Source organism: Glycine soja, chromosome 2 (genome assembly GCF_004193775.1).
Source record: "Glycine soja cultivar W05 chromosome 2, ASM419377v2, whole genome shotgun sequence".
NCBI lineage: Eukaryota > Viridiplantae > Streptophyta > Magnoliopsida > Fabales > Fabaceae > Glycine > Glycine soja.
The window spans coordinates 14078819-14222021 of NC_041003.1; the positions used below are offsets into that span (position 1 = coordinate 14078819).

Genomic DNA, 143203 nt, shown 5'->3' on the forward strand with positions numbered 1-143203 from the left:
AATAAATAAAAAATAGTATGTGATTTTTTTTTGTTTATACTGTATTTAAGACCAAAATAAGTATAGATTAACTTTTTTGTTGTTGTTGTTAGTAGACATTACAAACTAGTCAAAGTGAATCCGTAAAAATGAATATCTAATATATTAAATATAAAAAATCTTAAATTTAAATTTCTATACAAAAAAAATAAATTTAAAGATTTTTGTTGCCTCTAACAGGTTGAAAGATACTTATCAAAAAGGAATATAATGATTTAAATTTATTTATTTGAATAGAAAATTTGACTTTAAACTTTTTTTTAATAATTATTTTATTTTTATCTCTTTAACTTTTTTTAATATACTTTATTATTATTATTATTATAAGAAATAAATCTATTAAAAATCATAAAATTATAAATTCAATAAAAAATGGCTTACTAAATTTCAATATTTAAATAAATTTTAGTTGATCATAAAAAATGTGTATCTTAATAAAACATTAATGTTATTAGTGTTTATCTATTATTCAGAATAATATAAATATAAGTATAAACATTTTGTCCAAAAATATGAATTCAATACATACAAGTTTTATGCGACGTAGGATGTTCGTTCTCCTTTCTCAATCATATCTAAAACCATTCTTTTTGGTTGCTTCTTTTCTCTTGTTACCAAAAAAAGAATCATATCTAAAACCAGTAAACCTTCATTTTAGTTTTTCAAATTATAAACATAGTTTATTTTAGTTTTAATTTTATACAAAATTAATTTCAATTCTTAACTTTATAAAATAACATTTAATTTAATATTTTTATGTAAAAAAAAGTAAAAACGAAACGAAAAATAACTATAATGAATTATTTTTTTATATATAAAATCAATACTAAAGTAAAAAAAAATGTTGAATGCTTGCAATCTTAAATTTACATAGGATTTTATTCTATCTTTATTTTTACATGGATTTAGTCTATTTGAAAATTATCAAGGGTTAGTTCAGTTGGTTTAATAGGATATCTCAGTGTTATCAGTCCTTTAATATCATATTCTGCTTATAAAAAAAAATTTATTTAAAAAATTTATTGTTATTTTTGTTTTCTTTCCTTTGAAACGGGAAGAGACTTGTTGATGCATCAAATTATAGCAAAAATTTATGGAAAAAAACAAATCTAATGACGAAGGGCAAACCCATGATTGTTGCCTCTGTTTCCGTCATAGTATGGAGTTTGTTTTGTCTGTTTATTTCACAGCAAACATCGCCCATGCCTTTGTTTAATAATCTACTTTACAATAATAACAACAATAAATGAAATATTTTCATGTGGTGTACACTTTTTTTTGTTAAACTATCTTGTTCTTTAACTTCTTTAAAAAAAAAAATCGTATTCTTTAACTACTCTAAAAAAATCAGTTATTAGTCTCTCTTAGATTCCCTTAGTAAAGATAAAAATTAAAGCTTTGCAAAAAAAAAAAAGATAAAAATTACAGTGATTTTTTTCCTTCAAGATAAAAAACTGTTAATAAGAACATTAAATTATATCAAAAGATTAAATTATTTTTATACAAAATACCACTTATTAGTTTTACAGTTGTTATTATTGAAAGGATTTTCTATAATTAAAATGATTTAAATCTGATTTTAATCAGTAATATTATAAGATAAATTAAATAATTTGATTTTGAGAATTAAATGCTGAAATTATTTAATTGTAAAATTCTAATTAATAATTTCAAAACTCAAAAACCGAAAATTAATATCAAGTTTAATAATTTATACAATACTACATTACGTTTTCCTAATAATTTTATCTAAGATTTGAAATTTCTGGGTACGATGTGGAATTAAATAATATTTCTATTTTTATATAATAATTACTATTTTGATAAAATATTTTTTAAATTTCCATTATTAATTGCCAGACGTTAGTATTTGTCGAATATTGATTGGAAGCTCCACATTATTGCGAAAAACATTATCAGACATTCTCCGGGACCATAGGCAGAGCCCCCCTCCAATCAACAACTCTCATTAGTCATCTCTCCTTTCTGTCTCATAAAAATAACATTATTATATTAATATTTAATAATAATATTTAATTTTAAAAATTATTAAAACTGTATAATTTCAAAATAACAGCATAAGAATAGTATAAGAATAAATAACAGAAAAACCAGATCCGACGACAATACTTCCCAAACAGATGAGTTAATATGTCACACTAATCATTTTGTAATTTGAGAGTAATTTACTAATACGTAGTACTCCTTTTGGAAAAGAACAAATAATATATTATTTTATTTTATAAAAAAATGCTCCAATTATGAAAGATTCTTCTTCGGTCATTACATGCGTTTCATTTATACTTGACATAATTAATTTATTTAAGTTAAAAATAATTTTAAAGAACAAATAATATATTATAAAATCAAACGTAATATGATCTAACTTGAATCCACTCATGTACTTAGCTTTTTGGGTTAACGATGCTTATATTCTTAAAAAAGAGTCTATATTTGATTTTAGCCGTTGACTTTTAAAATCATAAGTTTTTGTCCTTATATTTTTAAAATATTTAAATTTAGTCCTCAAAACTAATATTTTGTAAATTTAAGGACCGAAAATGTAGATGTTTAAAGAATATAGAAATTAAAACATTTAGCTTTTAAAGTCAAAAACTAAAACTTAAAATAATTCATTTTAATTTTCATGAACTAAAAATACTATTAACTCTTAATATATATATATATATATATATATATATATATATATATATATATATATATATAATTTTGAGCCTTTATTTCTTTAAAAAATATCCTACTTTTTCTCTAGAGTAGATATGGGTTGGGATTGACCCAATAACCTACTTGATTAACTTGAATAAGTAAAATTGAGTTGATTTACTAGCAATGGTTGATATAAATAATAACAACTTAAGTTCCTTAATCAAGTGGTTTATGATGAAAACAAAAATTGATTTGATTTGAATCATCAATTCATGTTTTATAATTATAATCCTAATGACCTTTGACATTAATGATGAAATTTAAATTACTAGAACCAACCTGGTATGCAACACCACTCTTTCCTCTATGTTTGTTCTTGGTGGGCCAATGCGGATTGATACAAGTGGTTAAGGATTAGAAGTGAAATTTTACTTTTTTCATGGGTGTGGTTCAAATTCTCGTGACGTCACTTTCCTTGCTTGGTGGAGAATGTTGAGTCTGACTGCATCCAAGTCACATTGGATTGTACCAAACAATTATACCCATAAGGTTTTGATGTTAACAAAATATAAATTTTATGTACTAGCCTTTCATGCTTAAGTTAAAAATTGTTTTATCTCTATGAGACACAAGCATAAAAGCATAAACATAAAGGGTCTCGACGATAAGCAAAGTATCACTCACTGGATGATATTGCTTCTGCATCCAGCCTTAAGAAGACAAGTGATTTCACACTTTGCTCACAATGCAAAAATAATGGAACAGTTACTCGATCCTCAAGAACTAAAAACAATCACAAGAAACTAATGTCTATATGTTCAATAAGAGACTTGTGCCAAAGCTCACAAAAGGGAAGACTTAAATTGTCTTATCTTGACATTCTTAATTTCTTTTGTCTTATGTTGTTAACGTTTCTTTTAATTCATACGATGAAAGTTAGCTCTGAGCATTAGGTGACACTGACAAAATGATTCTCGAAACACATGCTGCAAAAAACGTTTGTGGACCTTACTCTTTCTCTCTGTGCAGTAGCAACCTTATGTCAAACGCCAAAGCTATTTGACAACGGCTAGTTAGGATCTCTCAACAGATCAAAGCACCAAAGTCTATATAAAGTCTGAAAATGTCTGTGTGAAGGTTGTCAAATCACAAAGAGAATACTTTAAGACAAAACGAACAAATGTTGTAATATTGTCAGTCCATTGGACGAAAGAAACTTTAGCAAATTAAGTGAATGTAAGCTCTGCTTAGTCAACGAGTTTCATTGTATTTGAGCCTACTATGTTAACACTCTTTAAGTGATTAAAATACTTTTTTCATCAAACATATATTGTTTGTGAAAGTCATGAATGACTTAATGACAAATAATACTTGAGTTTTAATCTCATGGGAATTAAGTGTAATACTAGGAGTGACCTAGAGAGCATTTATTATAGTCAAGTGACATAGAGAATACTTGGCTATAACCAAAGATTTGATTAATGAAATCCTTCAAGGTTTGAAGGAGAACTGGACATAGCCCAAGAGTTGGGTGAACCAGTATAAAATCTTTATGTTTTCATTACAACTTCTATATAATTTATTCTTTTTTTAAGTCACTTTTATACTATCTTATCCAAGTTTTGTGAACTGGTTTTTTAAGCAAAGTAATTTTGAACCACTAGGATGAAACCCTTGGTCCATTGATATATACTTCATAAAAGTTTTTAATAGTTTTCAAAAGACTAACTTTTATTTTTCACACTATTCAACCCTCCTTTTAGTGTGCTTTAGGTATTTTAGACAACTCTCCTCATCAAGATTCTCATGTGTCTAAGGACTACTTGAGTAGTTGCAAACTAGATAATATTGCTTGGGATTTGAGCTTGTACAATAATTTTCTGTGTGAGTCTATACTGATAGTCCCAACATGTCATTTGTGTCTTGTTCGATAATATTTTGAGTGTCTTCCTATTTTATCATTTTGTTTTCAGAAAAAATGACTTAATAAATAACCTAATTTTGTTTAAGGTCTCTAATAATTTTTTCAATTTTTTTGAGTCTACAATATATTAAAATTTTTGTTTTGAGTCTTTGTCACCAATTAATTAATAACTTGTCAACTTATAAATTGATCTTTCTAATATTATCGATGATTGTAATGATGTGATATCATCATTTAATTAATGATGAGAATTCAAAACAAAAAAATTAATATACAGAGACTTAAAACAACAATTTTTTATTTATTAGGAATTCATAATAAATTTCAATATTTATTCATGAGAGGCTTTAACCATATTTAAGAAAACAAAAATATTAGTTCTTGGGCGAGCAAAATGCTTGGCTCTTCCTCCCGTGGCCAACTTTGTCTTTTCCTCATCCCGTTTCATTATTGCACAAAAACAAATTCTCAAAGCTCTCAAGTTGCATTATAGCTTTTCCCTTTTTTCCGTTCCCTCTCACGTGTCATGTCTCATTAATCTCTCTCATGGATTCTATTAAAAGTTCAAACAATTTTCTCACTCAGTTCGGGAGATTCGAATCTGCATTTGAAGACAGAATTACAAAGAAAAATAGAAAAGGGCAAGGCTTAATAATAAGTGGGGATGTGTAAAAGCTAGTTGGGTAAAAATATTTAGTGGAATTGGTTTCAAATTATTTTAATTGATTTAGTTTTATATTGAAATAGTTAAATTTATTTAAAAATTAATTTAAAATTAAATTAATTTTGAATTGAATTAATTTTAAACTAATTCTTAGATCCAAATCAATTTGGAACATGTATTCAACCTAGTTTTTAAATTATTTTTTTTCAAATAAAAAATATTTAAATAAAAACTAGTCTCGTTAATCAAACTGATTTTATTGAAACAATTCAATTAATCAAATTATTTTTATAAAATAATATATTCACTTTTTTTCTTGAATTAATTAAAATAAATAAATTTAATTTAAATTCAATTTAATCCAAATTAATTTTTTTTGAACATCCTTCATCATTGGTATCACCTTCATACAAGACAATTATATTACGCCCATCGGCCTTCTATCGGGATTAGTGAAAAAAATAATGTAGCATGAAGATCGCATAATTCAGCATTCATATGCATTTAAAATCTTAAGGTCATAATGAACCTTTATTTGAATTTGTCACGATATTTTTTCTTCCAAAGATGATAAATTGATGAAATGATTTAACTTTTTCAATTAAAAATATAAAATTTAATAAAAGTAAAAATACTTGAGGAACAAAATTATGGATAAATCATAATAAAAAGATTAAAATGCACGTGTTTTAGGACTTCTCCTCTCTTTACAATGAAAAACTAAATTAAATACATTTTATAAAAAAAAAATTCTCAATTTTTTCATAAAAGCAATTTTTTTAAAAAAAAAAAGGTAAAGAAACTATTTTGTTGGGAAGTAAACCTAATCACGTTTGACTGGTAGCTTTAAATTAGAGCTTTTTGTTCTAGTTTATGATTCGAATCTCTCATATTAATGGCTTAGAGAGAAAACTTTGATTTTTCTTCCCCCTCTTCTCTTTGATCGTGTTTAGATGTTTTTCTTTTACTTGTTTTTAGTTTCTATGGCTATGAGTGAGTAGTTTGTCTTGTTTTGATATTGAGGCACAACTCTGGATAATTGTTCGTGTTAATTTAATTTATTTAAAGTTTTCTTTAATTTTTTCCTTTTAATTTTTCTCTTATGATTTATACATGTCAAATGTCTAATTATTATTTACATTATGTTAGATGCATAGGAATAAATTGAGAGGCCAACTCAACAAGTTAAAACCATAAGATATAAACTTAAGTTTTTTGATTCATAACAACATAATTAGTTGTAGATATGTAAAGCAAATTAATAAAGAGAGTAAATATGATTTATTAAACATAACACCACAACGACACAGATAAATATCAAATTCTATTTGAATTGAGATAATTGCTAAGTTCAAAAATGTAGTTCCTGTACATTCGATATTTATTATTTGACGATGAGTGTGTAATTACAATTTTTCTCTATCAAGTACTATTCACAAGACTTTTAAGATGAATCGAAAGATTAATATTTTATTTTACTATACTATTATAATGGTCAATAATTTTGTTTTTTATAGAACATAAATTATATTTTATGATAGATAATTCTATTCGAGTCATAAAGATTGATTCAATCAGTAAGTCTATTATAGGTGCAAATTTTTTTCTCAAAATATTTAACTCAAAATCAAATATATAACTTAAACTTGGCATTACTAGTTAAGATATAATAATTCTTTATCAATTAATCAATGTGTTCAGTGATATCAAGTCAGTTTGTTTAATTTTTTTAAAAAAATATATTTTTAAAAAGTGATTTTTTTTATAAAATAGATAGGATTTACTTCTTTAAAAATGAAAAATACTTTAAAAACAGTTTAAACAAATACATTAAAATAAAAAATTGCTTATTTTATTAAAAAATATTTTTAAAGCTTAAACAAACTGCCTATAGTGTAGATAAGTTTGAAATAATTTATGGTCTTACATTAACGACATGGTAGAGAAAAAAAAAATAGGCCTATCAAACACACAGACGTATCATAAGAGAACGAAACAAAATTAATATGTTAATTTCGTCATATGATTCTTCAACTGATTTATACATGAATTAGGATTTTATTTTTAATAACAAGTTTTAGTATGAATCAGTTTCATGGGATACCGTGGAGAAAAAGACAAGAATTATTGGTTATGATAAGATCTGGGCGTGTGTGATGTCGTGGTGCCTCCTCTTATCAACATTTTGAGTAATGTTACGATTACAATAAATTAGTACAATATATTTGATCTTTTGTTTATTACATTATTTACCTTATCTTATTTGATATTTTTCTCCTCAACAATGTCCAACTGAAAGATTCCCTTATTGCAAAAGAAAAATAATTATGAAAAGAATCTAATTTAATTAATTAAATATAATATATGTAAATATTATAAATTTTTTGTATCATCTTTTGATTCATGTGGATAAAAAAAGAAAAATAATTATTTTTAAGGGTCACGTTGAACAATGAATACATTCTCATTTCAAAATCATGTGGAGCAATGATACCAATCCAGCAGATAATGTTAACGAGCAGGCCTCTAACAAATTATACGTCATGAAAATGACAAAGTTTCTGTACTTTCTTAGCATAGAAAACTGAAGTATTGAACAAAGAAAAAAGATTTGTCTAAATTATATGTTGTTTAGTATGTTAACGACATGAGTTTTATTTATTTATATAAAAAGTCGACATATAAAAGTCTTACTCACCTAATTCGTACCTTATGTTAGTTTTATATGCGTAGGCTTAAGCTGTGCCTATATTTGAGGCCAACACGTCCCAAAGGACCACTTAGCAATCAGCACTTGGCTTCATAGGTTTGAAGTTTGAACGATCCAAATCAAGTTTGAACGATCCAAATCAAGTTTTCTCGTGTACTCAACCAACTTTCCGTGATGGAGTGGAAATTATTAGTTTATCACGACAGAATCAATTAAAATATTTGTTTATCAGTATAAATTTAACACTATATTATAAGTTTGTAAAATTCACACCAGACCCCGGTTGGTTGATTATAATATTCTTTAAGTTGTGTTTGATTTAGAAGAAAAATATCTTATAAATGAAAATACAAGTAAAAGAGACAAAAAGGAGAAATAAAGTAAAAATACACTTAGACATTATGTTATTTGTTTTAAGAGTAAAAATAATATTAAAAAGTTGTTTGGTAAGAATGAAATAGAGAATTGAAAATTAAATAAAGACAAAAAAATGATTATATATTTATGATGTAGAAATAACCAATTAAGTTGGTGCTAATTGATTATGATGTAGAAATAGTCGATTAAGTTTGTCAGAGAAAATCAATTATTTAAGCAAAATAATCAATTTTTGTTATTTAAGATAATGTATGTGAAGATGAAAATTTACTTTGTGGATCCCACAACTTTCAAAGTTAACTTTCTTTCAAGTCATTCGTACTAGACTCCTGCACTGCATTTATGTCTTCGGTATTTTATCTCCATCTGACAAACTGAACATAACCTAAAGCTCTGTCTAGTAGTAGAGAAGAGAGAAATATGATGTGAGAAATAAACTAAAAATGTTTAGTTGAAGAAAAATAAAGAAGAGTCGAGGAAAAAGATAGAAACAAAAGTAAAAATAAGTGAAAAATAATACAAATTTCATCAATTTTAAAAACTAACTCTTTTCTACATTTGAACTCAAGACATTTTGATTATGCAAAAATAATTTAATTAATTGATTCACACCGTAAGTGATGGATGAGATTGATTCTAAAAAAGACATCTGTATGATAAAATAATTTTCCATATATTTTAAATTGCATAAATTATTTTTGTTAAAATTAATTTAAATCACTTTTTATTGTGTGGAAATTAATTAAAATAATTAAATTATATATTTTTTGTAGCATCAAATCATATATATAAAATAATTTTAATTATAAACTTACAAGCAGTATTTTTTTTATAAATTTACACTAACAATCATTTACTGCAAAATTACATTAACATGTCTACCATAATAAAGGAAACTAATTTTTAAAAAAATTAAATTAATCTCAGTTATAAATTTACATCAAAATGTTTGACTGCTTATAGATATCCTAATTGATATCCCAATCATTGGCCTGCTAATATGATGGTATTGGTTCAACTGGACAAGTAGCCACAGCCCTTTGGAGTTTGGACTGATACAGACATACATAATAAGCATTATCCATGGCATTAAAGTCAGTAGTGTTATAAGTAAATTGTTGCCGACGTTATTAATTTATGTTAATAATTTGTTGATATATTCGAGGGAAGATCAAAATTTTCAAATAAAAAATCAAGAGATTAAATTGCTGCAAAAACTATAGAAAATTGAAAATAAACATTAATTATAATAAATCAATGAATAACTAACTACTTAAACTTACATGCCGCTTGATTTAGACATTAACTAACTTTTTTTAAGCATCAACATTCTTTAAAAGAAAGACAATAATACAATTTTGTTACTTTCATATACGAATCATATGCATAGTAGTATAGTACCTTTAAAATGAAAGTAAGGAACATCGAACATGTAATGTAAGAGAGGTATGTGTAATTTAAAAAACAAATAGGGTTTTGAATATAATTACAGATAACCTAAAAAGAAGTCAATATATATAACTATCCCAAAAATCAAAGATTTAATTAAGTTGCCAATCCTTAAAAAAAAAAAAAAAGTTGCCAACGGAGCTTAGTCTAAAAGAAAGAGTTAGTGCACACCAAAAATAAAAATAAGAAAATGGAAAGAGTTAGCATATTATAAAGTATTGTAAAAACAAAACGAGATAAATGTAATGACACAAGAATTAGTATTATTAGGCATAAACGAGTGGACAAGGAGTGCTTAATAGTGGTAATTATTATTTGTAGTGGGTGGCTATGGTGTGTAGATGATTACAAATCTGAATGGGCCATGTGGTCTGATCCAGAAACATGGGCTTGGGGGGATTGAGGGTCCACGACAAGGACACGACTCACGGAACCGTATCGCGAGTGCGAAAGGGCAATCACCTTTGCCATGTCTTGTTCTCTGAACAGCTTCAACCATCTCATCAACGTTGTTTTCAGCTCTCAAAGTCACACCACATCGCCATCTACCTTTACTTTTACCCTTTTTTTCGCAGCAAGGTGGTATACGCTAAAAATCAACAACCCAAAGAATATCTTACTTTTTCTTTTTAAGAGTTTTATTTCAAAACGTCTTTGTATCTTGTCCATTTTGTAAATTACCAAATAGGTTGTAAGAAGATGAATTTTATAAATTCCACTAGCTCATATTATTTAGTTTATAACCTTTTACTATTTAAAAATGATACTAAATTTGTAATTTTGAAAATACAATACTATTAAATAAATAACAACCTATTTGATTTAAGTAGATAGTTTAATTTTGATATGATGTTTCGAAGGATTAAAAGATAATAATGTATACAAATTATCTTTTAAGTCTCGATTGTCAGGTGGATGTGATTTATGTGAGGTCATATATGAATTGGTTTATAATAACATCACTGATATTAAATTCCATACCCTTGTTCTCGTACCTTATCCGTATATATAGATTTTGAATACAGATATGTATTATTAATGAACATATGATCATCAGCATTGGACTAGTAAGAACTAAGAACTGAATACGTGCCCCAAAAGATTTGTTATAGTATTATTTGAAACACCAGACACAGACACTAAGCTAGCGTGGGGACCAAACACCAAAGTTGTGGGCGGGTTGTAGGAGCCTTACGTATAATGACTAGCAACGGTGCTTGTCTTCCAAATAACTGTTTTTGCTTTTTTTTTTTTTTTTCATCCAGTTCTTTTTATAATTCAGTATTCTGCTCAGGATTAAATTCTTAAAAATAAAAATTCTAACATTTTATGATTAGGCCTACACGTGTCCCATCTCATCCAATCACGCTCTAAATAGGAATTAATATTTTGTTTGGTTTTGGAGTAAAAATGAAAAAAAAAGAACTAGAAAAGAAAATATAAAAGACCTAGAAATGGAAGAAAAATAAAATAGGGAGATTTTTTTTAGTCTTAACCCTTCGATTCATCTGACTAATAATTATTTTCATCAATAATCAAACTTGAATAGTACTAAAATAATTTAACTTTAATTTTAATGCATTAATTACTTGTACTCAATCACTTGGTTAAAAGAAATATTGTTTGAATAGATATAAATGAGAAAAAAATAAATAGAATTCCTCTCTATTTGGAGGAGTGAAAAATACAATAAAAATAATTAAATATACTATATGAAAAACATTTTAATAGGAATTAAAAAAAATAATTTTTAATTTATCATTCCTTTCTTAACATAAATTCATTTAGTATTTTTAAAAATAATACAGTTTAGCGACTGATACTCACGACCGAAAATATTCAGTCGCTGTTAGCGATCGAAATAACAACCGAAATAGTTTGGTCGCTAATTGCGATAGCATTTGAGACCGAATTTACAGTTGGTAGCTAACTTGCCCTAGCGACCGAAGTTGCGACTGAAGTGATGCGTCACCTAAAAGCTCGGTCGCTACTTCGGTCGCAATGCATACATAAATTCAAAAGCACTTTAGAGACAAAATTAGAGACCGACCTTGACTTGAAGTTAGCGACTGAATGAGTTTCGGTCGCTATGTTATCCGAATAGGCTGCTGTTGCTATTATACAATTATTTGGAGGCTAGTGACTGAATTTGAAACCGAGTTTATTTTTCTAGAAAAATTAAGAAGCTAAATTTTTAATTTATATAAAGCATAATCAATATGTAATATTCTTAAATACTTTTACACTTGAAAATTATTGAAATTAACATATTAGTAATATTTTTAAATTAAAAAATCATTATTTTCATTATTTTGTAAATCATAATAATTTTATAATATTTTAAATATACTTTGATGATTTATAATAAAATTAAAATACCAATTTTAAAATTATTTGATTAAGATAAATAAATCATAGTTATAACTAGTCTTTTAATTTGTGTTTTATACAAAATAATTTTTTATTTATAAAATTATTTAAAAATTATAATAAATATATACCCTTTATATTATGAAAATATGTCATAATCAAATTTTGAGAAATTAAGAATTTTAAAAAGCTAGAAAGTTGACCAACGTTTTCTTAAAAAATAAAAACTTTAAAAAGTTTGAAGAAGGACTAGAACCATAGTCCTTGAAGGATGAAACACACTCATTTACACTACACCTAACTACTCATTTGAATGTTTGGTATAAAATATAGTATTAATATAACTTTTTACACTACACCGAACTACTCATTTGAATGTTTGGTACAAAATATAGTGTTAATATAAGTTTTATGTGAAAATAGTTCAAAATTCAAAGTTTATTTTTTAAAATTTATTATATTTTTATAGTCTTATATATTATCATTTAAAATATAATATAAAATAAAGCTTATATAAATATACATATTCTAATTTATGTGAAAAATAAAATTTAATCTTATATATTATATTTTAAAGATAATATATAAGAGTATAAAAATATAATAAATTAAAAAAAATAAACTTTGAATTTTGAACTATTATGGCATAAAACATATTAATACTATATTTTGCATCAAATATTAAAATGACCACATGATTGTAATGATAAAAGAATGCGTCATTCATTCTGGTGGAGTCCATGTTTAAAATTTAACAGTGAACGATTAGTCAACAATTAAAATTAACTCTGAGGACTAATATAATAAATTTTGAAATATAGGGGAACGCAGATAATGAAGGAAAAACTAAGAGGACTGATTTGGTGAAATACACAAAATAGAGGAATAGATTTTACAATTAAGTCTTAATTTAACATATTCATTAACCAAGGCTCAATAATGATTTATTAAGGTTTAATGTGGGCAATTGCTTTATGCACCCAAAATTTTTCTTGTCCACCCAACAAATCTTTTTAAATTCCAAAAGTACCCTTGCTAATAAACATACGAATTACGAATCCGTAAGCTTACTCTAATTAATTATTAGATCAAAATTAATTGTTAGCAAAGTATATATGTAAACAAATTAATTATTAGATCAAAATTAATTATCATAAAATTTATTATGTAAATTTGCATGTGCATTAAATATACATTAGAAATTTTAGTGTTATATATAGCGATATTAATTATTTTATAACATAATTGTTCTATTATCTCAGTTGGTTAAAGTGTTGTGCTGATATTGTAAAATTCATATGTTCGAATCCTACATTGACCATTATTTAGTAAAATATTTTTTTAAAGAAACTGTAATTCGTACATATGGATTGACAATCTGAACATACAGATTGACAATTCGTATGTACTAATGGTGACCTCCAATCAAGGCTCAGTATCACTTTAGTGTAACATAAGAACTAATGGTTGATTGAAACCAAATCTAGGCCCAATATATGACATTAGGGTAACATATGCACTAATGATTGATTGAAACCTAATCAAGGCCTAATATATGACTTTAGGCTAAAAAAATACAATAACCAAAACTTAACAATTAATTAAAAGTTACTAGTGCATATTCGTGTTTGATGCACAACTTAACCACTTATTTTTCTTTTTTGAGATACCACTCTCACTTGATTATGTAAAAGAGTCAAGATCAATTTTTAATTTTTTTTAATTTCATATATTACATGTTAAGCTCAATTTTTTTAATTATCTTGTATAAAAATAATTATTAAATATTATATTGATAAAGTTATAAAATTTTAAGAAAAATTAATAAATATAATTGAGTTATAATTAAGTTAGGAAAATTTAATAATAATAATTAAATTATAATTTTAGGTTAGGGGACTGAAATAACCTAAGGTTTTGTTTGACCCAACTTTTTTTGGGCTTAAAAGCTACTTATAAGTTTAAATAAGAAAAATTAGAACTTTAAAAAAAAGTAGAAGTTGTTTATGAGTTTTCATTTTTATATTTTAAAAACTCCTTTTAAATTAAAAGTTAGACAAGATAATTGAGTGTACAACCTATAAATATTAGAAGAGGTGGATAACAAAAAGTTACTACCCATCATTTTGAGTAAAAAAGTGTTTAAAATATTGGGACCATTCAATTTGAGGAAATTTCTAATAAAACAGGATTTAGATATCATTTTAGGTAAAGTAAATTTAATGAAAGAATACAAGTAAATTAATTGAAAATAATCTTTTAATAAATTGATTTAAGAGTAAAATAATAAACTAATTATATTAATTAAAATGTGTGCTTAATTAAAATGTGAACATCACTACTATTATTACTATAGAAGTGTTGTTATTGTGTAGCCAAAACGGTGCGTTTAAACTTTTAAGGAATAAGAGTAGGTAATACGGGTGTCAGTTATTACATATCACTCTTTTTCTTCTCTGGTCCTCCTTTCAGTTCTTCTTTTTCATTACTCTTCCTCTTCAATTAGGGTTTCATTTTTTGAACGCCATCTATATTTCATTGTCGTAGCTATACCTTCCTCTCTTCTATTTTGTATCAATGGCTCTTACACGGTACTTTGTTTCATCCTTTTTGCTTACTCTGTTTGTTCATTTCCACACAAATCTAAACTTTTATATATTATATTATAGTCTATTGTATTTTATAATTGTTTAATATAAGTTAATGGTTTTGTTCTATGTCCATGTAGTGCTAATTAATTAAGTGTTTTTGAACAATTTTAGTGAACATTATTATATCTATATGATGACGGTGGGTGCAAGATGGTATGACATGGCTTCTGAACCCACCAGAGCAAGATTTGCCATTGATTTTAGCTGATAGTGGGTTTGACCTGTGGATTGCAAACACCAGAGGAACCAGATATAGCCGCCAACACATCTCATTGGACCCCTCTAGCCCGGTTCGTCTTTCTTGTTCATGTTTAAATTGCTGCAGTGTACGTTATAATATTGATACGATAGATTAATTGATTTAATATATTTAAATTTAAGTTAAAGATAATTCATTAGATAATTTAAAATTAATCATTCTTTTATATTTTATATTTTTTTTACGCTCACAATTAAATGTAAATAAATTCATAATTACTTTATCTTAGTCTAAATAAGCCATGTGTTTTCCTATTAAATTGTGTGCAGTATAATTTTCCGCAACCCCATTATATGTCTCAATTGATGCACTCAACCAATATTAGCAAACCAAACTAGTATCTTTATTAACAATTATAAACTTGAAGCGTAACTTGTTTTATTTTATTAATAAAGGGAGCTAATAATTTAATGTCTAATAAAATTTGCTTCCAAATACAGAGTAGGTAGCCCTTGTCATATTGCCAATATTATGTGTTATTGTCATATTTCCAATATTATGTGTTATAATAACTTCTCTGATCATGTGTGATTTGTTTATATAAAGTTTGCATTATTTTCCCCTATTAATTAAGATTTAATATCATGTATTTTATTAATTTCGTCTAGGAGTTTTCCTTCATTGTGCTAATTATAGTGTTTCGTAGAAACCGTAACATTAATTTGAATAATTTCTTCCATTTGCTCGGTTCCATGCCACAATTATGCCTTACACACAATCTTAAACTTTTGTAAATATACATTCAACAGGCCTTTCTAAAGGCTTGGAAAGTCGCATGCCAGAGCAACTCACATATCTCGCCTCATCATACCAGCAAAACAGACATTCTTGCTGAAGCCTACTACCTTCAGTGGTCCATGCAAGTCTAATTATACCTACATTCAGGTATTTGTAATACACAATATCCATGTACCATCATCAACCTTAATTTATCTAAAGTTTAAAATCAATCATAGTAAATAAACATTAACTTGACTATTTCAACTTCCATGCAAATTGATATATGTCCATTGACAGTATCAGTATGTATAGTTTAAGCCAAAGGGCCTAATATTGATATCTCTTAGGAATTGATCAAATTAAGATATTCTATATATTTGTTCCTCGTCTTTCAGGGAACATTATTGCACCTAAAACAAAATTAGAATTTTCTAGATTCATATTAATTTTAGGTTTTTACACTCCCCCAAAAATAAAGTCAAGAATGTTCGTTTTATATACATATAGTTATTTTTTAAAAAAATACTTATTCATATTAATTTTAGGTTTTTACACTCCCTAAAAAATAAAGTCAAGAATAAAGCTAGAGTTGAAGGATCGATTTGTGAAGCGTACTTAGTGGAGGAGACATCTACCTTTGCCTCGTTTTACTATCCTGATCAAATTATAACGAGAAGGACTAGGATGCCTCAAAATGTTGATGCGGATGAAAATTCTTCATCTTCTCCTCCTATATCAATTTTTAATTACTCAGGAAGAGCGAGTGGTAAATCCAAAACATATTTTTTGGACCAAGTTGATCTTCATGTTGCTCACTTGTACGTTCTTCAAAATTGTCCAGAGGTTGAGCCATATTTAGAGTAAGATGATTTTAATACTTTTATAACTCTAATTAATATTTTAATGATGTTATGTTGTTTACGTTGAGTAATTTGTTTTCTCTTTTCCAGTATTTATGAGAATTTTTTGAGGGAGCTGAATCCCACTACTTCGGATGCTCAACTTAACAAAGACATTTCATCCAACTTTCCTACATGGTTCAAGCAATATGTAGGTTAACACCTTATATATTATTGAAATAAAATTTCTTCCATAATGATATGGTGTTATATATGGCGTTAATTGTTAAATTTTTTAGGTTCTAAATCCAGAAAATAATATTCAAGATTCAATATTGGTTAATTTGGCATAGGGACCTAAGAGAAAAGTTGAATCATGGTCTATCTACATTATAAATGGATACAAATTTCAAATAGTTAGCTGGAATGAAGGCATGAATTCTTCTAATTATGATGTTCACATACGAGGAACTGATTGCCAACTAGAATATGATTTTTATGGAATGTTGTCTGATATTATTCAATTGGAGTATACTAGCATCCCATTGATGAAGTTAATTCTATTAAAGTGTGATTGGTTTGATAATACTCCTTATATAGGGACACGAGTGGATAAAAAGTATGAGATTGTTGAAGTAAGGAAATAAAAAAGATATACTAAAGCATATGACCCATTCATATTTGCACAAAAAGAAAAACAAGTTTATTACACAACATATCCCGAGGGACATCGAGGATTGTTAGCCGTAATGAAGACAAAAGCTCACAGCAGAATCACTGACAATATAGTAAGTGAAACTAAGCAAGAGGCTCCATACCAAGATGATGAGCTTGTAGGGCTTCAAGAAGTGTTGGAAGTTGACCCTGATGTCATTAATGAATCTCTTGTGGATGTTGATGGAGGTGGAGAAGAGATAGATGTAGATTTACTCAAACAACTAGACTTGGTTGAACTAGACGATGATGAATGCATATTAAGTGAGAATGACATTTAGAGTGATTTTGTTGATACAAATACTTCTTAGGTAATTCATACATTAAAGTTAATTGCATGTCTTATGTTCATTGTGTATATGTGTGTGTGTGTGTGTGTGTTTATTTTTACATTTGTATGATTGTGGTTTTTAATAATTATTCCTTTTACTCTTGTAGTGAATATGAAAGAGAAGATAAGTGACCTATTTTGGTGTAGAAAACATGTTTATGTGAGTTTTCATTAACAACTTAGATTTATTTGTTTACTAAAGTGTATTACTTGTGGTACTTCATTTTTTATTTATTTTTTCTTAAATATTATATATATATATATATTTACATGTGTAACAAAATCAAACATGTAGATGGCAGACAGAGGTAAAGGTGGTGGTTGTAGAACATTTAATTATGGTAGAAGACGTGGTCTTAGTTTCGGAGCTCCAATTACCACCAACCCTTCCACCTCATCCATTCACATATCAACCTCAGAGTCGATTCATGTTGTTGCATCGACTCCAAACACACTTCCTACAACTCAAGATAACCTAAATCCTACCTTTATAAGGGAGTCAATTCCTACTACCCCTGTTAGAGATGCTTCTCCTTCAACACCAGATGATTCTCTTACACCTGAGTACCCACCAGATCCAAATTGTGAACATATTGTTGATCAGAGGCCTTTCATTTGTGCATATAAAGGAGAGTAAGTGCATTTTATTTAACTATTAATTTTTCTTAAATGTTTTTTAAATGTGGTATTGACAATGTCTTTGTACATAGGTTTCAACCAACATATGGGTGTTCTAATATCATATCAAATATCATTAGGGCAAAATTTGATGAACCAACTGCGAGTTGGTTGAAGGTGTTAATTAACCTTCGCGATAGGTGGTTTGGAGAGTTTAAGGTAACTTGAATTATGGTTTAATTTAAAATGTATTGTTTCTTGTATCATTTCTAATTTAGTTCTTGTTTCCTATTTTATGCAGAAAGAGTATAGGTGGAACCCACAAGAAGAGTGAGCCATTAGAGCTGTTTTTGAGACAAAAGGTTCACGCATTTTGAAAAGTGCAATGAACAAGATCAACAATGGTCAAGATAAAGGAAAGTGGATAACAATCAATGTTCGAGCAGCCTTGGATGAACATTGGGGTTCTACAAATTTCTTAAACAAGAGCTCCACTGCCAAGGCGAATCGATCTGTTGATAGAGAAGCCTCAACATACTGTGGTGGTTCCATATGTACTGCAACTCACTTTGAAAAGCTGGTAATTTCACTTCATATATATATGTATGTATGTATGTATGTATGTATGTATGTATGTATGTATGTATGTATGTATGTATGTATATATGTATGTATGTATGTATGTATATATGTATGTATGTATGTATGTATATATGTATGTATGTATGTATACCTCATTGATTTTCAATTCAATGTAATTAAATGTTTTACAGTTTTAACTTTTTAAATTTTTGTAGTCAAAGGAGTTTCAAAGACCACCAATTGCTTGGGAGGTGATGGAGAAAACTAAGAAATTGAAGTCGGAAAAATGGGTCAATGACAAGTCCCGCAAATTTTCTGTTAGTTGTTTTTTCTAATCATATCACTTTATTTGATATATAGTGACTGATATTATAAATGAACTCTTACCTTTGGTCAATATCTCTTGAACATATTTACACATCTTGATTTTGTTTTCTTTAGCTAGTGTTAAATGTTTGTGATTGACTAGTATAAACTTTGAAGCCTACTATAGTAGATTAAAGTCAATTTTTTTTCCTGTATTAGTGGTGATTTTCTTGAATATTAATCCTTATATGTTTACACATTCAACAATTTATCTTTATGCCTCACTTTATATTAAAGGAGAAATATCAACATCGTCGAGATGAAATTTTACAACATTCGACAGAGGAAGACACATCTACACAGAATTCCCCTAACACTGCTACTTCTGTTATTGATAATGAAATATATTTGAATGTTGTTGGAGGTCCAAATTACAAGGGGAACATGTACGAGCTAGGTACTTTGAGCAAAAGGTTTAGTTGCTCAAAATCAACTCCATCTACTTTTATTGCTCCTGTGAAAGACCAAATAGAGGAAATGCGTGAGACAATTAATAAATTGAATGCTGAGCTTTTGGCAAAGGCAAATAAGGAGAAGACACTTGAGGAAAAGATGTTGCGGCTGATGGAGAATCATGACCACCAAAGTCAGGAAATGCGACAACAGATGCAAGAACAAAATGAGCAAATTCGTCAACAAAATGAGCAAATGTAGCGTATACTACAACACTTACATATCCAGTCAATCATGTTAATTGTTAACTCCTAGTCTATTGCCTACCATAGTAGATGAAACTGAGCACCATGTTAATGATGCTCAGGTTGATCGTCCTCATGACATGAGAAATGATCATTGACTCTTGGTTATTGTTTATTTTAGTTTGATTATGCCACGTTAGTTATGAATTCGAATTTTATTAAACTTTTACATTGCATTTGATTAAACCTTGAAAACTTTGAATTTACACTTTATCAATCTTTAAAATAGAATTTTGTTATTAGATATATTTACTCATTATGAATGTCCACTTCTATTTATAAGTTTGATTATACAATTTAATTAAAATTTATGTTTACAGTTGATAATTATTAAGTAGGTCAAAATGTAAATGGAAAAACAAAACATACATCATATTTTCATTTAGCGACCAAGTTTTCGATTGAAATTCATTTTTAACTTATTTTATAGTTAAAAATTTATAATTAAATAGTGACCGAAATAGAAACCAAAATGCATTTGTATTCTGAAATTAATTATTTATTAGCAATCGAATTATATTTTAATGTATTTTATTTTAAACTTAGCCATCGAATTAGCGACCAAAGGTAATTTTTAATATTTTATTTTAAAATTAATTATTCAATAACGACCAAAATAGCTACCGAACACCGCCTTAATTTATTTTATATTAAAAATTAATTATTCGATAATGACAAAATATTGTTTGTTTTTACTTTATATTTAAAATTTAATTATTTATTAGCGACCAAATTAGTGACCGACTTTTTCAGTTGCAGAATTGGTCCCAAGCGAAATAACAAGGACCAAATTTATTATTTTTGTGCGTGACTATTTTGGTCACTAAATAGCGACCAAAAATAAATTCGGTAACAAGAGACTTAACAACTATGATTTTTGCAACATGACCAATTCGGTCGCTAACACTTTTAGCGACCGAATTTGGCATGGTCGTTAAATCATGATTTTTTAGTAGTGTTCCTTTCCTTTCATTCTAATTTGGGGGAACAAAAGTTCAACATAAATAGCTTATTTCCTTCCTATTTTTTCTCTTAAATAAATGATAAAAACATATTTTCTGCCTCCTTATTTCCTTTCACTTTGTTTCTACCTAAATAAATGAGGAGTAGAAATAAGATAACAAAAAAATATTGAACACTTCTTAATTTAATATTGTTTGACATAATTTTATTGTATATTTTTATGAAAATTTGTTCATAAAAAATATCAACTTATTTTGTCATTTTCCCCTCATAAAATTGATTTATTTAAATAATCTACCTGCCAAAACAAATTAGCATTCACTCCAGGGTCTACATCACTTTATGTACATTCTCTTCTAAGTCAAAAAGAAAGTCAAAGTTACTCGTAAAATAATCTTTATGGTAGAACTTATCACTTTTTGTGATTCTCATGATGTCACATAAAATGTAAATTTTTTTGTCATTTTTTGTTCTAATGGTGTAATTTAATTTGAATTCTTAGATTTTACTTGAAAAAAAGAATTTATCTTTTCCCTCACTTATATTAAAAAATAATATTTTTTTAAAAAAGAAGAGTTACTAGGTATTCTTTTTCCTAGAATCCAATCTTCAGCATGAAGAACTCTCAAACAAAAATAATGATAGATCTAATAGATAGAAATTCTTTGAGTTCAAAAACTCAGCTTAAGAACTCCTATTAAAAATGCTCTAAGAAATTTATAAAAATATCAATAAAAAGAGCGAGAAATGATGCACTAAAGAGAAAACAAACAATTACCACCCATTCCAAAAAAAAAAGATAGATCAAAATGATGCACTAAAAGAGGAAACAGACAAACAATTAAAAATGGTTCCAAAAAGTCACAAAATGACGAAAAATGAGCTTGCTAGGAGGGGATACCACTTGATTGAGAGGGTGGCGTTGTTAAGTGTTAGGCAGTGACAAAAATAGCCACAACAACATTGTGTGAAAATTTCTCCATGGCAAGAGAAATTGCTAATTAACCCACCAAGGTTGTGACCAATTAATGAGGATCACTCTTTCATCATAAGATAAAGATGCCATAAACTGTGTTAGAGGCTTGAAGTTACTGTGAAATGGATTGAAGCTTCAATGCCTTCGGAGGGTTTCACTCCTGAAGCTGCTAAGTCTAGCTAGGGCATAGTGACTTTGTGAGTTGAGACCTTGTATTGGGGTCACCTTGCACCATGACCATGCACTAGAACAAAGTACTTCGTTGACTTTGGTGCCTAGGATATTATTGAGTTTCTTGAAGAAGTTATAGCATAAATAAATAAGAAAAATTAGCTTTGGATGTTCATTTCCCTTTTTTTCATCTTAACTATTTTGCAACAATAAGGACTAAAAATCTTGCAAGACAAAGATGTCAATTTATAATAATTAACATTGTAATTTAGTGCCAAAATTGCGTTCATACATAAGATATATTATTAAAAGATCATTGAATTTAAACAATGGCTTGATTCCATATCAACGGATATAGAATATGCGGCTATTGGTTTTGAGAGAAAGAATATGCGTTTAGTCAAGGCAAACATATATGGTGATACTTGCTAGTACTTGATGATCTCTTATTTCAACGGATACTACTTTGAGAATCATTAAAATATATATTTTAAAACAAATTAAAGGTGACTAAAGTCTTTTAAAATTTAATATTGAGAAAAAGTATCATAAATTGGCAAAGAACTTTCTAATTCTTTTATATGAAACAGGACTAAAAACCCAAAGAAAGAAAACTAAGTAGGAATGATACAAGAGAGACTAACACCTCTCGCATCACTAAGAATCACATCCTTCAAAAAATGAAGGTTATTGCTAAAAAGTTACATATTCACCCTCCAAAGAACAAGCATAATCAACCAATTTATCTGCACAATAATTTTCCTCTCTACAACTATGGTGAATCCGAATATGGTTAAAGGAAGACAACAGGCTTGTGAATAGTTCGAACTAGCCTTCTTCCTGAAACACATCCCACCTGCTCCCCTTTATAGCAGTAACAACTGCTTTAGAATCAATCTGCAACTGTAAATGCAGTGCCAACTTCAAGCCCAACAAGATTCCCTATAACTTAGCTACAAACACAGAAGATCGTCCTATGTATTTAGCAAACCCACCCTTCCATTGACCATTGTTGTTTCTAATTAAACCACCACAACTTTCAATGCCACCATTCCCTTTCACTGCTCCATCCATATTTAGGCAGAACCAACCTCGTAAAGGAGGTTGCCAATGGACAAAAATTTCTTGATAACCTCTCTCACTATGGGGTAAGTTCACCTTGTAATTTCTAACAAATTCTTCAAGGTTTGAACGGACGAACAAAAAGCTCATCATGACTACCATAGAGATAACACAATGATTCTAAATGAGTCAGGGAAGGCAATAGCATGATTAGATAACATTGTTTGCTCATCCAACCACTTATCACACCAAGCATTAATAGTAGTACCATTATGAATGGACCACATCTCCATCTCTTGGAAACTACTCCATTGCTCAGTAAGAGCTTTCCAAATGTAGGAATCTGTAGCCTTAACTACCAAAGTGTTAGAAGTGGATCCATTCCTACCATATTTACCAACCAGCTCAAGAGCCTATAAGCTTCGTTTCCCTTTTCTAAAGGCCCATCCCATTTTCATAAGACAAGTTTTATTCATTTCCACTAAATCCAGCATAGCCATTATGATGCAATCTTACCCCCCAAAGGTATTGGATAGAAGACTCCAAAAAGATTGAGCCAGAGATGCAGGAGAAGGTCCTAGGATTCTCATGAGCCTTAGGGTAGATTCTAAACTCATGGACTAAGTATGAGTCCACTTATCTTTGTACATATTAAATTAAGATTTTATTATTTTTGGGCCTTGTATTTAGGGTTCCACAGTGTAGGGAGTGTATCCTAGTAATGTAAGATTTTTCAGCCATTGCATTTTAGGGCACGTAGACTAGTTTTTGTATTAGGGGTAGTTTTGTAATTTCACATGCATTAGGTGCACTATTTGATGTGTGTGTTGGGAGAGAAATTTAATTGAATTGGGAGAATCTCAATCCAATTAAATTTTGGTCTAGCCTAAGGGGGAGGTGAACATTTGCTTGTTACACCCCATTGGCACATCATATAGTCACATTTTGTGCATGTCTTTCATGCTTTGCATGCCTCACATTGAGTGAAGAATCTTGGACTTGATCTTGGATTAGTAGGTTGAACCATAGTTGAAATTCACTAATCATAATTAGTGAAATTTTGGCTCCAAATTTGATTACAAATTCAAATTCAAGTGAAATTTGAATAAAAATTTTCCTCCAATTTTGTGTGATACTTAGACTATAAATAGAGGTCTTGTATGTGCATTTTTTCAACTTTGATCATTTGAGAATTACACTTCAAAGTTCAGATCTCATTTGAGACATAAAATTCGTGCCCCCCTCTCTTCCTCTCCCTCCACTCATCTTCTTCCACTTTCAAGCTCTTATTCATGACCTCCTATGGTGGTGAGCTTATTCTTGACTCATCTTCTCCTTAAAGTGATGTCTCTGATCACCTTTCCTCCTTTTCCCTTCCTCCTTGCCATTTCGATTTCATCGTGGTATTGCAAACGTGGTATCATTTTTTCTAGTATTGATATTTAGACACCCCAATAATGTCAACATTTCATTGACAACAAATTCCTATTTTTCTTTATGTCTTTTTTTGTCACATTATATTATCAATAATTTATCTCTCTTCTCTTTCTCTCTGGGTTTCAAAGTATATATATTTTTCCATTATTTTTTCATTTAGGTCAATAGATGATGATTATACAAACAAATTTAATTCTATGCAATTAATCTTACCTTGTTGTACTTTATAATTCTACTCATTAACTCTTTTGATATTTATTCTTGCTGCATTCAATTTCAAACTTTCTATAGTTTATTTGCGTTTTTCTAAGTGCGTGTTTGTTTTTTCTGGTGGACTTGCAACAGCATGAAATCCAAGACAGCGTCACCATAAAAGTATGGGTGTTCCTTCTTCAACCTCCATTTCGAATTACCCCACGGTGATCTAAACACACACTAAATCTTATTATTTATAGTAGTACTTCCGTACAGTGAATTAGTCAGTGACCTTTGTAAATTAATCGATGTCTTCAGAAAGAAGAATTAGTACAAGGCTAAAAGCTAGTTAAATTAAGATACCCGAAGTCTGAAGGTTTCTATGGACTGTACACTGATTATTTCACAGGAACCGAGTAACACCAAATTTGCTTTGACATAGTTACTTTATCTGGCAAAATTTTCAGGAAGTTCTGTGAAGTTATGGCTTTTCTTGTCATTAAAATCACAAACCTGTTTCCAATCCCTCTGGCATGTTTCTTAGAAATATATGTATATATGTACAAATACAAGCAAAATTGCTTCAGATAGCAAAGAAATTTAGTTTACCATCTCGCATATTTGGGCTTGTATTTACTATTTAAAAACTTTTCAAGTTTTCATTTTGTACGGTCTCCAATTTATGGACTCTGACTCAGTTACTAGGAAACTTGAAATCATAAATTTGGAGGTTTTCAACTTTGGATTTGGCAAAATTACTTCGCATTCTTGCAGAGCGGAACTTACCCCAGTTGACTGGTCTATATATAGGAGGGTTTCTATCATCTAGCAACTCTTCCAAGGGCTTCACATCAGTGTAGAGTGCTGGTTTCAGAAAGAATGGAATTGAAAACCTATCCTTCTCAGAGTTCACCATAACCCTGTGTTCTACACTCTCATAAGCATCATTGCTCCAAACCTGCTTGCACAAACAAAAGCCATTCTGTAATAACTATAGGCCAAAGCATTAAAACAAAATTAACTTCATTATCAGAAAATAGACTATGCAACCACAACGTTAAGTATCTTACGTTTTCATTCAATTACTAAGGGTGTTTGATTTGATTGTTTTCTGTTTTTATTTTCACTGAAAATAAAAAATGATGATAAAGATGTGTTTGATTGAATTTTTAAAAATATTTTTAGTGAAAATGAAAATAGGAAACAATCATGAAATAAAAACAATAAAATCTCGTTTGAAAACAGGAACCTCGGTAAAATGAAAATGTGGTGACAATGAATATAATTTTAAACAAACCTAAAAATACAAAAAACACAAGAAGTCAATATATTATAAATTTTCAAAAGATAAAAATACAAACCAAACACACCTTAACTAACCTATATGATATAACAATGATATCAATCTAAAGAAGATCACTATATATATGTCCAATCTCTAAACCTTATGCCAACCAATTGCTTCTGTTATAAATGTAATATCACTTTTGGTAACCACTTTTTGATTTCTCTTTTTTAGACCATTTTATCCTACCTTTTCATATTAAACCAAAAATAAAACAAACCATGTGCAAACAAGGAATATAAAATTTTGAACAAATTTTAGTTTACATGTTCGTTTTATTATTTTACCCTCTCAACTAAAATTAAAATCACTTAATATTGTAATCACCCACTAACCACTTTCCACTCTTTCATTTATACAGTTATATCCTTCTCTCATTTTGATTTTCAATTTTTTTCTCCTATTCAATACACGGTTGTTAACCATCTTCACGTATTGTAGTTAGTTTCTTTCTTCAGGTATTATCATCTTCAGCACATCTTCACATATTGTAATCTTTTTCTTCATTTGAGCATTCAAGATTGACAACATAGTGTTGAAAGTTAAATTCTGATCCCGAAGGTATTATTTTTCCCTTTGCATCCATTTTTTTTACTGTTTGCCATTTCACATATTAAAAAAAGGTCATGCACATGTAAAATGATTTTATAATGCTTGCCTATATTGTGCATGTAAGAGATGGCTATGATGTGAGTTGTATATGAGAATTACTTGGTAAGTTAATTTTTCACTTCCTTTTTCTTTATGCTTACTTCTTCATTTATCTTTCACTTTAGTTATTTGCATTTTTTCCCTTCATTGAAGGATATGCTTGGTTATTTTAGTAATGTATATTTTATTTGCGTTTTCATTTTGGCTACTATTTTTCTTCTTGATAGGTCGATGTTGTTGTTTGATTCAAGATGCATCCCTCATTTTATTTATGATTTCACTTGGGCGGAGTAAGTTTTTTTAACCTAAATATTTACTATTTAAGGTTGTGAATTTCATACTTAGATTATTACTGTTAAAACCATTTTGGATGATTGGTTATCTTTAGTCTTGCTTTTCTTTTCTATTTTTCTTTGCGCATAACACTCAATTGGATGGTAACAAACCTTTCCACAATTACTTACCTGCACGTATTTAATTAAAATAGGTAGTTTAAAATTAGTTTCAGTGTTTTTAAATTAGCAAATAATATCTAAAATTGAAACTAGTTTTATTTTTATTTTTTTATTTTTAAAAAAGACAGATTTGAAACATGATTTAAAAAGTTTTTAAAATTATATATTTTGTTTTTGTTAAACAAAATTGTTTTTCTAAAATACAATTTTATTTGTATTGTTTCCTTATTTTCATACTCTTAGATTTGCTTGTATTAACTACTAATTATTATGCATAATTTGATAGTTGTAATTTTTTTTTATTTTCTTTTCATATCTTTTAAAATTTCTCTTTCATATCTTTTTTTCCTCACTCTTATGTTTGTCATTTTTATCACCACTGATCATTTCTTGTTTATTAGTTTCAGAAAAATATATCAATATCTTGAGTTTATTAGAACAATTGAGGATTGTGAAATTCATCTGTTCAGTAGCATATATCATTAGCAATTCGTCAGACTCTCACATCTATTTAAAAATTATCGATTCATAACTATTCAATTTTTTTATGATCGTGTTACTCTATTTTTATACACATCGTGGCTAATTATATTTTGAAGAATCTCAGATGAGTGCAAAGTTGGAAGAATGAATGAGTTTACTGATTTGGAGAGTCCTAGAGTTTAGGGATATTTATTTTATTTGAATTATGTTGATATTTTTTCATTTCTGTTATCATTAGTCTTTGTTTATGCTAGTGGGCGGCTAAAAGTCACCCAAACGGGTAAAATTACTTTTTTTTATTTAAATTTTAAAAATTAAAACTTCTAAGTTTTTGTATTTTAAAATTAATTAATGAAAGTCTTAATTAAAACTGTCCATTAATTTAAATTTTAAGAATTTACCAAAATTGTCAACTAAAACTGTACAGTTTTTTAAATTTTAAAAAAGTGTGAATTTATTTAACTTTAGCAATCTACCAATTTGTTAATTTTTAAGAACATACCAATTTATTACTGTTTATTTTTTAAATTGTAAAATTCTACCAATTTGTTAATTAAACCAACGTAAACTAAATTATTGTTATTTTTTTTTAATTATATCACTAGTAAGTAAATAATGAATGAAAAGCAAAGAGTTGTTTGTAATACCTAGACATATGGATTTGTCTACCCGTGAGATAAATTTGATGGAGAGAAAAATTAGCAAATATGGTTTGATACCTGGATCATATCACCGACATTGATGATGAAGGAATTGAAAATGGGCTTGACTCGAATCCACTCTCCATCTGATTTTCTCCTAACTTCTAGACCACCAGTGTCATCTTGAGCAAGCACAGTCAAGACACCAGTGTCCTTGTGGCGTCCGAGTCCAAGAGCCAGATGAGGGTAGGGGCAAGCTGGATAATGATTCAGACGGATATTGCTCGTGTTATGTGTGAAATACCCGCGGAACCTATTTGGCACTAAGCCTAAGCTCAGTGCAACAAGTTCCATCAACTTATAAGCAAGTTTCTCCACTTCTTGTGCATACTCTTGGCATGCTTCTCTGGTATCAGATCAGTATTTTGCATAATTATTGAAAGTCCATATATACAACATAATTTACTAGGATCGGCTTACTGATGGGATTTATATACTTTGCATGAAGTCTGAAGTTTAAATTTTATTATTATCATTGTAAAAAAAACAAAAAACAAATACAACATAGAAGGAAGGAGATTAAACAACAATTAATAACCTAGCTCTATCCAACACACCATACTTTGTCAAAAATTAAATTATGAATAATTCTATTTAAAATAGAAAATACTAATTAGTGTTTTTAGGATACTAATTAAATAACTTAAAATATAAATATTTTTATTAGAAGACGAAAAATTGTTACCCAAAATATTTTTTGTGTTTTCCTATTATTTTTACACTAAATATTTTTTCTTTTTAATTCTTTAATTAATCCCTAACAACAATGATTAACAAGACTCTTTAAAATAAACTCCCTTTTTACATGGTTTCTTCCAAACTTTTATTCTATCTGTAACCACTTTTTAATTAGATTACAATAACTCACCAACACTAAAGATTTAATGAGAATCTAATGTATACACTAACAATATCATTCCATCACAAGTTGATGGATAAATTTGTTAATTTTAATAATAGTTAGTTATATCTATTTGTTATGGATTGACATGATAAAATTATTGACTTTAATAATAGTATCCTTATAAGTCATTTTTTTATTAGTTAAGGGTGTAAAAAAAAAAACATTATACTAACACGCACAGAAATTAAAATCAAATATAATAATAACAGAAATACAGACTAATCAAATTCAGGGTATTGAATTACTTGAACTCAGGAGGATTCTGAGGCCACCGGTTATCCCATTGGAACTGAACGTTTTCCTCATCATCTGGTTCATCTGAGGGTGGTATAAAAGTGGGTTCCTGAACATTGAAATCATAGATCTCTTTCCAGTCCCTAACGTTCTTGGTATGTTCTGCTTCAAAGTAACCCAACACGTTAACCGCATCCCTTCTCACCTTCAACTTTTCCTCTAAACCAAGTGCAAAGAACTTTTTTGCAGCCTCTTCAATCCTCTCTCGTTTATCCAAAGGCACCTTGTGATTGATCACCTGAAAGAAACCCCATTTCTTGCAAGCACTGCCTATTTCTTTGACTAAGTTTTCGATAGAAGAATCCAAGAGGGTGTCTTCGTTTTGGTAGTTTATGGGAGAGAGATCAATCAGAGGGATTCCTTCTGCCACGATCACTGAGGATTTTGGCCTGTGTTCTGGTGCTTGGACAAAAGCAGTGTCTACTTCCTCTCCCATGGTGATTGTTGTTTGTGTGTTTTTTTGGATCGCTTTGTTATTTTTATTTGTTTGATCGAAAGATGTTAGATGCAGAATGTTTTTATGTGTAGCAGATACAATACAATGATGGGGAATTATGTGCACTGAACCTGGACTGGTTTCGGTTATGCTACCACGGTCTTGTGTTTGTAAGGCTATGTTTGGTTTTGATAAAAAAGTAAAGCTGAAAAAGGAAGATAAACTCTCTTGCTTTGTTTTTAGTTGGATATGATTGTAAATTGATAGCCTGTTTGGTTCCACGTTTAAGTGTATGTTTGGTTCCATGTTTCAAAGGCTTCAAATGACATTTCACCTTTTCCCACACATCCAATGGAAAAACAACAAAATACATGTTTAGATTGAAGGTAAAAATATCGGGTGCGTTTTAGTACAAATCTAACAGATAAAAACAAAATATAATGACTTTTTTTACCTGAAAACCAAACATACACAAAGTGTGTTTGTTTTATTGTTGAAAGGTTCTCAAACAATCGTTGAATTAAAAGCTCTAAATTCATACTTCTTACAGAATATGCATAGAAATGTGTGTCCGTTTAAACGTTAAACCAAACACACTCAAAGCTGTTCAACTAAACCATAGCCCAAACACAACCTTAGATGTAATTTTTCACAACATGAATGTGACTTTTAGAAGCTAATAGTTATAACTTTCACATCTCAAAAATCATTCTTTCATGCTCAACGACTATCCATACATGCTATGATTTTTTCCTTGATTTTGCCTTGAAACTCAATTTGAATGAAATAATAAAAGAGTGCAAACTCGGTTTGCAAAATAAAATTCATTTAAACCGAGCTTTCAAACTTTAACCTATACATGAACTAAGAATCGTCTATTCAAAATTTTAGAATGAGTTCATGACATGACATCACTTTGACAAACAAAGTTATAGGTAAATGTTTGAAGATGTTAGCAGTTAGGTGATTCATGTGCCGACATGCTACGCTACCTTAAAAATAAGTACTCTTGAAATCAAATAAGACTGGAAGAACTCAGAAAATATAAATGATTACTCCAAATAATTAAAAATAAACCAAAGTCCAATCATGAAGAAAAATATATTAACTCTAGTTACTTTGGTTTTTTAAATTTGTATATTGATTTGCCGGTTCTTGTACATTCATTCTTTCTATATCTTCTTCAATCCTTTTTCTTACTATAGTAAAGGCTCTCTCAGTTATGTTAAATAAACGATAATCTGTGATCTCCAGAATTTAAAAAACAAAGAAAAGAACATAGATAACCAAAAGGTATCACGGAATTATAATGATTTATTTTTAGTAAAGTGGACGACATAATCGGTAGAGATAAATGGATTTGTTTGCTTGATTTATTTGGATTAAAAAAATGTTTTGAAAGTGATTGAAATTTGGCTGACAGATAAATGCATCCAAATTCTTACAACTAATACATATTCTATTGGCTTCAGACTCAGCAGCCCAACAAAAAGCCAATCAATGAAAGTTCCACAGACTATTTTTGAACGCTTGCATTGTTTAATAATGTAATAAAATTAATTATAATTTGATGTACATCAACCTCATAAACAGAGTGGTGAAAAGCTTGTTCATTCCTTTCTGCAATGTAGTTTTATGCAAGTTAATTTAAACAAATGATGATGGAGAAGGTTAACACCTTTGTAATAAAGAAGTAGTTTGAAGTCCCTAAGAATCTATCCAAAATATACTCAAGGAGCAAAAGATGTTAAAACAGGAAATTTAAAGAGGAATGTAATTTCAAGTTTTGCAATTAACATGGTAAATGATATTTAGTTTTCTGTTATTCCTTGATTCTTCTATACATAATGCACACCAGCTGCAAATTCAATTGCAGTCACATATCAGAAACATTGTCTTGGATCAATCTGCTTCAACACGTTATACCCGCATTATAATATCTTTTAAGCTAGCTAGCTTATAATGATAAATTTTAAGGTTCTTCACATTTTGAAGGGACTTGCCTCATTTATCAGCAATGAGAAACTTGCCCCATTTCCATGATTAATTTCAGTTATAATGATAATTATTACTGGTTTTGCTCATTCATGGATATTAGGCTGATATTGATCCGCCAAAACTTAATAGGCTACTAGGTAGTTGGCCAAATAAAAGCATAAAGGGTCCAAACGATGTTAAGAGGTCTTCAACAGTTAGTCTTATAATGAAAGAATAATTTATAATCAATAAAAATCTTAAAGAAACGAAAATCAAGAAACAGAAGATCTTAAAACAGTAAATTTTGAAGTCCAATGCAATTTCAATTTTTGAGATAAACATGATAAATGGTAATAATTTAGTTCTTTTATTCAGTGATTGTTCAATACATAAGGCACACTAGGAAATTTAGCAGTGAAGTTGATCGGACTTATTCATATCAGTAACGTTGTCTTGGATCAACGCTGCCTCATATCATGATAATATCATACACAATTTACCCTTTAAGCTATCTTGTAATGATAAATTTGAATGTTCTCCTCATTTTGCTTCTTAAAATTGCTGTTCCCTCTGTGGACAAGAAACTTGCCCCACTTGTATGGCCTATATTTTGAAGGGTTTTGCTCATTTATCAGCTCCTCCAAAGGCTTAACTTCGGTGTCGTGTGCAGGGAAGAAGAAGAAAGGAATGGAAAACCTTTCCTTCTCAGAGTTGACCACCACTCTGTGATCCACACTCTCATATGCATCATTGCTCCAAACCTGCACAAACCACCCCAATCCTCAAGTGAAAAGTTTTTCTTCACTAAGGGATAATAAAATTAGAGAAATCCTAGCAACATATTCTCTAATAAACTTTTCCTAACACACTTACCATTGGTTTAAATTTATTGAAAATTACAAGAAAATTGTGCTTCTGACGTCTTACTTAACGGTCCTTTCATGATTTTGTAGTTTCTAATAAATTTCAACCAATCATAGAGTGTGTTAGAACCAGACACCGAAATTTCAAAATTTTCAGTTTTCAATATGGTACTACACTGGCACCTGAACAGTGTCACCAATGTTGATGATATAAGCATCTGGGGTGGGTTTCACTCTTATCCACTCTTGATCTGCTTTACGTCTCACTTCAAGTCCTCCAACCTCATCCTGTGCAAGAATGGTTAAGGCACCAGGGTCCTTGTGTCGACCGACGCCAAGAGCAAGGTCAGGATAAGGGCATGGAGGATAGTGGTTGAGTCGAATAAAGCTAGTTTGGTCTTTGATGAAAAATTCTTCAAACCTCTTTGCTTCAAGGCCTAAGCTCAAAGCTATAAGCTCTAAAATCTTAAAGGACAGCTTTTCCATCTCTTGAATATACTCTTGTGTTACAACCCTGCTCATATTCACATCATCAATAGAATTATAAAAACTGTTTAACTGTCACGACGTGTCGTCTAAACAATTAGATTTGTCACTACGTGTTGTAATCATTATTACAAAGTACCAGGATTTTGAAAAACGGTCCGTCACCATGATTTGGATCATAACATCAAGGTTTTTTAACTGTCTGTGTGACCGCAATGCAACTTCGACTGATATTTAAAATCTTGCAAAGTAGAGATGAATTACCTAAAGTTTAGAGGGTATTCAGGGGATTGATTAGTCCACTGATTGACTCGATCATCATGTTCATCAGAAGTGACAGGAATGAAAGTGGGTTCTTTGGCTAGAAAATCAAAGACTTCTTTCCAGTCCCTAACGTTTTTGGTGTGTTCTGTGTCATAATAACCCGCTGGAGAGCTCTCATTTCTGCTAACCTTTCTCTTTTCCTCCGCACTCTGTGCAAAGAACAATTTTGAGGCTTTCTCAATGTTTTGCCTTAGAGTGAGGGGCACTCCATGGTTTGTTACTTGGAAGAAACCCCACTCGTTGCATGCACTACCTATCTCCTTCACTAAGCCTTCAATAGCAGAAGGGTCTGAAACTCTGTGGTTGGTTATTGGAGAGAGATCAATTATGGGAATTCCTTCGGCTTGGATGGTGGAGAGCTTTGGCCTGTGTGGTGGGTCTTGGATGAATGCTGCGTCAACCTCTCCCATGGCTGGTGATTGGGTGAGCAATTTGCAGCATGTGTATTTTGAAAGGTTTTGGGCTGTTCTCTTATTTAAGATTCAAAAATGATTGTTGAACTTGGAACCCACATTTGAAACCCATATTTTCTTTATCTCTTTCTTTTTATTATCTTATCTTATATATCAATTATTGTATTTACTATTTATACATCTGTCTTTTTCCTCTCTCTCAAAATATCAAATAAAATATATAAAAAATATCAAATAAAGTATGTCCTCTTCCGTATTAAAAATTTGAAGAAAGATATTCAGAAAGGGTGTCACATAAGACCAACACTGATCCAAAAATTTTATACTGTGGGAACAATACTCATATTCATAAATTTAAAAATTTTATACTGTGGAGACAATACTCATATTCATAAATTTATGAGAGCAATACTCATAATTTTTATACTACATTCTAAATTATGAGAAAAATTTATAAACATACATCTATATTTCATTAAAAAAAAACTTGAAGTTGGTGGGGACAATTGCCCCCAATACTTATCATATAGATTTGTTACTGCATAAAACTGTTGAATACTGAAAAGAATACACAAGGGTGGAATAGAATGGATATCCATACATATATCTTTATTTTTATATAAGATTATTTGCAAATCGATATATGATCAAATCTATATAACATAGGTAGATTTAGATCGAGTCTTTTTATATGTTTCAATGTATTAATTGGATGAAAATTTGTAAGAAGATAATCCATTTATATGTATATTCAAATGATTTATATTTTAAAATTTGTTAAATAAAAATATATAAATATACTAATTTTCTTTGAATTTTTAATGCAGAAAAGATGAACAAATAGAGAAGGTTCAAATTTCACATTTGAAATTATTTAATTTGGACCTTTTGAAGTTTTCACCAAGAAAATGAGTTGGCTAAGAAAGAGGATGCATTAACTAATAAGATACCGAGTATAAGCTTACGATCCATATTTTCTAAATCTAGTATCCAATCAAGATTCTATGGGATGGTATTCGATTTTTTCAGCACTCTTGTGAATTGGCACAACAAATCTATTCCCCAACACTCATTTATTCTTTGATTAGCTATTCGGAAAATATTTTTCTACTTAGGATCACTTATATATAATCATGACATCATTCATGTAGTAAGGTGTGCATTGTGTGATGAAATGAAAGATAACTTGGGCTATTTGTCTTTCTAGTATATCGCTTTTATTGTTAGACACTACATTATTTTTTTCCCCAAGAAATGTACTGTGGGTAACAGAAGTTGAAAGGAAACCTCTAGTGGATGCCTGTTAGTTTCAAAACTAAAACTCTACACAACTAAATAGATGTTTGCAATATTTAATATGATAAAATATTTTTTATCTTTCTAAATATAGTGTGAAACTTATAAGCTAAGAAGTGTACAAGTTAGAAAAGTTTTATATGTCAACAAATATCAGTTTAGTAGATAAGAATAAGAGTCATCTTATAAAGAAGTGAGTTCAATGTTTAACAGTGCGTGCTCTCAAGACGCAATTTATTTTAACTTTTATTTAAAAAAAAACAAGAGAAAGTTTTATGTGGTGCAAATACAATTTTGAAGTTGAAGATTACGTACACGTACAATAAAGAGATATTATGATTTATGTGCATTGAACCTGGACTGGTTTCAGTTATGCTACCATGCAGGTGTCTTGTGTTTGTAATAGATTCAAAAAAATTTAACAATCATGACATTAATATATTGTTTGATGATGTCAGAAGTTAGGCGATTCTTGTGCAGATATACTACGTAACTTTCAAAGTAAATAGTATTGAAATCAAATAAGATGGGATGAATTTAAAAAATATAATCATTACTAAAAAAAGGTTAGATTAGTTTTTATCCTCTCCTTTATTATTTATGTTTAATTTAGTTTTTTATTTTTCTATTAATTTGATTCTCTAATTTTTAAAATCAATTTAATTTGATCCTCTAATTTTTTTTTAATTTGATTCTTTCTTTAAAACTCATTCATTTATTTATCAATATATATTTTATGACGGTTTAAAATTACTTTGGTAGTTTTAAACTACTATAAAGTGTGTTTTCAAATTGAATTAATTTAAAAAATTAGAGAACTAAAATGAACCTAAAGAAAACTAAAGGATCAAACTAAATCTAAAAAATAAATTAAACAACTAAAAACTAGTTTTAAAAAATAATTGAAAAGAAACTAGAATCCATCTTTTAGAAAAATAATATAATAACTCTAGTTGCTTTGTTTTTTCAATTTGTAGATTGATTTGAAAATTTTTATCCTTCATCATAATAGTTCTGTCCAATTCGAACAATATTAATTTTAATAAAAAATAGTTGTAGTTTAGAAAAAAAAGATTGATTTGCCGGGAAATTTTTTCTATATCTTCTTGATCCTTTTCTCAGTTTAGTGAAGGGCCTTTCCCAGTTAAATAAACAGTAACATGTGCTCTCTAGAGAGAGAAAAAAAAGTAAAGAAAATTGAGAGCCAAAAACTGTAAAAAAAATAAATAAAGAAGAGTATTATGGAAGTATCGTTATTTTTTAAAGTAAAAAAAGATTGTTAGAGAGAAATGGATTTGTTTTGTTTTAATTATTTTGGTTAAAAAATGCTTTGAAAGTGATTGAAATTTGGCTGATAGATAAATGCATCCAAATTCATGCAACCAATACATATTTTATTGACTTCAGACTCAGCAGTCCAACAAAAACTCAAAAAGCCATTCAGTGAAAGTTCCACACACTATTTTTGAACGCTTGCTATTGTTTAATAACATCGATTGTGATTTGGTGTACATCAACCTCATAAATAGAGTAATGTAAAACTTGTTCATTAAACAAATGATGATGAAGAAGGCTACTTAATAATGAAGAAACAGTTTACACTTCACAATCCACAAGAATCTAATTAACAAAAAGATACACAAGGAACAAAAAATGTTAAAATAGGAAATTTAAAAACTAATGCAATTCCAAGTAAATTTAGCAGCAAATACAATTGCTGTGCATATCAGAAGCAGTGTCTTGGATCAATCTGCATCAACACATTATACCCAATATACATAAGCAAAATTTTACTGCCACTATACTATCTTTTAAGCAAGCTTATAATGATAAATTTGAATGTTCTCCACATTTTGATTCTTGAAATTGGTATTCTTTCTATGGGTAATAAACTTGCCCCATTTGTATGGCCTATATTTTGAAGGATTTTGCTCATTTATTAGCTCCTCCAAAGGCTTGACCTCAGTTTCATGCGCAGGATAGAAGAAGAATGGAATGGAAAACCTTTCTTTCTCAGAGTTGACCACCACTCTGTGTTCCACACTTTCATATGCATCATTGCTCCAAACCTGCACAAACAACTCCAATCCTCATAAAATTCTCTCCACACTAATTAAGGGAATAAATAATTCATAAACTCAAAAGCGAGAATATTTAGGATCTGTTTGGGTAAGTTTATCTAAAAACACTTATAGGAAAAGAAAATAAGAAAAAAAATGAATTTCTCAATTAGCTAAAATTAACGTATGCATAAACTAATACAGTATTATGTAAAAGCTTTTTCATAAAGCTTTTCTAAAAGATGATTTTAAACTCATGCATAAGTTAATTTTAGTTATTTTAGATTATGGAGAATTTTTTTCATTTTTATTCTACTTATTTTTTTGCTCGTTTCTGGATAAATTTACTCAAACTTGTCCTTAAGACATGTGCAATCCTCTTCCCTAATTGACTCTTAATCAAATAACTAGATTAAGAGTAAATAGATTTTCAAGTTCTCAATCTTTATATTGGTACTGAAATTGTACCTGAATAATATCACCAACGTTGATAATATAAGCATCTAGGGTGGGTTTCACTCCTATCCACTCTTGATCAGCTTTACGTTTCACTTCAAGTCCTCCAACCTCATCCTGTGCAAGAATGGTCAAGGCACCAGGGTCCTTGTGTCGACCAACTCCAAGAGCAAGGCCAGGGTAAGGGCAAGGAGGATAGTGGTTGAGTCGAATAGAGCTAGTTTGGTTTTTGATGAAAAATTCTTCAAACCTATTCGCTTCAATGCCTAAGCTCAAAGCTATAAGCTCCAACAGCTTAAAGCACAGCTTTTCCATCTCTTGAATATACTCTTGTATTATAACCCTGCTCATGTGAACATCATTTTAGAACATAGATTAAAGAGTAAAATATGTTTTCAGTCAATATACTTTCAGTACATTAAAACTTTTTTTAATCTCTGAACTTCAACTTTAATCATTTTAGTCCCTAAATTTTATAAAAAGAAGTGTTTTTTTCCCTCCTTACGACAAAAACCGTATGTGATGAGATACGAAAATCATTAGTTTCCTAAGTTCGGAAATCAAATTGATCAAAGTTAAAGTACATGCAATAAATATATATTTTACCTTAGTTTAAAGTATACAAAGAAAAGACATTTCAGTTTTCACCGTAAATTTGCTGTTTATGTCTATAAGTATTACAAGGTGAAGATGAGTGACCTGAAATTTGGAGGGTATTCAGGAGATTGATTAGTCAACTGAGTGAGTCTATCATCATGTTCATCAGAAGTGAGGGGAATGAAAGTGGGGTCTCTGGCTAGAAAATCAAACACTTCTTTCCAGTCCCTTATGTTCTTGGTGTGCTCTGTGTCATGATAACCAAGGGTATTGTTCTCACTTTTACTAACCTTTCTCTTCTCTTCCAAACTCTGAGCAAAGAACAACCTTGAGGCTATCTCAATGTTTTGTCTTAGAGTGAGGGGCACCCCATGGTTTGTTACTTGGAAGAAACCCCACTCCTTGCATGCACTCCCTATCTCCTTCACTAAGTTTTCAATGGAAGATGAATCTGAAAGTGTGTGGTTGGTTATTGGAGAGAGATCTATCACAGGAATGTCTTCAGGTTGTATGGTAGAGAACTTTGGCCTGTGTTGTGGGTCTTGGATGAAAGCTGGGTCTACCTCTCCCATGACTTTTGCTAGAGAACTTTCACTAGTAGACTGAAGATATGAAAGGCTTTTGCTGAACCATGATTCTCTTAAGTAAGGCTAAATTTTAGTAAGGTTAAGTTAATCTTATTAAAGTATGGTTAAATTAATATACAGGTCTTACAGTATTTGAGAATTTTTAATTAAGTTTAAATTAGAATTTTTTTTAATTAAGTTATTGATTTTGTGAAATTTTTGTAGTTGGATTTCTAAAGTTTGTTTCTGACAGCTTAAAATTATCAGAAAATGATAATTTATGATAGTTTAAAGAACTATAGAGATTCAATTATAAAAAAATTGTAAATTTAAGGGTTCAATTAATTATATTTTTTTAATTTAAAACCTAATATCTTGCTAATGGATGTGCTTTACCAGTTTATCCTAGGAGTGGTCCACTTAGTTCTTTCATCTAAACAAGATGGAGTGAATAGACTAGATGGTCCTTGAGATTGTACCCATTTTACATATTAGTCCCTAACTTAATATTAAATTCAAAATAGTTCCTATCTTTGTACAAGTGTTGCAAAATAGTTTTTCCGTTAAATTTTAAAGTAACGCCGTTAGTGAGGTCAATTTTAGTGCCACGTGGACTATCTAACGTAGCACTAAAAGATGACGTGGCATGACACGTGGACGTGTCTCCTAAAAGATGTCACGTCATTTGATGATAATAAAATGAGTAAATAGGCAATTTAGTCCCTGACTTTGTACCCCTGTTGCATATTAGTCCCTAACTTAATGAAAAATTCAAAATAGTTCATATCTTTTGCATAAGTGTTGCAAAATAGTTCCTAACTTAAAAGATGTCAGAAATCGCACTTAAAGTGTCCATGCATTGCAAAGGTTGTGCCTTGCACGATTTCTGGCGGCACAGATTCATCCTTGGATTCTTTGTCATCTTTTTATTCTTCTGGTTTTTTCTCTTCTTCTTTCTTTTCTTCTTCATTTGCTATTTTCTCCTTCACTTTGTTTTCCTCTAGTTTTTTTTCTCTTCCTATTCAAAACACAAAAAAAAAAAAAAAATTAGAACCCGGAATGATACATTAATGGTAATTGAAGGAGAAAAAAAGAGGAAAAAAGAATGGTTATGCAGACCTCGCCCATTGGTGTTGATGACTACAAATATAAGGTTGTTGCTATGGATTTTTGGTTCTTTTTAGTTGTGCAAGTGTGTGTGAGTTCTTTTTCGTATATATGCCTCAATTGGTTCTGAATCATCAAATTTGAAGAAGCCACTCATTCTATCATCATCAAATGATGTGACACTAAAATTGACCTCACTAACAACGTTACTTTAAAATTTAACGGAAGGACTATTTTGCAATACTTATGCAAAAGATAGAGATTATTTTGAATTTTTCATTAAGTTAGGGACTAATATGCAACAAGGGTACAAAGTCAGGGACTAAATTGCCTATTTACTCGTTTTGTTATCATCAAATGACCTGACATCTTTTAAGAGACACGTTCACATGTCATGTCACGTCATCTTTTAATGCCACATTGGATAGTTCACGTAGCACTAAAATTGACCTCACTAACAGTGTTACTTTAAAATTTAACAGAAGGATAATTTTGCAACACTTATACAAAAATATGAACTATTTTTGAATTTAATATTAAGTTAGGGACTAATATACAAAATGAGTACAATCTCAGAAACTAAATTCCCTATTCACTCAAACAAGATGGCACTAAACTACCTGACAGTTTATAACTATTACAAAGTGAAGATGAATTACCTGAAGTTTTGGAGGCTATTGAGGGGATGGATTAGTCCACTTAGTGAGTTGATCATCATTTTCATCAGAAGTGAGAGGAACAAAAGTGGGGTCTTTGGCTAGAAAATCAAACACTTCTTTCCCGTTCCTAATGTTTTTTGTGTGTTCTGTGTCATAGTAACCAATTGGAGAGCTCTCATCTCTCAGCAAAGAACAATCTTGAGGCTTTCTCAATGTTCTGTCTTAGAGTGAGGGGCACTCCATGGTTGGTTACTTGGAAGAAGCCCCACTCCTTGCATGCATTTCCTATCTCCTTCACTAAGCCTTCAATGGAAGATGGGTCTGAAACTGTGTTGTTGGTTATTGGAGAGAGGTCAATTACGGGAATGTGTTCAGGTTGGATGATAGAGAGCTTTGGCCTATGTTGTGGGTCTTGGATGAAAGCTGGGTCTACCTCTCCCATGGCTGGTGATTATTCAGTGAGCACTAGTGTATTACATTGCAAACGGATAAACTTCATTACTTAATAATGGCAAGTATTTATCAAAATAGAAAACATTAAAAGTTATCGGATTGAGTTTTGAATGTGTCACTGTATTAAATATTTGAAGTAAAAGATTTATTATTCATAATAATTTTATTCGACTAAAATAAAATTGTTTTCGTGAATCATTACCATAATTTATTAAAAATATTAATAGTATAATTTTGAATAGTACTTTCTAATTTCTTCAATAAATAGGAGGATGTGACTGTGAAAATAGAATGTATTGAGACGGATTTGTATACATAGTAAAAGTATTTAAAAATATCTCTAACCAATCCTCTTATACTAATTTCAAGAAGGTATTTTAATAAATTTATTAATTATTATTATAATACTTTAAAAATTACATTTGAGATATTTTTTTATTGTTTAATAGTATATTTTTAAATATTTTCTTTAATTAATTAATAAATAAACAGGAGAGGTAAAACTTGAATGTATTGAGATGATTTTTTTATAAGATCACTATATAGGCAGAGGGTGACTTTTATTAAGCCTTATTTTTTATATATTTTATTAGCATGAACGCAAGAAAAAATTATTAGTTGGTTTACTATCATCATATTATTTATGGTCCCGATCAATAATTTAATATTTTAAATTAATTAAGATTCCTTCAATTAATGGATAACATACTTACTTTTTGTTCGATAATTATTAATTATATCTTTAATTTAGTGAATATGTATAATTGATGGTTTATGTATCACATAATTATTGATTACCTTATAATTTTAGATGTGACATGTTAATGGCCCGTGAGGCTTAATATGTTTGTTTATGCTTTTTTTTTCTTTTTTTTAGGCAAAATTGTATTATTGATCCCTCAGTTTATTTTTAGTTTCGGATTTAGTCCTCCAGTAATTTAATTCACGAAGGGTCCTCCTATTTTATAAAATCGTGCATGGTTGATTCCCAGGCTACAATTGGACGTCGTTAGCGAGTGATGTTGATTGTCACATGTCACGTTCTTATTGGATGATGACTACCCCGTGTCATGTTCTGATTGGATGTCAACTACATGGATGAAATACATTGTTATTTTCATTGACCAATCAGAACATGACACATGATAGTCATCATCCAATAAGAATGTGACACGTGACAATCAACGTCACTTACTAACGGTCAACGTTCAATTGTGGCCTGGGAGATCAATTGTACGATTTTAAAAAATAGGAGGACCCAATTCGTAAATTAAATTAACGGGGAACCAAATCCTGTAGATAAATTGTGATGATGGCTTGGACGTGATAATAGCGCGTACATATTTAGATTTCAGCATACTAGCAAACGTTAGTGTAATTGCCCAAAACTGTAAAACATGTTTACATGTTTTTTTTTTTTAAGCCAAAAATATTGGGTCTAGATGAAAGAGAAATTGCCATTCCAACTATATTGATATCTAATTTCTACAACATCAAAAAGAGCCATCTCAAAATAGCAAGTGGACCCTCTTGAATGCGTTGACGAAACCACTCCCTTATTTTTGGGGCACTGATCCTATTTCCTCCTTCTTTGAATTTTGAAAATATTATCTAATACTATCTGGGAACCACTCTATTTTCACTGTAACGAAGATTTGATTTTAGATAGAAGGATTTTTTTTAACAGTAGCTGCATTATATCTTGTGATCTATGTGATTGAAACAACAAACGCCTTAATATGAAATTAAAACCTTCCCCTTGTACATCACTGATATCATGCTTGATCATGTCAGCAGAATGATAGCTAGACCACCTTAGCCGATTATTACCAAAAAGGGATCAAATTTTCATTCTTCTTCTTAGTTTATTCCACCAACATAAAATTACTTTCAACATAAGACAGCCAAATATGTTTCTTCTATTCGTTGCTATACATAATGCACACTAGTAACTTTTTAGCAGCAAATAATATCACAGTCCCACATATATATCAGAAACATTCTTAGATCAATCTGCTTTACATGAATAAGCTAATTTCTTATCCTTTAGGTTATCTTATAATGATAAATCTGAATGTTTTCCACATTCTGTTTCTTGAAATTGCTTCCCTTTCTGTGAACAAGAAACTTGCCCCATTTGTATGGCCTATATTTTGAAGGATTGTGTTCATTTGTCAACTCCTCCAAAGGCTTGACTTCTATGTCATGTGCAGGGTTGAAGAAAAACGGAATAGAAAACCTTTCTTTCTCAGAGTTAACCATCACTCTGTGTTCCACACTCTCATAGGCATCATTGCTCCAAACCTTCATAAACAACTCCAATACTCAAGTCTAAGTATTAAGTATCACCTTCTAATTAAGGGATTAAATATCTCATAAACTTGGATTCCACACAACCAATATTTTAAAGTTAGTAAAATTTTAACATCTTTATAGTTACATGTACCTGAATAAGATCACCAACGTTGATTATATAAGCATCTGGTGTAGGTTTCACTCTTATCCACTCTTGATCTGCTTTGCGTTTCACTTCAAGTCCTCCAACCTCATCTTGTGCAAGAACGGTTAAGGCTCCACCATCCTTGTGTCGGCCAACACCAAGAGCAAGGTGAGGGTAAGGGCATGGAGGATAGTGGTTGAGTCGAATAAAGCTCGTTTGATCTTTCATGAAAAACTCTTCAAACCTCTTTGCCTCAAGGCCTAAGCTCAGAGCTATAAGCTCCAAGAGCTTAAAGGACAGCTTTTCCACCTCTTGAATATACTCTTCCATTATATCCCTGCTCATTTTCTCATAGTTTTGTTATACACAACCCATGAACTAATTGTCCATCTATAATTGATTACAATAGGGAAATAAAATAAAAAAAAGGAAAGAGCACTTATGTTTTCACCAGAATTTGATTTCTTTTTTATAATATGTAAGGTTATAAAAAACCGTCCACGGCCTTGACTCAGGCCATAACATCAAAGTTTTTAACTGATATTTAAAACCTTGATCTGTAACTAGTACAAAGTGAAGGTGAATTACCTAAAGTTTGGAGGGTATTCAGGGGATACATTAGTCCAGTGAGTGACTCGATCATCATGTTCATCAGAAGTGACAGGAATAAAAGTGGGATCTTTGGCTAGAAAATCAAACACTTCTTTCCAGTCCCTAACGTTCTTGGTGTGTTCTGTGTCATAGTAACCAGTTGTGGATTTCTCGTCTCTGCTAACCTTCTTCTTCTCCTCCTGAGTCTGTTCAAAGAACAGTCTTGAGGCTTTCTCAATGTTTTGCCTTAGAGTGAGGGGCACCCCATGGTTGGTTACTTGGAAGAAACCCCACTCCTTGCATGCACTTTCTATCTCCTTCACTAAGTTTTCAATGGCAGATGGATCTGAAACTGCGTGGTTGGTTATTGGAGAGAGGTCAATTATGGGAATTCCTTCTGCTTGGTTGGGAGAGAGCTTTGGCCTGTGTTCTGGTTCTTGGATGAAAGCTGTGTCTACCTCTCCCATGGCTGTTGCTAGTGCTGATTAGTGATGGCTGAGTACCTCAAAAAAGACTAACTCTGGTCTTGTATTATAAAAAAAATTGGACAGATCATGAAAAAAAGTAGTTAAATTATTTATTTTTAATTAATACTTCCTCAAATTCAAATTGTATTCCAAAAATGTACTTAAATTTAAATGTTATATGTAATGGTGATATTTAATGTGGGTATTTATAATGCAATGGGTGAATGTCTACAATAAATGAACTTTTTTTTTTTTTAATGATGAGTAAGTTTGAAAATTATTTATAGTTTTTTTATAATTGGAATAAAGAAAATACTACCGAGTACGTAGATTAATTAGTATAGAGTTATTTTAGTTCTATTAAAGTAGGATTATCTTTGACATAAATATTTTTGTAATTGGATGATTATATAAAATTTTTTACGTTGATGTATAACATTTTTTCTTCATTACTAAAGACCCAAAAATAAGTTAAAAATATTAAAAGTAAAAAATTGATTAAAAAAAAGATAAGTTATGTCATCTAGGAAAATATATGTTGTGGAGGAGATTGTGAGAAAGTGTTTGTATGATCGTCTGCGTGCAGATACATTGAATATGGACTAGTGTGCATACTATGTCATTGTCTCATGAGAGAAGGTAACAAAAAAAATTATTGTATTTTTTATTTATAAAAATAAAAAATAATATAAAAAAATCTATAATAATTCACATATTTTGTTTAGTCAATTAATTTAAACTCCTTTAATGAAGAAAATTATAGTATTATAATTATAATATTATACAATGTTAGGGGAGTTAAAAGAAAAATATGTAGTATTTATAGGATGTGATATATATTCAACCATTCATACAGTATTAACATTAAAAAGAAGACATCCAATATTGATTCATGCAACTTTACATAAAAAATGGTTTGTTAGGGAAAAAAAAAATACTCCTGGGAAAAAAATAGAATAAGCTTTTCATCCATAAATTAAAAATCATTTTTAAAAGAAGTTAATACGAAAATAATGTACTATTTAACTTATGCTTAAATTAATTAATTTTAGATTATGAAGAAATTCATTTCATTTTTATTTTATTTTTTTCATCTAAAAATATTTTCTGGCGACCGGCGTACATATCTTAATAGAACAATTGTTCCCTCATTTCTCTAAAGAAGCCTTAATTATCTTATTTGGTTAAAATAATAAATAAATGATTATTTTGATCCCAAATATATAAACCGATGATAATTTAATCTTTGAAAAAATAAAAATTTAATCTTTAAATATTTATAAATTACAGCATAATATTAAATTGATCTTCAAATATACATTTAATAATAAATTAGTCTTTACATCTTAAAACATAATGACAAAATGATCATAAAAACTTATCGACAAGATAAAATTGTTTCACTTTTTAGACATTTAGGTACTAAATCAAAACTAAATCAAAAATTGTGTTCTTTAGAGTCTAAATTGTCACCAATTTATGAATTTAAACATCAAAATAATTATTTATTCTTAAAACATTTGATGATAGGGTACTTGTTTTATAATAACAGTTTACATTATGGACAAAAAAAGCATATAAAACGGTACTCGAGAAACTAAAAGCATATTATGGAAAAAGATTAATAGATCCAAAAATGCTATTAGACACTTAGTAGGAGAGGGAAAAAATATATAATTTATTATGTAATAGAAAAAAAAAAGAAAAAAGAAAAAAAAGGGAAAAATATCAGTGAAGTGTTCAAATATCATTAATCTTGATTTATTTTTCTTTTATTAGATGCTCCTGGCATACATAATGCACATTGCACACTAGTAATTTTAGCAGCATAAGATCACAGTCCCACATATCAGAAACATTCTTGAATCAGTTTGTTTTACATGCATAGGCTAAAAGGCACTGCTAATTTACCATCCTTTTAAGCTATCTTATAATGATAAATCTGAATATTCTCCACATTTAGTTTCTTGAAATTGCTGCCCTTTCTACGGACAAGAAACTTGCCCCAATTGTATGGCCTATATTTTGCAGGGTTTTGGTCATTTGTCAACTCCTCCAAAGGCTTGACTTCAGTGTAGTGTGCAGGGAATAAGAAAAAAGGTATGGAAAACCTTTCTTTCTCAGAGTTAACCATCGCTCTGTGTTCCACACTCTCATATAAGTCATTGCTCCAAACCTGCATTAACAATCCAACATTCAAGTGTAAATATCTCTCTTCTAAATTCTTGTCAAAGGATTATGTTTCATGAAGTTGGATTCCACAAGCCCAACATTCAATGGCCTTAAAGACAGTAAAATTTCAACATCTTCTATATTTATATAGTTAAAAAATGTTAGAAACACTGACACACTCTTTTTGAAAACACTTTATTAAATTGGTTGAAATTTATTGAATATGAAAAGAAATTATACATCTCATATCATATTTAATGATTTTCTATTATGATTTTATCATATTGAATAACTTTCAACCATTAAAGAGAATGTGTTTAAAAGAATGTGTTCTTAGTACTCCTCTTGTTGTATTGTTGCATGTACCTGAATAAGATCACCAACGTTGATTATATAAGCACCTGGTGTAGGTTTCACTCTTATCCACTCTTGATCTGCTTTGCGTTTGACTTCAAGTCCTCCAACATCATCTTGTGCAAGAATGGTTAAGGCTCCAATGTCCTTGTGTCGACCAACACCAAGAGCTAGATGAGGGGAAGGGCATGGAGGATAGTGGTTGAGTCGAATAAAGCTAGTTTGATCTTTGATGAAAAACTCTTCAAACCTCTTTGCCTCAAGGCCTAAGCTCAGAGCTATAATCTCCAACAGCTTAAAGGACAGCTTTTCCACCTCTTGAACATACTCTTCGATTATATCCCTAATCATATAACATATTCACATCATTTAGGTGATATAAGATTGACCCAACAGTTAAAAAAGGATAAAGAAAGAAGAGAGGAAAGAGAGGTTGCGGATTCGAATCTTTCAACTGATATTTCTAACAAAATTAACAAATTAACATTTGTCAATAAAAAGAATGTTCACATCATTTATACACAACTCATTGACTAATTGTTCATCTATAGTTGAATTACAAGAAGAAACAAAAGGAAAGAGAAAAAAATTTAACCAGAAATTGACAGTTTATGTCTATAGCTATCACAAAGTGAAGATGAATTACCTAAAGTTTGGAGGGTATTGAGGAGAATGATTAGTCCAGTGAGTGACTCGATCATCATGTTCATCAAAAGTGACAGGGATGAAAGTGGGGTCTTTGGCTTGAAAATCAAAGACTTCTTTCCAGTCCCTAATGTTCTTGGTGTGTTCTGTGTCATAGTAACCATTTGGAGAACTCTCATCTCTGCTAACCTTTCTTTTCTCCTCCAAATTCTGTGCAAAGAACAATCTTGAGGCTTTCTCAATGTTTTGCCTTAGAGTGAGGGGCACCCCATGGTTGGTTACTTGGAAGAAACCCCATTCCTTGCATGCACTCCCTATCTGCTTCACTAAGTTTTCAATGGAAGATGGATCTGAAACTGTGTGGTTGGATATTGGAGAGAGGTCAATTATGGGAATTCCTTCAGCTTGGATTATGGAGAGCTTTGGTCTGTGTTCTAGGTCTTGGATGAAAGCTGGGTCTACCTCTCCCATGGCTGTTGCTAGTGCTGATGATTGAGTACTTTGCCAATAAGATAATATACGGAGTGGTTACTGGTTTTTGGAGGTTTACTTGTTTCAATTTCACCACCTAATTATTTGTATATGTTTATAAACAAAACTGATTTTCATGGATGAAGAGTTGTGGATTTGTATCAGTAACTCAGAAGTTATAAAGGGAGTTTTATCTTTTATAATAATCTCCGTTCCAGCAAAGATTATTCTAGTGAAAGATAAATACTTGTGGTTTTAATAATAATATATTTTTAAAAAATAACAGTAGTATTCTTCTACCGAAAACATAACCAATAAGATTACCACTAGCTAGAACACCTTTACGGCACAATTTCATATAATTACGTGAAAAAATAAACGTTTACGGCACAATTTCTTCCGGTGCGCATGGATACACCAAAAATCTTGGTATTTATAAAGCAAGTGAATTAAATAATAAATGAAACATTAATATCATCTGTGAAAATGTATGTTCTGCGGAGATTGTAAGAAAGTATTTGTATGATTGTGATTACTTCCTACAGATACATTGAATCTGGACTAGTGGCCTTGTCATTGTCTCTTGTGAGAAGGTGCATAGCAAAAGAAAAATTATACTTCCATATAGTATATTTGGGCGCAACTCAATACCTCTTTTTTTTAAGATTTTGAATGGATTTACGTATTGTTAATTTTTACTAATCAATTTAAGTATCTCATAAGTACTAAATCCAGGAAGAAATACTTATGCACCCAAAATTAAATTAATTTTGAAATATTCAGTGTGAAATTAAATATGTAAAGATTTATTTAAAATTAATTCGGAATGAAAATCAATTTTTCAATGTGAAATTAAATATGTACTTAATGTGTGTTTGGATAAGTGTTGGTAAACTTTATTTTAAATGAAATTGATTTTAAAAAATTAATTTTAGTCATAACTGATTTTGAATCCAGAGCAAAAGTTATTCAAATTTATTTCAAGTTAAAATTAATTCTAAACCTAAAATATAAAATTAAACATATGAAAATATATTTAAAATTAATTATAGATTAAAAAAATTCTCCAACATAAAATCAAGCACGCAATTAAAAAACCCAGTAAAAATCATTAGTTTTAGTTACCAAAAGTTGAAGTGCATGATTGGTTTTTTTCTGAAAATTGATTATGAATTAAAATAACCTTAACTAGTTTTTTGCTTAGATCGATAATTTTATATAAGTTTTACTTATATGTTGATTTTATAATAAAAAAAATCAAAACATAAATCATATCACTTTAAAACTTAGATCGATAATTTTATATAAGTTTTACTTATATGTTGATTTTATAATAAAAACATCAAAACATAAATCATATCACTTTAAAATAAATCTTGTAAAATAAATTTTATCAACACTCATTTAATAAGAACAAAATAAACCCAACAAACACGAAGATTGAAAAAGACGTTTTGGTGCTGCTTTAATTAATTTAAGTGGGTTATAATTATTATTGCCTTAGAGGAAATGTACGATATGAAGAAATCACTATTCCATGTTTTACAAAAGTTCAATGGATCTAATTTAGTTGATTTATAATGGATGAACGAGTTGTTATAAACTAATATCGTCTTTAATTCTCTATATATGTTTTACAAAAGGTTTTAGTAACATTTTGCTACGAACCAAGACGAATTCTTGTGAGAGATTACGAAGAGGTTGCCAGGCTGTCTTTCAAGTCTCAAGAGATAGGCTTAGAAAAATAGAAGAAGCAAACAAACAATGTGTCAATCCGAGTCATCCTCCAATCCCTTCTCACTCATTTGCTTGTTTTTTTTCCCCACATTTTCTGTTGTTGCTTATAATTTATGTCAGCAAAGACATTCTAAGATAATTGTTGAGTGATTTGGCAATATGGACATAATTAATGTCTACATCACTTATCCTCCCCTTGTTGAAGAGCAACAGAGAAACAATAATCTGGCAGTATTCCATTGCATAGCCGTTCTGAGTTATTATCAAGCTTGATGTAGCCCAAAGAAAAAAAAACAAACATTTCATGCTTAAGTAATGCCAAATTCTGGTTTGGCCTTGCGATTGACGTACCAAAACTGGCTTTTGTATGGGACACAATCAGTGGATAAACTCAAACCCATAAAGGTTGCTTCGTGCAAATAAAATGGTACAGGAATAAGTTTAAGGGCGTTTCATTTGAAAAATGAAAACTAACTATGTTCCTACTTATAACAAATAAGTTGACGGGATTACATTAAATATATCATTTTATTCCAAAAATAAATCAATTCGATGGAAAGATAATTATACCTTCTGGTTATAAAAAAAAATTATAATATATTTTATACTATAACTTACTTTTTTTGTAAAAAAATATTTAATAACAATGATGAACATTTCCTATATAATGTTTTGAAAACAAAATCAAAATAAAAACATGATAATATTTTTTATAATTAAAAATGAAAACAAAAAATATTTTTTTAGCATTGCTAACTCCTTCCATTAAAACAAAATTCTACTTTATGGGAGTAGGTTACAACACCTATATTTTTGCTTCATAGGCTTCACATCAATTACAAGTGAGCTTAACATGTGGGTAAGTTCGTTTAGTGAAATCCACACCTACAAACCGCCGAGTTCACCCCATTAAATATATCATTTCTAATGGATTCATATTTTTTGAGCTCACACCTGTCTTGCATAATCCGTGGGTCGGTCCGCATTGGACAAAAAATTAAAACAATAGTAAATTAAATTTTAAAATCAAATTTTAAAAATTAATTATGAAATGTCTAATAAAAATTTAATTGTTCAAAATGATAATATAATTTGCATATTAAATTACTTAAAAAAACATTTTTTCATATTAAATAAAAATTTTATATCATTCATCTACCATTAAATCATATAAAAAATACTTAAATTTTATATTTTTTTTAATTTGTTTACATCTCTTATTTATTAGTGTTATATTTTTATATTTAAATGTAAAAAGATCACGGGGGGCCATGGGTAAAACTCATTTAATGCATTAGTTAAGTGAGTCGGGCTTAAAAATCTACAATTTAAATAGGTTTAAAATATCAAAGCCCGTATGTCATGCGGGTTGCAACGTGGATGACCCGTGCACCCAAGTACGTTTTCCCAGCTTACAACACCTTAATTCCAATTTCAATGATTAATAGGTTAGTCCATTGTCTCCTTAAGTTGCTTGCAGTGGTGGGCAACACCAGTTAGGCACAAAAGTTGCTTGGCTAGCACTTATTCTCTATTTTCCCATTCCATTTTAATGTACACTAGTAAGTATTTAGAGAACATTAGCATTGTTGTATTAATAATAATACTAAGCCTTAGAAATGGTAGTACTGTAACTGAAACATAGTATACAAAAAGGGACAACAACTCTTCTTTTGTATCAACTAGCTTTGGTAACTGTACAACATTTTAATCAAATATTCCAAAACATTTCGGATAGTTGGTACTTAATGGTATCAAATTATTCATAACCAAGTTAAAGTAGTTAGGAGTTCAATCATTGTAACCTACATTTTTTCAAATAAAGTTAAATTCCGGCACAAGATAAAATGAAGGCTACTGCTTCCTGTACTTTATACTTGCTTCCTACTGCAAGAAACAACTTGGGAAGTGTAAGAAACTACAAGCTATTGTGTGAAGGCTTGAAGGGCATGCTTTTATAGATATAAAATTATTTCAGTCACAAATGGATCGAGTACTCGTTCTTTCGTCGAAGGATCTTTCAAGCCAAAGGTGAGGAGAAACCCCTGCTATATAGTTTCCCAACCACTAGAGTGTACCTGACGGCTTGCGTTCTTATCTTTCTAGCTTGACTCTTATCGATTGGGAGTATCACATGCTTCAAGTAGTTGAGTATCTCCTATCTCTACCCCTGGAAGGCTTCTTCCACCTGTAAACATTTTTTCTTGAGATGTTGGGTTTGGGCACTAAATGAAGGATGAAGGTTTTAAGTTGTCCAAGCTTAGGGGAGGTAGCTAGTTGAGCCAACTTGTCGGCCTTGTCATTGACCTCTTGACTTATGTGAGTCACTTGGACTTCCTCAAATTGTCCCCTAAGCTTCTCAAACGCATGATAGTATTTTAGGAGCTTGGGGTCTCGGGTCTGAAACACCTTGTTAATTTGCTCAGTGGCGATCTTGGAGTCGCTTCGGCACCAGACCCTTTGAGCACCAACCTCTTTGGCGAGCCTTAGATTTGCCAAGAGTACTTCGTATTCGACCTGATTGCATGTGGCTTTGAATCTAAAATGTAAGGATTATGCCATGGCCACGTCGCTGGGTACTTCCAGAATGACCCCAACTCTGCTATTGTGCTTGTTAGAGAAGTCGCCCACACGCATGGTCCACCATTCTTGCTCAAAATGTAGTGGTGGGGGATGGAATTCATTAATGAAGTCGGCCAAAACTTGTGCCCTGATAGTACCTCTTAGTTCGTATGTAATATCATATTCCAACAGTTTGATTGACCATGCAATCATCCGTCTAGCCAACTCGGGCTTAAGAAGTATTTTTGCTATAGGGCAATCAGTCTAGATGGTGATGTGACAACTCTGAAAGTATTGTCGGAGGTAGCATGCAACATTAACAAGCGCGAGGGCTACCTTTTCCATCACCTAGTACCTCACCTCCGGATCTTATAGTACCTGACTTACAAAGTATATTGGCCTCTACCCTATCCCTTCTTTTTGAACCAGAACCAAACTTATGGCCTTGACCATGATTGAAAGATAAACGATCAATTTCTTGGTGGTGTCTAGCTTTGATAGAATGGGCGGTGTCGCCAGTGTTTCTTTTAGTTGCCGAAAGACCTCTTTGCAGTCTTCATCCCATACAAAGATTTTGGCCTTTATAAGGAGGTTCATAATGAGCCTAGCCTTTTTGACAATCCTTGGTAAGAATCTCGACAAGGATGTTATTCTCTCAGCCAGTCTTTGGGCCTCCTTAACATTCCGGGGACTCCTAATCTCCAAGATGGTTTGGCATTTGTCCGAGTTGGCATGTATTCCCCGGTGGGTGAGCATGAAACCCAAAAAATTTCTTCCTCCTACCCTGAAGACACACTTCTCAAGGTTCAACCTCATGTTGTATCTTTTGAGCTGGAAAAGAACTTCTCTCAGACCCACCAAATGGGTTGTCAGGTCGTCAGATTTGATTACCATGTCGTCTAAAAGACTTCTAGGTTTGATCCAAGCTGACCCTGGAACACTTTGTCCATCAAGTGTTGGTATGTGGCTTCAGTGTTCTTCAGTTTGAATGACATTACTTTGTAGCAAAAGTTTGCGGATTCGGTGATAAACGTCATCTCTCTTCATCCTCGGGGCATATTCTTATCTGATTGTAGCCAAAATAGGCATATAGAAAACTCAGCATCTTGTGTTTGACTGCTCAATTGACTAATCGATCGATGTTTGGGATTAGGTATACTTCTTTTGGGCATGCTCGGTTCAAGTCTGTGTAGTCCGTGCACATCCTCCACTTCCTGTTCAACTTTTTCTACCATGACTATGTTGGAAAGCCAAGTCGAGTAGTCAATTTCTTTGATGAACTTGGCAGCTGTCAACTTGGACACTTCTTGCCGCACTGCTCGACACCTTTCTTCACCCATCTTTCTTTTCCTTTGGGAGACAAGATAGGCATCTTCACATATGGCCAACCTATGGCAATGGAAGGTCGGGTCGATACCGGGCATGTTTGTCACAGACTAGGCAAACAAGTTAGTGTGTTCTCAGATGACTCATTGTATTTGGCTGCTGTCTTCCTCGGGTAGCTGACTCCCCAATTGAGTGATCTGACCTTCCTTAGGCCCAAGCTAGAAAATGGTCATTTCTTCAACTTGGGTCACTTGGTTATCATCATTGGTTCTGGGGTCAATTTTGGGTCTTTTTACTTCTTTGGCCTTAGTTCTAGTTTCCACACAATTGACGGCCTCAGGGGTCCTCCCCCTCGTTTGAGGTCGTAACCTAAGGTTGGCCATGTAACATTCCTTGGTCGTCCTCTAGTCAACATGTACGATTATAGTGGTCCTGACGTCCGATGAGAATTTCATCACAAGGTGAGGGGTTGACACAATTGTGTCAAGTGCATTGAGCGAGGGGTGGCCAAAAAGTATGTTGTATGATGTGTGGGCGTCTACTATCACGTATCGTATCTTCATCCATTTCTGTAGTGGTCATTCATGCTCGAACTTAGTGTAGAGCCAGATGCAACCCTTTGTCTCGACCTGTTCCCTAGCAACAAAACAATGGGTCATCATGGAAGGATTTCAGACTCAGCTATATCCATTTGTTTGAAAGTTTTCCAAAAAAAGGATATTTGTTGAGCTCCCTTAATCTACAAGGGTCTTCTTGATAACGTAGTTAGTTATCCCCATGCTAATAACTATTGGGTCATCCTACACCGAGTCAATCGCCTTGAAGCCCTTGGTTGTGAAGGTTATAGGTAGCATGTTTGACACTTAGTACTAGGAGATCATGTTGACGGATCGGACCTACTGAATGTGTCTTTTCCGTGTGGAGGTAGTGAACTCACCCTAGCGAAACCTCTAGCTATAGTATCTATGACCCGCCTCAACTGGTCAAAAGGTCTCTCTTCTCTCTCCCTAGAGAAACTTTGACTTCTCTACCTTTTAGATCGTCCTGCATGTTCTCTGTCTTTCCCCTGACTAGACTCGAGTTTGTTCCTCCCCTCGGGCCTGTACAACTATGGCTTGTGAAAGAACTTCTTCAGGTGGTCGAGCTTGGTGATTTCTTCTATCTTATCCTTCAAGGCACTACACTTGTCATTATCTTTGTTAGCTGACAAGACATCGAGTCACACCTGGTTTCGGTATTTGGTCAACTCATCTATCTATATATACTTGGTCTCCCTCGTTCACAGCTCTTCAAGTTTGGATGCAGGTTTTTTGTGTAGATTGTTGACAAAAGGTGATAGACGTAATGCTATTATCAAGTGGTGCATAGCCACTGTTGGGTCCAAGTTTTAGATATTCAATGCAACCTTTTTGAAACGTTCTATGAAGGTTTGCAATGGCTCCTTCTTCTCTTGTCGTATGTTGACATGGGCCACGGACGTTAGGTGGTGAGGCTGACTAATGGCAAACTGTGTTCCAAAGTGGGTGACTAGGGTGTCAAACAAGTCCACAGAGTTCGGGGGTAGCCGTGTGAACCAATGAATGGTCTACCCCTTCAGTGACGTCAGGAGTACTCATTAAAGGATGGCATCATCCATGGTATACAGGCTCACTTGGGTAATGTACACATCCAGGTGTTCATATGGGTCTGTGGTGTCATCGTACTTATCAATAGTTAAGTTCTTCCAGTTGGAAGAAAGAGTCTCCTCCATGATGCTAGGGACAAAGGGGTTCTTGAATTACGACAACTATCTTCTTAAGGTGTTGAAGGATAGGGGAAAAGTATCCAAACTCACACTTATATTAGTGGCTCAGGATAAGTCGACCATGGTTGATTCAACTTCTCCTCCTCCCAATAGGTTAGCCTCAGGTTGTTGTGACCTATGTGCCTCCCGAAGGTGAGCGTTCTCGTGTTGAAGGGTAACAATTTCCTCGACATGGTGTTTTTGCATCTCGGAGAGCCTGCAATCTCTTGACTGTGGAAGATAGGTCGATTTGATCTTCTATGTGAACATCTTTGTTGTGGTGATTAGTTGGTTGCTCCATTGATGTTGTGTTCGTTCCATTTCTTGTTATAGCCATAAATTTTTGGGGTCGAGATATATGTTACTGTTAACTGATTGACCAGTGTTTCAATTTTATCACAAGTAGTAAAATACTTAGAAGTCCGAGTGTCAAATTCACAGGGACTTTGGTTGTACTTAAATGATGCAAACCCAATTATTAAGCAATAAAAAGAAGAAATAAAATAATAGATAAAAAAAGATAGGAAATAAGATAAAGATTTAGAAGAAAAGATAAATATTTAAAGATAAAAATCGAAGATAGAAAAGATAAAATATTTGAATTAAAAGATGATAGAAGATAAAAGAAGATAGAAGGTAAAGAAAGATAAGATAAGAAAAAGTAAAAGATAAAATAAATTCTCAGAACGTGATAAAATTGAGACCTAACCTGCCTTATTTGCCTAAAATGTATTATTTTAGATTTTTCTCTATCAATTTGGTGAATTTTTTCCTACCCACATCTACTAATATGCTCAACCCGGATCCCTCACGATGAAGAGCCTACTTTATGTATTCTCTTTCCCAAATCCCTTTGCAAAGATGAAATCATAAACAACATTAAGTATAAAGATGTATGCAGAGGCACAACAAAGTCACTCTATCCCTAGAAATGCAATGTTGAGATACTTTTTCCCAATTTTGTTAAGGATTACCGTCTCGTGAGCGACTAACCCCTAAATGCATGTAAGACCTTCCTTGTACTTCTATTAAGGATTACCATCTCTCAAGCGTCTAAACCCTAAAGATGATGCAAGAATGAATGATATATGAAATTAGAATAAGAAAGGATAATAGGAAAGAAAATATCTGATTGCATTGATAGATATGAAACCTTACAACACATATGTTGGCTTTTTAGGCCTGCCAAGCCCTAACTAAGAGGGGTTTAGCCTCTCATTGTCATGAGAGACTTTTAAGGGAGTTGAGGTGGATGGAAGAAGATGATGGATGAATAAAGAGAGAGGGTTTCCCTAAGGGATAGACCCAGTGGGTTCTGAGAGTTCGTCTCCCTCCTCCTTGGCTTGACTCCCTTTTTATAGCTGTTGGAATAGACTTGGGCTTGATGCAAAAAATCTTTCTTATTGATATCTTTTGGATCTTTTTATTTTTATTTTAATCCTTCCTTTTCATATCTGCAAGCCATAGATAAGAAAAATATCAATTCATATCATTTAAGTAAAAAATAACTGCTAAATAAACATTTTTAAAGATATTTTCCTCCAAAGCGCTTGAAATCTTCGTCTTTTGAATTCTGCTAATCAAAGATAGCAAAGATATTAATTTCTTTATTATTTCATTAAAAACAACAGTAAAGAGGCTTTATTATTTTTCAATACTAATATTGATCAATTATATTTACCCACGATCGGATTATATATATTTGATACACTATTGTCAATATTAGTAATGAAAAATAATACAATCGAGAAAGCAAACAATTAAAATAAAAATGATAAATTAAAAAATTTAAAATATAAATATAATAGTAATGAAATATTAATATTTAATGAAAAGAAGAAATAAAATAATAGATAAAGAAAGATAAGAGATAAGATAAAGATTTAGAAGGAAAGATAAATATTTAAAGATAAAAATTGAAGATAGAAAAGATAAAATATTTGAATTAAAAGATGATAAAGATAATATTTGCATAAAATGTATTATTTTAGATTTTTCTCTATCAATTTGGTGAATTTTTTCCTACCCACATATACTAATATGCTCAACCCGGATCCCTCACGATAAAGAACCTAATTTATGTATTCTTTCTTCCAAATCTCTTTGCAAAGATGAAATCATAAACAACATTTAGTATAAAGATGTATGCAGAGGCACAACAAAGTCACTTTATCCCTAGAAATGCAATATTGAGATACCCTTTCCCAGTTCTTTTAAGGATTACCGTCTCCCGAGCAACTAACCCCTAAAACTAATGCATGTAAAACCTTCATTGTACTTCTATTAAGGATTACCGTCTCTCGAGCGTCTAACCCCTAAAGATGATACAAGAATGAATGGTACATGAAATTAAAATAAGAAAGGATAATAGGAAAGAAAACACGTGATTGCATTAATAGATATGAAACATCACAATACATCTATTGGCTTTTTAGGCCTATCAGGCCCCTAACTAAGAGGGATTTAGCATCTCATTGTCATGAGAAACTTTTACAGGGGTTTAGGTGGATGGAAGAAGATGATGGATGGATAAAGAGATAATGCAATTTTAATGATGTTTTCTACCTCACATCTGTTAGTATACTCAACCCGGATCCCTCACGTTGAAGAGCTTAATTTATATATTCTCTCTCCCAAATCCCTTTGCAAAGATAGAATAATAAACAACATTAAGTAAAAGGATGCTATGCAGAGGCACAACAAAATCACGCTATCCCTGGCCATGTAATGTTGAGATGTTCTTTTCCAGTTCTTTTTGACATTACCACTTCCTAATGAATAATCCCTAAAACAGATGCATGGATGACCAAACCACACAATAACAATAAAAGCAAGAAAGAACAATAGAAACTGAGATTGCATTAATAGATAAGAAGAACAATTGTATTACAAGGAACAATAGAAAATGGGATTGCATTAATAGATAAGAAAAACAATTGTATTACAAGAGCTTTTGACTGTTAGGTGTCATTTTATCTGTACTATTCAGTATATGTGGATACGTGATCGAAAGGTCTATTTGGGCATACCTGATATCCCTTCGTCAATATATGTGGATACGTGATTGAAAGGTCGATTTGGGCATGCCCAATATATATCCCTTTGTCCTGACTAGATACTTTATGGAATAGTCTATGTTTGCCAGAAATACTTACGTCAATCAATGGCAACGTCTTAAAGAAAAATAAGATCATAAAGTAGGTTGCATCAGAAACGTTATCCACTATTGCTGCTATAAAGATAATTAGAGGGTATAATAGAGGTAATGGTAGCCATTATATGCTCTAAAGTTGCATAAATAACATCAAAATAAGGATGGGTTTTATCTTCTACAGAGAAAAGATGAGTATTGTTGTTCAATTTTTAAGATTAATAAGCATAGATTAATTGCAATGAAATTTTACAATATTGTTACTATGGCACAAATCTGAGCAGATTTACCGTGTGGACGTAAAACACGGTCTACTTTTTTTTTACATGCTAGAATTTAATTCGGTAGTACCAGGAACAAAGTTAGAAGGTGCAGAAAGAGGTCAAGTCAAACCTTAAAATGCACACACACAAAAAAGACATTAAGGTTTGAGTTTCATTCTATTGTTATTATATTAATTTTTATAGCCTCCAAGTTTTGGAAATATCTAGCACAGAAAAATTGAGAAAATTTGATTTGTTTATATTTCATCATGGTATTTCAGAATGGCCTTATACACAACTCAAACAAAAGGAGTTAAAACTTCGAAAATTCCAGACACTAATTAATGCAAACCAAAATAATCTTCATAACATAGTTACCAAACAAATAGGTAATCTTCATAGCATAGTCACCAAACAAATTAATAGGCAAATAGGTCAGCATCACATGACTACATGAGAACAACAAAATGTACTCAAGAGTCGAATTCCTATCATTCAATCACAATCTTTTTTAAACGGCAAAGGGTAGCGACACAAGGCACACATATGACTTGTTTGCAGCCAGGTCACAATACACTGTGAATGAAACACATGCTTGCATGGCATTGTGCCGCACTCATCATTGATTTCCAAATCTTCCAAGCAGATAGAACAAGGACTCTCGCTCCGTGTCATAACCGTAGATTTCTTCAACAACGTTTCGATGGCTTCGTTAGATGCTGGGATCATTTTGAAACTCAGCATAGACTCTTCCACCAAAGCTGCATGCAGTTCGAGATTAAAAGTATCTAATATGAGAATGGTCAATTCGAAAGGAATCTCTCGGTGTGGAGATTCTGAAGAAGGAGGAGGAGGAGAAGGAGAAGCAGCGGCATCAACATGCAAGAACCGTTCTCCGATGGTAGACATGAGGTTTTCTATTATATCCTCAGGAGATTCCACATAGAGGGGTACGCGCCACAACATTCTCCTAAAGAATTCTCTCCCCTCTTGGAAGAAATTGTGGCAGGGTATGCATCGAGAAGGAGAGCGGTGAACTAAGCTTCCTCGGATCCGAGTACCTGGATTGATAGGGCGATAGTAAACATGAACGCTGAATTTGAAAATATCACCAGGCATAAGGGTCACACTCTCATCATCCTCTTCCAACAACTCCGATACGAGAATAGTAGAGAATCTTTGTGGTTCCATTCTTTATGGATATGCTATGGAAAACAAAATTAGTGTCCGATATCTGGAAACTTTTCGAGAGAAATTAACCTCTATATAAAGAGGGATCGAGATGTTTTTTTTACTAGATTGAAAGATAACTAATATAATTATATCAGATCTTATTATTATTTTTTTTTTTTTGTAAAGGATCTAAATGTTTTTGCAATTATATTCCATAACAAGGTAGTTCTTGAAAACTAGAATTTGAACGTTCAAAGTATTAAAATTCTTTTAAATCAAATACGCCGATGATTTTTACAATTTTAAATATTTTACTTTTATAATCTGTTCTTTTAGTTCTATTTAAAATTTGTACACACAAAAAAAATCTATTTAAATTTTGATTTACGTTATCTCTCATTTCTAGTTTGAGCAAGATTTCTCAATAGCAATTTTGGTCCGTCATTTCAATTTTTAGTTTTGTCTTCTAAATTTATTTATTTTTTACCTACGTTTCAGCGAGGGAGACCATGACCCCTGACTTTTTTTATAAACTTTAAGTTCAATAGATTATGCAATTGCGGAAGTTTCGACGGAAAAAATGGTTGCATTCGTTAAATTTGTTAACTACAAAATATCAACAAAGTGAGGCACGTCCGTAAGCATAGTTCTAACTTTGAGGGGGATCATTGAAGTCGGCATCTAATTTGCCTATAAAACAGTATTTTTAAAAAAAGGAAATTTGATCTAAAAATTATATTTGACCAGATTTTAATTATTATATATTATCAAAATCAATCATAATTAATTACTATACAATCAATTTTTATATTTCTTACCTTTTAAAATTATAAAATCAATAGTAATTTTATGTTTTTGAAAAAAAAAATCTTATCTAAACTTCGTATGGTCAATTTTTATGAATATTTTACGTACAACTTAACGAGATATATTTTGCATACCGATAGTATGATAAATTGACGAAAAGCCCAACTTAGTATAACAAAAAAACTCTAAAAGACTAGTAAATAACATGTGCTTTTGACACATCCTACGTCTATGATATCGAGTCTATAATGTATGCCTAATTACATTGGCTTCTTTTTTGTTATAATTTTTAATAAATGACCTTCGAGGCTTTCTTTTCTCATCAGTAACAAATAATTTTATTTCACGTGACGCACTATATGATTAACATGTCTAGAGATTCTACACAGGAACTAATCCTGTAAGGCAATACAAAATGCTAGGCTTTTTGGGATAGTTTGTGTTCGCTCAAAAATATTTAGGTCAATCAATGGCCACATCTTAAAGAAAAATAAGATCATAAAGAATGGGCTTCATGAGAAATGTTATCCACCATTGCTGCTATAGCGATAATAGAATGGTATAATAGAGTTAATGGTAGCTGTTATATGCTCTACAGTTGCATAAATATCATCAGAATAAGGATGGGTTTTATCTTCTACTGAGAACAGAGGAATATTTTTGTTCAATTCTATCCAGCTACACCCTGGATCTTTTCTTAATTCCAAACTCTGCAATCTCTTCCTAAGTTTTGTCTTCTGCCCACATCTACCTAGTATGGCATACATGTTGGACAGAACGACAAAAGTGAAAATTGGGTTGGGATCCAAACTGAACAACTTCTCAGCAGCTCTCTCCCCCACTTCCATGTCCTTCCAGAACCAAGAACCATTAAGCAATGCTCCGCATATTATCCCATCTGCTTCAATAGGCATTTTGCATTGTGTGTAATGTTCTATTGTCGGGGTTACCCCGTGGCATCTTTGCATTGAATGGAAAATTCTCAAACCTTCACCAACTAGACGGCATGGTTACAGGCAGAGAGAACACCAACAAAAGTAGCTGCATTCAGAACAACTCCTTGATGTAACATCGAGCCAAAGAGTAAAATTGCCTCAGATCTCAGTCCATGATATGCATGCCCATTTATAAGAGATGTCCATGCTGCTACATTGGGTGAAAAAATGCTGATGAATGACCTTTGAGCATCAGCCAAGTGACCACATTTAGAATAGAAGTCTACAAGAGCAGTCCCAACATAAACATTTACTTGGAATGGCGTTTTGATTAAGTGAGCATGAAGTAACTGTCCTTGTCAAAAAGAACAAAGACAAGAGCAAGCACGAAATAGGACAGAGAACGTTGATCTGCTATAGTCAACTGACAATCTGCACATAGCCACATATAAACCCAATGCCTCCCTGTGCTGACCATTAATAATATAACTTGACATCATTGAGTTCCATGTGACATAGTTTCTTTCACCTTTAGTTTTGTCAAAAAGCTTCACAGATTCATCAAGTTCACCGTTTTTGGAGTACACAGAAATCATAGTACTACTTGATATTTGAAATCTGAGTGTATATACTCACACTCAATCTCCTCATTCATTACACATTATTACATACATATATAAGGTACAGAGAGAGGTAGACAGTTGTTTATACCTACACAATACAGCTGTCTACACCTATACCAGTTGTCTTCATACAGTTGTCTACACAATATAATACTTTAACAATACTTAATGAAGTTAGATTCTAGGGACTCATTTTCTCAAACAACCTTCTTGATTTTTCAAACTAACCAATCATAGGATAACCTTTAATCATCAAATTATATGAAACATGATTTGTGTTAAGAACAGAGATAAAGTTTCCTAGCTTTCGAGGCCTAGGTGTTAGTCGCTATTCATGAGTTAGTAATATTTACAAGGAAATAGCATCTTATCTTCAATTTATGGCTCTTTTTGTAGGAATTGTACATATTTTTATGTTTAGTATGATTTTATAGAGTAGATACTCTCATTTTGTGAATTAATGTTGAAACCACTTCAGTTTCAGGCCAAAAGAAGAGAAGGTTCAAGTAGCTGATGACTCGCTCAGCGAGGCAGATCTGCTCAGCGAGTGGTATCCGCTAAGCGAGGCATATAGCTCGCTTAGCGGGCTAGAAAACCCTAAAAGAGGATCAGTCAGAGATGTGTTCGCACAGGGCGGAGCCAGCCCGCCCAACGAGGTCGTTGTTCCTTCTCGCGCTTAGCGTGCCCAGCTCGCTAAGCCAAAATTCACTTACTCTCGCTTAGCGAGCCTTCGGAAGTTGAAAGGTCCAAGAGCCTTTAAAACACTGAAGTTGATGGAAATAAAGAGTTTTGGAGATAGAGAGTTGAAAACAGAGCACAAGGAGAAGCTGAAGCGACATAAAGAAAGAAAGCAGCAAAGAAAGCTTAGGTTAGAGGAGTGAAGTTTAGGGTTTAGAGGTTGTAGGAGACATCCTCAACCAGCCTTTATAATTTTCTTTCACTCAAAAACTCATCCTTTCTTGTATTGAGAGTATATTGCTTGTAATGGAAGGCTAAGCCTCTTTGTTAGGAAGTTTGGCTAAAATCTTGATGTAACACTCTTTCACTATCTATCTAATGTTATTTTTATGTGTTCATAGCTTCTATCTATACTTATTTTACATGTTTGTGGCTTGATCACCCATTTGTATGTATAGTTAGGATTTTTAGTATTGAGAAATGCTTTAAAGCCTTAGAACTTGGTAGAACAAACTAGAAATTTGTATGTCTAAGAATAGAGTGTAGTAATCTAGTTCATATTATGTTGTAGGCTTAATGCAACTCTTTTAGACTAAATTTGTTGAGGGATCAAGGACGAAGTTTAAAGAGGGTTAGACTCATTCACTAGAGGGATCTTGGTTTGAGTAATTTCTAAGCATAAGAACACTAGGGCAACGTTGGATAGAGAAAAATACATTTTAACATCAATAGAAATTTAGTAGAACGACCCAACGCTTTTTACTTGAGTGTTTTCACTTCCAAAATTCTAGATATTTAGTTTATATTCAAATAGACTTTAGTACAAGATTTAACTTAATATTTACTTGCTTTTAATACATATAAATGTTTGTATACTGGATTTACCGTATCTGAGTGAAACAAATTCTCTGAGGATACGATACTCAATCTTACCGTTTTATATTACTTGTGCGACTCGGTACACTTGCCGACCAGCAGACGAACACTAGGCACCTCCAGAAACAAGGTAAGGAAGGAGAATTATGTATTATTGATTCACCATTAGATACATTGTTCTCTTCATATGTATAATTTTCCACTAGCAAGTCCTAACGGTTTTTGGCATGGTGCCTTGGAGGAAAAAACAAAATTACAAAGAAGGAATATAATCCTAACAGAATGGTGCCACTTCAGCCGACAAGGAAATCTTAGGAGAATTACTGAGCACCACACTGCTGCCAGCTCATTCCTATTTGCTCACAAAATCCTTCAGGTAATAAGGTTTATTAATTTCCCTTTTTGGCCTTCGTTCTTCTTCTTTAGGTTTATTAATTTCCCTTTTTGGCCTTTGTTCTTCTTCTTTGCTTGCCCTGTGCTTAGTTCTGGTTCTTCTTCCTTGCTTGCCCCTGTGCTTGGTTCTGGTTCTGCATTCTTTGCATTTCCTTGTTGTCCCCTGCATTTGACTGTAACAATTTGTCTCTCTCAATCCATAAAAGATGAGTTCAGCTTCTTCAGTCCTTCCTTTCAAGACAAGGCCCCCAATCAGTGAGTTAGCAACATTCAAACAAGATTCACCCCCCATGCTCTCATAAACTCTCTTGGCATCATCTATGGCTTCACAATCACAATAAAACTCAGTAAGTGCACCACAATTGAGTTATCAAAATCAAACCCACCCTTAATGCAAAGCCTGTGAACAACCTTCCCTGCACACAGAATCCCAAGTCTAGCACAAACCCTCACAACACAATCCAAAGTGAACTCATTAGGCAACACCTCGGAACTCCTCCTCATACACCCGAACAAATCCAAAGGCTTCTCACACCCATCTTCCCCCTTAGCATACCCCGAGATCAACGTAGTCCAAGCCACAACATCTCGGGCATGCATTTTCTCAAACACATCCATAGCATCATCAATCATGTCACGCTGCACATAACCCGCAAGCATCAAGCTCCACAACACTTGGTTCCCATCACGCAGCTCCTCAAAAACAACCTCAGCCTCTTTGGTTCCACAGCAATGCAAACAAAAATACAACAAAGCACTCCTCGCAAGGCCAAACCTCTCATAGCCAGATTTCAAAAGCAGGGAATGAACATGCTTAACAAGAAGCAAGGACCCGGAACGTGCACACGCGCTCAACACCGCAGAGAAAGAAACCTCATCGAGCGTGACACGAGCGGTGCATGAAAGGAACAAGGATCAATGCCTTAGGGTACCTCCCTCATCGGGAGTAATCAGAAATCATGGTGTTCCAGGAAGAAACTGTTCGGTGCGGCATTTGATCGAACAGGCGATGGGCTTCTTCGACATTGCCGATTTTGAACCGACGGGCGATGGAAATGTTGGTGGAAATCACGTGACCGACATCGGACTCCGAAGCTTGCAAATGGGTCGTGAAAAGTCGGAATCTTTGGTTCCGTTTCCAACAGTTGCACTTCCAGGTACCCACAGAAACAGGGTCATTGTGTGGAAGTGGAAAACGAAACATAGTATTCTAGCAGGTGCAACTGCGTCAGGTGAACTTAGGAAACAAATTAGGAATTGTTTATTATAAACTTTTTTTTTTAAAATAATTATACGACATAAGGCAATCCTATATTCCAAAATGAATTGAGGATACCCATATTTTATTTGAGTGGAATAAAAAAAGTTTAATTTCTATTTACTTGCAAATTACTAATTAAAAAATAATTTTAATATAATTTTTAAAATAATTATTATAAAAGTTAACAAATTTACTAAATAAATAATAATCTAAAATTGTATATCTAATATTTTTTAAAGAAAAAAATGTTAGATATAACTCTATAACTCTATAAATATTTAAATACAAAGTCTATAAACGAAGGAACTGTATTTCAAAGTTGATGTTTATAGTATCTCACAATTAATGGAAATGCTAACATACTTTCTGATATTCTTTTAAAAATATTTATTATTGGTTGAAATTTATTGAAAGTTAAAAAAAATTATAAACCTCACTTCTTATTTAATGGTCTCCTCTCATTGTTTTACAAAAATTACAGTGCCAAAACAATAGAATATTTGTCAAATAGAAAATTTGTCAAGAGAAATATGTTAAAGAATGTGTTGCTAATACTCTTCTATAAATAAAAGAATAATAATTGTTTTAAAAACTTTATTTAAGGAAAAAATAATTGTTTTAAAAATTCTAATCGTTTACTTAATTGAAATACATTTTATTTGTTCCCTTAATTGTGTTTTTAAGAGTCATTTACACCTTTGTTGCTAACAAAACTTAAACAATATTAGTGTGAGTTCTATAACAAAAAGATATATACCAGTATAAGTTGTGAAACAATTCATTCACATTGATGAAAGTATATTGTCCCCCAATTTAACTTATCACTCCCTGAAACATATATAACATTAGGAGTTATGCAAAGTAATTACTAGTTACATTTGTAGAAAAAGCCCAAAATATACACTCATTCCATTCACATGGGGGTATTATAGCTACTCCACTATGTTATTACTTGTTCCCTCAAAGAGAATATATTCATTCCCTTTGAGCTTAGTATGTATGGGAATCATCATTCATCAATCTGTTTCATGGTCAGGGGCAGGAGAGTACCATGCAGGGTGCCTGCCCATGGTCCTAAGAAGCTTAGTGTATGGTGAATCAGGCATTCTTGCTTGCTCCTCTTCCCTAAGTTCATCAGCAGATTTTGGCAATCCATCAGGTATGGGACACATTCTCTCACCTTCTTCTGATTTCACATCCTTGCTCAGATTCATGTCACCCTTCTTTACTTTGTGCATGATTGAAATCCCATGCAAGCATCCTATTAGGGATTTTACACCACCAGTCTCCAGAATCAGCCTCTCTATGTCTGCTCTTGGGGACTCTTTCTGTAAAACATTACAAACTCAACAATGAATATCATTGATGGTTGATATTCAACATATCAAAATTAAATAATACTATTTATATTTAACAAGTATATTAACTCTTTTCATTACAGATATATATATACCAACAGACTTCCTGTTCCACTTGTCACTGAACATCTTTTCATTGTTTTTTCTTTTTGGCCTACATCTTTAATTTTTTCCAAGTTTTTTTTATCATTTACACTGTTTGAAATGCTAAATAGAAAATAAACGAGTGGAGAAAATTTTGGAATTTAAATTAAAAAGAAATAAAATTTGTTTCTAATTTTATTTTCTTTTTTTCAAATTTTTAAGTGTATTTTCTTTCGTTTCATCCAAAAGATATCTTGAATATTCCACATAGGCATAGAAGGAAGGAAGTTGCATAAACATTCACTTTTTTCCTTTCACTCTACAATTCTAAAAGAGAAATAAATTTATTCAAAAAAGCTTTATTTTCAGAGAAATAAAAGCAAATACAACAGAGCATAAAAAAGGAGAGATTAGTCATGGAAAAAACGGATAATAGGATAAGTACTCCACACCAAATGATACATGTAAAAAAAACGAACACACTAAAAAAGCTAGGCCATATCTTATAAATTACATGCCAGTTTATGACAAAACAAGTAAGGAAAGGAGACCAATAACACAAGCTATAGAAATAAGAACATACTTCAAGATCTTTCAGCTCAAAATAAGCCTGCCAGCAGCTATATGATTGGTCTCCTTCAAGCGTTGAACAATAATCTACAGAATTCAAATTCAAAACACACCACAAACGATGAATTCATATCATTCAACAACAGATCATGATGAAACCCGTAATCAGATTCCATCGTCCATAGGATAAGCAACAGAGAAACACACATCAAAAGGAGTTAATAAACTGAAATCGATACCCCAAATAAAATTACCCAAAAGGGGTCTTTGAATTCATTATAAAGTCGAGAAATTTGGGAAAAAAAGAAAAGAAAAAAGGACGTACCTAAGATCTCTTTCTCAGATTTTTCGATTAAAGGAGGGTCTTTAACGGCCCTTTCAAACTTGGTTCGGCTAAAAGGCTCGAGCTTCGGGATGTAGGGTTGGTTCTTCGATGAGCAACAAACAACGGTGGAAGCGTGTCTCATCGTTGACGAGGTTCGGTTGCTATGTGTGTCGAGAATCAGAGGACCAGAACAAGGACGAAGCAGTGTTGCCTTCATCGTTGAGATCAAGTCTAATAATGATTAGAAACGGGTGTGTTCTTCTTCTACAACAAAGAGGAGATGAGAACAGAGAGTGCGTGCTATTAAGGGTAAGGGTACTGAAGAATGATCCGAGAGACAAGACAAGATATCATTAAATAAGGAGTTTCTCGAACTGGATCAGGATGATGTTGTTGTTATAGATTTATTTTCATATTTTATAACTGTATAACATATCAGAAAAATAAAGACAATATGATTAGTAAGTTGATGAGATAATAATGTAGAAATAGATTCTTTTAAAATAAAGTTGCAAGTTGAAGATTATAAAGAGGGAAATATTGAGTTAAAAAAAAGCATTCTTATATAATTTTTTATTGTAAAATAACTTTTTTTAGATATATTAATAGTAACTTAAAAAATAGAAGTAGGAAGAAGATGGTATAATTCAGTTGTAGAAGAAGATATTTGGCGTTGATTGGTGCTTAAACTTTTTGGTAAAGTGGGTCTATGCCATTGGGTGCACTTTTTTGTAGGGTTAATCCTAGGTGGTTGAATTGACCGGAGCCAAGTGGGTTATGAAGATGTGATGATGCATTTGATAAAGTGGGCTCTTACTTTGTCTTGTACAGAAAATAAGTGGCAATACGAAAACGACCATTCGATTGCCGCGGTTTCGGATAGTAGAAATAGTGAAATACGACCCATTCTCATCTAATGCCGGCGGGATATTTTACTGGTGCTTTTAGATATTTTCCTGTCTTGCTTGCAAATGGTATCTTCTCTCTTTTAATTAATATTTTAAAAAATACTATAACAAGGTGATTACATTTAGTAGGTACTTGTATTCCTTAAACATGCCACAAATATTCAATTTTTTTTATTGTACATATGAAAAAAGATTTTAAAAAAAAATAAAACTCATTTAAATGATATTTATGTCCTAGTTTCATAATTTTAGGTTATGAGAATACCTTATTTTCATTAAAAAAATATTTTAAAAATACAAATATTCTTGTTAAATAGCGGTCGGACTCAATTCTCCTTTGATCGTGCTCCTTACTTAAAGACACTTTAATGCTTGAGGAAAATCTTAATTTTGAACAATAAATAGAATAGTAAATATATAAATGAATAGCGGTTCTTATTTGAAGGATTTTAACTCTATTTATACTAACAGCCTTGGACCTTGGGCTATCATGAAGAAATTGTCATTTAGTTAATTTGTCTTTTAAGTATGATGAAGGAGTAAAACTTTTTAATTTTTTTTTTATTAGGGTCATTTTCGTCTTATAAAAGGTCGGATAAAATTATAAATTATTCTAACCATATATCCACAAATTAACACTTTGTATCATTAATTGATTATATATAAATTTTGTGTGATTTTGTTTTTCTTGTTCTTTTTCAAGTTAATGAATTGGAACCTAAGAAAGTAATATTTGGGTTTTCCCCCTCACACAATTTATCCATATTTATAATTTACTATATAATACTTCATTTAAAAAAAGTGAATGTTAAACTATTTAATTTTTTAAAGATAAATAATTATTTTTATCCATAAAAGTGTATTATAGTATATTGTATTGACAAATTTGTTCCTAAAAAATAAAAATAAAAAAATTAATTTCCAAAAATGTAAAAAGTGAAACAAAATCATCTCATATCGTCTATGTAATACATATGGATAAAAATGTTATGAAATCGATATTCGTGTGGACATAAAAACTAAATTTACTCACAAATATTTATTATAATGTATTATAATTATAATTTTATTTATAATTAACATTTAGATTTTACAAATTGATTTTTTATTTAAAAATTTATTTTTGACTTGTCTCCTCTTAAATCTTGATTTTTTTGTGATAAATTAATATTATTGTGTAATTGAAGTGGATAAATATCATACCTTAATTTAAAAGCTTAAGGATAAAGTTAATGGATATTAATGATGAAGTTAATGGATGTTTTTTTTCTTACTTATATAATGTTTAATTTTCTTATTGAAATTCATCTATATTTCAAATTTATAAACCCAAGATGTAAGTGCAGTGATAATAATAGACAGTCATTATAATTTCTTACACAAGACGGAAACTCTATAATATCATTGAAAATTGAAGCGTCAATATTACATTTCACATAACTTGTAACAAGCTTGGTCCATCTGATTTGATCTCTTGGATTTTCTGAGCAATGACTTCCATGAGGTGCAGTGCAACTTTGAGTTGCATTCCATTCGTGCATGTATTGTAATAATAGATTCACTGAGAGTTGAATTAGTTTTCGAATATTCTCCCAGATATTCATTTCTCATGCGCCACAAACACACAGAAAAGAGCCACCTCTGTTAGACCTTTTAAGTATAATAATAGCAAAAGTTTGATTTTCTCAAGGGTATTATTAATAAGTGTTTTTAGAATATTAATTAAAAAGATAAAATATTTAGTATAAAGATTTTAAGAGAAGGTAAACAAAAATAATTAATAATACAATTTTATGTATTTTAATTAAAAAATTGTCTTTTAATTTTTTAACCAATATCTTAATAACACTTATTAACATTTATTTTTTCTTAATTAATCAATGTCTAAATATTCTAATCTGTTTGTATTGAGTTTTAAGTTTAAAGTATACATGTATTAACAAAAAAGAAGAAGTTTAAAGTGTAGATAAGAACTTCATTATTTATAATAATTGAGTAAAATACATTAATATTTTTAATTTTTTTAGATTGTACACAAATTTCTTATTTTTTTAATATTTATAATAATTTTTCTTACAAAGATATATGATTTAATATTTTTAAACGATTAAAAGGTTAGTATAATGTACAATTTTTTTAAACAATTAAGAGAATTAGCGTAGAGATAAAAACATATTGAGAGAAATTTAACGATCCCATATTTATAATTGTAATTTACTCAAAATAATTCTATTTGACTTTAACAAATTGTTTGGTGTGGACTGTGGTCAACAGAAAAAAAAAAAAAAAAAAAAAGAGGAGGAGGTAAAATTCATTTTGAAAAAGATTAGTTCCTAACTATCAATTGAAAATCCTTACAAAAAAAAACTATCAACTGAAATTAAAATTAGCCTGATAAAAGAAACACGAAAAAGAAAAACAATAATTAATAAACAATAACAATACATGGAATAAGCGAGGACTGAATTATTATTGCCAGAACGAGAACTGCAATTTATAATTTGGAATTTCCAATTCATAATCATAGGGTGAGAAATTTTGGTCCCGGGAATCTTCACCATAGGCCACTCACGTTATCTTTTTTCATCACTTCTTCTTCACCTTCGATCCTTCCTATGTCCAATTAATTGTTTAAGGAGAGGACCAACTCATAACGTCACAAACAATATTATTATTAACATTTAGATTTAGGTGGTGGTGGATTTCAAATTCCAGCTATTACTATTGTTGTTGTTGTTGTTTTTTTTTATCGAAAACCCCCAATCCTAAGGAATCGAAATTGAAATTGAAACAGAGCAACACAGAGCCTGATTTGTTCCAATCGGTGTGGGCTATGGAGAGTGTGAATGATCTGATCCAAGAGGCCAAGCTCCGCACTCTCTGGTGGGCACTCTGTATATTCGCCGTTTCCTATTTCCTAACTCGTAAGTTTTCCTTTTCTTCTCTTTTTGATTTCTCAGTATCTACTTTAGTTTAATATTAGTGAATTAGTGTATGAATCTCGTGTTTCCACTCTCAATTTTGGTTTAATTTTTGGAATTGGTAGCTCCAGCTTTACCAATTTTGCTTGGTTAGTCTTTGTTAATGCTGCTTCAGCTCATTGGTAATGGTTACGTTATGACTGTGGATTGTGGAATTTTATTGATGAACTGAACTCACTATGATTGTTTGTATGTTTGTTTGCTAGCCAAAGTGGTCTAGTTCAATTGGTTAAACAATGTGTGTGAGTTGTTGTAAACCCCTGGCACTTGAGTTCAATTCCTATGAATAAAAAAAATGTTTGTTTGCTAGTGTGTAAGTGGTTTACTCTATCTAGTTTGGCTGTTTATGGCTTTGTTTTGGTTATGAGTTATGACTTCAATTGAAGAGTTCATGTGATCTTTTCCTTTTTAATAGGAAAGAAGGGACAAAAATGGAGAATATATTATGATTGCCATTCAATTGACTTGCTTTTTTTGTCTTTGTACTTATGTTTGTTCTGTTTGGTGATGTTGTGTCGTAGATACTAGTAAATCAATGTGGATGAATGTACCCATGTCGATCCTATTTGTTGTGGGGCTGCGCATTCTTTTCAATAGGGTGGAGTTTCGTTGGAAGCTTCAACAGCCTAGACCGCAGACCTATCTATCTCATTTGGAGAAAAAGCAGTTGTCTCTCAATGATCCATGCCTCACTAGTTTGCCTTCCCCTGCAAAATGGAAGAGGAAAATTGATTCTCCTGCTGTGGAGGCTGCAATGAGTGATTTCATTGATAAGATTTTGAAGGATTTTGTGGTTGATTTGTGGTACTCAGAGATTTCTCCAGATAAGGAGTTTCCGGAGCAGATACGGGCAATAATCATGGATGTTCTAGCTGAAATATCAGGAAGGGTTAAAGAGATAAACCTGGTTGACCTGCTGACAAGGTATCTGGTTTTCCATTTCCTGTATTCACTGCCAGAGAGAAAGTATTTTAAAAACTACTAATTTTCTTATGTTTCATTTACATTTCAGGGATTTAGTAGATTTAATAGGTGTTCACATAGAACTTTTCAGAAGAAATCAAGCTGTTATAGGTGTTAATATTATGAAAACATTATCTTCTGAGGAGCGGAATGACAGATTAAAATTCCATCTGTTGAATTCTAAGGAGCTTCATCCGGCACTAATATCTCCTGAGAGTGAGTACAAGGTGTGAGTGGAGTGTTTTGATGTTATATTTTGTTTCTTTTGAGAATTAGGTCTTCTGTCTCATCTCATTAATGCTCTTTTTGTCAGGTTCTTCAGCGGCTAATGAGTGCTGTTTTAGCTACAGTACTAAGACAACGAGAAGCTCAGTGTCCTGTGATTCGTTCTATATCTCGGGAATTATTAACTTGCTTGGTAATGCAGCCTATTATGAATTTGGCAAGCCCTGGGTATGTCGTTGAATATTTTGTCTTATGTTTATTTTTGGTGATAATTCATTTTTCAAGAGGTGGATCATAGTAATATCTACTGTATGGAAGGATTACTCCATTCAAGATTTAAAGTTTTGTGTGTTTTTTTAGACAATTAGTTTTATTTTTTTTCTATTATTTGTTGAAATCATATTTAGGGCTTACTTAGTTAAGTAGGTTGAAAGTGGGAAGGAACAATATAGAGGACAGAATGATGATGATTTTTCAAACAGTGCTATGGCCCTGAGTATGAATACATTTTATTGTCCCCCTTCTCATATTTATTTTATATCAAGCATGTGTAAGGTGATTTTGTTCTGTTCTGGCTTTGTGCTTATGAAATTGTAGATATAAAACTATTAGACTAGAAAAAAGTGGGAGGTTATGGATCATATAAGGTTGAAGGCTGAGAAGTGAAAGGGTAGCTACTGGGACAGTAGCAAGTTTAATATATTCTGGATGTCTAAGCGTAGGTCAAGGGGGAAATATTATGGGATTTAGGGTGTCAATAGGTTGAGTGACGAGTCTTTGGGTTGCAAGAAAAATGACAGAGAATATAAGAACCTGTGAATTAGCACCTAGGTTATTTATGAACTATGTCTAACATGTACTAATTGTCTAATCGTAATCATTGTGTTTCCATTTTTAAACAATTGTTTTTGGTTTTCCACATCTTTTATACACTAACCCTCTTGTTTTATCCAAGGGCATTTCTAAATTTAAAGATTTATATGTATAATTAAAAATTAAAATGCTTACTTTTGTGGAATTTAAGTTGGAGAGGTGAAAGAAGCCCTTAAGAGGATGAATAATGGTAAAGTTGTTGGCCCTTACCTATTGAAGTTTGGAAATGTGTAGGAGAACATTATATCATTTGGCTCATTAAGTTATTTAACGAGATTTTGAGATCTAAGAAAATGTTAGATGAATTGAGGAGGATCACTTTGCAAGAACAAGGGAGATATTCAAAATCGTGTAAGTGTAAACTACCAAGGTGTAAAACTTATGAGCCACACTATGAAATTATAAGAAACAGTGATTGAGCATAGATTAAGAAAAGAGACTAGGATTGTGGAGAGTAGCATTGTAAATTTAGTGCAAGAACCAAGAGGAAAACAACTTGGAGGTGAAAATTGTAAATGTCATACCATATGTTTTTAAGTTTAAGTATTTGGGATTAATATTACAAAATGATGTCATGGTGGTTAAAATGGTAAAGGGCTTCAGAGATTATTTGTGATCTCAAGACTCAAAAGTACTCTGGTAGTGTTATATTGGGCTTTAAAAGGACGAGAAAAAAATGAGAGTAGCAAAAATGAGTATGTTAAGATAAATATCTGACCAAAGAAGGCACATGATACAAAATAATTGTATATGAGAAGATATTGGTGTGACACCTATTAAGAAAAAGATGATAGAAAATTGGTTGAGGTAGTTTGGACATGTGTAAAGGTCATAGAAGGCACTGACAAAGAGAATAAATTGTATGAATTTTAACCATGTGAAAAGAGGTAGAGAGAGACCAAGAAGGACATTAGAGAAAATTATTAAAAGAAATCTGATGGTAAATAGTATCCTTGAGAATTTGGTTTTTAACTAAGCCAAATGACGTTGTGTGATTCATGTAGCCAATCTTACCTAGTCGGATATGGTTACTGTTATTGTTTGTTATATGTAGAGTTAAAAAGGTAAAGCATATTGTTTAATTGAGACAATTGAAAATATTTTATGCTCAAATATTGTAGAGCATTTGCTTCCTATATGGTTGGTCATCTACAAGACTGGAAAATTGGAGTAGCATTTTAACTGCATTTCTTTATAATTTTTGCAATTCCCATTCATGATACTATGTTTATCTTGATGATCAGGTATATTAATGAACTGATTGAATCTCTTCTACTTCTCTTTAATGATGATGGTACGGAAGGGATGGGCAGTGATCAGTCAACTAATGTAGCAAGTCTCCATCATGGTCATTCTGTTGCCAGTAAGGGTGGACACAACAATCTCACAGCCTCTAATAAGCATCCATCTTTAAATCAAGGAACTGATATGATATTGGCTAAAATGAGTGATCAGGGAGGGACATCGTTACAAGATAGCACTCTCCATCAAGAGTCTAAACAAGTTGGGCCTGCTGATTGGGCACGAATGTTGGAGGTTACAACTCAGAGGAGAACTGAAATTCTTATGCCGGAGAATCTTGAGAACATGTGGACAAAGGGAAGGAATTACAAAAGGAAAGAGAACAAAATTATCAAAGCTGGCTCTAAGGATCTTTCTGCAAAGAGTCCCTCTACAGACAGTTCACGGCCTCATAGAAAATTGGCTCAGGAAACATCAGCAAGTAAACGTGGAAAGTATGAAGTTGCAGATGGGAAGTCTTCTCTGCCGCCATTGCCTGCCATAGGTTCAGATCCCCTGCAAAATGTTGGAAGTGCAAAAAATTCAGAATCTCCTAAAAACCCTGGCAAGGAATTGTCTATTGTGGGAGATCTTGCTTCTGATGCTTATAGAAGTCCACTAAAGAGGTCGAGTAGTGCTTCTTCCTTAGGAATCCTATCTAATAAAGAAGACTCCAGAATTTCAGAGTTTTTCAACCCTGAACTTGAGAGGCACAGTGAAGGATTTCGGGGAAAGAGTTCTTCTAATATGATTGTTAGGAAAGAAGGGTCATTAGTTCCTAAGCTTCGGTGTCGGGTATGCACTTTTGGCTGTAATAGTTTTCAGATATAGTATTTTAAATATTGTTAATGGATTTGATTTCTGTCGATACTTGTTGATTGTTGTTTTTGTCTACTAAAATATTTCAGGTTGTGGGAGCATATTTTGAGAAAATTGGGTCCACATGTTTTGCTGTTTATTCAATTGCAGTGACTGACGCACAAAATAAAACTTGGTTTGTAAAAAGAAGGTTTAATTCTTTCATACATTTTTATAAAAGCAGTAGTAAACAATTTACCTTTGAAATTTGAAATTTAACACAGACAATTTAATTAGAACTTGCTTTATACAAGGTGTAATTTATTTACATTTGAGTTCTAAGATCTAACCATAAATAAAATGCAAGGATCATTAAATTGTATTTTTTCGTCTAATCTTTCTCTTTCCCATATTGAGTTAAACTGCTTCACCATAGAGAATAAATATGTTCAAGTCTCAAAATTGTTTTATTTCATCTTTATATTTGTAAAGAGATTTAGGGAGAAGAGAGAAGGAGAGAGAGAAAGGAAAGTGTTTCTTGATGAGGATTCAACCCGACCATAGATTGGGAAATGAAGCAGTACATATAGGCAGTTGCATAACAGAATGATAAAGCTGTTAGGCAGTTGCATAACAGAATGATGAAGTTGCTAGGCAGTTGCATAACGGAATGATAAAGTTGCTAGGCAGTTACATAACAAAATGATAAAGTTGTTAGACAGTTGCATAACAGAATGATAAAGCTGTTGACAGTTGTACTTACAACTGTCTAACAGAAAACTAACCTAACCTGAGTTAGTTAACTGTGAGAAACAGTTAACTAACCTTTGATTACAAGAGATACAGAAACTAAGTAAAAAACACTTAGGAAGTAAAATACTACTCTCTTATAAAGGCATTGTTGACGTCCATTTGCTGTAACTTCCACTTGTTGGTGACAGCTAAAGTTAGTAGGATCCTTACAGTTACTGGTTTAATAACTGGAGAAAAAGTCTCATTGTAGTCTTTTCCCAGTTGTTGATAAAAGCCTTTGGCTACAAGCTTCACCTTGTACTTAGTAATAGAGCCATCTGGATTCTCTTTTACTCGAAACACCCACTTGCAACTGATGACAGATACGGAAGTAGGTAACTCAACCAAAGACCATGTACCATTGCAAAGTAAAGCATCATACTCAACCTGCATAGCTTGCTTCCACGTAGAATTAGAGAGTGCTGTTTTGACATTCTTAGGTTCAGCGTGTGCTAACATTAAAGTGGGATTGAGTCTAGACTTCACTATGCCAGATTTGGCCCTAGTGCACATGGGGTGCACATTAGCCTCTCTCACCAAGGGTCCTGAACCAGAATCATCAGAAATGGATGCTACAGAGGTGGATGGTGAAGCTTGAGATGTATTAGAGGAAACCTGACCAGGGGAGGGTTGAGGCAATATTGGTGAAGGAAAGCATAAGCTCCTGACTGAGTTGAGGTGGTGGCAGCAACTTGTGCTATAGGTATAGGTAAAATAGAAAGGGGATTGGTAGGAGTAGAAGGTGAAGATGTGGGTTTGGGTGGGGAAAATAGGTCAGGATAGGGAGATTGATCCTCATTAAAGATCACGTCCTTTGAAATATACAAGCAGCCATCTGCAGCAAGGCATCTATACCGTTTGTGTGGCATGGAATAGCCCAGAAAAATGCATTCCTGAGATCTAGGTTCAAATTTATAGGTGTTATAAGTTCGACGCAAAGGGAAGCAAGAGCAGCCAAAAACTCTTAGAAACTTATAATCTGGAATTTTGTTAATCAGTTTCTGATAAGGGATGTCACCATTCAGCACTGGAGTGGGGAGTCTAGCATTGAAAAGTCTCGCAAGAAGAATTTGGGCTCGTTGAATCTTGCTAAGGGTTCGAATTCCAATTCTGCTTCTGAAGCTCAGGTTCATCTAACTCAGGGTAACACACACTCCTCCTCAAACTATGATTCTGTGTATGGTAATCAAGGGATGATGGTGGCTGTTTGTATGGTCGAGTGGTCATAGTTTCTGTCTCTCCTCAAACTATGATTCTGTACAAGGTGATCCTTTGGGCACGAAGTCTCTCATTGCTTTGATACCGTAAAGAGATTTAGGTAGAAAAGAGGAGAGAGAGAGAGGAAAGTGTTTCTGTATTGATGAGGATTCAACCCAACCATAGATTGGGGAATGAAGCAGTACATATAGGCAGTTGCATAACAGAATGATAAGGCTGTTAGGCAGTTGCATAACAGAATGATAAGGCTGTTGACAATTGTACTTACAACTTTCTAACAGAAAACTAACCTAACCTGGGTTAGTTAACTGTGAGAAACAGTTAACTAACCTCTGATTACAAGAGATACAGAAACTAAGTAAAAAACACTTAGGGAGTAAAATACTACTCTCTTATAATTTGTGCTTTCACTTAGCCATAATTTCTCTTGGTGATATTCAGATACAGGAATTTTGAGCGATTGCACCGGCATCTTAAAGATATTCCCAATTACACATTGCAATTGCCTCCTAAAAGGATATTTTCCTCAAGCACAGATGATGCCTTTGTACATCAACGCTGCATTCAACTTGATAAATATCTTCAGGTATCTTATTCCTTATCTAAAAAGTTTCTTAAGTTTCCCTTTGTACTATTTTTAATAATTACATCTTGCTGCAGGATCTCCTGTCAATAGCTAATGTAGCCGAACAACATGAAGTATGGGATTTCTTCAGTGTTTCCTCAAAGGTGTGCATTTGCATGGTATTTCTTATCATAACTTCTGACGAGGGACCTTTACATAATTTTCTCTCCATGCTTTTGGATGTCAAAAATGACAATCTAAGATCTAACAAACTTTTTTTTTCTGTTTTACCCCTGAAGAACTACTCATTTGGGAAATCTCCTTCAGTGATGAAGACCTTGGCAGGTATCTGGTTCTAAGTTCTAACATTTTTGTTTTATGTCATGTTTCATGCTCAGGCTGTAGCTATTCTATGTATGGTGGCCCCTCCTGTTAATCTTCTAAGTTAATGAAATTTTTATTGGCAATTCTTTTTTTAAAATTTTTGAAGTCCTTAAACTTTTGAAAGTCTGGTTACCATTAAAAACAATTAAAAGGATTAATTACAACGACCTCTCCTGAGGTTAGTAGCAAATTCACTTAGACTTTGCATGTTTCATAAATTACACATGCTTCCCTTCCACATCCCTTGCTTTGTTATTTTTAAGGGTACTATGTGTATGGTTTGTACATAAAAAATGAGGAATGCATGTGTAGGCAAAAAATATATAAAAGGTTAAAGGCATCAATGCATAAGATAAGAATAATATATAAAATAAGGGATGTAGGCAAAAAAATTTAATCTAGTAGGGCATAGGTGTAATTACCACTAACCTTAGGGGAAGTTAGTTTAATTATCCCTAAAAAGAAAAATTGAATAGAAGTGGGAGAAAAGGCTTCCTGCTGTACCAAAGTGTGTCTTTTCTATGTTACTTGTGGACTCAAGCCCATGAGGTTGAAACTTTTCTGTCATTTTTGTGGGTTGATTGGGCTGGATAGAATAGGGGCTAGGCAGCTATTGTATATTTGTATTGTATTATCTGATAACACTTTTTTGTTGAAATTATATGTGGCTCTATGTCTGTAATAGCTGCAGTTTTTTCATTGGATGTCAAAAGTGTTTATTGTAGAAAATTCTGTCGATGAATTATTTATCCCTAGTTGATAGAAAATGCTTTGCATGAAGATCTTTTTAATGCTTTTTGTAATATGGACTGAATTGCTATGTAACTGCTTATAAGATGATTGTGCTACAGGAAAAAAATGTCATTTTCTTATTCTAAAACCAATCCTTTCTTTGTTTTTCGATAGTATTTAGTATTTATGTTTTAACTTAATCCTAACCTGAAAAGGGTCTTTTACATTTAGATTTTTATTTTATTTTATTTTTTGTCTATTGATTCCAAATTCAATGTTTAATTTTTTATATTAACAGTCAATGTAGATGATGCTATGGATGATATTGTACGCCAGTTTAAAGGTGTTTCAGATGGTTTAAGGCGAAAAGTTGTTGGTTCATCATCCCTCATCAATGAGGGATCTGCTACATCTAATACCCCATGGAATTTGTCCTGGAATGCTGATGAAATCGACAAAAGCATTCCAAGGCAAAGTACTGCAGAAAGTGTTAGCTCTGATAATGAGGAAGGTGAAAGGAACAATTTTGACCGTGAGAATATTGATAGAGAAGCAGCACAAGATAGTGGATTGCATTCTTACAATGCATTGATCTCAAAGGGTTACTCATCACGAATAAGCAATTGGGATGAAGAGTCCAGGAACTTGGATTTTGATAGAAAGCATGATATGGTGGTTGAAGCTAGGGCTGGCAATGGTATTCCTGCTACAAATTTCATTCTGATTCATGATAATTTGGAGGATCCAGTTGGAGTGCCACCTGAGGTCTGTGTAGTCAACTGAGTTTGCTTTTCGTTCCGGTTTACAAATTGTATCCACCAAATATTTTAAGAAGCTGAGCTATTATCAGGCATCCTAGCTTTCATTGACTTCTTCAGTTCTTCAAGATCCCGATACCTCAAATATTTACCAAACCTTTTGAAAATAAAGTTTTCTGTAACTTTTTCTATCATGAAGTTAAAACGAGAAGCATGAATCAAATATATTGGTGTTCAAAAACATTTTGGAAACATGCTTATGATCTACTGTAACTCCTCTGTCGTTTTCCCTTTCTCTCCTTCTAGGGGGAAGAATAATGGTTTGAGAGCCAGCAAAAATCACAACTGGATTTTTACTTAGGATTTTGTGAAACAGAATTTTGTCAGGATTGTTTCATTTTCTCTTTATTCTTTGATGAGAACCCTTTCTTTTTTCTGGTTTAAAAGACATATTATGAGCATTAATAAGTTTGATATTTTTCTCTTCGCAGTGGACTCCACCTAATGTTAGTGTCCCCATTTTGAATTTGGTTGACAACATATTTCAACTTAATAAAAGAGGCTGGATAAGGTATACTATTCTATCTGGCTGTTCTGTAATTTTCAATTCAGTAACTGGTAGAAATAATGTCTGTTAACTTCCAAAAAAATTAATCTTATACTAATTTGCAGAAGCTTCTTTTGATGTTTTTTATTTTAGGTGTTTTCTAGTTTACAAGTTATCTTAATATACTATGTGATTTTGCATGTTGTTTGAGACAAAATAAATCCTAGACTTGCATTGTACCTAGCAGCTCATGATTTTAGAATATCAGGTTCCTTGATGTGATATGAAAACCTTCATGGTGAAGTGAATGAGAGTCTGATCCTTGCACCCTTTCATCATTAAAATTTAGCACAGCATAGTGATGATTGTTCAACTTATGCTTTGTCCATGCGTCAAAAGCCTGAAGGGATCCACCCCCCCCCCCCCCCTCAAACACTGCAAATGGTCAGGTTCTTATGGTATAAAAAACCAGGAGCAAATAAAGATTCTACTTGATAATTCAAGTTAAGGTTCTGTGAGGTGAAGAAGAAAGACTTTTGATGTAGATTTTGTGTTTTTTTATAAACCTATCTAGACTTTTGGCCTACATTATTAGTGTACTGTACAGAGAGCTGCAGTATTCAACTGCACTCTCAGTTAAGTGTGTTAGCTAGGTTAGTTATTGACCACTTTCATTCCTTTATCCCCTGATTTGAAATGAATAATTTACCAATTAAGCTGCTCATGTTAGCTTCTTTTTTTTATTATAACCATCATTTATAATATGCCTTATATTTTGTTTCTTAGGCTAAATGGACTCTGTCCGTACAAAATATGAAGTATCATTACACCGTCAATTTGTGTAATTTCTAGGACTTAAAAGTTGCTAATGTTATCATTTATGTCTTATGTTCATGCAGAAGACAGGTCTATTGGATTTCAAAACAGATATTACAGTTGGTGATGGAAGATGCAATCGATGATTGGCTCCTGAGACAGATTCATTGGCTCCGGAGAGAGGAAACTGTTTCCCAAGGGATTCGGTGGGTCCAAGATGTAAGAATTCAGCCTGAACTTTAAACATCTTTTTATGGAGACATTGTATGCCAACTCACAGAAATGAGGATTTTAATACAAATTAACAGTAGTAAAAACTAGGCTTAGTTGGCTGTCTGGCTTGATTAAAATTAACTATTTCTCTGTTTGATAGTGCATCTAAAGCACTGGGTATAATTGTAATGGGTTAATCATGTTCTGAGTTTTCAAAAGATTAAATAAAATTTTGCTTTAGAAAGTGATATCAAATTATCAATACTTGTCCTTTTTATCTTTTATGTCTTTGTTTGGTCAAAAGAAAGTCAATTCACTAATTGCTAGTCTTGATGAGTCAAAGATTGCTGATGAAGGGCTAAACTCTTGTGTGGAAATTTCTTTATTATAAATTATAGTTACCACTCGAATTTGGATGGAATTATTTCCAGGTAATAAGAAAAAAATAAAAATTATAGAATAATTTACACTGGATTAATCTTTCATGTTGTGTGCTCATGCTTTTAGGTCCTATGGCCTGGTGGTACATTTTTTTTAAGAGTTGGGACTCCCCAGATAATTAGTGACAGTGATAAAAAATCTTCTCCAACAATGAGCAGATCTGGTGGAAGCAACATCACGAAATCTGAGTCAGGGTCTTTTGAGCAAGAGCTCGAGGCTGCTCGTAGAGCAAGTGACATCAAGAAACTGCTGTTTGGTTAGTTTTATTTCCTGTAGAATTCTATGTTTATTAATTTGAGATCGTTAGGTTGTTAGATATTCTTCCACTTCGAAGTTTTTTTTTAACAGTGTTGGTATTTAGTATGGATTTTGATTAAATTAAAAGGCTTAAATACTTTTTTCGTCCTTGTAATTTAGCATTTCTTTTTCATTTTTCATCTTTGTAAATTTTATTTTTTTTCGTTTTAGTCCTTACAAAATGTGTTTGTTTTGTTTTTCGTCCTTAAAGTGCCTTAGATAGAACTTTGAATAGTAAAAAGAAGACTTTAAACAGTGGAAAAAATGTTGTCTAAAACACTTAAAGGACAAAAAAACAAAACAAACATATTTTGCATGATCAAACAAAAAAAAATTTTTGCAAGGTCGAAAATGAAAAAAGCACTAATTTGTAGTGACGAAAAAAAATTTAAGCCAAATGAAAACTAACTTATCATGCTTTAAGTTAACCATAAGAGTGAGAAAATTTATCACCAATCACGTTTCAAAATATGCTATGCACCAATTTTGTATTTCTATCAAGTGTTTTACATTATTTAATCTTCTTTCCCCTATACAACAATAACAATAGTCTCATCCCATTTGGTGAGGTTACATGAAGCATATGACACCATTGAAGTCGGTTAAAAATCAAATTGTCAAAGATATTATTGACCATAAGATCTCTTTTGATTAATTTTTCTCTTATGTTCTCGGTTTTCCTTTATCCCTTTTCACACCGTTAAAATTCATGTGATCTACTTTCCTTACCGTTGTCTCTAGTGACATTCTTTGCAAGTGTCAAAGCCACTTTAACTGATTTTCTGTGGCCATTTTCTTGATAGGTGCTGCACCAATATTTTCCCATTCTGTATCCCATCCTTTCTTGTATAGCCATACATCCCTCTTAACATAATTTCTGTTACTCCTACTCTTTTTATCTTGTTATCCCGAACTCTAGCATTCATTACCATAAAGTATAGCCGGTCACATATAAAGCATTCATTACCATAAAGTATAGCCGGTCACATATAAATACGACAAAACTTTCTTTTGAGCTTTATAGGTACTTTATGGTCACAAATAACCTTTGATGTTTTTCTCCATTTTAACCACTGAGCTTATATACTGTGTGCGAAAGCGTTAATTTCCCCATCATTTTTTACTATTAATCTTCTTATGTGTTGATTTCCTCTTTCTTCAAAGATTAGTACACAAACACCCTGTTATCTTTTACTAAAGTGTACTGCTGACACCTCAGTTTATCTGTTGTAGTCACACTCCTCGTTATTTAGTTGTTTGGTTATTAGAGATTTTCAATATACACTTTTTACAAATTGAATACAAAAAAAAAAAGCATTATAATAGTTTGTCAAAGGCTTAAAGTGTTAATCTGGTTGTTACTTCATAGTGCTACAAACAAATAAATTCATATGAATTCTAATCAAATTTGTTCTACTATTTAGATTGAAATTGAATGACAGCTAAACTTCACATAATCACAATTCACTCGTATTGCTCAAATGGCACTAGGTTTCTGTAGTAATTAATTAAAGAATGGGGTTAGTGTAATTGCAAGTTTACAATGATTGGAGAGGTAGACGAGATAGTTGGACAAAGTGACATCATGCATTTATTTTTCCCTCTACATAACTTAGATGCACATCTCATTTTATTTATATAGTTATGGAATTTGTTGGCCCTTACTATTCTGGCGAACTTACAATGGCATAGTTGCTGTAGAAGGTCTTTGAATGTTATGGTACTTCCATGTTTCATGTTCTTCATTCAGTCTTTAGAATCTTATGTTGATTTAAGTGAGAATAGCGGGTGCCATTGTCAGAATTTACATTCCCAGACTTTGACATATAAAGTTTCCATTCTTACCAGATGGAGCTCCAACAACTTTAGTCAGCTTAATCGGCCATAAGCAGTACAGACGTTGCGCCCGGGATATATACTACTTTAGTCAGGTTAAATCTCTGTCCCATACCATTGTTGTATTCACTTTGTTGTGTTTGCCATGATCTTTCTCTTATCCACTTGAAATTTTTTCTGCTAAACTAACAATTCTATCATCTTGTGTTTTAGTCTAATGTATGTGTGAAGCAACTTGCTTATGCAATTTTGGAACTTGCACTTGTCTCCATCTTCCCCGAGATTCGGAATGTTGTGAAGAGTATTCACCAACCTGTATAGAGCTTTTCCATCATGACATATGGTATGGCCAGCATATGTGGGACATGAAATTGGGAAGAACACGTTTGATGGCTTTGCTGTCCGGTAACATGCAAGATGATTGATTTGGGAACTAGGCCAATTGTTTTGTAACTATGTCCATCTGTATAAAAAGATAGATTTAGTGCGTGTACAGAAACAATTGTTTTGTGGGATTCATTATGCTTTGTCAAGTCAAGGCATACCCCCTTGTCATGGGGATTTTGTATTGTTACAGACTCGAGAAGTCAAATGCATCTAGTGAATGAATATTCTTTATTTGTTCATCGTTGGGATACGAGGATTTTTTGTTTATATCTAAAAATAAGTGAATCAGGTTGACTTTTACAGAAAACGGGATTCAAACGGGATCTTAGAAAACGGGATTTAGAAATGCATCTAGTGAATATTCTATATTGGTTCATCCAATGAAGCCTTTGCAATGATAAACCAAACACACAATTTCATTTAGGTTTAGTGATAAAAATAAAATAAAAATCTATAATCTATCACAATAGATAAAGGGATATAATTTTGTAACTAATTTTTGGTCTTCACATCTTCGAATACATTTATGACCCTTAATTTCATTCTTATCTATTATTCCTTTTGAACTGCAACAATAATATGTGTAGTAATTAAAGAATAAAATGTAAAAAATACACAAAATGAAACTGATACAAAAAAGTAATCACTCACTCCTTTTTATCCTCACACCGTATCCCTTATTACTAACATTTTAACCTAAGTAAAAAAAATGTTAAAATATCATCGATGTCTTTGTTTATGTCTTGGATTGGAACACTCGTCAAATGGAAGTTTAATTCTTAAGGAAGCGTTTTATGAAGTTTCCTGAGATTATCTGGACAAATACTTCGTAAAATGGTTCATATGACCTGTTTATTTGTCAGGTGCAACAAGACCCAAGACGCAGTTGGTAAGATGAGTAAGGATTTTAAATTCTCTTCATTTTTATTATTTATTTTTCTTATACGCGATCATATACTTTAAACAGTTTGTAAATATAATAAAATTTGTTACTTCTACTCATGTCAAGATACTACAAAACCAGAGAAGAAAATGTTACACATTTATTTGTCTTAACTTCTATTTCTATAAATAATGATATCAATTATTCTAATTGCACAAATGAAATCAGGTGTGAAGGTGTTATACTTATATTATCAAAACTATAATTAAATAATGTTGCATGTCCGTAAAGAATAGAAACAACAATAAATTTTACAAACCTAAAAGCAAAAAAAAAAAAAAAAAAAAAACGTTTGCAACATAATTTTAAACAAACATTTAATGGATTTTTTAAATTTTATCTTAGAAGTGAAAATTATGATTTTAATTTTAAAACAAAAACATGATAATAGAAGATTACCTCTTCAACTGATCTAGTTTTCAAGTTTTAAAATTTCGTTTAAAAAAATTAAATAAATTTTAAAATTGCATGCCCATGATTGTGGAAGTGAGTAACTCACCATTTTGGTTAATGAAAAATATTTTTAAAAGAAAAAGTAAATTTAAAGTATTGAATTATTTTTAAAATTATGATAAATTTTAGAAAAATAAAAGCAGAATTATTTTTTTAATTTTTTTATGTTTTAAAAAAATTAATAAATTTTAGAAAACTAAAAGCAAAAGAAAAGCTCCGGAAATGCCACATAATTATAAACCTATTTTTAAATATGACTTCTTATAATTTTAAAATCAACAGTAAAAAAATAATTTTTAAATCATTCTTTTAAAAGTAAAAATTATGATGTTTAAAATTTTCATATTCCGAAAAAAGAAAAAAATCTTAACGTAGAGAAATGCAATAACAAAATAGAAAATCGAACACACATGTGTTACTGTGTTTCCGCTCTTATAAAGATAAAGAAAATGACTTCCTTGACTTATTTTTATCATTATATAAAGTTTTGTATACTAAAAATAAATTAAAGTGTTTTTAGTTTTTGAAAATATGACATTTTTGGAATTAATCTATCTTGAATATTTATTGTAAAAAAAATTACTTTTAACATGTGACACCCTCTATCCCAACATACATAAAGAAAAACATATAAAAATTTATAATTTAATTAAAAACATCTCCGACTCACTGTTAACATATAAAAATCTTAACGTGTGACACCCTCATTCTTTTAACGTGTCACATTCACTTCACTGTTACCAAATAAAATTTATTAAAAACATCTCTGACTCAAAACAAGATCGTCCAAATCTCCAAAGAATGAACTACAGACTTAGCATTTGAAACAAAATGATAAAAACTACATGTCAAAAAATTCATGTAATTAATACAGAACCTCATACCTCAATGTCACATCCTACCAGAACATTGTGTTTTAGCGTCCTCTAGCATGAGGTTCTCCATAGTCATCTACCTAATCATCTACTCTCACAAACACAAAGTTCGAGATCATCGTAGGATCCAAACACAAACAACAGGAAGTGAGTTATCATATTCATAACTAATAGAGAGAAATAAAACAATATAGATATACATATTATATAAATGAAATATAATTTACTTTAACACAACTCATGTCATTTTACCACTTATTGCATAACATTACATTTCAACACTACATGTTTCACACATTTTACCATCATTCACGTATTCAAGGATCAAAACACAATATTACTCAACCAACCAATCAATATCGATCAATACACAATTGTTATGCAACAAATATACTAACACTCAATCTTATATGCAATGTAATATCATGTTAGTAAAAAACCTCATCGGGCGCCAGGAGTACATGACAAGACAGACCACACACTGATAAATCAAGTCACTCTCACTAGGCAAAATTATAGGAAAACCAACCAGGATCACTCTGTTTTGCAAGAACGTTCCAATCATATGAGATCAGCATAAGCTTCAAGGAACATTCAAACCAAGTGTATTTACCCCAAGGCCTACACTCCAAAGAGTCCTTTAGAGCCTCTATCTCCTGATTCAGGTTCAACCCATAAAACATTTTAGCATGCAGACTCTATCTATGAAATATACAAAATACACGACTCCTCAATTATTCTCAAAATAATTTTAACTTGTCGTGCCTCAAAGTAATTAAACTCGTCAGGTTCCCACAATGGGTCCTATCACAATACTCGTTGTGTATTAACTCGTCGCCCTTAAAAGGTCTTACAATTGTGTGATTATACGATTCATAGCTCACAACTCAATGCACATAACATCTCAATACACATGTGTGATATCATAATTTAACACATACTCAACTTGTCACTTGCACATAGTTCATCACGCTTCCATAATCCCTAGACAACATGTTATCACACCTCATGCATTATATACATGTCACACAATAATAATATTAATATGTTATGTTCATATGATTAAATCTCTCAAACAATTTCACATAATCATATTAAAATCAAAAGAGAGGGCGAGCCCTGGTGCAGCGGTAAAGTTGTGCCTTGGTGACTTGTTGGTCATGGGTTCGAATCCGGAAACAGTCTCTTTGCATATGCAAGGGTAAGGCTGCGTACAACATCCCTCCCCCATACCTTCGCATAGCGAAGAGCCTCCGGGCAATGGGGTACGAAGAAAAAAAATATTAAAATCAAAAGAATTAAAATCATTGGTAAAAAACATGAAATCACCAAGAACACTCAATTTTATCAATCATTTCGCATCAGGGCATCAATTGTCCTACCAAACACAACAATCTCGTAATTATAATCACAAAGGAAGAATCACAATATAGTAAACATCTCAAAATAAATCACAATTTGATTCTTTAAGGATTCATACATGTGTTCATTCTAACCTCAATTGCGATAAATCCATTCCTTACCTCTAAGCGAGGTCAAATGTGTAGTCTGGTAATGATAACGACATCTCTAACGGTTCCCTAAGATTTTTCAAGTTTTTCCTCTGGTTGTCCTACCAGGGTTTCCAAGTATTAGAAAGAATAAGAGATTAGAACTTCCATTTCACTGTTTACATGTGAGAGACATTTCTATAACCATAGATATTATTTCTTAAATCTCAACGGTGGAGATGTGTGAAAATGAGTTTCAAACTTGGTGTTTAAATTTCAGGACGATCCAACGGTGCCTGAGATCATAGTTTTAGTGGAACAAGTTTGAGTGTATACGAAAAAAAAAAGATTTTGAGGGAAGTGAGTGTACCTAATATGTCTCTATTTATAGGTAGGGTACTTTTATCCTATTATTTACTCTATTTTTTATTTTATTATTTTATAAAAATGAATTTTATTTTACTTTCTATCAAATAAATAAATAAAATATCTTTTTTATTTTCTAAGAACATATATTTATTTTATTTACCTTAAAACTATTATTTTAATTAATAAAACCATTTTTCCTTATGTATTTAATTATCAAAAATTTATTATTTTTCTAAAACTCTATTTATTTTTAAATAATTTTTTTTTTATTTTTTTTACGAAAAATAAAATGTTACATATTCAAACTTTACGGAGAGATAAAAAATACATTATTTTAGACTAAATGTAAGAAATAAAGAAAAAAAACTTTGAAACTTGATTAATTTATAAAAAAAAAAGCATGTTTTAAGACAAATAAATTCTGAGTTCAAATATCATTTATAAATAACTTAAAATTTATTAAATGAATGAAAGCTCTAAGTCCATAATTTATAAATGCAAAATATTATTTATACACTTTTTTTAACCGTATGAATCAAAGATAAATATTAAAAAAATTATAACTCACCCATCATGTTTTGAACAAATTATGTTAAACCCCCTTACATGATTTATATGGTTTACTTGATCCATCATAGTTTCTAAATTACTTTTAATCAAAATTAATAATTTCAATTTGAAATTTCAGTCGGACAAAACTTATGTTTTTAAACTACCTTTTATATTGAATTTGGGAAGTATAGGATCACACCAGTAGTTAAAGATCTAAATTTAACTCTTATCATTCTCGTATAATAATTGTTTGTATTTTAGACCTATTCATAAAACAATGTTGAGCTTATACTAAAATTAAAGTTTCATTTCAACAATTAAAAAATCCACTAAAGTCATATAGTGGGCGGGTTTGAATAATTTACACAAAATTTTATGTTTTAACCTGTTATCATCAATGTATACAAATAATAAAAAAAATCAACACCAAACTTTATAGTTTATATGTTTGGATTGGGTGTGGTTTTGGAGGGAGAGAAACACAAAAAAGTAAAACAAGAGAGACTGTGTGTAGCCTTTTAATTGAAAAAAAAAGAGAAAAAAGTGTCAAAATTGTGACTCCATCGTTTCAGAATCTTTCTCCTTTTGCCATGATTTGGAAATTTATTTTTGTACATCTATTTTTTAATTTTTAAAAATTAAATAAATTTGTAATAATATAAAAAATAGAAATAATAAATAATTTTGTTTTAAGAAAAAAACAATGCGATAAAAAATTATATTTAATTAGACAATTATCCTTATGCTATTTTTTTTCACTCTCTATTCTACTCATATAAACAAGAAATGATTTTTTTTACAATTTTTTCCTACTTCTATTCATCCAAAGAGTTCATATTTTTCACATTATTTCTTTCCTATTTCTATCTTTCTCATTTATTTATTTTCTATTTCTCTTTTAATCCTAAAAAAAGACATTAAATCCAATAACAAATTTTAATTAAAAAAATAATCTCAAGCACAGAGTTTTTTCTGTGTTTACCTTATTGGTGAATTTGGAACACTATTGATATTATTCTTATTTCCAATGGATTTGGAACTCCCGCCATTTCACCTCCCCAAACCAAAACCAAAACTCATTCTCTCAAGTCTCGACACAGAGAAAATGAAAATGGGCACTCGCAGAAAGAAGAGAGAAGAAGCCCCTCTTTCTCTCTCCGAAGATGATGATGGTGATGAAAATGAAAACTCCCAAAACGAAGGTTCCAAAAGGGTAAAAAACGAAGGTTACGAGCAAGCTAGGGAGCAAAGGATCAAAGAGAACATGGAGAGAATGCAGAAGCTTGGCTTATTCGACCTTTCTCATAAACTCAAACCCCTAAAGAAACAGAAGAAGCGCACCCACCAACCCAATCATTCACCCCAGAGACGCTCTTTCAGGTTTTTTCTTAATTTCTACGTTTATATGTGTTTTGATTGCAGTGGAACGTGAAAAGGAGCAAATTTTCTATCTGGATTTGTTCCTTTCTCCCTAAAGGTGTTACCTTTTTTTTCTTTTCCCTTGTCTGTGGAAGTGGAGACCCATTTCAGTGCATGTTTTGTTCTCCATTGCAAAATAACTTTCGAGGCAACAAATCATTTTGCCAATGGATCAGATCCTTGCTTTTGCGTTCATTTTGCATTTATACATTGGATTTACATTGAAACACGTGCTGGAGCAATTCCAAGTCATGAACGTGAACATGGCTAGGCTAAGATATGATATAACAGTGTTTTGTAATTCAATATTAGGGATTTTGTATTTAAGCTAAGATACACTTTTTTTTAAAGTAAATTAGGTGTTGCTTTTTCTATTAGAATTTGAGTTTTACTTTTTGGTAATATATGCCGAACTTCAATGCAAACTTTTATCATGCAAATTTGAAACTCTAGTTTTGATTGAAGAACACTAAAATTGCTTGAGGAATTGTGGCTAAGTTTTGTTTGAACTATAAAATGGCATTATTTATATGCTCATTAGTCATTATCACAGTTCATCAATTGTGTTGACATGATGATTCAAGAAATACTTTAGAAATATCTGAAGTATCTGAAACATTTCGTGGGTTTGCAGAATAATGAGCCGGGCACCAATTAACTATGCTGAGAGAGATTTTCGCGAGTCAGCAAGTAAGAAAAATGATGAAGTAGAGATTGTTATTCCAGAAGGTACAAACCCTGAAGTTTACACTGAAGAGCAGGAGAAGCTTCTGGGAGACTGTGAGAGTACTTGGGAATTGTATGTAGATGGATATGATGAAGATGGGAACCGTATATATGATCCAATCAAAGGAGAGACATGCCATCAATGCAGGTAATGTTCAAATGTATATTGATAAATTCTCTATGTTCCTTGGGATATGCCTTATTTCCTTGTTGGGTTTATTAGTTTCTATTCCCACACAATTTATTTTGGTAAAAGAAATTAGAAAAGCTTATATTGTTAAAAGAAGATACATATATGCTTACATTGAACATTCCTGTGTCTTTGCCCTGCTTTATTTATTTTAAACATAATCTAGTTCCAATTTCATTTCCTGAAACTTTTTTCCTTGATGTTTCAATTTTAAATTGCCAACTTCTTTAACATGCTTGGTATATTTGACATGTTTTATGTTTGATCTAGAACTACACGTGTTCTGTTACTTTTGCCTCAATCAGATGGAAACTTGGAATGGGAAGGCTTTGCAATTTAGCTATTGCTTTTTGCTGCCTTTTGAATGGTGTGATACCTTAACTAGGGGAAATGGTTTTACACGTTTTTGATTCAAGAACACAGACTCAGTTCCTTTTCGTAGTACAAGTTAACATATAAAGCTGGCGCTTCTTCCATATGATTCTTGTTTCAGGGCAAAGTTTTCATAAATCATTTCTTTTACTTGCAGGCAGAAAACTCTTGGCCAGCATACTCATTGCAACAAATGCGAATTACTCCAAGGGCAATTTTGTGGAGATTGCTTGTACATGAGGTAACATTATTTAAGCTAAGGTTCAGATTGAGAAAATGACTTTTCATTCAGAACTTTAAAAATGATGGCATCTATTATTATGTCAGCCATCTGCGGTGAAAAAATATGGCTCCATCTAAAACTAACAAGTATAACCTTGTGTTGAGTCAACCACTGTCGTTCTGTCAAGTTTGATGAAAGTCATTGTTTCTACTATTATTTTATAGATATGGAGAAAATGTGGTAGAAGCCAACCATAACACAAAATGGACTTGCCCTCCTTGTCGGGATATTTGCAACTGCAGTCGTTGCCGCAGGGGAAAAGGTTGGATGCCTACTGGTAACATATACAGTAAGGTTAGTATTGCACAACATAGTTATTAAAATCTTATGATTTGTGATTTGAATCATACAATTTGATGTGATTCGGTTGGCTATCTATTTCTATTTCTATAGGCTATATTTGAATTATTTTTTATTGTCCCTAGATCTTATGATTCAATACAAGTTATGATTAATGATTCACTACTCACAATTTGAATCTCAAATTCTCGATATGATAACCTTGTTGCATAATATAACATTTGCTTTTTTCCTCTCTTTTGTTCTTAGTTTTTAACTGAACCCAATGCTATGTGATCCATGTTGCTAATCTAACTTGGTAGGACAAGACTTTTGCTGTTGTTTTTGTTCTATCTTTTTGCTGTATGGGATAAAAATAAACTTCAGGTCATCATAAATTATTACATATATTTGCTTCAACATTCTTCAAAGAAAAAGTCTTATCCTTTTTGCCACATGGGGGTGCTGGAACTGATTCTTCCCTTGTAATTTGTATTTGTAAGGTGTCAAAACTGGGTTTCAAATCTGTGGCTCATTATCTGATTAAAAATCGCCGCTCCAAGTTGGAAGGCTCAGATGCTGAAAACATAGTTCCTGAAGAAATATCAGAGGCAGAGGCATCTGCAGATACCACACCGAATAGACCAACTCGCACGAGGGCATCAAAGAAGAGAGCTTAGTGGCATAATATCTATACATGAAGAAAATGACATCATGTTTTGAGTAATGAAGAAAGTTATTACTTGTTTTTTGTTTGAGAAACATACAAGCTTAGCCATTTAACAATGCAAGTTTAGAAGTGGGTTTTGACAAAGTTTTGGTAACAATAATTCATAGGCAGATTTATGGATTATTAAAAGGTGCATACAAACTATTAAAAAAACAAATTATGCTTCTTGATCCTCTATTGAAATGTGATCAATATTAGCTTTGTTTTGAAAAAACAATTTTGCATGATTGGCTGAAACAGTATCGAACACTATTTCCTTGCGTGACCCATAAACAACCCCACGCACTGAAAAAGAAAAAGCATCCAGACTAATCAACAACTGATACATCATTACTTTAAACAATATAATTGCTTGTCACGTGATTTTACGGAATTATTTGATATAAAATAGCAATGTGTTGATTAGCTTAGTTGAAACTTGTATATGCAAGGGTTTCTATTACTATTTCCTATAGCTTTTTTTTTTTGGGTGAATAAGAATATTTTTCGATAGAAAGTTAAGAATTAATTTTTTTAGACATTGAAATTAATATAAGGGGTTGACATCTCCAATAGATGTCTTTTCATGGTTAAGGGACAACATTATTTATTAACCATCTCACACTTTGTTGGTAGCATATAGTATGTTTTAGTTTGTTAATGATTTCTCTCATGAATAAAAAATTATAAGTATTTGATTAGATAATTAAGGATAAAAAAGGGAATTGGACAGAAAATTGGTTTCCTTTTGTTCTCAAGTTTTAACAGCTTATATATTTCACCATGATGTTTTACTAATTAAACGCAATTGAATTTTTTATTTATTTAGATAATGGTTATTATTTAGTTTATTATCATGTTTTAAATGTTATACACTGCACTGATTGCTTTCGGTTCCATTCCATCCACTATTCTTTCACAATCATACATAGATATGATAATGGGGCGGGACGGGTACGGGTATTGTCTCCCCAATCCCTTATCTCAGCTCCCTAACATATCCCCATACCCGTATTCGATACCCGACGGGTTTAAGTTTATTATCTCATCCCCATATTCGTCGGGTATCCCCAACCCTATCCCATACCCGACTCAAATTAGAAAAATATTTTTTGAAAAAAAATTAAAAATTTAATTTTAGAAAAAATAAATTGATTGTTAAACATTTATTTTTAACTACTTATATATCAATAAATCTATTATAGCGCATGTGTCTACAAAAATCGTTAAGAAAATAATATTAAATTATGTAAAAATTCTAAAATAAAATTAACTAGTAATAAAATTTCTATGCCTTTTGATTAAACTATACAAAAATTATAAAGATTTTAAGTGGCTGGGCGGGTTCGGGTTCGAGGTCGGGACAAATCTAGTAATCCCATACCCGTACCCGACTTTTGGTTATCAGGGAAAACCCGAACCCGAACCCATACCCGATCAACTCGGATATTATCCATCAAAGTCGGGACGGATTTGGACGGGTATCCACGAGTACGGGTTTTCTTGCCATGTTTAATCGTACATCACATAATTTGTGATTTTAGCTTAACAAAAGAGTCTACATTTCAAAATCAAAGACTGAAGCAACCATCCCAAACAATCCTAAAATAATTTAATGTGTCTCCAAAATCATGTACGAAATTACTGTTTCTTGATAAAAGCATTAATTGACTATTGACCATTTGAAAATATTACGTTTCTTTTCCTTTAGGGGATAAGGCCAATATAATCAAGGAGCAAGAGCAACATCAATGCCCGAGCTACAAATTCTAATCCTCCCGTAAAATCAATTTAGCACAAATTATAGGTTACCATCAGCAGCATTTTGTAAGGGTGAAGAGAGAAAAGAGAAATCGTGGATTTTAGTTCCTCAAACTTAATGCATATTTGGTGAAAATGTACTTTTAAGACAAATAATTTTTTCAAGGCTTAAATATGTTTTTGTACTTGATATATATCCTTTTTGACATTTAGTCCTTAATAAATTTATCTTTTGAATTGGATCCCTAATATTTTTAAAAGTTTTGTCCGAGATCCTTACCTTAATCGGACACGTTGGCACGTGACGTGTGATGTCAAGTGCGGTGTCACGTGCTTACATTAAATTTTTTTTTTTTAAAGTAATACAACATCGTTTGGATTCAGGTTAAAAGGAAAAAAAAAAAAAAAACTAACCTCAAACCGAAAGAATCAACCTTCTCTCCTTCCATTTCTCACTTCCAATGGTCACTCACTCACTCGACCATTGTGCTTCTTCTTCATCATTCATCTTCTTCTTCTCCCCTCCACCTCTTGTAAACCCTAACCCCCAAAAAACCCAAACCTAAACCCCTAAACGTGAAAGTGCAAAACAAATTTGTTATTCTATTTCCTTTTCATCATTTTTGTTTTGCCCTCTAAAAATTGTTCATATATTTCTTTCCTTAAAGGTTGGTAGTGGATTCGATTGGTGGCGGTGCGTCAAGGTTGGTGATAGTGGTGATGGGGTTGCGATGTCGATGGGGCTGATTAGGTGGTGTGCCGATGGTTTGTGGTGGTTCAAGGAGGCGATGTTGGCATTTGGGTGGAACAATGGTTATGGAGGTGAGGTAGATAGGTCGGGGTGATTTTCTGACACAAAGAGAAAGAGAAAGGAGATGGTGTAAGACATTTTCTCTGTCACACACACACTTTTTTTCTTTCTCTTGCATCCACGTGGACGATGGTGATCAAATCACCAAACTTTGGTCCCATCGAACGGTCGAGATCGAAATAGAGGGAGACCGTGAGACCTCTATCCCAAAGCATAAGTCCTCCATCATTGCCCACATCGAGGAGTAAAGGGAGGCCATGCTCGCAGAGGTCTTTCACGCCACACCTCCACCAAACCCCAATCTCTCTGCCACGCTCAAATCCCTATGGAGGAAGATGGACGCAACGACACTGCTGTGGTTCATGGTGTCAAAGCAGAAGGAGTCAGCATCGTTGCGGACGGAGATAGCGACAACAATGGAGGAGGCGATGGACCCCGCGCAGCTGGTGGTAGAGGCAGTGGAGGAATTTCTAAAGAGCAACGTAGTTGAGATTTTGTAGATGGTGGTTGCAATTATTGTGCAAAACCATGTCATTAATACTTTTAAAAAATTAAAAATAAATCCTAGTCAAACAAATATTACACGTGACATGCTTGCCTATCCGATTAAAGGTCACATAAGCAGATAACGAATTACAATAGAAACTTCGAACAAAACTTTTCATATATTAGAAACCCTATTTGAAAGAAAAATTTATTAAGGATCAAATACAAAAAATGAATATATATCAAAAACCAAAAACACATTTAAGCTTTTTATCAAAGGTTCAGAATCATTACGTTTACTTTTATTCGTTGAATACCTTAGAACATGTGCACAATATTTCTAACTTTAATCTAAACATACACTTATTAGTTGGCTATATAATCATTCTGTTATTTGAAGCTGTAAGAATGTGGATGTAGATAAAAGCTACTCATCACTTTTCTCCTCCTATATTTCACCATGGAACACATTAGTACGAGTGCACTTTAGACTTCGACTCCTCAAACTTTCTACAAGCTTCCTAAAATCTACAGTCATCTAGAGAAATACTACGAATCATTTTATGTTCTTCCTGGTGCCTATATTTTAATGCGCTTTTTACCTTAAACAAAAATGGATACATGTGTCAAACTACAAAAAATAATAATGAAGATCGCGGAGCCATCAGTGGAATGCATAGATATCCACAGAAGAACAACTCGTTCTGCTTACTATATACACTTAAAAACCCTCGTGTTGTGTACTGTTCCAAGTATTGAAATGTTCTATTCAAAGAATCCCCTCTATACAAGAAACCCCGATGACTCAGTTTCATCTTGAATCCAACTTTTGCCACAAATGAACTGTTCTCCTGATGATAGGATCAGCTGAAAACCCTTCTGCGTATGCACTGATAGCTGTTAAAAGGCTGTTGAACTTGCTACCGTTGTCCTGTACACGATTCATTTTTACTAAGTTAAAATACATAAATTGAGCAATGTCAAAACATAATAGCGTACCTTCAACCATTTATAATACTACTACTTATATAATTATAATAAACAAATTCTGTAATTGGACCGAAAAAAAGACCATACTAAAAAAAAATTAAAAATATAGAAATTGAAAACTTAAACTGCCTTCGATGCCACAAACCTCTGGTTTATTAAATGAGAGATCTTTTATAGCGAGCGGTACCATGTACAATGGAAGATCAGAGCGCAACAATGCCTGTCATAATTTGAAGTACTAACACATAAAGACAAAATTGTATATATAACAGGACAAATAGATGCTGCAAAACAAGTAGAAAAAAGTGGAGAGAAGTAAATATTAGAGATTAAGATGCTTGCCAGTTCCTTGCTCAAGACTGCCTGCTCAGCATTTTCGATCAAGGCCTAGAAGAAAAATGGCAAATGTAAGCACAATATAAGTGGAGCGTCAATGGGGCATATGAAGGTGAGCTACAATAATTTTAAAAGTAAAATCATACTATCATTTACAGTAAGGAACTGACTACATTCAGATGCTAAATGTAACAAGAAACCTCACTAATAATGTTGAACCAGACATAAATTCCAATGAGAACATTTTAATCATCATGTGAGCAAACTTGCACATGAAGCATAGTATCAATCAGCAATACCTTTTTAATGTGATCCTCTTTAATTTGATCAACGGAATCCAACAACCTCTCCAATGTGCCTGTTCATATAGGTGAAGAGATATGCTTAAAACCATACATACATTAAAAAATATACAAGGTACAAGACCAAGTAACTTAAAACAAAAATCTTTTGCCAGTGTGTTCTAGAAAGTTAAATTATTTGGATGACTATATATTATCACATGCCAACCAAGCACCCAACCAATAAAACTCAAAAGTCAAAATTAATTCAAATAGTTTTTAAAACACTCAATAAGTAGAAGAACCAAACTGGGAAGGGAAAACAATCAAAGAAAGGACTGTTATATCTGCAGCATTATAAACTATTTAAGTCAATTAACTTACACTGTCTTTTTCTGGACAGTGTAATAAAGGTACTGTCAATTTGTGATTTTCCAGCCAAACCAAACACTCAAAATACATAAAGCAAAGGAATTATGATAAGAACCCAGGTATTTCATTACAGAAAGAAGTAATTCCAATGATAAGTCAGTGCATAACCTCTGACTCTCACAGGAAAAGAAAAAGGAAAAAAAATAAAACAGATAGAGCAGCACATAGCAGGGAACTCGAGCCCAAACCTCACCAAATTCTTGCCCAACCTCTCTCCTTTACCTGTGGCATTTTATCCAAGAGAGACCTCACTTTTTCTCTGTCTACTTTCTCTACTTGCTATATAAGCATTCAGTTATAAGTATAGTAAAAAACCCTCTTTCCCTCCCTCACCTTCCTCCCATGGTCCAGCGTAGGGGGTACCCTAACAAATTTATTAACACTCACATTTTCTTTTCCCTTACCATGTCTCCTTTTTTTTTTTTTTTTTTATCAGCCAAAATAATATAAATATTAAATGAGTACCAGAGGTACTAATAGGTAAAAGTTGCAGATTACGTTTCTGCTACATTCAAATCAGCCAATTGTTGATCCAGAGCAGAATGTAACCACACAAAAGAAGCTGTACATATATTTGACCTACAGTCCTATCTGCTAGTAATGCAGAATCCGGACCTAAGATTTGAATACCACTGATTATAGTGAGTGGTAAATAGATATTAGATTCTCGATTTGGGCATAAGCAAATAAAAATGCTTGCTTATTAGATAGGAAGATAGACTCTCATAGTTAAGCTTGTAAAAGTCAAATCACAGACCATGGCACTTGGTGAATATTGAATTCTCACAATGCCAGAACATGCTTTACCAATGAATCCAACACTAGACAAGAATCCTCAACTTAACACAACGTAACCTTTTGGAAAAAAATAAAGCAAAAGTTAATAAACCTCACCAAATCTACTAAGTAATTGCACAGCATGAACATCTCCAATTCCATGAACTCCTGCATTTATAAAGTATTAAAAGTATTAAATATTTGTTAAAATTTCAGAAGCTTATATAACTTTACCCCTAAGAGCATGCTTGGTACAGGATCATTCTAAGGAAATGATGATTCAATAGTTTGTCACATAAAAATACATATAATGGTGATTCCAATCCTAAGGACTAGACTCCTTCCAAAAATAAGAATGGCCCGAGGATGGGATTCCTTCTACAATAAGTGAATTTCTACAATGATGCAGGATATTGGTCTTGTTGAAATTAAGGAGAAAAGATAGAAAAGAAAGAATGGAAGATACAGTTTACTAATGAAATTGTGATATTATGATGATGTGGTGATAAATCACTGACCTAATACCAGTACAACTAAAGAACTAACATTCCTGACACAAGACTAAAAACAAAAATAATAATTCTAATTCTAACAGATCTAATGCCCATTGATTTCATAGGTGACACTACTGACTAATAAGAAACTATGCATATCCACAAATTTGAAAAGCTTATCAGGCTCACAATTACCCTTTTCTATTTTGTTTCTCATGTTTCAGCAAATGACGTTTGAAATGGAGGAGACAAAATAACCTGGAATATTATCAGATCTATCACCAGTAAGTGCGATCATATCTGCAAACTGGGATGGTTTCAGACCTCCATATCTCTCTTCAAAATCCTCAACTCCAAACGAAACCATCCTGTTGAAAGTAATAGAAACAGTCCAAAAGCATAAGAATAAATTACTTTGTAATATTATTATTAAATAGATTATAACACTTAATTTTTTAAAATCTTTCTGTGGCAGCCTTGTTGCACTTTATTTGAATTTGATTTTTGAGGAAGCATATTATTGAATTGCTATCAAGCATGCAACACATGTAATACAGTTTTTTCATCATTAGTTTATGAAAAAAGTTCATGCAGCACTCAATAAGCAATAGTAAGAGATAGAGCAACATGTGTTAGCATAATATTTAGATAGCCAATCAGGTATAATTGTCCACACTCTGTAAAATAGCAGAACCAGGGAGTTCAAATGTAAAAAACGGATCTATTTTTCAATTGTTTTGCTCTAGTAATGTGATTATCTATGTATAAAAGGGTAAGTGGGAGGAAAAAAAGGTAAAAATAAAAAGTTTATTAGACGATTTCTCGTTATATTAAAGTCAGAAATAAAGTGCTATCATATCAATTATTGCACTGTATCATTAGCCAGCACAAGACATAAAAGCAGAAATTATGTCTGATACTAACTCATCACCACGCGGAGCAATTCGAAGTAGACGTAGCGAAGGAGATAAAATCTGAAAAAAGTCTTTGTCGGGGGAGACAACTCGTACCTATTATTAAGATAAGACAAACATAAGTAGTGGTGACTTAGTAATGTCTTTGAGGGCATTTCCATAAAGAAAGCATAAATATCAAGCTATTTATAATTTTATTCAAGCAGAATGGCCACATCATAATTCAATCAAGTCTCATCAATCACACTAGTAATTAGCATGAAAACACCATAATAATCATTGGCAGCAACTTCAATATCATCAACAGACTAAGAAATATACAAATCAAACAAAACAGAAAATCAATGGTATTTTCACCAATACTAAATAATAATTACTACCAGGAGGAGGCAATTGACAACAGAGGACAAGGAAAATCTTCAACTGTCAAACCACAGGAAGGTAGTCAAAAGTAATTCGATTGCACAGCTATTCAGCTAAGCAAATTTTAACCTTCTTTATCAAAGCTTCAATATCACTACTTTTCCTTTCTACTTCCATTCAATTTAACCAAAATGAAATTGATACTTAAGAAACAATGTAGTTAACTTGTTTAAAACCCAGAAGATTTAACATTTCAACTGATTAATAAACTCAACACATGCAACAAGAAACACATATTTATAAAACTACTAGAATTAAGAATGGATTGCGCTTAACTAAACCCCAAAAGATTACTCAAGGGGAAAGGATTGCCCAGTTCATTATGTATTTTTGGCCATATACATAGTCATGGGATCTCCACTCTCACACCTAGGACAAGATATCTAGAGCATGAGGCTTGCAAGACCAGACATATACAGTGTCCCAAGATTATATAGGTTGTAATACCATATTAGAATTGAGAACAGAATACAGATTGGGCTTTAATTCAACCCAAAAAGCTAGCTCAAGGAGGAAATATTGCCCAAGTAATTATATGGAATATTTTGACCATATACCTAGCTGAAGTGGGATCTTAATAATAACATTGTTATTAAACTGAATAACACAACATTGACAATTATACAAATAGCAATGCTTACAGTAGAGAGAGGTTTTGCAGGTACTCTCTTAATGAAATGCACATTTACAACCATAATTGTACATATTCATTTGGTCAAGACTCAAGAGAACAATATTTTCTCAAATCTGAAAATGTGCATTAAGTAATATTCAAATTCATTAAGGAGATCACCTTGTACCCAGCATCAACACTCCTTAAGGCTAATGTTCCAATCACATCATCTGCCTCTACACCTGGAACCTATCATCAAATGATGTATATCAATTATATTATATTACACCCTTAAAATCTGTAAGCAGTATAAATCCACCACTTATACTTGCCTCAATTATTTTTATGGACATAGCCTTGATGGATGCTTTGAAGTATTGAAGTCCCTGAACAATGGTATCAGGAGTTGGAGGACGGTTGCTCTTGTATGCGGGGTATAGATTGTGCCGAAAATTCTGGCCTTCAAATAAAGTGCACATGAAATTAATATTCATAACATTATGAAGCTGTAATACAAAGTGTTGAAGTAAGACATGGTCAACAAATACAGGTAAAGCTCACTTAAATAGGGAAATTAATCAGTTAGTCATTCTAAAAACACAGTAAATCATAATAATATTAACTACCCCAGTGTGATTTGAATTGAAACCCATTAAAATCAAAGTGAGACAAATATGAACAGAATAAAAGATCAGGATAAAGAACCACATTATTACAGCCTACAATTATAAGCAGATTGATATTGTGGTCCTCAAATGAAGGTTGAGAAAAGAATATAAAGATGGGACAGTACAATCCAGGAAGTACATATTTATATTTAATTTGGCTTACAACAGACCAGGAAGACAAACACACGGTCTTCATTGATATGGAAAAGGTGAAAGATATGGTGCCAAGAGATGTATGGTGGAAGGGCCCAAAAGAAGAAAGGACACTCCATATTGCCTATTTAGAGCAAACAAGGCTATGTATGAGGGGATCACAACTGGTATGAGTATAAGTTAAGGTCACAAATAACAATAGATTTTCCAAAAACTATAGGACTGCATCAAGGGTAAACTTTGAGCCCCAATCTTTGTACTACTACTACAGAGCATATTCAAGAGCAGTAGCATGATGCATGCTTTTTGGCAGATGATATAGTCCTAGGTGGAGAGTTGAGAGGGAGATCAACGGGATGTTCTTGACGTGGAGCTGGGTTTTGGAAGGCATACCTCAACAAAATTCTCACGGTTTAAGTATCATCGATATATTAAACATAAGACAGAGAAATAGAGGGAAATGTAAACTGTAGGTTTCAAGCAGGGTGAATGAAGAGGAGTGCCTTGAGTGTTATTTGCAACAAAAAGGTAAGTACCATCCAAGCTTAAGAAAAAAATTTACCACCGCTTTAACTATAAGACCCGCAACACTGTATAGACTAAGTGTTGGGAAGTAATAGGCCAACAAAATAATATATACTCAATGTTTTGTCAATGGACATGATTGATGATTCACACTAGAAGTCTAGAACACTATGGCATCATTTGATCCATTTAGCCAACCCAACCTATAGGGAAAAGGCTAGATTGGTTTTGTAAGTTGGCTTAGAAATATAAGTATATAACCAAAGCATTAGATTCTCCAAAATCTAGAGCCTAACTTTCTTGACAAGTCCGGATTACCTCCAACCTTATGATGACAAAAGTGCATCATCTGAATGAAATCCAGACATATGAATGTCAAAGGCACCTAAATAGAGAGTTTAGGAGCTAGAGGAGTTTTACTTGGGGTGGGTGGACAAAGTAAGAGAGCACTTTATTTGTGCAAGCCAAATAATTTAAGAAAAAATGCATAGAAATTTTTTTTTAAAAAAAAATTAGGCACACCGCACACCATTCCACTCTTGCCCATATATAACCACAAAAGAATGAGGTTCAAATCCTGACACTGTTCTCATATTCCAACTTCATCATGCAAATACTGAAACTCAGAAACAAACATACCTTTTGCAGTAAAACTTTCTTTTGATGAATTATATGTATGACCAATAGGAATTCCTGAAATGAAAAGGTTTTCTCTATTAAAATTGTATTTGAGAGTGGCTTTACAAGCCAGTGAACCTGAGAAATGCAAATTAGCTGCTAGGAAGAAAGAGACGCAAGATGATGCGTTTCAAATCCTTAATATGCCCAGAAACTATCAGTACATCAACAGCTTGTAGAAGGAATTTGTACATGACTGAACATAGTTTCCTCCTATGCTACTGTCTTCACAGATCATAATAAGTTCCCTCTACGTACAACATCCTAGATTATCAGTGCAAGAATTTGGTGGGAAATCATGCAGCAAATAGTACTTTATTGTCTATTTATCTAATTATACTTTCCAGGTGAAAAAATATTTCTTTCTCTTCAGTTTCTGATCAAAATCAAACTAAAGGATGCTATTTCCTAAAATGCTAATGATTAGACATCAAATTACTTCTAATTTCTGTAATATTTATTCTTTTATTTATGATTAAGGTAAACCATGATATGAATCCATTAGTACAAGATATGCCAAAACAAACTCAAGAAGATTGCAAAATATCATTAAAACATCCAACTCCATTAATTTTTCACTACAAAATTCCTATTGTCATGTTAAAACAAAAGGCCAATACTTTGGCAGGAACGTCCAGCAGAAATAGAGCAATAGCATAAGTCTATATTCCAAGTTTTAGTGAGGCAGATAGCACAAGGATGTTTTAGTCTTATCCTCAACAGGAAACCTTGTATACTTCATATAAAAGAAATGTAAATAGTGTATGACCAATATTGCTAGTAGAGGATGTTATAAGGTTAAATATTATGACCAATATTGCCAATCTGGAAACCAGACTGAAAAGATGCACAGGTTTAATCAAACTTAACAACATCAAATTATTTTATTTGTATAACCAGTTTGACACATTATCTTTTTTGTAAACATCTCATTAACTTCGTAAGTCAGTGTAATATGAATTCAATTTTCTTATGGAGGAATCATTTGAAAATGCAGACCAAACTGAACAGATCTCCTAAAGTTAAAGATCACACAAACAGTACCAAAGTTATGTAGGTGTCAATTCTTCCATTTCATTCACAACCACATTTCTAATTTAGGGCTTCATCCATTATGCCCATCGTGCTATCCTTGTATTCCATGTTTTGCCTCCCAGCATCTTTATTGTCATTGGAGTCAATAATTTTTCTTTTCTATTCTTTTGTAAATAAAGCAATCCAAATTCAGTCAAGGAAACCAATACTATCTCAATCAAAACGTTAGGAGCACAGCAAAATGCTGCATCAAAACTATAGTTCATATTAGAGTATGTTGTTAGTCAACTGTGAAAATAGTTTTGTAAACTAATTGTAAGGGCTATTAGCTTTTGCTAACGACACCTATCTTAGAGTTGGTTAGAATTAGTTAGAGTTGGTTAGGTTCTGTTAGTTAATTACAATTTTGTTAGTTAGTTACAATATGTTACAATAATAGAACAGAGGTCTATATATACCTCTTTTATAACCTTCTGTAATTAACTTTTGATAATCAATAAAATTAACCTTTATGTTCAACAAGTTTTCTCTCCCTTCTCTCTCTCAGTTTATTCAACATGGTTTGACAGGCTAAAATCTACTTTACTGCAGTTTGGTTTTATTGGAAGCAAAAGTGATTCATCTTTATTCATTTTTCGCCAACAAATTCATGTTTATCTCCTGGTCTATGTGGATGGTATAATTCTAACAGGTAGTTCACCTTCACTAATACATCAGATTACATACAAGTTAAACACTGCTTTTTCACTCAAGCAACTTGGTCATCTAGATTATTTCCTAGGTCTGGAAATCAAGTATCTACCCAACAGTTCTATCCTTATGACTCAGACCAAGTACATTAGAGATTTACTTCACAAGACTAACATGGCTGTTAAGCTCACTCTATCTCTTCTCCAATGGTATCCAACTGCAAGTTGTCTCGACATGGTGCTGATGTTTTTCATGATCCAACCTTATACAAGTCTGTAGTTGGTGCATTACAGTATGCTACCCTTACTAGACCTGAGATCAGTTTTGCTGTCAACAAAGTTTGCCAATTTATGGCTGCTCCTTTGGATTCTCACTGGACAGTGGTAAAACGGATATTAAGGTATCTGAAGGGCACTTTGTTTCATGGTTTGCTTCTTCAACCTATATCTGTTACAAAGCCCTTAGTTATTCGAGCCTTTTGTGATGCTGACTGGGCATCAGATGTGGATGACAGGCGCTCTACCTCAGGAACTGCTATTTTTCTTGGTCCAAACTTAATCTCTTGGTGGTCTCAAAAGCAGAAAGTTACTGTCAGGTCTAATACAGAAGCTGAGTATCGCAGTATAGCTCAGACTTCCACTGAATTAACTTGGATTCATACTCTGCTAACAGAATTGCAAGTTTCATTCACTACTCCTGTTATTTTTTGTGATAATCAGAGTGCAGTTTCTATTGCACACAATCCAGTTTTTCATAACCGTACCAAACACATGGAAATTGATGTCTTTTTTGTAAGAGAGAAGATTCTGGCCAAGCAGCTTACTATTGTCCATGTTCCAGCTTTAGATCAGTGGGCTGACATTCTCACCAAGCCTCTTTCTGCGTCACGATTTGAAGTTCTTCAAGGCAAACTCAATGTGAAGAGTGTTTCTCCTGAAAACTCTTCCCCTTGAGTTTGAGGGGGGTATTAGAGTATGTTGTTAGTCAACTGTGAAAACAGTTCTGTAAACTAATTGTAAGGGCTGTTAGCTTTTGCTAACAGCACCTATCTTAGAGTTGGTTAGAATCAGTTAAAGTTGGTTAGAATCAGTTAGAGTCGGTTAGATTCTGTTAGTTAGTTACAATTCTGTTAGTTAGTGACAATCTATTACAATAATAGAACAAAGGTCTATCTATACCTCTTTTATAACCTTCTGTAATTAACTTTTGATAATCAATAAAATTAGCCTTTATGTTCAACAAGTTTTCTCTCCCTTCTATCTCTCAGTTTATTCAACAGTTCATAATTGATCATCAATGTAATCGCACTGCATACACCAGTAGAAACTAAATAGTACAGAAAAGTATCTCAAAGATTAAAAAAAGCTAATTTTTTATTAGCATGAAGGATATAAGAGGAAAAAATTAAAAAAGCATACAAGCAAATATAGAGGTGGTCACTCACCATCATGGTCAAACACTACCTGCATGCAAAAGAAACCAAACTATATCCGTAAGATTAACTGATTGTAAACACGGGGAAAAGAAAAAGATTGAAATAACAGGAAAAAAAATAGTGACAATGAAATTTTTATGGAAATACATGTTTTTTCACATAAATAAAGACATGATGAACAGAACTTACCACAACATGGGAAGGGATAAATTTCAGAACATCAATTATCTGCAAGAAATATAACCAAGAATAACTATAAGATAAAAACAGCACATCAATTAAACAAAATGAAACTTGTATGTGTATTCATTATTCAACCACAATTAAAATCATATACATACTGTACTGTCAATTAAAAAAAATTGTGGTTCAATTTGAATGACTTCCAAGAAATCTGCATTATTTTTCTTCTTTGTTGATTAAGAAAACAGCACTACAGAGTTTCTTCAATGCAAATTAAAATTATTGCTCATTAAGTCTCTAAGATTAATCAAGAAGTGAAAAATGCTGCAGAAAAGTTAAATTATAGCTCTTTTAAGACCATATGTTTGCACTTGCTGACACAGCAAACAGCATTATTTGATTAGACATACGATTTATATTATAAAGGTGTTTATATTTATATTATAATACAATGATAATGCCCACATGACAATGCCAAATGTAAGTCACTTAACAATAATATAAGAAGGTAAGAGATTATACTTACAGGCATACTTTGATGAGTATTGTATTTATAAAACTGTTGAAAATATACTTTTGTAACTGCATAATATTTTATTTTTCAATTTTTAAAATAGGATTTAGTAAATAAGTTGATTTCCTATATTTTAGGGGTAAGTCAGTTTTAATGGATTAGCCTAGTCAATAAGTGGTTCCTATCTTTAAGGAGCAAGTTAGTTTTAATATTCTATTTTGTTAATATCTTGTTATCTAATTAGTTTATCTTTTGCTATTTATTGTATCACTGTTGAGAACAATTTGAATTAGAATAGAATAATTCTATTTCTTCTGCATATGCATTGTCTCTCTTCTCTCCTCTGTTTTTATAATTTCCTCCACAAAACCAACAATTGGTATCAGAGTCTTATTCTTACGGGACTTTTACCATGGAAGGTGAAGCAAGTTTTTCCCACATAACTCTTCCAATCTTTGATGGAGAGAATTATGATCTTTGGAAAGTGAAAATGCAATCCTACATGGAGTCTTTGGATTTATGGGATGCCGTGGAAGAGGATTATGAAATATATCCGCTGCCTGAAAATCCCACCATGGCCCAAATTAAAAATCACAAGGAAAGAAAGATGAAGAAGGCAAAGGCGAGATCATGTTTGTTCACTGGTGTTTCACAAATGATATTCATCAAAATCATGACTCTTAAATCACCCAAAGCAATTTGGGATTATCTGAAAGAGGAATACGCTGGAGATGATAGAATACGAAGCATGCAAGTGCTGAATTTAAGGAGGGAATTTGAGCTTCAAAGGATGCAAGAGTCAGAGACAATCAAAGAATACTCAAACAAATTGTGGGGTATTGCCAACAAGATAAAGTTGTTGGGAAGTGATTTTGCTGATTCGAGAATTGTAGAGAAAATTTTGGTAACGGTGCCAGAGAAGTATGAAGCATCTATAGCTTCATTGGAGAACACAAAGGATCTGTCGAAAATCACATTGGCAGAAGTGCTACATGCCCTGCAAGCTCAAGAGCAGCGAAGGTTGATGAGGCAAGATCGTGTTGTCGAAGGTGCTTTGCCCGCCAAACATCATGAAGTTGATGAAAGCAAAAAGAATTTTTTCAAGAAGAATCAACCAGCAAGCAGCGAAAACAGTGCAAACAACCAAGGTAAGGATAAAAAGAAAAATTATCCACCTTGTCAGCATTGTGGCAAAAAAGGTCATGCACCTTTCAGATGTTGGAGGAGACCAGATGCAAAATGTAACAAGTGCAACCAGATAGGACATGAAGCGGTGATCTGCCCCAACAAAAATCACCATGATGAGGGAGCTCAGATTGCTAATCAAGAAGAGGAGGACCAACTGGTTGTGGCCACATGCTTCTTGAGTAGTGAATCAAGTGAAAGTTGGTTGATTGATAGTGGTTGTACGAATCACATGACATATGATAAGACTCTATTCAAGGATTTGAAGCCAACTAATGTCTCAAAGGTCAGAATTGGGAATGGTGGCTATATTCCTGTAAAAGGAAAAGGAACTGTTGCAATTTCAACGTGTTCAGGTATTAAATTAATATCAGATGTTCTTTATGTACCTAACATTGACCAAAACTTGCTAAGTGTAGGTCAATTGATTAAAAAGGGATTTAAAGTGTCCTTTGAACATCAACATTGCTTTATCTATGACAATTTTGGCCGGGAAGTTCTAAGGGTTAAAATGAAAGGTAAAAGCTTTTCATTTGATCCAGCAGAGGAGGAGCATACAACCTATTTCACTCAAGTCACACCCATGGAATTCAAGCACAAGAGGCTTGATCATTGCCATCTTGAAAGAATGCTAAACATGAAAAAAAGAAAATATGCAAAAGAAAATTTGAAGAAGTTTCAAATGGAGGAATGCAAGTCTGTTAGTACACCAATGAATCAAAAGGAGAAGTTTAGCAAGGAAGAAGGTGTTGATAACATTGATGAAGGATATTATGGGAGCTTGATTGGATGTCTAATGTATCTCACTACAACAAGGTCAAACATTCTATTTTCTAAAAAGAACAAAACTGGAATTTTTGTTGACAATCAAGAAGTCATTGCTATTGCAAACAATCCCGTATGTCATGGGAAGACTAAACATTTCAACATCAAGGTCTATTATTTGATAAAGATGCAACAAAATGGAGAAGTGAACTTAATTTACTGCAAGTCTAAAGATCAACTAGCTGACATGTTTACAAAGTCACTACCTATCAACAAACTTGAACTCAAAGAATTGGAGTTTGCAGTTCCAAAAGCAAGGAGGAGTGTTGAAGATATACTTTTGTAACTGCATAATATTTTATTTTTCAATTTTTAAAATAAGATTTAATAAATAAGTTGATTTCCTATATTTTAGGGGTAAGTCAGTTTTAATGGATTAGCCTAGTCAATAAGTGGTTCCTATCTTTAAGGAGCAAGTTAGTTTTAATATTCTATTTTGCTAATATCTTGTTATCTAATTAGTTTATCTTTTGTTATTTATTGTATCACTGCTGAGAACAATTTGAATTAGAATAGAATAATTCTATTTCCTCTGCATATGCATTGTCTCTCTTCTCTCCTCTGTTTTCCTCCACAAAACTAACAAAAACAAAAAAAGACTAACAATTTGATTTAACAAGTTAATCTTTTACTCTGAACACACTGATCAGCTTATCCCAAGAAACTACAAGCCAAAATACCCTTCACCTTTCCGTGTTTGGAACAATTGCTCTTCAAATTCAAACTATCTTATATTTTGTAAGTGTATATGAGTAACTAGCTCAGAACTAGTTACTCATATACACTTACATATTTCATTGTCTCTCCCAAATTATTTGTCTTTTTTAATGGGCATTAAAATTAGTTCTTTATATTTTTCCACAAAACTCAGTAATCTTGTTGAGGGGCAAAACTCTCTTCATCTATAGCTTTATTGTCAGAGACCAATGCAAATGTAGGAGCATAAAAGTTTATGAATTCTACAAATTCAAATGAGAAAATAAAAATTCGAACATCTTCATATACATCTATACAGATAACTTACAAGAGATAGTGCTGTAAACATCATTAAAACCCAATCTCCATTTCCATCAGCATGTGTTAGATGACCATGATGCAACTTTGCTATCACACCATGAAAAAGATTAACAACAATCAGTAACACTCCTCAAACAAAACCCCAAATCAAAAATTAAAAAATCAAAGAGTGAATAATAGAAAGCCAATTAGCCAAAATAGCTTTTAATTTTATCAATAGCAAAATTTACACAAAAAAGACACAAGTTTTATCGAAATACATGACACAATTAAACTCCTCTTGTTCAAAACCTATAGCAACATAGCAAATACACATCTCCAAATAGAAAATAATTCAAGTAAAGCCTCATTTTAGTGCCTGAATTTGTAAGGCACAGTCACAGTAGTCTCTAGAATCAGAAAAAATGTTAAATAAATTGTTTAAATACCTTTAGTCCTTAGCATTTTTTTCTTTTCATGTTTTTGTTGTTTTAGTCCTTACAAATTATGTTTACTTTTCTTTTCGTCCTTTAAGAAGTTTAGATAACATTTTTTCCACTGTTTAAAGCGCCACCTAAACCGTTTTAAGAGCAAAAAATATAACAAACATAAATTTACAAGGACTAAAACAAACAAAAAAAATTGCAAGGAAGAAAAGCAAAACAAAGGTATTTAAGCCTAAATAAATCCCTGAAATTAAAATTAATGTCAATAGTAACTTTAGGACAGGAATTTTAATTTCAAGGATTTATTTGACATTTTTCTAATTCCAAATACTACTACGACAGCGCCTCACAAATTCAGGGACTAAATTCCAGGGTTTACTCAAAATAATAATTCAGAGGAAACGAAGCCAACAAACACAACAAGTTTAAAAAGACATTGGATAAGATCACGATGTCGATGTAGATGATGGTCCATAAAACATTCACCACATCACACCCTAGAAAAGGAAGTGAAGAACACAATTCTAATTCTGCGTGAACTAAAAGTTGCAAAGAAAACGAAACGTGCCTAAAAGCTTGTAGTACGCGCGGTGAATAATCGAAGTTCCGTCAATGATCATAACTCTGCCATTCAAAGGCTCGGCGTTCGTCACGAGTTCCGCATTGCCAGCAGAACCTGACTGCAGCGCTTGAGCGGTTCCGGTTCCGATTCCGATTCCGGCTTCGGGAATCAACGTCCCCGACGCGGCGGCACTTCGCGGAGTTGCGGGAACGGCTCCCGGCGATTCTGAAGTAGCTCTACAATAACCCTAACGATAAACGTAAAAAAACAACAAAAAAGAAAGAAAATTCAACAGAATGAAAACACAGCACAGTGCAGCGAGTAACGATAACAACAATAATTGGTGAGTGCGTTACCTTAGAGAGTAGCGCGCGCGAGCGCGAAGAAAGAAGCAGCGACGGGGTTTGAAGATTGCAAGTGAAACCCGAGGCGGTAACGTGGCGCGGGAACGGAAGCTTCCTCCAGAAGGAATGAGAGTGAAGAAACAAAAACTGGTACTTATAGCAACACGCCATTTGTGTGAAATTTGTCGCTATAGCAGTGACAGTCACAGCATATAGACGTTGAAGCAAGTCACGGCATGGAAGACAAGAGAGACCGCGAGAGAAATGGAAGAGAAACAAACCTTGTGCTTAGCTGTGTCGGAAACAGGTGCTAAATAGCAAATATACAATTTTGGGCCAAACAGCGGGTGGCCCATTTTGTTCGCACCACCATTTTTATAATTCACATCCTATTATTTTCCTCAACCTGGGAAGCCTGCATTCTAAAGGGGCTCTTTTTGGTGAGATCACACCCACTCCACATAGCGTGCAGGCTTAGCGGGCCGACCGACATTTCACAAAAATAATTAAAAATAAAATAAAATTTTTGAATATTAAATTTGACCCATTTTAAACCAATTTAAAAATGAACTATGAATTATTTATTAATTTTTTTTTCCCAAAATGGTAATTTAATTTACATCTTGAACCAACATCATATTTATTTAATCTATAATTCTATCTAAATTAAAATATTATATCATCATTCACCAACCATTAAGACATATAAAATTGCTTAATTTCTATACTTTTTTAAAAATTTATTTTTACTAAATTTACACTCTTTATTTATTAGTATTATATATTTTTATATTAAATTATAAAAATGCTGTGAGGGACCACAGATAAAACTCATTTAAACCTGCAAGTTAAATGGATTAGGTTAAAAAGCCCCAAATCAAACAAGCTCAAAATATAAAGGGATTTTCTTCCTGCACCAGTCCAATCTCAAATACACCCAACAAAAATTTATAATTCCAACATTACCCTTTTCAGGTTTGGGGAGATGACCATGAGCCATACTAAAATAAGAATGGAAGAGGCTTGGACAATTGACGAGGTTGCGTTTGATGTTTGAGGCCTTTCAGTAGATTGCTTCATTCCCCCCACTGGTTTGAGAACAGCTTCTGCCAGTGAAGCTTGCGAACTTCCTTGAGATGAAAGAGCAAAGAATGCACTAGCAGTACATTAGGCCAAAGTTGTTGCATTGGAGAAATCACATAATTGCAACATTGATAGCATGATCTGGAAGATTGAAATCTAAAGAACGGGGGTAGGATCAATTCAAGGCAATTGTAGATGTTAGATTAGGGGTTTAGTTGGTTCTTTAAAAGTAAATGGGGGTTGTCTTAGTATTTTTTATAAAATTTTGGCACTACTGAGTGTTAATCCTTATTTAAGTTGTATAAAATAAAATTTAACTTTTTTCCGCTGTAATTTTTTTAAATATACGCAATAACTGATTGTGAATAGAAAAATAGACTATGACTTGCATTCAGGTTATCACATTAGTAATTAAGTCTCAATTAAATTAGTTTTATTTTCTGATTTGTTACCTACAATTAGAATATCATGTGCAATGAGATTTTCATCCCCACCTACATCTATTGAACAGTCAAGTGGTCTTGATCCAAAGACATACGTGGAGGTAGTAATTATAGTGCTCATTTAATTATTTCTTTTGCATCCCTTGCCTTGCCTTTAACGTATGGATCATATAGAAATGCTTATCAATTATTATTTTTGGTTGTGTCTTGAAGGTCACTTTTATAATAGTAATCAAAATATAACGTTTAGGCAGGTGTTTGAATCAACTTTGCGGATAGTTGATGTTAAGAAGGTTACGAGATGGGTGTATTAGAGATTGTAAGTGAAGGGCAAATTTGATTTTTCACATGTTTTGCAGGGTGTATTTGAGATTGGACAAATGGAGGAAGAATATCCCCTCAGTATGGGCAGGGCAGGCCCATACAGCGGGTGGCCCATTATTTTCGCACCTCTTTTTCTTTTTCTTTTTTTAATTCACATCCCTAATTTTTTGTTAGGTTTACTCAGTCTGGCCTTAACCCCTCACCTTACGCGCCGGTGCGAGACGCGTGAGTGTGAAGAAGAGACAAAGGTGCAGTTCTGGGGTTTGGCGGTGAAGAACAGAACACACACGATGGGGAAGAAGAGAGGTACAAGTTATCAAAAGAAAGATGCCAAAAGCTCGAAAAGTAAAACAAGTTCTCGCCATGGTGCTTATTCCAGTGATGACATGGACGACGATATTGATACTTGTAACACCATTTCTTTCTTCTTTTATTCTTTTCCTTTCTCGAGTTTAATTTTTCGTTATTATTTGTTTTACTATGACCAGCACTATATGCTAATTTTCTTATGATTTTTGGCGTGGTTGTTGCCGACTCACTTGTGTGATGCTTTGGTTTTGCAGTTCATAAGCAGAGGGACATTGTCCCCCTTGACATAAATGATGATGCTGAAGAATCGGAAGATGAGGAGCTCCCTATTTTTGATGTTCAGGTTTTGGTTGCTATAACTTATAAGCTCTTTAATTACTTAATTTTTTTTAATTTACGAAACCTCTTCTTTCACTCAATGGAACTTGAAATATCAAACTCTTTATGTTACTTTTGCTTTGCTTAACAATTAGAATAGGACTGTTAACGACAATTTGTATTTCATTTGTATACTTTGTCTCATTTTTTTTCTTCAAATATCGGTCGAAGGATATTGATGAAGATGAGGATGACGAAGATGAGGATGATGGTGAAGATGACGACGACGACGACGACAGGGATGACGTTGTGGCAAAGAGTAAGTAAGATATTTTATATTTGATATAGGTATACATATATATATTTCAATCTTCAAAGTACTCAATTAAATTTGATAGAGCTAGATGATGAGGTTTTATAGTAAAGACAAAAATGCATATATCATTTTTTATAAAAATATGTTCCCATGTTGTTGCCCAATTTTAGTTAATTCATATTGGACATTCTATATACCTGCTGTGTCTGTTGAAATTCTCAGTTATTAAGCATGTATTTATAGTTTTGGCTTATGAAAAAATATTTTTGCTAAAAAATCCCTTTGTTACTTGTGCAAGTTTTTTAAAGTGTAATTTATTCAAGAGTTGTAATTTCACTAAATCTATGGGTATGCTGTGCTTAGTGATTAGGCAAAGGAAATATTTACAGGGAAAGTTTGGTGGAGGCGATGATGAAATGAATGATGCCGATGATGATGATGAAGATGAGGAAGATTATAAACTTACATTGGGTGGGAAAAAATTCTCACACGGTGCTGAGAATCGAAATTTTGAGGTGACTATTTGAGCAATGCATGTAAAACTAAAAAAAAATTGTTTTCGTAGGTTAGGTAACATTTAAACCATTGATGTGTAGATGTTCTCCTGGTGGATCCATGACTCCATGATCTAACTTTAAAACTATTTGTTTTCTGGTGCATTTTATTGTTTCTGTTAAGTAATTGTAAAATTTTGGTTTAAGCTACAATCAAGTGATGATGAGGCCCCAAAAGAAGAGGAAGAATTGGCATTACAAATACAAAGGGAGAAGGCAAAATCCTTAACAATGGAAGACTACGACCTTGTGGATATAAGTGAAGACAAAGATAATGAGAAATTAACTTTGAAGGTTAGTGCTGTTGATGATCTCGTTGGTTTGTTGCCTTATTGTGGTCAATTTCCATATTACTTGAGGAAAAACACAATGGAGGAAGGAATATTAGGGCAATAAAACATATGGTGAAGGCATATGATTATGAGATATAGAGGTATGGTATCTATCAACAAACTTGTACTAAACTTCTATATTTTACAGGATGCATCAGATAAAGGAAGCGAAGCAATAAAGTCACTGGATAGAGATATAAATTTCAGTGTTGATGAACTGAATGCTTTGTCAAAGGAGGAGCAAATGAATGTTTTATATAGGTTAGGATGTTGTCTTCATCTTTCAGCCAATTGATTATGATGTTACCTTTTAATGCATTGCTTTAGTTTAATATCTGCCATATTCACTGGTGGATTAAATAAAACAGTATCAGATATTCACACACACACACACACACACACACACACACACACACACACATATATATATATATATGTATGTATGTATATTTGTATTAAAACATGTCTATGTCAATGCTGTCATTGTCCTATGCTTCTTCTTGACTAGTGGCTATCTTCTCCTTGCAGATCTGCTCCAGAATTAGTTGATTGGTTGTCAGAACTAAATGAGGCACACAGACAACTCGAATGTGAAATTAACCCATTTTTAAGCAAGGTTTTTCCTCTTGTGGCTTTTCTTTTTTTTTCCCTGATCCATGGCCATGCAAACCATGTAAAAAGAGTTTGGCCTGTATAAATATAAAATAAAATGCTTAGTTTCTATAGGAGTAGAGTCAGTCAATTTATATCTATCAATAATATATCTAAAGAGTCTTTCCTTTGATTTTATAGTTATTTTTTTATCTTTTGTGAAGGTTAAAAAGGGGGAAATAGTTATGAAAGGAGAAGTGCGTTATTTTGAGTTGAAGCAGCTTATTTTGCTGTCCTATTGCCAAGCTATAACTTTCTACCTTCTCCTCAAGTCTGAAGGGCAGCCAGTTTATGATCATCCCATAATAGCTCGCCTTGAAGAGATCAAGAAATTATTGGATCAGGTCTTGTTATTTTCAAAATACCTAAATATCTGTGACTTTAAGGATCTAGTTTCCAAAATCATTTGTCTTATGAGTATGGTTAGTGTAGTGACATAAAGAGCTTCCACCGGATGGAGAGCCCAAATATCACTTATTCATGCCTTGGCTTTCTTGTATACAGGATTGTCCATTAATGCTGTAACCTGGAAGTAGATGTAAGGGTATAGATATATGGCAACGACATTGCTTCATTAGTCCTGTTTTGCTAGATAATCAATGTTTCAACCAAATTTATTGGAAATATGTATGCTTATATTGGATGATTTATTATATTGCATACACCTATATTGGCAGCCTTGCTTACTCAATAGACAAACTGGTATAATTCATGCTAGATTAATGTATGAACTCTCTACTATGATGTCATCGACTGTGCATAGTTATCTGCCGACATTTACACCATTGATGTGCAATTGCACACAAATATTGGATTTGAGATGGTTTGTTTTCTCTGTTTTTTTTTTTTGCAAATTTTTAATGTGTGCCTCTCTCAACAGATAAAACAACTTGACACAAAACTTCCATTTGAACTTGAGGACATTCTTAAAGGAAATAATGGGTTAGAAACAGTAGTAAATTCAGATAATGAGAACGCTCCAACAACAGCTGATTCTATCATTAAAAACCAAGAGCAGCCTCTTGTCTCTGCCAAATCAACAGAAGAAACAGTGGTATTCGTCACTTCTTAATCTTGGCTTTTATATTTATCTGTCATCCAAATGGTAACCTTAAAAAATGTCCTCAACGGTCAACATTTTCTTTTATGTATTGATGCAGCCTAACAAGCAATTTGAGATGCAAAAATTGGAAACCTCAAAGAATAGTGTACAGAAAACAAGAAAAGTTAAACCTCAGGTGAATTATAGATCATGGCATATGATGTTTTGTACTTTTACTTTGTTTCTATTGAATCTCAGTATAGTATACCCAGAGTGTACCTTTTCATTTGATTTATTTTTTGTTGTTGTAAAAAGTTATTAATTTGACCGAGATAAACCTTAACATGGCAGAAGGATCACATTGGCGCACAGAGTTTGGAAATGCTAAAAGTTAGAGCTTCCCTCGAGGAAAAACTGAAAAACAAGGGTCTGTACAGCTCCATTGCTCCAAAACCTAGTAATGCATTAAAACGTTTGAAACCAGTTAATGGGTATAGCTTCACTCTTCTATCCTTTACATTACTTGTTTCAAGCATGTTGGAACTTATTAGCCACTTACAAATTTCACAGCATGCTCGAAACATATGATGATTTTAATGATGATACCATGGATGCCAACGGGGAAGCTAGATTGATTAATGGTTCTGGCTCCAAAAGAGTTTCTCAGTTCCTTAATGCAAATATGAAGAAGCCCAAGGTACTGAACTTCAAAGTTTTGCATGATGAATTCTGATGTCTAATTTCCTTTGCAATTCATAGTGGCTTGCACATTGTAAGCTACTTTAAAATGTCATTTTAACCACTGTATGTTGGTTAAGCCTACATTTGCTAAAATGAGTGGAAGGACTTGGGTCCCTTATGCCCTGTTTGGTAGAGAGGAGAGAAATAGGGTAGATGGAAATAAAAAGGGAGAGTAGAAATAGGTGAAGGGTAGAAAGTGGGCCTACTGCCAAATTTATTTCATTTTGTTTGTCTAAAAGTTTGTGTAGTACTGAAGTTCATGATGCAAAAAAAAAGAAAATCTTTCCTTTATTTTAGGCTGTAAAAATATTCATTCTTTATATCACCTGCCTTTGAAACATCTAACTGATCCTTTTTTTTGAGTAAGGTGGTTTCTGGTGATGATGATTTACCAAAGAGAGATGATATTGGTGAAAGACGAAGGAAACATGAGCTTCGGGTGTTGGCTGGTGCTGGAATTAGGACTGAGGATGATGATGATGATCAAATGGCTGATCTTGGACCTAATGAGGTTACCGATGAAGAGGAGGATGGTGGAAGTGGGGACTCAGAAAATGAATTTTACAAACAAGTGGAACAACTGCGAGCTGCAAAACTGGCAGCAAAAGCTGAGACTTACTCAAGGTGAAGTTTTTGTAGCCTTTTGGCTCTTTTGTAACTTGTTCGGGATATATATTATGCTTCAACATGACTTGGCTATTTCAATTTTATTGTTGCCATCATCTTCAATTTGGTAATAAAGATTGATTGCTATTACAGGAACTCTTCAGTCTCTTCATTGCCAGAGACTGTAGAAGGAAAGCGCCATATTTCTTCTCAGGTTCTTGCTCAATCTACTATGGTTTTTAACTGAATTGTTCATTATTTCTTACAAAATTGCAAGTCTTTACCTTGTTGCCAATATGCTGCAGATCGAGAAGAATAGGGGACTAACCCGCAATCGCAACAAAGCAAAAAAGAATCCCAGAAAGAATTACAAGGTACTCACTCTATCTAGAAGCATTCATTCTTTTGGGCTAACAAAACTCCTCAAATTTTGTTTGTTTAACTGGTGTCTTTCTTGCTTGACCAAATGTTTTTTCTCGCTATCCCAATGTGCAGCTCAAGCATCAAAAAGCTGTTAAGAATCGCAAGGGGCAGGTTCAGAGTATCAAGAGGCCGACCGCTCCTTATGGTGGAGAATCCTCTGGAATTAATGCGGCTATCAGTAGAAGCATTAGATTCAAGAGCTGATATTGTTATTAGCTTTACAATATATTTCCAAAATTATCCAAGTTTGAATCATTTACGTAGATGGAAGTATCTTGTTTACTTATTACAACGGTGAAAGTATAGCCTGTAGGGTATTGGTTGGGATATAAGCATATATGGCATATCAAGTCATTTGCAATTTTGCCAGTTTTGATCCTGTATTTTCAGAGTAATGGTATATTTTTACTTGTCAATTTTGTAAGTGACACTAAGATTGTGTTTGGATTGAGAATTTTAATTGAGGAAAGTAATTTATTTGAGAATTTAAATTTTTTTAATCTAAAATTCATTGTTTGGATATTTTTTTATGAAAAATTTAAGTTTTTTGAATTTTAAAACAAAACTTTAAACAATTAAAAGTGTGAAATTTAAATTTTTTTAATCTAAAATTCATTGTTTGGATTTTTTTTATGAAAAATTTAAGTTTTTTGAATTTTAAAACAAAACTTTAAACAATTAAAAGTGTGAAATTTTAATTTTTTTTTCTAAAGGGGAAAATTAAAATTCTCTTAACCTTTCAAAATGTTTTCGTAATTCCTTTATAACCTTCATCTTTTCTTCTATCTAAAAGTTTTTAAAAATTTGCTTTCAAACCTACGACTCATTTTCTTTCACTCACAGTTTTAATTTTTTTTATTCAAACACAAAATTTTAAAAATAAAAAAATTTCAATTTAAGTATTTAAAATTTTTAGAATTTAAAATTTTTTAGAATTTAAAATTTCTTCATCCAAACACACTCTAAAAGAGTTTTAGGTTGATGAAACGAGCTTCCGTGAATTTTAAGGGGAGGAAAGTTATAAGTTATTGTGTTTGGTTTTTCGTTGACATGAATTTTTAAGCGTGTTAAAGAAAAAGTTTTTACAGACCGATAAGTTATTTCTTAATGAAAATCAAATACAAGGCTGAATATCATTTTAGTTACTATTTTATGTCATTCAAGGACGTATGGATTGGGAGCAAGGTGGATTACAACGTTGGATTTTTTTTCCTTAATAATTCACGTCAAATTTTAACGTTGAACACTATATATAGAATATCTAAGAAAAATTCTAATCGAAAAAAAAAAGTTAAATTACTTATTCAGTTTCACGATTTATATCTTTTAATCCTAATAATTTGAAAGTGATTTTTTAGTTCCTATAATTTATATTTTAATTTTATTTTAACTTTTTGGTCCTTATAATTTATATTTTTATTTTTTTTTATTTTTATAGTTTAAAAATAATTTTTTTAGTCCCTATAATTTATATTTTAATTATCTTTTAGTTTTTATTAAAAAAAATATAAAAATAATTAATTACAAACTAATTATAAATTATCAACTATTTTTTATTACAAACGTGTAATTAAAAAACAAAACTAAGCAAACCTAAATTTGTCATTATTATTATTCTTGTATTCGGGTATCGAGGGGGGATAGGGTGCGCACCCTACTTATAATTCCACTTCTCATACAATAAATACTTCTAACTGGAAATTAAAAGTTTTATTGTTAACTTTTTATTGCATGGATTATTGAGATGAGATTCATTCCGAACAAAGAGCAACACTCAAACTTAAAAACTACATTTAAGTTTTGTTCTTGTTTCTTTTTGTACTTTGTCCGTATGTATTAGAAACTACACTTCTTGTCCATATACTCTTATGCCCGTGTGTGCATGTACGTACACGCGTGTGAAGCACCCTACTTATAATTCCATTTCTCTTGCAAAAAATACATATTTTATCGGGAGGAGAAAGGGGCATTTATCTTCTACTCTCACCTTTTATATCCCAACCGGAAACAAAATAATGTTTGTGACCAACGTATAATTTCACTTCTCTTACAATAAATACTTCTTTTATCATGAGGATAAAGAGATTTATCTTCTCCCACCTTTTATATCCCAGCTGAAAACTCAAGAAAGCACAAACCTACAACATGACTTCAATCACGTCAAAATCTGAGCAAACCAAAACTGCCCAAAGTTGCCAGTAAACCAAAATCTGAAAGCCTCAAATTTTCAGGTGCGCGAGTGCAGTAGTAGAAAAGCAATTTAGAACGAGTCAGGAAGAACATTGATTCCATCATGAAGAACTGGCATCAGAAGCAGCCTTTTTCTCCTTCTGTTTTTCCCTCTTTTTCTTGTTTCGTAATGCATTCTTGCTCAGTGTTCTAAATTAATTAACAAATAGCCATTAATAACAGAATATAAATCATAAGAACTTGAAGCATAAAAGAAAGGAAGTGGGGGGTGGAGGAAAGGTACTTACTCTGCAGTAGTCTCTCCAAACAACTGCAAATACAGATCATTTAGGCATCATCAGAGACAAACTAAAAAATGAAACTCGGCTCCAAGAGTTCATGGAAAGATGCATAAACATGCATATAGCAAAACAATTTGGCTATAAAGTTATGCCATGCTCAAGTATTGCTGAAAATTTATATTGACAATTAAGAATAGAAAGAAAGAAGGAGAATAGATTCTGTGATTGGGTACCTCTGCCTGAATAGCAGATGCATTCTTAGCATGTGGTGGACGATATGCAGCAGGTTTTTGTGTTGTGGGGTTGGCAGAAGAGGCCTTTGTAGAAGTCTGGGTAGACTTTGGTGGTCCTTGACCTGCAATTAGTCCCCGGTCTTAAAAGAACAAAAGATACAACTCAACTAAAAGAAATATTATAAGCATGGTCACGAACCTGATGGTTTTTTATCTTCAAGTTGTACCAAATTTAGAGACTTAATTAATTCGGCAATATCACCAAACTTACCAGGTGACTCTGGTTTCCAATCAACCTAAAAATAGTTTGCATACAATTCAATAACATCTGTGAAAAGGTAGTAAAAAAAACAATTAATCAGCAAAAGTTCAAGACACTACTAACCTGGTACAATTTGTCAAACATCTTCTTGAAGTACAATGACCCATTGTAGTGAAAAATCTTGATCCTTCAATAAAAGAAAATAAAATATAACACAAAGGCCTCTCTTTGTGAATAAGACTATGACCACCAAAAAAGTGGAAACCAACATATTACAATCAGTAAAATGTTCTCCTATAAATTATAAGTTATTGTCCAATAAGACCATTAAGTGTTGTTTAAATTAATCATTGACTACTTATGATCAAATCATTGAAAACAGATAAAGTGGCTGATCAGGATGACATTTTACACTAACAACAAAGTAATGTGCCCATGATTAGAAGATTGCGTGTTTTTAGGCATTTTACACTAATGGCCATATATTACATACCCATTGTCAACTTGAAGCCTTGGAGCTGTTGTAGCTGTCATGAAATAGCACCCATCCGGAGACCATTCACTAGTCACAGACCATTCAGCCTTAGTGGCTCCAAGTTGTTTCTTATCAATGTAATCCCAGAATACCTAGCACATAAGCATGAAAAACATATTAAATCTGTTAGTGGTTCCAAGTTCTCACATATGAAGTTCATACAAGAAGCATGTGTTTGCAATCTTGCGTGCATTTGAGCATGAGACATACGAAGTACAGCAGATACTTGCAATTTCTTTTTTACTTCAATTTATTGTTTTAATGACTAAAAAAAATGCTACGTGAATCTTTGGGAACCACTAATTTTGGGAATAATCACTTTCTTTCTTTTGAGAAGCTAGCAAAATCAAGTGATTATTTCTTCAAAATAAGTTGAACCAAAGATGCACTGAAAATAAGAAACCACACATCATTAATCATTAAAAAATAAATGAAATGAAATAGAGAAAAGAAAGAGATTCACTCAGTACTAAGACCAAAGGCACCAACAATATAACATTTTTAGGGGATGTTTGGAAGAGCTCGTTTGAGTTAATCAAAATAGCTTATAACTCCCATAAGTTCTTTTTAGCTTATCCCAATAAGTTTCTTGGTGTGACTTATTTTTTAGCTTATCCCAATAAGTTTCTTGGTGACTTATTTTTTAGCTTATTCCAATAAGTTTCATGGTCAAATATATGGTAATAAGTCCTCATGTAATAAGAGAATAAGCATTTAAGTTGTTTACCCAAACACACCCTTAAGCGATTCTTATACACTAAAAGTGATTGTATGTCATAATTTGTTTTTCAACAAGGTGAATCAATAATCCTAGTCATCACACATCAGATCTTTTTCATAAGAAAGGAAAAATCAAAACAGAGCATATGATTCAAATAGTCAAAACATACCATATCACCAGGCAAGTTACCAAAGCCAGCCAAACACAAAACTGGAAGATAACAATCAAGGAACCCATATTTAGATGCTTGTGTCATAAGAATATAGAATCACTTCAAATTTCCAATCCTACCCAAAAACCCTCAGGGCCTTTAAAAATTTAAAAGAGAAAGAAATCTTATGTTGGGTAAGTGTTTAAAATTTATTTGACTAAATACAAAGAATGCCAATTCATCACCAGAGGATACATTTCCCTTTTGGGTTCCAGCGAATAGTGTTGTAAGGACCAGTTCCAAGCTCTAGTAGAGGATTGCACTTCTTGTCGAACAGAGTTGCTTTAGCAGGCATAACTAAAACAAGTTAAGGAAAAGTGAAACATTTGAGAGATCTATAAAAAAAATAATTAAAAGTGATTAATATAATGAGGACACAAAACACCCATCATATGACTTCTTAAAAATGTACAATTCACAAGGCATCAATAAGACAACAACTATGCAGAAAATATCTAGTCCAGTTTGGTATATTATGGCATATCAAAAACCATATTTAAGAGGGATTCGGTTTTTCAAATAGAAGAGATAGAAAGAAGCAGCTCTAATGTATTTTTGAAAGCATTTCCTATCATGAATATAAAATCACCCCAAAATAAATGTGTGTTTCAAAACTAGCCTGGTATGCCATGTTAGCAGATCTTCAGCAAATATCAAATAGTGGGAACTTTAGTACATGCTGTTTATCTCCATATTGTATATATCATAGAGAAAAGGATACATCCATATACAACAGCAAATTCCAAGCCAGAATATGACCACTGAGCATCATGAATGGGCCCATCTTTCCCTGCCAATTTGTTCAAAAAATTAGAATGTTACCCTTCTGATAGACATTATATAACCAATTATCAGTTCTTTTACTAGCAGCAAGAACATACGAAGAGGCACAAGTCCTTCATGCATCCCATCCGTGGTCAGATAGCATAACTTTGATTCTCCATAGTAACTCTGATTAGTTTTGTCAACATCTGACTGCACCACCACTAGAAGCCCAGTTGAGCCATGATTCCATTTAAGTTGGGTGGTTGAACATCGGAAAAAACTACGTCGAGCAACAGGTTGACTTTGAGACGCATTTCCACAAGCAAATATCTGTACACTAGCAGGAACCCCCTACAAGGTAGAAAACTTAATAGTATTTGCATCAAAATTGAAAAGGTGTGATAAATAATCATTATTTCTAGATGCCTGCCACACAGGATATAAACCTGTAATCTAAACCTTAATTTAACATTTATCAATATTGACTATCAATGAGACATAATGAACAAAGAAGACTGCATATGCAAAGAATTTCAAATTAGATTTCATATTAAACGTGTTTAGGGCAACATATTTTTATAAGATACAGTCATCAGTCATTCATTCATAGGCTACCAATGGCCAATCTGATCTAACAAACCCAAAAAAAATTCAATAATCAATAATTCCATTGTTTGAATGTACACCAATTATTGAAAATTATAATTATAAAGAGGAAGAAAAATAAGAGACATATATTGGAATCCATGTCTTAACTACACATTTGAAAAAATTATGTATAGTTTTACAAGTACCCTAGTTATTGTAATTACATAACAGTATACAACACATAAATACCCAATTTACATTTTTTCTATTAGCCAAGAATCTAGAAGTAAATGAAAGACGCTTGTCCTCCAAATACTCAACCTTTATGCATTGACAGTTCATAGAATTTCATACATTAAAAACCTAACAAACAACAGCATGCCAAATTACCATTCATTTAGTTGCAAAAAACCTAACTAAGCTTTCACCATAAGCATTAAGTTGAGGGACACAAACCTTGGATTCTGGAACAAATGCAGCTACATGAGACCCTGGTAAACTAGAAAGCTCAGCAGCAGCAACTCCGGGAACTCTTAACCGACAGACAACTCCTTTCGAAAAATCCCCAGTATCAAAAAATTGTACCTCATTAGTTGCCAACCGACATGCAGTAGCTTCATCAGAACTAAACTGAATTGCAGGCCTGAAAAACAGACAGACAGTAACAGTTATTAAAACATAAACCATAGCAAGAATGTTGAGCATTCGTCAATAAACCATTTACATACAGACACACAACATCAAGAAAAAATCCCCAATAATACCTTCTACCCAAAGGAATAACAATAAGGGTCTAATTAAACAAACTTCTCTACAAACACTTGGAGAAAAAGAAAATAAGAAAGTGAAATGAAAATAAAATTAGCTTATGTATAAACTAACATATAGAATCTCTGTCATTTAACTTCTCCGTAAAATGATTTTTAACTAATGCAAAAAGCTAATTTTAGCTTATGAAAAAAGCTAATTTCATTTTATCCTTCTTATTTCCTTCTCCTACACTAATCTATAGAAGCTCGGTCATTTAGCTTCTCTATAAACTGATTTTAACTTATGAAAACAGCTTATTTCTTTTTCCTTCTTATTTCATCCTATAAGTGTTAGGGCCTGTTTGGGTAAGATTATGAAGAAAAAAATGAAATGAGCTTCTCTATAATCTAAAATTAGCTTATTTCATTTAATCTTCTTATTTTCTTCTCCTAGAAGTGCTTCTGGATAAGTTTACCCAAACAGACCCTTATGCATAAGCTAAGTTTAGCATGAAAATAGCTTATTTCATTTTTCCTTCCTATTTCCTCCAATAACTGTTTACGGAAAAGTTTACCTAAACAGAGCAAAGGACATGTTAACTAGAATCATAAATTTGGTAAGAAACTAAGAACACTCTGTTTTTCACAATCAACGAATTGATCACAGACCAATTGGCTTTGGTCATGTTCTTCTGTGACTGCTGGTGAACAGCAGCACCGGTCTCGATGCTCCACAGCGTGACGTTCTTCTCCTGCGGCGCCGAAGGCTTCTGGAAGGTCTGCAAGTAAGTTCCATTGGGCGACAAAGCTGCGGCGACGACATTGGGGACTTCAAAAGCCCTAATCTCTTCGGCGATTCTGCAATCGTAGACGCTAATCAGCGAGTTCGATTTTGTCACCATGAGCTTGGATCCGTCGTCGCTGAACTTCGCGTTGATGCATTTCACTTTCTCGAGCTTGATGCTTGGTTGACCGTTCGCGAAGGGAGGTCCGGTCCAGAGCGAGAAATCTTCTGGTCCTCGAACTGAGAGAACGAAAACGAAAATCAAAAGTTAGAGAGAAAGAGAAATTGAATCGAAGTGTGTTGTGTTGTGATAGCGAATACCTAATATCTCGAGAGGTGGTGAGTGGTTATTTGATGCCATTGGAAGCCAAACGACGGAGAAATTGAAAAGCTTGTTACTTACTGTCTCGCCGGAGAGGGAACTCAGTTCAGTTACGGGTTATTATGACGCTTTTTATAAGTTTATTAATAGGATCAAAAATTTTATATTAGATTACTAAATTCAAATTTTCCATAAAAATCTTATATTTTTTAGGAATTAAAATAGATATTTATCCTTTTTATTATATCAGTAAAGGCCAAATTATACTTTTGCTGATTTATCTTGCTTTTTAATTTAACTTGTTACTTATTTTATTTTTGTTAATAAATTATCAATAGATCAATATTGACGGATTTAAATAATATATATGGAGTCATAAATGAATGTCTAGATTCAACAAATTAAATGGGTTATGTTAAATCCAAGTCTACAAAATGAGTTTTTGTAACATGCATTCTTGACTCAATTCTTTCTTCATCAGAATGAAACATATTTTGAATGTTATTTGCATGACAGAGGCAACATATATCGTTCAATCATTTGTAGAAACGTGAACTCAAATCGATGAACCCCGATGCACACATTTTGCTCATCTTTCCTTTTACTTTTTATAGTTTTTAAATGTTATATTAGCAATTAAAAATCGTCATTGTGTTAATTACGCGTGCAAAAACATATCCTAAAAAAGAAGTATTGTTTTATAATGATTTCTAACCTCTATTATGTTAAAATTATTAACAATGTTAATTTTAAATTTCAAAGAAAGATTATAAACGACATTGATTTCAAATTGATGGAATGACCAAATTGAATCAAATTTCAAAGATAAATGAGTACATTTTTTTTAATAAAACACCAAAATGAATCTATATGTTTGATCACAAGTTAATTCAATGAATACTTTTAATATTTAAAATATTAACCAAAACTTATTTCGATAACATAATTATCTCATTATATTGTTTTTTAGTTTCTTTTTATATAAATATTGGACCACAAAAGAATATAACATTATTATTTTTTTAATATTTCAAATCTTGACCAAAATTGATATTGATAATCTAAAACTGGGTGTGTTCAGGAAAACGTTGGTTTGAATGTAACCCACGTTTTTCCAATCCACCTTTTTAGTTTCTTTTATATTTTATTTTATTCATTACTTTCTTTTATATAAATGCTTGACCACTACTGAATACAATAATTTTTTTTAATATTTTAAATCTTGATCAAAACTGATATGAATACAATAATAAATGCTTTTTAATATAAATCTTGACCAAACTTGGCATCCATAATCCGATTCACTCATCATATTCATTTTCAGTTTATTTTCCTTTGTTTACATGGTGATGCCTTCTTGTTCTATATATTGCAAATGAAATGCAACACCTATCTAATCTAGTGGGTATCATTTTCAAAATGTCAACGTCAAACTATGTTCTCATCTTCTTTGCTTTTTCTTCTTGCATTTGGCTTTTGTAGTGCTTATAATGAAATTAGGGTCTATGATGGATTACCTAAAACCAAAGATAGCACCCGTTGGATTTTGTAACAACAATAAGTACCCATGTTCTTTGCCTACGTTGGCGGAGAGGACCCAAAAGAAATCAATATCAATTGGTGGATAAAAGAAGATGGTATATATCGTAGTTATAACAACTTGTTTTGGGAGAGAAAAGCTTATTGGACTCACTAAAATTGTGTTGATATACGATAGTAGCTTGTTTAAATAGAATAAATAAGTTCAAATACTTGTATTTGGGGCTTGATTATAATTATGATCCTAAATCTACATGTAGCATTGATCATGATGATTGATTGTAATATGCAATCGGATTTATCTATTGCATTGTCTTTGCCTATCCATGTGTTTGTGTTTCTTTTAAGTTATATACAATTTATCCCTTTTACCACCATTTGATTTTTTTTTTCTCTCATTGAAAACACCGATTTAATTAACTCAGTTGCTATAGCGATAGAGAATTTTATAGCTATTTGCATAATGCTCTATATTTCATTTTTCCTATCAAGGATCATATTGACTTAATTGAGATGAACCTTAAATTGCACATTTTCGTTGGAAATGCTAGACAAAATTTTGAACTCCATATAATTCTCTTGTGCCAAGTGGATAATGCTTTCTTTTCTTTTCTTTTACTGCAAGTGGATAATGCCTAAAAAATACTAAGTTAAAATACAAAAAAAAAAAAAAAAAATTACACCACATTCTCGAGGATTCCATAGTAGGACCAACTAGTTCGTTTTTGTGCCATAAAAACTTCCCTGACCTTCCTATATCTACAGAACACTTTTCACAAGTCTTCTTGCCCATAGCTCTTTGGAAACCTCAAGAAAAGCTACGTTGTCAAAGTTTCACCAATTGTGTCCCTTCTCCGATCCCTAACCCTCCCCGTTTGCCTCCCCCTCATAGCATTTCTCATGTAACTTCATACCAAATTATGAAAATGATATTAAATACAATTTCCTTGATTAATATAATTATGTGTTTTAAAGAATTAAAATAGAAAATTCATTAGTATATTGGGTAGAAAGTAGCTAAGGTACATTTGCTTAAAATAAATCACACAAAAATTTCTAAATTTAAATATAATAATATGTTTTTATGAATTATAAAAACTAGAGGAAAAATTAATGAAATTAGATGGGGAATGAATAAATACAGTGATGCCGCATAACATTTTATTATGTGGCAAAATCTTTTTTTTTTAAGATTGATAATTGATAATCATTTATTTAAAAATATTATTTTTATTCTCAATTACAAGATGCTTTCAATTTATTTATTTCTCTTAAAAATAATAATTAACATAATAAAATAAGGATATTTTCCTTGCGTTTTGTTTCGTAAATTCCGTCACCGTCCAATTGAGAGTTTGAGACTAGTAGGTGGTCTTACCTTTTTGGAACCCACGCCTCCACAATTTACTGCACCACTATTTTCCTTCTCCTTCTCTCTCTCTCTCAACACAACACACACCACAAAAGAAACTACAGTGTCTGTCTCTCTCCCTCTCACTCTCACCTCAAAAAAATGGCGGACGACTTCATCGTCTGTATTGACCGGATCATTGCCTCCACGCCCTGTTTTGGATCAGTGGATGGAAGACAATGTGATGGTGTTGGTGTTGACCCATTAATAATCCCCGTTCCTGAAAATGGTGGAGAAGGGTGCTCCTCCTCCTCCTCGTCTTCATCTTCAAACAAGGATGATGATGATGATGATGTTGTTGTTGTTGTTGTTGAGTGCAGAATATGCCAGGAAGAAGATCTAGCACAAGCCATGGAGGCTCCTTGTTCCTGTAATGGCACTCTCAAGGTGGGGTTTTCATAAAGTTTCTTTCTTTTTTCTTTTTCACTCTCAAACTCAGTACTCAAAATAACTCACTACTTCTACATGTGGGAAAGAATGTAACTTGATGAATAATAACACCAAGTGGTTGTTGGGGTTGTCATGTTTCTTAGATCATGTGAGTGAGTTTTAATTTTATTGAGCAACTTAGAGTCTGTTTGCATAGAAGACTAAAAGTCTTTTTGAAGGCTTGAGAGTTTCTCTAGTGAATAAAAAAAAAAACTATAGTGTTTGTCGTTTAAGCTTATTTTTTTCAAAAAAATATTTATTTTAATAGAATAAGCAATTTTATGTTTTTCTAATGTGTTTGTCTAAATTGTTTGTTACTTAAAATAAGTAGTTTTTTTTTTGCTTATTTTAAGAAACAAATTATATCTGCTTATTAAAAATGCATTTTTGAAAAAAATACTTATTTTAAAGTTATTTCTTTGAAGTTTAAACAAACTGATGTAGAGAAGCTATCAATAGCATTTATACCTCGTATCCAAACAAGCTCTTATGGGCCATGCCAAAAGTGAGAAAGTTTTAATTTTAGTGAGCAACTTATAGGACTATGAGTTGATACACTTCTCTGTATCGGTATTCTGTTTTTACTTGTTATGCCCCCTCCTTTTTAAGTAGCATGAATCTGCAAGCATGCAGTGTCTTTACTTGTCTCAGTGCAATGGCTTCTTGAATTAGTTCAATTATCGTTTTTTAAATCATTTCAATTTTTCACGATCATGTTATGTTGCTTCATCTCATGTTGGCTCAACGGCTCATGTTGCATCCAATGTTTTAAATATCAGTTTTGTGGCATTGTGATTTTGTCTCATTTGTTGATATCGCGGCAAATCGCAGACAAATGCGGTCACGCAGACATTTAAAAAATTTGGATATTGTGTTCCAAACACAGTTGGAGACCCTTTTTTAAAACCTTGGTTGCATCTGTACAAGAGGAAGTGGAAGAGGAAGAGGGTTGGGAGTTCAGTGAAGTTTTTGTGATTCATTAAGTTTTGACTTCAAGTTGGCTTATGAACCTGTTTGCTCACTATATCTTGGCATGCAGTTTGCTCATAGGAAGTGTATCCAAAGATGGTGCAATAAGAAAGGAAATACAATATGTGAAATCTGTAATCAGGTTGGGTTTTTATTTTCTTCATGAGCTGCCTAAATTTAAAATTAAAAATGATGAGTTATCCTTTCACTATTTTTAGGCATTTTCACCGAATTATTCTCTTCCACCGGTCAGAAGCAATGCAATTATGGCGATTGATATAAGGTATTGGACTTACTGATTTATATATGACTTCTTCTCATTTTCCATCTTCTGAAAGGTTTTGCTTAATGCCTGTGAGTTGTGTGAGCTGAAATTTTCTATGTAATCCTTTTGGCTGCTTATTCTTCATTCTTGTGTCTCAGATATGCCTAGGAAAATGATCTTGTTAGTTGTACTACGTATAGAAAATTGTTTGAATATGGCAAAGGAATTTTATAGAACTAAGTTTATCCCAATTGTTTGAAATATGGTAAAGGAATTTTACAGAAAATGATCTTGTACTAGCCTACTAGCTACAGAAAATTGCTTGCATTCACAGCAAATATTTATTCTCAGTTGTCTACCCTCTAAGGCTTTAACCCTCTTCCCTTGTTTTAAAAAAATAGGAATTAACTGATGCCTACTAGGGTCTGTGTCACTTTTTTCCCCCCAATTGCAATAGCTACTCCCAACTCAAGATGTGTAATGCATTTGTTGATTTATTTATATCCCTCTAGCCCTCACCTTTTTTTAATGCTTTTTTTCATATCCATGATCAACTTTCCCTCAATTATGATTTATATCATTCCCATATACAGGCAAGAATGGGGGCATGATGCTGATCTCCATGTGGCTCTAGCTTCAGCAGAGCAGCAGTTGCTGCAAACTGAGTATGAAGATTATGCCATGTCACAAACCAGTAGCATTGCTTGCCTTCGCTCTGTCACTCTCATTGTAAGGAAACAGATTTAATGTTAAAGCATGTGTTGTTTCATCCTTTCTGATAGTTGATATGGCTAATGATAATAATATTATGCAGTTGTTGATGATTTTGCTTGTACGCCAAGCTTTAATTCTCACAAAGAACTCTGTAACTGGGCAAGATGCATCGATAATCTTTAATGTAAGTAGCATGTTCTGACAACTTCCTTTCTTGGCACGTCCAGATTATCTCATGTGTGTTTGATACCTCTGATTTGGAGGGTATATGTTAGGAAGAATAGGAATGAGAGATGAGGATTGAAACCTTATGGCTATTAATAGTCAGAGGAGGGTAAAAAAGTTACTCCTTACTCGTTAAAAGAGTAATAATAGAAACCACCATTATTAATAATAAGTAACTGAATAACTGTGGAGTTATTGTGAATATATGGTAGTTATAAGACAGTTAGGTGAAAAGTGTAGGCCACTTTTGGGATTTGAGAAAAGTGAGAGGAGGGAGAGCACCTAATATTGTCATTGACCAGCATGTTTTGTTGGGTCACATAGCAGATCAAAATTCTGATTTAGAAACCTAATGTGCTGACTCTGGACTTAAATGATTTCAGTCTTTCTTTCATATCATCTGTTCTTTTCTAGATTTGTTGCTTACTAAATGCTGACTTCGCATGGTTGGTGTCAGTTTGAGATGTCAGTCCTTCAATTTGTTGGTGTTCTTTTGCCATGCTTTGCAATGGCACGTTCCTGGTACGCCATACAGAACCAAAGGAGAAGACAGGTATGGCTTTACATGATGCTATTGGAGCATAGTGAATTATATATATATATATATCACCAAAGTTTTGTATATATGAATTCTCTAAATGGTTTTTCTACGCACTCCCTCCCCTCCCTGCATCTTGTAGGTAGAAGAAAAAAAAAATTGAAGTTTAGGTTCATTGCTAAGATGTATCTTTTGCAGGGTTAAGTGATGCAGAACATAGATAATGTTTATCTTGGCTGGCTGTCACGAAAATCAAGCAGTTACAACATATTGATGCTGCATGCTTTTGTTTGTCAAACGTATTGAAGCTTTATTCCTAGACCATGCCATGGTAAAACGTAGCGATCTTTCTAAGCAATTTTCTGCTCCTCTTCCTGTGGAAAAAAGGAAAGGAATAAAGTAGCAGCAGCATATCTCAAGTGTAATGCACTACACACAAAAAGCTTTCAAAAATTCTATAATAATGGTATCAAATCTCAGGCCTTTAAATTTTTGTGCATCAAACACGATGCACCAATTTACTATTTTTCATCATCATTGGCAAAATCATGGATAAAATTTCTACACTAGCAGATATATCATCTGCGCTAAAGGATTTGTAGTAGTAGGAAAACTTATAGTTTTGCTTAGTGTATCTGTATAAGAAGCTTTCTGTATATTGAAATTGCTATTTTCTTTCCATGATAATTTGTAAGCATTCTGTTACTGCTCTACTCTTTTGATGACGATAACCAATTGTATCATAGAAAGTAATACTCATCAAGAATTTTGACTATTTAATTCTTACATAAAATGAAAACATCACCCTGACTAAAATTTAGTGTAGTTATTTATTTATTTATTTATTTATAATCTGTGGGGTGTTACGGTTTGCATAGGAATCAGATAAGACTGTTTTGCAGAGTGAGGTATAAGCAGTAGGACAAAATTTTCATATGAAAAATAAAGTTACTTTATGGCTGACCTCTTTTTTTATTAATAGAAATTAACGATAGTTATTAAAAAATTTATAATAATTCAATTCTTATTCAATTAACTGAATTAAATCTCTTTTTTATGGCTGACTTGTATAAATTACACATTTCATTGAACTCATAATTGGGTCTTGCCTAATGTGATGAAATATACTTTACTTTTCAATTTTCATATTGGTGGCCAGTTGCTGTGTAGTTCTTTTGCTTGGCAAAGAAACAGAAGACCAGCATAATGGAAGAGAATTCCTAGTGATCTTATCGTTATCTTATCTCAGTATCATTTGACTAAGATCAAGTAGTTATCTAGAGAGGGAAAGTATTTAGTAGTGAGAGAGACTTTCTCCCATGAGAGTATTAAATATCAGTACTACAGATAGAAAAAAAAGTAAAACATGCAAGTCAATGGATTTTCTTTTATAGGAAAAAAAAAGTTAAATGTTAGCAAGTTATGTTTAGGGGAGGTTTCGAACCCAAAATCTCCTAATTTCTAATCACTCTAACCCTTATACGCTCAACATGTGTGTTAGCTCGGTTTATATATGTATAAAAAGGGGATTTATTTATTCTAAAAGTAATTCTTTTAGAATTATTGTTCGTTATTTTTTTTTTTAAAGATCTAAGGATTAAGATTAACTATTTATTACAATCATTAAATCTTAAGAAAATAAATAGTGAAGATGAGAAATAACTCTAAAACTCTTAAGTAAGTAAATCTCTCATTTTATATATATATGAGATAAATTTTATGTTTTTAATTCTTAAAATTTTGGGTGAATCCGATTTTAGTATTTTAAATTTAAAAAGAAAAAATCATTTTAATGTTTGAAATCTGAAAAAAAAAATACACTTTTAGTTTCTTAAATTTATAATTTAGAGACAAAATGATTTTGAAAAACTCAAAGTCCCTTAAATTTAGTCCCTAGGGATTAAAAACATATTTTTTTTTCTCTAGTTTTTGGAGGCTAAAACCGAATTTATTTCAAATTTTAGGAATTAAAAATAGAATTAAGTCTAAAAATTATTTTTTTTATAAATAAATTATTTTAAAGAATAAAATATTAAAATTAATTATTTTTAAAAAGTTTATGGAGAACTCAGAAAGAATCAGTTGTCAAATCTGTACATACCCTTATATTTTTTTAGCTTCTTGTTCTTATACATTTATTTTTACACTTTCAATAACTTTACATAAAATGTTTTTTTTTATCAATCTAACTATTAAATTATAATATTTTTAAAAATATGATTATGTATAATATTCTTTTAATTCAACAGTGAATTATAAGATAAAAGTACTTAATTAAAAGTTATTGAATGGTTGCTTAAAAAAAAGTTATTGAATGGTTTAAGAGCACGTGTAACTTAAATTAGTATAAGTTGATCTTTTTTTCTTAAGTTTATTGTTATACAATTATCTATATAATATTATTTGATTATATGATTACATTAAAAAAATTATGGAAACTCATTAAATGTTATTATACTAAATTGGATATTGGATTAATTCATCTTATATTCTTATTCCTATAAAATAATTTATACTTGTAAAAAAAAAACTGTTGATATATTAAAATCAAATTCAATTCAATTAGTTATCAATATCATAGGAGGATAGGGAGCAAAAAGGGGGTATTTCTATTCAATTGATGTTATTGTTTGTGGGTAGGTAAACATCGTTCCTACTTCTAATCATATTCATAAACATACAGCTTAACGAATAGAAAACGGAAGGTTCATACTTCATAGGATAGTTGAATTTTATATTGCAATATAGTGTAGAAGATTTCTTGTCGTTTTCTACTAATTTAACTAGTAATTGGATTCTATTTTTATGTTTAAGATTCCTGGTTCGGTGCCATAATTCCCGTTGCCTTCTAATCCGTAGTGTGATGGATCAACCACCAACTACAGAATATTAAGTCCAAGCTTGGACTAATAATCAAATGAATATTATGAATCCCTCCTTGCCATAAGCTTCTGTTTTTTTCTCTCTTCTTTTTCTTCTCTTCCCACATGAACTAGACAGCTGATGGATCATCGATTTGAGATATATAAATAGTTAAATATCTATAAATGATATCAACGGGTTATTAGTAAAAGAGATTAATCTTCCAAAAGATAACAACTAAAAAAAATAAGATTACAAATTCAAGTGAGAGAGATGTTTATATCTAATATTCAATTTGATTTTAATAGGATTGTCTAAAAAAAATATATGTGAAAAACCAAAAAAAAAAAACACTAAATTATCTACACGTAATAAAACTGTGATAAAATTATAATCACTTCCCACCGAGTTTAATGAAATGGTAAATTTTTATATTTTTATAACATTATTATAAGAATTCAATTGCAAGTACTCCCTTCTTAATTAACTTCAAAGTTTGTATGTTATTTTACAACTTTTAGAAAATGATGAACCGTTAGTGTACGTTGATAAATAGTAATATTATCTTCACACACTTACACACACAAATTTATTATCCTTTCAAATCATTTAGTTTCGATTTGAGAGACCAATTGTTAGTTCTCGACAAAAAAGTGAAGAGTGTGTTTGGATTAATGTTAGAGAAGTTCTAAGCTATCATTTATACTTTTTGAGACATCAAAAGTAGAAATAACTCTTCTTTTGCTTTTGAAAAAAAAAATCAATTACATTGAATATAATTACTATGCACAAATTAGTTGAAATTAAATTGCCCTTAACATTTAAACATCACAAAATCAAAATGAGTTTACAATACATTTAAGATGCTTAAAATATTGCAACTAGTGTGAAGTATTTCTCAACTTTCATCTACAATTTACAATATATCGTCAACTTAGTTCTTCTTAAGCTTATTTTGTATATAATTAATCATTCTATTTTAACCAATATTCATTTAATTTTAGTACTCTTTTTACCCAACTTGACTTTAGAATTTACTTTTCTTGACCAATGAACTATTCATGTTCTCCTGGTGAAATAGAATTCATGATGAGGCCAACCCATTAATTTGATTCGTATATAATTTACACAAGTTTCATTTAATCTGATTACGTATAAATGTAACAAATTATTCTCAGCACCCTTAATTTCTGTGTCTTTTACTCCCTCCATTCCAAAATCTAAATTATTTAAAATTTTTGCGCAAATATTAAAAAAATAATTAATTTATTGAATTTTATAAAAAATATCAGTGATTTTCTTAATATATCATTTTATCTGTAATTAAATACACCTTCCGTTTCAAAATATAAGTTGTTTTAAAGAAAAAAAAATTAATCCAAACTATAAATCATTTTACAAAATTAATACTACATTAAATATTTTTTTCAAAATTACCCTCAATCAATACTTCATTTATTAATACAAAATTCTTTTTTAATTCTTATGAACTTTATTTCCTAAGTCACTAGTATTTACTCATATATTTATATCATTGATTAATTTAAAAAATCACTTATTTTTCCACAATTAGTGCCTGATACAATTAATTAGGTGAAGTGAAAAGTTCTTAGTCCATTAAGTTTATATAGAAACTTGTTATTATTAATGAAAATTAATTATTAGGAAAAATAATTAATTTGTTGAGTTTCATAAAAATATCAATGATTTTTTTAATATATCTTTTTATCTCTAATTAATTAGTACTCCTACTTATTTACTTCTGCTAAACAAAATTCTCACTAATAATAAAAAATTCATATACAAATTTGATGGATTAATACTTTTCCACTTCACCTAACTAATTAAAAAGTATCCATTGTATTTGGTGTTACTTGTGGACAAACAAGTGATTTTTGAAATTAATCAATGATATAAATATATGAGTAAATATTAGTGACCTAGGAAAAAAAGTTTACCCAGAAATTAAAAGGCTCTTGTATTAGGGCATGAAGTATTGATTAAGGTTAATTTTGAAAAAAAATAAATGTAGCATTGATTTTGTAAAACAACTTATGTTTTAAAGTAATTTTTTTTTTCTAAAACAATTTATATTTTAGAATGAAGGAAGTATATTATAATTAACTTGTATTCGATACAAATAAAAAATTGATGCAACATCTTAAATGTTTATAATATTATTTTAATTAAAATTTGATTTATACTTTAATAACCTGAAAAAAAATCTCAACATTTAAATATCAAAATTTAATTTTAAGGTGAAAGTCCGTTTTAATTTAAAAATAATGTCAAAACCATCAAATAAAATGTAAATAACTTTTACAAAACTTAGATGTGATACGATGCTTTTAGTACTTTTAATGTTATTCTCTAATAAATATTATAATTTTACCTCAATAATTTACACAACAAAGGTTGACATTGTATTAAAAATTGACAATAGATATTGAAGTAAAATTTCAGTTTTGATAAAAAAAATATATATATATATATACCTACGATACTACACCTATGTTGTAGAAAGAAAAAAAATACTACACCTATAATCAACTTGAACAAAACTTAAGTGTATATGTTTTTGTATTAATCTCTAATAAAAATTAGAGTTTTTCCTTTTAAAATCCGTTAAATAAAAGCCAATAGTAGAAGTCAATGCTAGTTATTAGGAGGAAATTTCAATTTTAATAAAGAATAATATAAAAAAATGTTAGAGTTACAACTAAGTTTTCTCCAATAGGCAATAACTTGGTAAAATGTCTGTTTTTAATTGTGTTGCTCAATCAAAATTTGACTTTTACTTGGTAACCCACACAATAAATATCAGTATATCAGCGTATCAAACTTTTATGAGCACCCTTCTTAATTAATAGTATTCGGATTTGTTTGTGTATGCCTTAGTTAGTCCATTTATATGACTTAAATTAAAGCTTAATCATTCTCATTGAGCATATAAAACTTTAAAAATAATATCTTTAATTTAACACAATTTACTAGCATATCATTCTCGTTTTTTTGCATAATAATTTATATAAAAAAATACGATTAAGAAAAAAAGAAAAGAAAAGCATAAAATATAACAAATAATATGATGGAGTGAAGTAAACATAAAAAATTATTTCATATGGAAAAACATAAAAATATTATTATTTAAAATATTACTACATATGAATAACACAAATATTTATAAAATTCTTCTCAAAATCACTATATAATACAAAAATATGTACTCATATCATACTGGTATCATATTTCATATACAGCACACAATAGTCGCTGATGACTCACTCAGCCAATATGGAAATCAAAAAGTCATAAAAGAAATGGAAATTCAAAAAGGAAATGGAATTTTCTAGGACATAGGCTTGGTTAGAATAATCAAATCGAGTTTGAAATTTTAACGATGCTGAACTAGCCAATAACTCAGTAGAGAGATTCACCACTGTACCTCTCGTTAATCTCACCTCAGTTTTAATTGTTGAGATTTTAAATTTAAACCTAACGTGTCATGAGAATTAATTTCAAGTAATTCCAAATTAATAGATACTCTATATGTTTTTAAAATGTATACATTTTATAATTTTTATATTAATGATGAGACTTTTAATTTAATAAATATTTTTTTTATAATATATTATTATATTTATAAACTATTTATTTTAATGTATGTATTGTGAGATATATTATATATCTTTCTTTTATATTTTTTAATTCTAACATATAGTTATACATAATATTAATATTAATATATTATGTTAATAATTTAAGTTTAACTCACGTATATTGTCAGATTGAGATCAAATCTAAATAAATCATCTTATCAAACTTTTAGCTCAAATAAAAAACATAGATAAAATTTTCTTTTTTATTCTAATCCGTCCATAATTATTCCTATAAAAAGTAGAATTCCATAATTTGATAATCTTTTGTACCATGAATTAGTGAAACAAGTACAATTACTAGTAATATTTTTTCCTTTCTTGTTTATTTTCCTCTCTGACAAACAATTATTAATCATTGACGCGTTTTGGAATTGTTGAACAAATTCTCACCGTGGTTAATATAGAATGTCAGATAAACAAAAAAAAAAACTAATAAAGAAATTAAATATATTTAGTAAGTCATTGAATTAATACTTCATTAATATATTCTACTAACTTTAGAAGCCAACAGTTTCATCTTTTTCAAAACACTTGTGCACTCAACCTTTTTTATTTGAATAATATCTAGGCTGCTTGGTTAAGCTAAACCCACTGCTAACAATCATAAATTAACAAAGCACCAGGCTAAAACAAAAGCAAAAATATGTTATTGGTCAATTTTATTAATAATTAATTTTTTTATGAAATTCTTTTATTTCAGTTATGTATCTTTTCATTTTAAGAGGTCAAATTTAATATTATTCAAATTAATAACTTGGTGTTGTTTCATAGTACACTTAAAATAAAAAATATTTTCATGACTAAATTTTTTAATTTTGATTTTTTGTTTTTTTAAAAGAAAAAGAACTAGGAACCGAAGAAGAAAGAGTGGACAAACAGAGAAGTAAGTCATAGATGAAAAAAAAAAAAGGAGAAGAAAAGCGCGTGGGTCCCACAGGAATGCGAGGGTCCGCAAAGGATGACGAAAATGGTTTGATGGTGGACTTTTGAGACGCACGGTCGTAGAAACATGAAGCCTCCCGTGGGGCCCACAGTCCCAGATAACATCTCGCGACGTTCGAGAAAGTCGTTAGCACGCCAAACGCTATGGTGGGGACACGTGGAAACCGGGACGCGCGTGGAAGGCACGGAGGAGGAGGCACGCGTGAAGAAGGTGGGGTCACGGATTTGGTTAGTTCTAGAGAGAAAAAAATGCCAAAAATATAAAAGAGAAGAAGGGTGGGACCGGGTGTCGGAAAGAGCGTACCCGATGCTGAAAAACTGTTCTGACATGACACCCCACCGGTTTCCCGCCAAAACAGATTAAGCTCTTTTTAATTACTCATCATGCTTATTGCTTAACACAAACACAGGGAAAAGATAACTATACTTGTGTATGAAATTTTAAAATTTAACTCTTATCTTAAATACTAACACCAATTATTGCAAAAATGAGTTAGTTTATTTTCTTAAAATAAGTATTTTTTTTAAATAAAATAAATAATTTTATGATATGTTTGTTTAAATTATTTTTATTTGAAATAAACATTTTTTTTATTTTTCTTAAAAAGCACATCTTACATGCTTTTTTTTATATAAAAAAAACTTTTATAAAAACATCTTATTTACAATTATTTTTAAAAATTTAAACAAACTAATCCATTAACATTATAGGTAATTAAAGTACTTATGTGAAGCTTTGTACCAAAAAAGTATTTATGGAAAGTTACCACACTATTATATCAACTAACGGTATCGTTTTAATTTGATCCATGGTCTCAAATTTAGATTTTAAATGTATAATTAAATAAACTTTTTGGAGAAATTTTTGTTGTTGTTGTTGTTTACTAAAATAAGCTTACTCAGCTCATGCACGATTGTTACTCGTTAAGAAAAACTTGTGGTTTTGCATAAAAAAGTATTATATATGAACCTTGTCTTAATAAATAATTTCAAAATAATAAACAATATTTATTGTAAATTAGAATAAAAGTATCCTCATAATATTAATCATTATATTTTTTAATGAGAACTTTTCATTTTTAATCTTTAATTACTCAGTTAATTAATTTCAGTTTACTGGGTTATACGTTGAATGGTTGAAGTTAGTCACATGTTAAAATGAAGTGTTTTCTTCGGTTCCTTGAAACATTTATATATAAAGTGAAAAATAGATCCGAATATGAATTGGTTGGAATATCATTGGCTTGATTACGATTGACTTTATTTTATAAAAAAAAGTCTCTTATAAAATAATTATAAGATATAAATTAAAAAATTGTAACTACTTATTAATCTAAAATCTAAAAATATATTCAAACTCATTCTTACAAATTGACGACGAAAATAGTTTTTGATAAGATTCTTCACAATAAAAAAAGAGTTTTGGATATGATTCTGCATTCTTAAATGCATGAGCTATAGTATTAGTCATAAATATTAATAAGCAACCTATAACCTATTCTAAGTGTTAGAGATCCCACGTTGTGAATATAAGTAAGTGATTTTTATAGGATTTAGTTAGGTTCATAAATACGTGTTTGGATAAATGATAAAATTGACTTTAAAAAATGATTTAGTTAAAATTAATTTTGAAATGGCGTGATTTATCTTTAAATGTTTTTATTATATAATCAAGTTAAAAGTAAAATTTAATATATATTTTCTGATTCAATGCAAAAATTATTAAAAGTTACTTCAACTTAAAATTAATTTTAAAATCTTGTATAATATCAAACCAAACATTTAAAATTCGACTTAAAATCAACTATGGACCTATAATCAATTCTCTAATGTCAAATCAAACATATACTAAAAGGATCTAAAAGTCTATCTAGTAATTATTTGTTAGATTTATTATGTCACTCTTGATCATCCGCAAAGTTCACGTTTAAGATGTTTAGTCATCAACGTGAGAGATGTGTGTTGAAGATCTTATATCGACTAACAATGAAACTAAAATAATATATATAAGAGAGATATAACTCTTATCTTTGAAATTAATTTTATAATATTGAGTTAGTTTATAATTTACACTTGGATTAATTTTTATTTTTATTTTTTAAAAAAAGTGGATGACTTTGTGGATTGGTTCAGCTTTGAAAAATGGTCACTGAATTTGGGGCTTTCCTTATTTCTGAAACTGGCTTGGCAGAAGCAGGTACCTTATTTTAGTTAGACGTGGATTTTACATGTGCAAGCTAAATTTGAACACGAGGGGTCATAGTCCCATCCGTAAGCAACA

General features: G+C 31.7%; 13 protein-coding genes and 3 pseudogenes across 19 annotated transcripts; 4 read left to right on the top strand and 12 right to left on the bottom strand.

The window, feature by feature from the left end:
- Positions 1-25013: 25013 nt before the first annotated feature.
- Positions 25014-30284, bottom strand: LOC114388925 (probable 2-oxoglutarate-dependent dioxygenase ANS). Its single transcript, XM_028349470.1, has 3 exons — positions 29568-30284; positions 28437-28764; positions 25014-25741 (listed from the first exon to the last, which is right to left on the bottom strand). The coding sequence occupies exons 1-3, from the start codon at positions 30050-30052 to the stop codon at positions 25478-25480; spliced, it is 1077 nt and encodes a 358-aa protein (XP_028205271.1). The 5' UTR covers positions 30053-30284; the 3' UTR covers positions 25014-25477.
- A 2065-nt stretch (positions 30285-32349) lies between these two features.
- Positions 32350-34257, bottom strand: LOC114388933 (protein DMR6-LIKE OXYGENASE 1-like). The gene is made up of 3 exons (XM_028349480.1): positions 33643-34257; positions 33076-33406; positions 32350-32790 (listed from the first exon to the last, which is right to left on the bottom strand). Exons 1-3 carry the CDS (start codon positions 34110-34112, stop codon positions 32533-32535), a joined length of 1059 nt encoding a protein of 352 aa, XP_028205281.1. The 5' UTR covers positions 34113-34257; the 3' UTR covers positions 32350-32532.
- A 2703-nt stretch (positions 34258-36960) lies between these two features.
- On the bottom strand, positions 36961-39171 carry LOC114388949 (probable 2-oxoglutarate-dependent dioxygenase ANS). Its single transcript, XM_028349503.1, has 3 exons — positions 38627-39171; positions 37940-38270; positions 36961-37480 (listed from the first exon to the last, which is right to left on the bottom strand). The coding sequence occupies exons 1-3, from the start codon at positions 39094-39096 to the stop codon at positions 37223-37225; spliced, it is 1059 nt and encodes a 352-aa protein (XP_028205304.1). The 5' UTR covers positions 39097-39171; the 3' UTR covers positions 36961-37222.
- Positions 39172-40855: 1684 nt separating this feature from the next.
- On the bottom strand, positions 40856-41298 carry LOC114388956 (annotated as a pseudogene).
- A 1837-nt stretch (positions 41299-43135) lies between these two features.
- LOC114388941 (probable 2-oxoglutarate-dependent dioxygenase At5g05600) lies at positions 43136-44871 on the bottom strand. Its single transcript, XM_028349492.1, has 3 exons — positions 44338-44871; positions 43756-44086; positions 43136-43613 (listed from the first exon to the last, which is right to left on the bottom strand). Exons 1-3 carry the CDS (start codon positions 44805-44807, stop codon positions 43356-43358), a joined length of 1059 nt encoding a protein of 352 aa, XP_028205293.1. The 5' UTR covers positions 44808-44871; the 3' UTR covers positions 43136-43355.
- Positions 44872-46535: 1664 nt separating this feature from the next.
- Positions 46536-48852, bottom strand: LOC114388967 (protein DMR6-LIKE OXYGENASE 1-like). Its single transcript, XM_028349521.1, has 3 exons — positions 47980-48852; positions 47346-47676; positions 46536-46983 (listed from the first exon to the last, which is right to left on the bottom strand). The coding sequence occupies exons 1-3, from the start codon at positions 48447-48449 to the stop codon at positions 46726-46728; spliced, it is 1059 nt and encodes a 352-aa protein (XP_028205322.1). The 5' UTR covers positions 48450-48852; the 3' UTR covers positions 46536-46725.
- Positions 48853-59711: 10859 nt separating this feature from the next.
- On the bottom strand, positions 59712-60571 carry LOC114371107 (RING-H2 finger protein ATL58-like). The gene has a single exon (XM_028328527.1). The coding sequence runs from the start codon at positions 60460-60462 to the stop codon at positions 59767-59769; it is 696 nt and encodes a 231-aa protein (XP_028184328.1). The 5' UTR covers positions 60463-60571; the 3' UTR covers positions 59712-59766.
- A 1195-nt stretch (positions 60572-61766) lies between these two features.
- LOC114388985 lies at positions 61767-63061 on the bottom strand (annotated as a pseudogene).
- Positions 63062-64487: 1426 nt separating this feature from the next.
- On the bottom strand, positions 64488-66123 carry LOC114388977 (annotated as a pseudogene).
- Positions 66124-66747: 624 nt separating this feature from the next.
- On the bottom strand, positions 66748-68820 carry LOC114388994 (CCG-binding protein 1-like). Its single transcript, XM_028349556.1, has 3 exons — positions 68355-68820; positions 68043-68116; positions 66748-67345 (listed from the first exon to the last, which is right to left on the bottom strand). The coding sequence occupies exons 1-3, from the start codon at positions 68569-68571 to the stop codon at positions 67034-67036; spliced, it is 603 nt and encodes a 200-aa protein (XP_028205357.1). The 5' UTR covers positions 68572-68820; the 3' UTR covers positions 66748-67033.
- Positions 68821-71737: 2917 nt separating this feature from the next.
- On the top strand, positions 71738-85617 carry LOC114388999. 3 transcript variants are annotated; one of them, XM_028349569.1, is made up of 16 exons: positions 71744-71953; positions 72057-72186; positions 72765-73167; positions 73256-73433; positions 73520-73659; positions 75549-76380; positions 76494-76594; positions 78835-78979; positions 79054-79122; positions 79258-79303; positions 80373-80839; positions 81324-81403; positions 82279-82414; positions 82916-83105; positions 84995-85077; positions 85196-85617. In XM_028349569.1, the coding sequence occupies exons 2-16, from the start codon at positions 72096-72098 to the stop codon at positions 85301-85303; spliced, it is 3069 nt and encodes a 1022-aa protein (XP_028205370.1). In that variant the 5' UTR covers positions 71744-71953; positions 72057-72095; the 3' UTR covers positions 85304-85617. The 3 variants fall into 3 exon arrangements, 2 of the variants coding, with proteins under 2 accessions (XP_028205370.1, XP_028205378.1); XM_028349577.1 differs by having other exon boundaries at positions 71774-71790; XR_003661662.1 differs by lacking the exons at positions 81324-81403; positions 84995-85077; positions 85196-85617 and having other exon boundaries at positions 71738-72186; positions 82916-83053.
- Positions 85618-91096: 5479 nt separating this feature from the next.
- On the top strand, positions 91097-94224 carry LOC114389013 (cell division cycle-associated 7-like protein). The gene is made up of 5 exons (XM_028349593.1): positions 91097-91431; positions 92105-92344; positions 92916-92999; positions 93206-93335; positions 93824-94224. Exons 1-5 carry the CDS (start codon positions 91157-91159, stop codon positions 93998-94000), a joined length of 906 nt encoding a protein of 301 aa, XP_028205394.1. The 5' UTR covers positions 91097-91156; the 3' UTR covers positions 94001-94224.
- Positions 94225-97515: 3291 nt separating this feature from the next.
- On the bottom strand, positions 97516-112876 carry LOC114389017 (DNA polymerase I, thermostable-like). 2 transcript variants are annotated; one of them, XM_028349600.1, is made up of 15 exons: positions 112599-112875; positions 112249-112489; positions 111263-111342; positions 107721-107759; positions 107541-107559; positions 104333-104386; positions 102680-102807; positions 102528-102596; positions 101322-101407; positions 100656-100765; positions 100021-100071; positions 98713-98771; positions 98420-98464; positions 98223-98297; positions 97516-98018 (listed from the first exon to the last, which is right to left on the bottom strand). In XM_028349600.1, the coding sequence occupies exons 1-15, from the start codon at positions 112755-112757 to the stop codon at positions 97899-97901; spliced, it is 1335 nt and encodes a 444-aa protein (XP_028205401.1). In that variant the 5' UTR covers positions 112758-112875; the 3' UTR covers positions 97516-97898. The 2 variants fall into 2 exon arrangements, with proteins under 2 accessions (XP_028205401.1, XP_028205407.1); XM_028349606.1 differs by lacking the exon at positions 104333-104386 and having other exon boundaries at positions 112599-112876.
- A 1719-nt stretch (positions 112877-114595) lies between these two features.
- On the top strand, positions 114596-120219 carry LOC114389030 (something about silencing protein 10-like). 2 transcript variants are annotated; one of them, XM_028349615.1, is made up of 16 exons: positions 114596-114844; positions 115000-115088; positions 115295-115382; positions 115743-115894; positions 116081-116227; positions 116414-116526; positions 116794-116881; positions 117081-117260; positions 117797-117970; positions 118077-118154; positions 118310-118449; positions 118529-118655; positions 119067-119323; positions 119459-119519; positions 119611-119679; positions 119801-120219. In XM_028349615.1, the coding sequence occupies exons 1-16, from the start codon at positions 114727-114729 to the stop codon at positions 119930-119932; spliced, it is 2013 nt and encodes a 670-aa protein (XP_028205416.1). In that variant the 5' UTR covers positions 114596-114726; the 3' UTR covers positions 119933-120219. The 2 variants fall into 2 exon arrangements, with proteins under 2 accessions (XP_028205416.1, XP_028205425.1); XM_028349624.1 differs by having other exon boundaries at positions 118313-118449.
- Positions 120220-121508: 1289 nt separating this feature from the next.
- Positions 121509-127504, bottom strand: LOC114389042 (eukaryotic translation initiation factor 2A-like). The gene is made up of 13 exons (XM_028349635.1): positions 127369-127504; positions 126933-127287; positions 125971-126157; positions 125043-125277; positions 124883-124951; positions 124357-124458; positions 124120-124160; positions 123188-123321; positions 122818-122881; positions 122632-122728; positions 122433-122554; positions 122206-122228; positions 121509-122107 (listed from the first exon to the last, which is right to left on the bottom strand). The coding sequence occupies exons 1-13, from the start codon at positions 127406-127408 to the stop codon at positions 122020-122022; spliced, it is 1557 nt and encodes a 518-aa protein (XP_028205436.1). The 5' UTR covers positions 127409-127504; the 3' UTR covers positions 121509-122019.
- A 2767-nt stretch (positions 127505-130271) lies between these two features.
- Positions 130272-134172, top strand: LOC114389051. 3 transcript variants are annotated; one of them, XM_028349646.1, is made up of 8 exons: positions 130272-130706; positions 131580-131708; positions 131788-131859; positions 131936-132000; positions 132576-132711; positions 132797-132880; positions 133379-133474; positions 133658-134172. In XM_028349646.1, the coding sequence occupies exons 1-8, from the start codon at positions 130422-130424 to the stop codon at positions 133661-133663; spliced, it is 873 nt and encodes a 290-aa protein (XP_028205447.1). In that variant the 5' UTR covers positions 130272-130421; the 3' UTR covers positions 133664-134172. The 3 variants fall into 3 exon arrangements, with proteins under 3 accessions (XP_028205447.1, XP_028205454.1, XP_028205460.1); XM_028349653.1 differs by having other exon boundaries at positions 131580-131696; XM_028349659.1 differs by lacking the exon at positions 131580-131708 and having other exon boundaries at positions 130275-130706; positions 133658-134170.
- The last annotated feature ends 9031 nt before the right edge of the window (positions 134173-143203 follow it).

What these genes read in the sequence shown, in the direction of transcription:
- LOC114388941 (XM_028349492.1), bottom strand. Translation starts at nt 44,807, where the DNA reads ATGGGAGAGGTAGACACAGCTTTCATCCAAGAACCAGAACACAGGCCA. An exon ending in GAATACCCTCCAAACTTTAG is followed by an intron (nt 44,087 to 44,337) that starts GTAATTCACCTT and finishes GAAAATGAGCAG; the next exon opens with GGATATAATGGAAGAGTATA. An exon ending in ACGTTGGTGATCTTATTCAG is followed by an intron (nt 43,614 to 43,755) that starts GTACATGTAACT and finishes TTGTTTATGAAG; the next exon opens with GTTTGGAGCAATGATGCCTA.
- LOC114371107 (XM_028328527.1), bottom strand. Translation starts at nt 60,462, where the DNA reads ATGGAACCACAAAGATTCTCTACTATTCTCGTATCGGAGTTGTTGGAA.
- LOC114389017 (XM_028349600.1), bottom strand. Translation starts at nt 112,757, where the DNA reads ATGGCGTGTTGCTATAAGTACCAGTTTTTGTTTCTTCACTCTCATTCC. An exon ending in AGAAAGTTTTACTGCAAAAG is followed by an intron (nt 102,808 to 104,332) that starts GTATGTTTGTTT and finishes CTTTATTTGAAG; the next exon opens with GCCAGAATTTTCGGCACAAT. An exon ending in TAGATCTGATAATATTCCAG is followed by an intron (nt 100,072 to 100,655) that starts GTTATTTTGTCT and finishes TTATAAATGCAG; the next exon opens with GAGTTCATGGAATTGGAGAT.
- LOC114389051 (XM_028349646.1), top strand. Translation starts at nt 130,422, where the DNA reads ATGGCGGACGACTTCATCGTCTGTATTGACCGGATCATTGCCTCCACG. An exon ending in GGAAGAGGGTTGGGAGTTCA is followed by an intron (nt 131,709 to 131,787) that starts GTGAAGTTTTTG and finishes CTTGGCATGCAG; the next exon opens with TTTGCTCATAGGAAGTGTAT. An exon ending in ATGCATCGATAATCTTTAAT is followed by an intron (nt 132,881 to 133,378) that starts GTAAGTAGCATG and finishes GGTTGGTGTCAG; the next exon opens with TTTGAGATGTCAGTCCTTCA.
- LOC114388967 (XM_028349521.1), bottom strand. Translation starts at nt 48,449, where the DNA reads ATGGGAGAGGTAGACCCAGCTTTCATCCAAGACCTAGAACACAGACCA. An exon ending in CAATACCCTCCAAACTTTAG is followed by an intron (nt 47,677 to 47,979) that starts GTAATTCATCTT and finishes TTATATGATTAG; the next exon opens with GGATATAATCGAAGAGTATG. An exon ending in ACGTTGGTGATCTTATTCAG is followed by an intron (nt 46,984 to 47,345) that starts GTACATGCAACA and finishes TTGTTAATGCAG; the next exon opens with GTTTGGAGCAATGACTTATA.
- LOC114389013 (XM_028349593.1), top strand. Translation starts at nt 91,157, where the DNA reads ATGAAAATGGGCACTCGCAGAAAGAAGAGAGAAGAAGCCCCTCTTTCT. An exon ending in CCCCAGAGACGCTCTTTCAG is followed by an intron (nt 91,432 to 92,104) that starts GTTTTTTCTTAA and finishes GTGGGTTTGCAG; the next exon opens with AATAATGAGCCGGGCACCAA. An exon ending in GGAGATTGCTTGTACATGAG is followed by an intron (nt 93,000 to 93,205) that starts GTAACATTATTT and finishes ATTATTTTATAG; the next exon opens with ATATGGAGAAAATGTGGTAG.
- LOC114388933 (XM_028349480.1), bottom strand. Translation starts at nt 34,112, where the DNA reads ATGGGAGAGGTTGACGCAGCATTCATCCAAGACCCACCACACAGGCCA. An exon ending in GAATACCCTCTAAACTTTAG is followed by an intron (nt 33,407 to 33,642) that starts GTAATTCATCTC and finishes GAATATGAGCAG; the next exon opens with GGTTGTAACACAAGAGTATA. An exon ending in ACATTGGTGACACTGTTCAG is followed by an intron (nt 32,791 to 33,075) that starts GTGCCAGTGTAG and finishes TGGTTTGTGCAG; the next exon opens with GTTTGGAGCAATGATGCATA.
- LOC114388994 (XM_028349556.1), bottom strand. Translation starts at nt 68,571, where the DNA reads ATGAAGGCAACACTGCTTCGTCCTTGTTCTGGTCCTCTGATTCTCGAC. An exon ending in ATCTGAGAAAGAGATCTTAG is followed by an intron (nt 68,117 to 68,354) that starts GTACGTCCTTTT and finishes TGAATTCTGTAG; the next exon opens with ATTATTGTTCAACGCTTGAA. An exon ending in TTGAGCTGAAAGATCTTGAA is followed by an intron (nt 67,346 to 68,042) that starts GTATGTTCTTAT and finishes AATGTTTTACAG; the next exon opens with AAAGAGTCCCCAAGAGCAGA.
- LOC114389042 (XM_028349635.1), bottom strand. Translation starts at nt 127,408, where the DNA reads ATGGCATCAAATAACCACTCACCACCTCTCGAGATATTAG. An exon ending in ACCACCTCTCGAGATATTAG is followed by an intron (nt 127,288 to 127,368) that starts GTATTCGCTATC and finishes TCGTTCTCTCAG; the next exon opens with TTCGAGGACCAGAAGATTTC. An exon ending in CTGGAACCCAAAAGGGAAAT is followed by an intron (nt 124,161 to 124,356) that starts GTATCCTCTGGT and finishes GTTATCTTCCAG; the next exon opens with TTTTGTGTTTGGCTGGCTTT.
- LOC114388999 (XM_028349569.1), top strand. Translation starts at nt 72,096, where the DNA reads ATGGAGAGTGTGAATGATCTGATCCAAGAGGCCAAGCTCCGCACTCTC. An exon ending in CTGGTTGACCTGCTGACAAG is followed by an intron (nt 73,168 to 73,255) that starts GTATCTGGTTTT and finishes TTTACATTTCAG; the next exon opens with GGATTTAGTAGATTTAATAG. An exon ending in AACTTGATAAATATCTTCAG is followed by an intron (nt 78,980 to 79,053) that starts GTATCTTATTCC and finishes ATCTTGCTGCAG; the next exon opens with GATCTCCTGTCAATAGCTAA.
- LOC114388949 (XM_028349503.1), bottom strand. Translation starts at nt 39,096, where the DNA reads ATGGGAGAGGTAGACCCAGCTTTCATCCAAGACCCACAACACAGGCCA. An exon ending in GAATACCCTCCAAATTTCAG is followed by an intron (nt 38,271 to 38,626) that starts GTCACTCATCTT and finishes TCACATGAGCAG; the next exon opens with GGTTATAATACAAGAGTATA. An exon ending in ACGTTGGTGATATTATTCAG is followed by an intron (nt 37,481 to 37,939) that starts GTACAATTTCAG and finishes TTGTTTGTGCAG; the next exon opens with GTTTGGAGCAATGATGCATA.
- LOC114389030 (XM_028349615.1), top strand. Translation starts at nt 114,727, where the DNA reads ATGGGGAAGAAGAGAGGTACAAGTTATCAAAAGAAAGATGCCAAAAGC. An exon ending in CTGAGAATCGAAATTTTGAG is followed by an intron (nt 115,895 to 116,080) that starts GTGACTATTTGA and finishes TTTTGGTTTAAG; the next exon opens with CTACAATCAAGTGATGATGA. An exon ending in CAAATGAATGTTTTATATAG is followed by an intron (nt 116,527 to 116,793) that starts GTTAGGATGTTG and finishes TTCTCCTTGCAG; the next exon opens with ATCTGCTCCAGAATTAGTTG.
- LOC114388925 (XM_028349470.1), bottom strand. Translation starts at nt 30,052, where the DNA reads ATGGGAGAGGAAGTAGACACTGCTTTTGTCCAAGCACCAGAACACAGG. An exon ending in CAGAATCCTCCTGAGTTCAA is followed by an intron (nt 28,765 to 29,567) that starts GTAATTCAATAC and finishes ATCTGATACCAG; the next exon opens with AGAAGCATGCCAAGAGTATG. An exon ending in ATGTCGGTGATATGATCCAG is followed by an intron (nt 25,742 to 28,436) that starts GTATCAAACCAT and finishes TTGTGCAAGCAG; the next exon opens with GTTTGGAGCAATGATGCTTA.